At 31.7% G+C, this 141,993-nt stretch overlaps 14 protein-coding genes and 2 long non-coding RNA genes across 34 annotated transcripts in view; 9 read left to right on the forward strand and 7 right to left on the reverse strand.

Moving 5' to 3' along the window:
• Positions 1-1,585: 1,585 nt before the first annotated feature.
• Positions 1,586-5,192, forward strand: LOC100812302 (cold-responsive protein kinase 1). Of its 2 annotated transcripts, XM_014769686.3 has the most exons (8): positions 1,586-1,875; positions 2,368-2,529; positions 2,693-2,752; positions 2,856-2,986; positions 3,414-3,627; positions 3,823-4,054; positions 4,484-4,634; positions 4,716-5,192. In XM_014769686.3, the coding sequence occupies exons 1-8, from the start codon at positions 1,833-1,835 to the stop codon at positions 5,019-5,021; spliced, it is 1,299 nt and encodes a 432-aa protein (XP_014625172.1). In that variant the 5' UTR covers positions 1,586-1,832; the 3' UTR covers positions 5,022-5,192. The 2 variants fall into 2 exon arrangements, with proteins under 2 accessions (XP_014625172.1, XP_040867291.1); XM_041011357.1 differs by lacking the exon at positions 2,693-2,752.
• A 9,592-nt stretch (positions 5,193-14,784) lies between these two features.
• LOC100812845 (protein trichome birefringence-like 5) lies at positions 14,785-19,483 on the forward strand. The gene is made up of 5 exons (XM_003550590.5): positions 14,785-15,374; positions 17,214-17,406; positions 17,770-17,963; positions 18,430-18,588; positions 18,809-19,483. The coding sequence occupies exons 1-5, from the start codon at positions 14,872-14,874 to the stop codon at positions 19,140-19,142; spliced, it is 1,383 nt and encodes a 460-aa protein (XP_003550638.1). The 5' UTR covers positions 14,785-14,871; the 3' UTR covers positions 19,143-19,483.
• A 5,676-nt stretch (positions 19,484-25,159) lies between these two features.
• On the reverse strand, positions 25,160-26,826 carry LOC100813377 (homeobox-leucine zipper protein HAT22). The gene is made up of 3 exons (XM_003550591.5): positions 26,352-26,826; positions 25,927-26,006; positions 25,160-25,666 (listed from the first exon to the last, which is right to left on the reverse strand). The coding sequence occupies exons 1-3, from the start codon at positions 26,700-26,702 to the stop codon at positions 25,468-25,470; spliced, it is 630 nt and encodes a 209-aa protein (XP_003550639.1). The 5' UTR covers positions 26,703-26,826; the 3' UTR covers positions 25,160-25,467.
• A 7,702-nt stretch (positions 26,827-34,528) lies between these two features.
• Positions 34,529-35,188, forward strand: LOC100808348 (uncharacterized). The gene is made up of 2 exons (XR_003265223.2): positions 34,529-34,718; positions 34,888-35,188. It is a non-coding gene; the product is annotated as an uncharacterized lncRNA (long non-coding RNA).
• A 182-nt stretch (positions 35,189-35,370) lies between these two features.
• LOC102661714 (uncharacterized) lies at positions 35,371-40,902 on the reverse strand. The gene is made up of 3 exons (XM_006600399.4): positions 40,387-40,902; positions 39,050-40,291; positions 35,371-36,002 (listed from the first exon to the last, which is right to left on the reverse strand). Exons 1-3 carry the CDS (start codon positions 40,869-40,871, stop codon positions 35,396-35,398), a joined length of 2,334 nt encoding a protein of 777 aa, XP_006600462.1. The 5' UTR covers positions 40,872-40,902; the 3' UTR covers positions 35,371-35,395.
• Positions 40,903-44,852: 3,950 nt separating this feature from the next.
• LOC100814785 (transmembrane protein 230) lies at positions 44,853-46,249 on the reverse strand. Of its 4 annotated transcripts, none has more exons than XM_006600402.3 (3): positions 45,951-46,242; positions 45,734-45,880; positions 44,853-45,435 (listed from the first exon to the last, which is right to left on the reverse strand). In XM_006600402.3, exons 1-2 carry the CDS (start codon positions 46,135-46,137, stop codon positions 45,759-45,761), a joined length of 309 nt encoding a protein of 102 aa, XP_006600465.1. In that variant the 5' UTR covers positions 46,138-46,242; the 3' UTR covers positions 44,853-45,435; positions 45,734-45,758. The 4 variants fall into 4 exon arrangements, with proteins under 4 accessions (XP_006600465.1, XP_006600464.1, XP_014624876.1 ...); XM_006600401.3 differs by having other exon boundaries at positions 44,853-45,438; XM_014769390.3 differs by lacking the exon at positions 45,734-45,880 and having other exon boundaries at positions 44,853-45,438; positions 45,951-46,249.
• Positions 46,250-48,087: 1,838 nt separating this feature from the next.
• LOC100811568 (uncharacterized) lies at positions 48,088-52,090 on the forward strand. Its single transcript, XM_006600403.4, has 8 exons — positions 48,088-48,453; positions 48,675-48,760; positions 48,904-48,971; positions 49,914-49,986; positions 50,647-50,762; positions 50,843-50,947; positions 51,421-51,520; positions 51,768-52,090. Exons 2-8 carry the CDS (start codon positions 48,677-48,679, stop codon positions 51,942-51,944), a joined length of 723 nt encoding a protein of 240 aa, XP_006600466.1. The 5' UTR covers positions 48,088-48,453; positions 48,675-48,676; the 3' UTR covers positions 51,945-52,090.
• A 7,343-nt stretch (positions 52,091-59,433) lies between these two features.
• LOC100816903 (probable serine/threonine-protein kinase PIX13) lies at positions 59,434-63,571 on the forward strand. 2 transcript variants are annotated; one of them, XR_419008.4, is made up of 7 exons: positions 59,461-59,661; positions 60,039-60,484; positions 60,580-60,715; positions 60,805-60,947; positions 61,114-61,237; positions 61,331-61,939; positions 62,800-63,571. XR_419008.4 is itself a non-coding variant. In XM_003549218.5 (6 exons), the coding sequence occupies exons 1-6, from the start codon at positions 59,577-59,579 to the stop codon at positions 61,714-61,716; spliced, it is 1,320 nt and encodes a 439-aa protein (XP_003549266.1). In that variant the 5' UTR covers positions 59,434-59,576; the 3' UTR covers positions 61,717-62,207. The 2 variants fall into 2 exon arrangements, 1 of the variants encoding a protein (XP_003549266.1); XM_003549218.5 differs by lacking the exon at positions 62,800-63,571 and having other exon boundaries at positions 59,434-59,661; positions 61,331-62,207.
• A 15,968-nt stretch (positions 63,572-79,539) lies between these two features.
• WRKY33 (WRKY transcription factor 33) lies at positions 79,540-81,200 on the reverse strand. Its single transcript, NM_001250479.2, has 3 exons — positions 80,469-81,200; positions 80,224-80,349; positions 79,540-80,037 (listed from the first exon to the last, which is right to left on the reverse strand). Exons 1-3 carry the CDS (start codon positions 81,125-81,127, stop codon positions 79,860-79,862), a joined length of 963 nt encoding a protein of 320 aa, NP_001237408.2. The 5' UTR covers positions 81,128-81,200; the 3' UTR covers positions 79,540-79,859.
• Positions 81,201-89,370: 8,170 nt separating this feature from the next.
• PIN2B (auxin efflux carrier component 2b) lies at positions 89,371-94,808 on the forward strand. 2 transcript variants are annotated; one of them, XM_006600053.3, is made up of 6 exons: positions 89,371-91,025; positions 91,299-91,578; positions 91,672-91,757; positions 91,909-92,066; positions 92,159-92,235; positions 92,356-92,650. In XM_006600053.3, the coding sequence occupies exons 1-6, from the start codon at positions 89,780-89,782 to the stop codon at positions 92,420-92,422; spliced, it is 1,914 nt and encodes a 637-aa protein (XP_006600116.1). In that variant the 5' UTR covers positions 89,371-89,779; the 3' UTR covers positions 92,423-92,650. The 2 variants fall into 2 exon arrangements, with proteins under 2 accessions (XP_006600116.1, NP_001238365.1); NM_001251436.1 differs by lacking the exon at positions 92,356-92,650 and adding an exon at positions 94,775-94,808 and having other exon boundaries at positions 89,780-91,025.
• A 4,838-nt stretch (positions 94,809-99,646) lies between these two features.
• Positions 99,647-104,526, reverse strand: LOC100777883 (nucleotide-sugar uncharacterized transporter 1). Of its 2 annotated transcripts, XM_041011358.1 has the most exons (8): positions 104,290-104,470; positions 102,995-103,059; positions 102,619-102,770; positions 102,296-102,501; positions 102,131-102,224; positions 101,274-101,440; positions 101,019-101,189; positions 99,647-100,318 (listed from the first exon to the last, which is right to left on the reverse strand). In XM_041011358.1, exons 3-8 carry the CDS (start codon positions 102,619-102,621, stop codon positions 100,045-100,047), a joined length of 915 nt encoding a protein of 304 aa, XP_040867292.1. In that variant the 5' UTR covers positions 102,622-102,770; positions 102,995-103,059; positions 104,290-104,470; the 3' UTR covers positions 99,647-100,044. The 2 variants fall into 2 exon arrangements, with proteins under 2 accessions (XP_040867292.1, XP_003549270.1); XM_003549222.4 differs by lacking the exon at positions 102,995-103,059 and having other exon boundaries at positions 104,290-104,526.
• A 117-nt stretch (positions 104,527-104,643) lies between these two features.
• LOC100813915 (pentatricopeptide repeat-containing protein At2g37320) lies at positions 104,644-108,756 on the forward strand. 2 transcript variants are annotated; one of them, XM_041011356.1, is made up of 3 exons: positions 104,644-107,180; positions 107,596-107,710; positions 107,776-108,756. In XM_041011356.1, the coding sequence occupies exon 1, from the start codon at positions 104,790-104,792 to the stop codon at positions 106,323-106,325; it is 1,536 nt and encodes a 511-aa protein (XP_040867290.1). In that variant the 5' UTR covers positions 104,644-104,789; the 3' UTR covers positions 106,326-107,180; positions 107,596-107,710; positions 107,776-108,756. The 2 variants fall into 2 exon arrangements, with proteins under 2 accessions (XP_040867290.1, XP_025982238.1); XM_026126453.2 differs by having other exon boundaries at positions 107,596-108,756.
• Positions 107,518-111,748, reverse strand: LOC100783239 (plant intracellular Ras-group-related LRR protein 6). Its single transcript, XM_003549229.5, has 3 exons — positions 111,280-111,748; positions 109,876-110,045; positions 107,518-108,561 (listed from the first exon to the last, which is right to left on the reverse strand). Exons 1-3 carry the CDS (start codon positions 111,490-111,492, stop codon positions 107,862-107,864), a joined length of 1,083 nt encoding a protein of 360 aa, XP_003549277.1. The 5' UTR covers positions 111,493-111,748; the 3' UTR covers positions 107,518-107,861.
• Positions 111,749-117,426: 5,678 nt separating this feature from the next.
• On the forward strand, positions 117,427-122,382 carry LOC100785909 (choline monooxygenase, chloroplastic). Of its 4 annotated transcripts, none has more exons than XM_014769808.3 (10): positions 117,427-117,740; positions 119,386-119,431; positions 119,663-119,798; positions 120,024-120,122; positions 120,212-120,424; positions 120,631-120,726; positions 121,020-121,141; positions 121,286-121,379; positions 121,896-121,946; positions 122,024-122,382. In XM_014769808.3, the coding sequence occupies exons 1-10, from the start codon at positions 117,455-117,457 to the stop codon at positions 122,159-122,161; spliced, it is 1,281 nt and encodes a 426-aa protein (XP_014625294.1). In that variant the 5' UTR covers positions 117,427-117,454; the 3' UTR covers positions 122,162-122,382. The 4 variants fall into 4 exon arrangements, with proteins under 4 accessions (XP_014625294.1, XP_014625295.1, XP_006600473.1 ...); XM_014769809.3 differs by having other exon boundaries at positions 120,024-120,116; XM_006600410.4 differs by having other exon boundaries at positions 117,428-117,740; positions 120,048-120,116.
• The window catches only part of LOC100790157 (calcium-transporting ATPase 8, plasma membrane-type), a 26,320-nt gene continuing 6,270 nt past the window's right edge, over positions 121,944-141,993 (reverse strand). For 2 of the 8 annotated variants that reach the window (XM_006600406.4, XM_006600407.4), the window contains exons 3-36: positions 140,840-140,924; positions 140,270-140,445; positions 137,436-137,552; positions 137,317-137,353; positions 135,888-135,997; positions 135,667-135,798; positions 135,487-135,576; positions 133,917-133,986; positions 133,612-133,682; positions 133,404-133,487; positions 133,249-133,326; positions 133,090-133,161; positions 131,904-131,987; positions 131,742-131,824; positions 131,226-131,334; positions 131,047-131,102; positions 130,627-130,669; positions 130,461-130,544; positions 129,965-130,105; positions 129,793-129,858; positions 129,608-129,706; positions 129,348-129,458; positions 128,940-129,110; positions 128,381-128,440; positions 126,617-126,781; positions 126,426-126,542; positions 125,982-126,080; positions 125,590-125,727; positions 125,396-125,496; positions 124,983-125,028; positions 124,671-124,805; positions 124,100-124,207; positions 123,544-123,635; positions 122,915-123,330 (exon numbers count right to left, since the gene is read on the reverse strand). In XM_006600406.4, the coding sequence (XP_006600469.1) occupies positions 123,240-123,330; positions 123,544-123,635; positions 124,100-124,207; positions 124,671-124,805; positions 124,983-125,028; positions 125,396-125,496; positions 125,590-125,727; positions 125,982-126,080; positions 126,426-126,542; positions 126,617-126,781; positions 128,381-128,440; positions 128,940-129,110; positions 129,348-129,458; positions 129,608-129,706; positions 129,793-129,858; positions 129,965-130,105; positions 130,461-130,544; positions 130,627-130,669; positions 131,047-131,102; positions 131,226-131,334; positions 131,742-131,824; positions 131,904-131,987; positions 133,090-133,161; positions 133,249-133,326; positions 133,404-133,487; positions 133,612-133,682; positions 133,917-133,986; positions 135,487-135,576; positions 135,667-135,798; positions 135,888-135,997; positions 137,317-137,353; positions 137,436-137,552; positions 140,270-140,434 (3,225 nt within the window). In that variant the 5' untranslated portion in view covers positions 140,435-140,445; positions 140,840-140,924 and the 3' untranslated portion in view covers positions 122,915-123,239. Of the gene's footprint in view, positions 122,150-122,511; positions 122,648-122,914; positions 123,331-123,543; positions 123,636-124,099; positions 124,208-124,670; positions 124,806-124,982; positions 125,029-125,395; positions 125,497-125,589; positions 125,728-125,981; positions 126,081-126,425; positions 126,543-126,616; positions 126,782-128,380; positions 128,441-128,939; positions 129,111-129,347; positions 129,459-129,607; positions 129,707-129,792; positions 129,859-129,964; positions 130,106-130,460; positions 130,545-130,626; positions 130,670-131,046; positions 131,103-131,225; positions 131,335-131,741; positions 131,825-131,903; positions 131,988-133,089; positions 133,162-133,248; positions 133,327-133,403; positions 133,488-133,611; positions 133,683-133,916; positions 133,987-135,486; positions 135,577-135,666; positions 135,799-135,887; positions 135,998-137,316; positions 137,354-137,435; positions 137,553-140,269; positions 140,446-140,542; positions 140,752-140,839; positions 140,933-141,558; positions 141,681-141,993 lie in introns of those variants that run through there. The other 6 variants (XM_014769805.3, XM_014769806.3, XR_419009.4 and 3 more) reach the window with 5 other exon arrangements.
• LOC121173859 (uncharacterized) lies at positions 140,829-141,755 on the forward strand. Its single transcript, XR_005889412.1, has 2 exons — positions 140,829-141,154; positions 141,276-141,755. It is a non-coding gene; the product is annotated as an uncharacterized lncRNA (long non-coding RNA).

Here is a 141,993-nt window from a genome sequence, read left to right on the forward strand (position 1 = left end):
GGTTGGTGTTTATTTTAGTGTGTGTCGTCTATGTATATATAATTCACTTAGGCTATACTACGATTTTTTTATATAAAAAAGAGGAATATAAATTTATAATTGTTGAGAGTACGTGGGATTAGTGATTTATCGTGAAACTAATGCTTTTAAAGGAAATGCTCTCTCTTTATAATCTTCTAGGTTTTTTTATCTTCTGAATTATAATAAACTAGATGTTCATAAAATTAAATTGACCCGATAAATTTGATAATTCAAATTCAACTAATAAAATTGATTTAAATTGTTTCAATTAATTATTATTTTTTATTTTAAACTCAAACCGAATTAATTATAGTTAGTTTGGTTCTCAATTGTTTTTCAACTCAAACGAACTTGATGATCCGATAAGCTATTCTTAAACTTTTAAATTAATACATTTTAAACTTAAGAACTTATTTTTTTCCATCTATTTTTTTTCTTTTCATTCTTTTCGCTGCTAAATACTCTTAAACTTTGACAACTTTGAAATTGAGCTTCATGGACTTATAGTTTTCAAATTTGACTTTTTTATTTCTTAAAAATAATTTTTTTAAAGAACAAAACTCTAAATAAATAGAGTGTTTTAAAATTAACTGGAAAAAACTTACTTTTAAAGAGAGGAAAAGAGGGGGAACTAAATCAAACACTACAATTTTCTCTCCCTATTTTAGTCTGCTAGTATAGTTTTTTTTTTTTTTTTTTTATCATTGTGAACTAGGCTAGAAGGGCATTTATTTCCTGCACTTCCACTATTACATCCTGTATTTCCCATTGCATTTCGGAAATCTCATTTTAAAATACAAATTTACATTTTGAAATATAATGTGAGGTGCAAGATGCAAGTGAGATTTTATGATGCAAGTGAGATTGTACGATACAATAGCCGGCTAGAAGACATTGAGCAATGAGCATAACGGGCTTTGGGCCGATGTTTCCTTCACTTCAAATTCATTCGAATAAACAGGGAGTTGTTATTCTCACTTCGTCTTATGATATTCTCAGCACACACGTGGGAGGGTTTTTGCAATTTCCAAAAATATGCTTCCCTCATAAATATGATTCCGTTGATATCAAGTAAAAAATACACGCCAAATTGTGAAGAAAACGTGAGTGAACGCGACAGAGGAAGGGAAAGGGTTGCGAGAGTGAGGAGGGTAGACAGGTTATTTTAGAAATGCTGGAGTAAGAATAGCAATTTTGGAGGTGAGAATAGCAACCCCAATAAAGAAAAGGTGGGGCCAATGGGTCCAGCGGTGGTAACTGGGGAGAAACCAGGGACGCAGAAAGTGACAAGTGGGAAGGCAAGGCGGCATTAGAAGTGAACAAAGAATTGAGTGAAAAAATAATAAAATGAAAAAAGAATTGAGAATGTTTCAAAGTGAACTGAGAAGTGTGTTAAATACTTAAAATGAGCAAGCGCTACTACAACTTGTCATTGTGATGGAGAAAATAAGAGAGCATCTCTCTCATTCTTATTTATTTATTTATAACTTTATAATCACACAATAGACAAGTTTGATATTTGAATTTTTGCATTCGACCGCATCTGTATATGCTCCCCAATTGAAATGTCCGACCATATTACTATTACATTGTTTCCATCAATTCTACGGGACACCTCTAGAATAGAATGTTTCTCCAACTTTCTTTTTTGTTTTCCAACATAAAAATTGGCAACAATAACAACAACCAAGAATTAGTAAATACAAAACCAGATAGAAAAAACCATCGGAGAATGGTTGCTGTTGCCAGTTGTTGAACTTAACCCTTTCATATTTGCCCATGACAATATTGACCAACACCGTTCAACCAGAATGCATGCTTCTGTCCCCAAGATGCCTCGAAGAATACTCCCAGGTCTCATTTCATTTCATTCTCTCGACTTGTAATTGTACTAAGTTGTTAGTTCTCACCTGCCTCGGATAATTAGCTGTTTCATTAACATAAACATTGCAAATTAATGAATTATTTGCATTTTGATTTTTTTTTTATCATTACTCATTATAGCATGCTAACCACTGTCCAATTACAATCCATGTCTCACGAGAAATTATTATACAATCTAGGACCTTGTAGTCTCGACTAATCCCCACACAACATGTAGTCATATTTTTTCAATTTACAAAAGAAAATAAATAATGAAGATTGATCAGGATAACGTGGTTCAGTACGTCTCACAATACATGCTTGAGAAAATGTATTCCAAATAATACATTTGATTATTGTGAAAATCAAGGCATTTGAAATAGGATGTATAAAAGGGTTCTCTGAGTTTTTTCAGATTTTTCATGTTCTCAAGTTAAAAGTTCTAACAAAATATGATGAAGTCTTGTGACCCACTGATTGCAGAGAAACCTCCTATTCCTTCACACCATGACCCTGGAGTGTTTTTCTTCCTTGGAGGGATTGTAGTGCTCGTCATATTGCTGATTCTTGTGTTTATATTTTGGAGGCGTATTAAACGGCCAGCAAAGGTGATGGAGAACACAGTTCTAACAAGTCAGCAGCATGGTAATTTGAGGATAGCATCATAAATAAAACCATAGCATACAAAGCAAAATATTTACTACCTCAATTATCTATAATATGCCTGCAGCACATTTGGTTAATTTTGTTGTTAGTTGTACTTATAATTATCCTACTTCTGTTATTTGTGCTTGGCACTTACCAAAAGGGAAATATATTGAACCGTCAGAGGTGATGAAGATGATAGTACCAAATATAAAACAGCCAGGTAGTTGAAAGAAAGCATAAAAATATTTGACTTGAAATATATTTATGTATACAGTGTACCATTGAAGGCCTTTATATTTATTGAAGTTCCATTATGTGTACAGGACCAATGGAGTTCATTAGTGGGAACCTTCGGACAATTAGCTACTTTGACTTCCGGACATTGAGGAGAGCCACTAAGAATTTCCATCCTCGAAATCTTCTTGGAAGTGGTGGATTTGGGCCTGTCTATCAGGTATAGGTACTAAATCTAATGTCACTTGCTTTAATAGGCAATTTTGTTTGTTGATTTTGAGAACCTGATCTCTTAATCATGGTGCACCTATGTTAGATATGAGTCCTTTTAAAGAATACCCTAAGGGCTTGATTAAGGAATAATAAATAGAAAAAATTTAACAGAAATCAGGTGGACTTGTACTGGAAATCATGGTCGTGTGTGTTAGTAACACTTTTTCCATAAAAGCTTTTCAGTTTTGATTCATTAAGAAGAGCACTAAAAGCACTTGTTAATATTCTCCTAACTATATTAAGAAGGCAGTGGACAATTTGTTGAAATTCACATTAATGGGGTGTTAAAGAACTTATGTTTGGTAGTTGAGCCTGACATAAATGTATGTTCTCCTATTGTGGTTACCGTACTGAAATTCAAATTGTTTTGACAGGGAAAGTTGGCAGATGGAAGGCTTATTGCCGTCAAGACATTGTCTCTTGACAAGTCTCAACAAGGTGAAAAAGAATTTCTGGCAGAAGTGAGAATGATCACAAGCATTCAACACAAAAATCTGGTTCGCCTTATTGGATGTTGCACAGATGGCCCTCAAAGGATACTTGTGTACGAATACATGAAGAACAGAAGTTTAGACCTCATAATATATGGTATCCTGCTTTATTTTATATAAACTGTCACTCTTGTCAGCATGGTGTTTATCATATGTAAAAATAAGTACTTTCCTTGAAGTTGTAGATCTTGTGTATACTGTATACCATGTCCAATGTGTCATGAGTAATTCAAAGAACTGAAAATAGTTTTAAGAAAATAATTCCTAATTTGGATGTTTCTGTGATGATCAGGAAAGAGTGATCAATTTCTGAATTGGAGCACTAGATTCCAAATTATTCTTGGTGTAGCACGGGGATTACAATACCTCCACGAGGATTCACATTTAAGAATTGTTCACCGAGACATCAAAGCAAGCAACATTCTTCTTGATGAGAAGTTTCAGCCTAGGATTGGAGACTTTGGGCTAGCTAGGTTCTTCCCTGAAGACCAAGCTTACCTTAGCACTCAGTTCGCAGGAACATTGTAAGTCCTTAATTTATTCAAATGATGCTCCTCAAAAGCATCGATCCCTGGTTAAATATAAATATCCTCTATAGTTATATATATAGCCAATCATATATGTTCTTCACTCATAAATAGTCAAAATATCTCATTGTACTCATCATGATTAATTTTAGTGCTGCCAACTACCAAGATTTTTAAAACTTTGAATTTTGTTGAGTTTTAATGGTTGGAGACACCTCAATCAATATGATCAACACAATCACCTTTAGCCGCATATTAAAGCTATCATTTTTGAATCTTGACTCTTGTATAAATTAACATCTAGACTCTAAGATTTTTATCATGGACACTTAGCTAATGATTTTATTTGAGATCAATGAATTCAAGATAAATATTATCTTTAGTCAAGATTTTATATTGATGATCTTTCTTGTCTTATTTGGTCAGAGGTTATACAGCTCCTGAGTATGCCATTAGAGGAGAATTGTCTGAAAAGGCAGACATATATAGTTTTGGAGTTCTTGTGCTTGAAATCATCAGTTGTAGGAAAAACACAGATCTTACTTTAGCATCAGAAAAACAGTACCTCCCTGAATATGTAACTTCTCAACTTATTTATTTATAGCATATTTTCCCTCAGATGCTTTAAAATGCTTGTATAAAAGAATCTTGATTGCAGGCATGGAAACTTTATGAGAAGTCAATGTTGATGGAAATTGTAGATCCAAAGCTGCAAGAGCAAGGCATAGAAGAAAAGGATGTCATGCAAGCATTCCACGTGGCCTTGTTATGCCTTCAGCCACACGCGGATTTGAGGCCTGCCATGTCAGAGATCGTAGCAATGTTGACATTCAAAGTTGAAATGGTTACAGCACCAATGAGGCCAATCTTCGTTGATCGAAGGCGCGTAATGGATGATGAACATCACTCATGGGAAACCATATACGAGGCTTTCACCACTGCAGTGGCATCCCGGCCCACGTAAAACACCAATACTCTAGAACGTAACACATGCATGCACCTGGTCCTGTCAAATAAGGAACAATTTCCTTTAAAGAAGGAAAGAGATATAAGGTCAAAGGTTCGGACAAAGTATGGATTTCACTTGGTTTAGGTGTTGTATATATATATATATATATATATATTTGGAAATGAATCATCTCCATCATCTTCATTGCAAATTTTGTACCTATCTCTTCCTCGCATATATTTACTAATAATATATATCGGCAAAAATTCAACACTAGTTGCAAAAGGAATCTACATATCCTGTAGGGACTAGGGAGTTCTGTGAAGTTTTTGCAGTAAGGCTTGGGATAGGTGTTTGCTGCCCAAAATAGCCTCAAGAAATTACATGTGAGCTTGTGTATTCTATACTTTAAAAAATTATGTATATAATTATGATTTTTTTTTCTCCAACAAGTTTTAATAAACTTTTTTTACACCTTAAAAAAAGCTTCTTTTTTTTTGTCTCACAGGGTAAAGAAAAAGTAACAATAACATTGACATTCGCTGAGAGGATGATTAATTAGATATCAGATAAGAAACTTTGGATACCTCTTGATTAAGAAATAATAATAAAAAATATACTATGCATAAAAACGTTTTATCAATTTTTATATTCTTTTTTATTAGCAAAATTAATTTCAGGCTTGCTTTTTTTAAAGCACATCAAAGTGTACATTTTGACTCCCTTATAGTTTTGATTAAAGAATAACATTCAGTTACAAATGTTGATTAAAACGATTTAGATTATGATAATATAACATAATATAACTCCATAAATTTTTTAATCAATGGTTATAATTTCATTATTTACTATTTAAAAGTTAAAATGCACTGACCAGATTAGAGGGGGTAAGAAAATGTCTATAACTAAAATTTCAGAAAAATCATATTTGATATCCAATTAATGGTCATTTTAAATGTCTATAACTAATTCAAGACAAATTTTGTAAAAAAGATTAAAACTTTTACCCTACTCATCAATAAAAAAAATCGTATTTTTAGCTTTTATAACAATTATTGTAAAAACTAATTAAGTTATGATACATAAAAGTTTGTGATTAGGTGAAATTATAAATCCTTTTGCACTATAATAACTAAAAAAAATAGTCATTTTAAATGTATGTTTAATTTTGTATAAACATTAAATTTAAATTTATCATCAAGTACATAAATAAACTGATATGATCGAGATTGTTCTAGTTTAAATAGTAATATCAAATTTAAGCTGAAACATATTTTTGCTTGTCAACTTCATGCTTTGGAAAGTATGAACCCCTGTTTATATTTATGTTCCAAACACATCCTTAGTCATTATTATTTTACAATTAATTTGGGAAAGAAACTACGTGTTTTGTATAAACATAACTTTGGATCCACAAGTTCAATTCGAAGAAAACCCATCTGTTGAGTACTTTGTGAATGGAGCTATACTGTTCAACATTGATGGTAGATCCATTGATACAATTTTTAAAACATATCTCTTTAATTTGCCAGTTTGTAATTCAAAGAGCAATAAATAAGGGCACAACTAGTCGTCTCTACATTCTTTATGTCATGAAAAAAATATAGATAAACTGATATCTTATTATAAATAAGAGCTACAACTAATCACAATAAAGTGTATGATTTTTTCTATATGAAATAAAATTATCTATACCCACAAAAAATCATAAGAATATAACAAAAATTACATCATAAGAAAAATAATAATTACAAATACAATAATTAACATAGTTCGACACTTTTTATCCACGTTCATATAATCATCTCAAAAGTATTTCAAAAATGATAACACTTTCACATAAAAATATTTTTCTCTCAATAAAGTAACTTTGTTTCATAATTTTTTTTCTCACACACTCTCTCTTCGTTAGTGTCTTCTCCACTAATTCTCCTTTCTATTTAAAGTGAAGATTGTCACCAAATATAATAAATAAATTCTGTTGAAAGTTAAAACAAAAATAGCTTCCAATGTATCCATTCAAATAAATTTTATATATAATAAAATAAAATATTTCACTTTATATTTAAACAACCTAAACTTTATTGATTAAAAATCAATTTCCAATATACACATTATTTTTTGACTTGAAACTCTACTATCTCATGGATCAAAATAAAAATTTTCTAATTATATTAAGAAAAAAATGAGTCCCATACCACGCAACACATTTAATTCAAGAGTCTTATTAATAATTAAGTGCCATAAGGACATGGATTAGAAAAAAATTATTAAAATTTTATGAGAATGTATTTAAAAATTATAGGAGAGTGATTATTTTACATTTCAATAATTTTTTTTACCCATTTAGTTTCTTAACTAGAGTATTTGCTCCAGTAAAAAAAACTAGTGCATTTGCCTTGATTTAAAAATCTACACACACACGATATGGTTACCATTACCAGAAAAGACAATGATAACCAAATGATTCTCTCCCTATTCTTCCACATCATACCTTTCTAATCCTAGTCCTATTATCTTCTCCGGTCCCTCTTCTAAAGCTTCCATAAGACAACTATCAAAGCGTGTTCTCCGTGTGCCAAGAAATTCTGAGTTAGAGAGACAAAAAGAAAGGAAAGAAGGCATGCAAAGGCACTTTTTTCCACATCCTCTTTGACTATTCTTTCTCCATACCCATTGTTGCTCTTCTGTTTATAATAGTGTTTTGACTCTTTTAAATTTCCAAAAGGGATGATGAGATGACACGTACAACGATAAAAATCTATGTGCATAGCCTCGAGATATACAACGAGAGAAAGGGACCGTAAACGAGAATGGAAAAGCATCATGGTTTATGTCAAAAAGTAGCTTTTGGTTGGATACAAACAAGGAGACAAAGACAAAAGAAAAACTACTTTTTGTGTGATGTGTGTTAAGTTTGCAATTGCAATTGCCCTTCCCTTCCAATTAATACTGAATGGCAGATAAGATAACCCACATACAGTGTCACAGGCACCAGCACCACATTAATTTCTCCCCCGACACCAATTCAATGTAGGCCTGGCTACACACCCTTCGACATATCGCTATTCAACGGATCCGGTTCCCTGCAAATTAAACGGATCTGTCAAATTACGGATCCTCGTTTATCCATTTTGACTCATTATTACTTAATGCTCTCACCTCTTTAATCTATCAAATATATATTAAACCACTAAATGAAAAAAAAATACAAGAAATAAATGTTAAGAACCAGAACACGCCCTTAGAATTCGAGGCCTAAGGGAAACCTCCAGAAACTAGATTAAGAAGGGAAGTGTTTGATAATTTTCTCGTATCCTTTCATACACAGCAAAGGCTCAATATATATAGCCTGCTTACGGTTACAACCTAGAGACAAAGGGCCAACAAGGGATAACAGAAATGCACAATTCCACTACTCATATAACAGCAGAATTATTCTGACAAGCATATTCTCCTACTAGGTGCTAGCCATTTCTGCCAGCTGTTCCCACTTCTAACAGGTTTGTAGCTCCTTCACACCTGCTTGGGTGGATTAGTCCTCCTTTTGGGTCTTTCATTGTTGTCCCCTGTATCCTTTGGCATAGTCCCTGGCTTATCAAATAACCTTACATGGAAGCAGCTCAATTGATATTTTGAAACTAATCCTTCTATTAAAAATAATTTAAAGGATCCAAAAAAACTTATGATTTTTACAATAAATTTTAATAGGCATATGATAAGTTAATTAATTTGTACATAAGGTTTAATAGGCATGCACTATTAGCATGTTTAATTATTCATTAACCCTCAGACCAACTTATTTATCGATCTTACAGTTTAATGAGATCATGTAAAAAAAAAAATCTGTATTTGGAAGAACCTAAATTTTCTGAAACCTAACCTATATGAACCGCGAGTTATACGAGCTGGTCCGCGGATCGAGTTGAGCTTTTTAATTGAATGCCGTTTATTGATTAGCAAAGCAGGGCATGGGTCATATCCCAATCCCCTTGTTTCTTTTTTTAACTATGAAATCATATCAAGGCCCCACCCAAAACGTACGTACCATCTCCTCTTAGTTCTATTATGTCATTTTCTCATAATTCTGTTTCCTTTCTTCTCACCATTTCATACATTAAAAATAAATAAATAAAAATAATTGTTGCGCTCTCATCGAAGAAAAGAGACAAAAAACACATTTTTGGTCCATACATACTCGGTGGAGCTTAAACACACAGCTAGCACAAACATGAAAATAGTTGCAGCATTAACATGCTGTTTCTATGCCCACATATAAGAATACAATTTAAGGTAGCTATCAGCAATGATAGAGCCATAGAAACCTTTCAATACTAATTCATTTACAAGACAAAATAAAAAGAAGCAAAAAAAAAGGGGGGGGGGGGGGGGGGGGGGGATTCAACTAGGAATTGGGATAGAAAGTAAAATTTGGGAAGAAAATGTGCACATTTCTTCCAAAGATCACATTTGACATATAACAATATCTATGACTTGATGGAAGAGAGAGATGATGATGGTTCATGGTGTGTTGGTAGGCAAAGCCGATGATTCTACTCTTCTATTTCTACCTGTTGTGCAATGGATTTGGACCTGTGGGAACGAGTCTTTTGGCTTCTGATAATGTGTTGTTATCATAGCAAGATAAGTGTCTCTTGCGGTTGCATTTGTGGGCACCACCAGGTAGCACAGTACTCGTCTTCTTCTTTGTTCCATCAAACAAATTGCTTGCAAGGACGGTCTTCCTTGCCACAGTGTTGGACGCAATACAAGCCCACAACAAAAGGCACAACACAAGTATCAGCTCTGCTATTCTCATCTCACCAAACTAATTAAGTTTAATTCAGAATTAGAGGGAGCAAAAAGAGATAAAGAGGCACAAGACAGATTAGAAAAGCGACGAGAAAAGGAGGGAAGGGAAGAGAGGAGTAGGAGGAAGAGCTGGTGCTGATATTATTATTAGTGAATAAGATGGGGAAAGAGGTGGGGTGAGGTGAGTGTAATAAGAGGGGGTTTATGGCTAGGAATGGGACATTAAGTATGGTACCTCGGATATGCAGTAAAAGACTTTGAATTTGATACATCACATCTCTGTGGTCAGAAACTTCACCAAACCTCATTAATTGACTTCAATTCTACTTGACAATATGTAGGTTATTCAAACCAAACGGAATTTGAACATAAATGATCCATGGGTAAAATATGGTGCCAAAAGCACAACATTCTGTTCCTTAGACAGTGGCATGGCAACCTAGCCTAACACACTCACACACACCCCTCTAAAAAACACAACTTGGGATTGGAGAAATTCTCCCTGGGTGGAGCTTCACCACGTGCCGCTTCACTTGAGGGCCATACTTGAAAAGCTGACACTCATTGATAAAAAAAAAGGAGTTGCAGGGAAATTAATAAATGGGTGGTGGGTTTAATTTTGACTGTAGCATACATTGAATTGATCAATGCTCTTGCTTGCTTTTGAAGCACGTCTTCGATCTTTCTCTCTCGAAGGGGTGAGATAGTTTTGATTGAACGATGGAGGTGATATGTTGGGTTGCAAGTTGCAAAAAAAGTTTTGGTTTTTGGTCTGTGTGGTTGTGATACAGTACTTTACATGGATAAATATATTATGAGTAACAGAGACAACCTGGGAATGGGTTAATGACAACGCCGGAGTAATGAAACGACAGTTGGTGCTTCATTAAAGCCGGCCATTTCTGTTAAAACAGCAAGCTTGGTTAGTTAGCTATCTTGTCCAATGCTTATGCTATCTCACACACCCCATCTTCTCAGTTCTCACATTGAAGGGGTACAGAGAAAAAGGAAAAAGGTACAGAGGTCAGCGATAAGCGATGTGACCCGTAATGGGTGAGGCTGATGATATCATGAGATAGTCTCTGTTCCCTCCCTTTCCACCTTTCCGTAGCCAAATCTATACCGAAGATGGACAGAAAGAAGAAGTCCTAATACATGCCATGTCTACGGGTATTTATACTTTGTTTGTTTAGATCACAAATCAAATTAATGAGCGGTGTAAAGAAATAAATAATTAAAAAGATGTATTTTTTTATTTTAAATTACATAAAAAGAGATTTTTTTTCCCACTTATTTAATGTCAATTAGGGGTTGATTTCGGGTTAGTTATTCGCAAGTAACTATTTAAAAAATAAATATAAATTTTCTCATAAAAAATAAATATAATTATTTGTAACACATCGTGGATAAATAAATAAAAATGTTTGATTAAACTTATGTTAAAAAATATCAAACATGATAACCCATCTTTAATATATCACACCACATTATTACATTTGTCAAGTTAACTAATAAATTTATCAAAATAGATTAACACAAATGATTAAAGATTCAATACTAATTTTTATTATGAGTATAAATTTGAATCTCTTTGATGTCATTACTTTTTTTAGTGGACAACCTCATTATGAGTGAATCTTTTTTATGTCATTATTCTTTTTGGTGGATAGTTTTAAGGAGATCTCTTGAGGCTTAACGACTAGTTGGTAGCTATAATTTGTGGTTTGGACTTGCATAACAATTCTCTGAGTGGATGTTTGCTGGTAGCCTCAACATGCAATTAATACCTTCCTCGGTTGTAAAATGAATTAATTCTATTGAAAGTTACTGTATTCGATGATTTATATTTTTTACTAAAAAAATTATTTAATTTTATGTTCATGTTTTTCTTTTATATAAACATAAGGAAATGGTATTTTTTTAACTTTTTCCTCTCTACCAAACAGGCTACAATATTTTTCATCATTTCTCTTTTTTTCCCAAAAATTAAATTATTTCAACTTAATGAAAAATTATGCATTTGAATTCTAGGTATAATGTTAAATATTAGAAGAAATTTTTTATTGCTTATTATAATTTTATATGAGTAAATAGACATTTTGGTCCTTGACTTTTGATCCCTTTTGTAAATTAGTCTCTATCTTTTTGAAATATAAAAAATTGTTTCTATTTTTACATAAGTTTTGGAAAATGGTCTTTGTCGTTAAATTTAAAAATAATACTGTTAGTGAAGTGCATTGTTGGCAATTTTAGTGTCACATAGACTATCCAACGAGACAAATTGTTTCAGATTGTGACACGTAGACTGAACTTTGATGCAAAATTTAAAAAGTTGTCAAATATTTTCTTCTTCACTTGCTTCTTCTTCCTCAAATTAGGATTTCTAAAGCTTATCTCCGTAGTGTAAGAAAGAGAGTTTAAAACCCTTTCGCTGCACCTCATCCAATCCTAAAACCTTATCTCTAAATTCATTCCAATGGATTTTTCTCTTCCCCAAACGTCTGACCACTAGAGTATTAGACAATATATATCCTTTGTGATTATGAACCTTTTTAATAGGGCTGGTGATTTGTCAGCTGATAACGGTTAAATATGAATTATTTTGATGATAAAATTATATTAAAAATATCTTCAAAAATATTTATTTAGTAGTTATCTTTGGCTTAAAATGATAAGAATTGATACTTTTGTTATTTATGGCTTGCAGATATAAAAAGGATGGATTAAAAGAAAAAAAAAATCGAGAAAATATTAAAAATATGGATAAGAAAGATTTTCAACATCAGATCCAAGTCCACTCCAATAACTAGTTAAGCCAAGTCCACTCTAGTAGGGGTTTCATTTACTCTCTTTCTTTCTTTCACTCATCTTGTCCCATCACTTCTTATTCCCCATCCATTATAAAGCCTTCAATGGCCATGAGTGTGGCTAAATCCCTAGTTAGGGCCTAACAGACATAAAAGACAAGCAATGTATGATGTACTCACTATTTATCAATGCAAAGGTGTTTTTTGCTTTTATCTTGCATCATTCATCTTTATATTCTGTTAGGGGTTAGACGCTTGAGGGAGGGTAACTTCTAAATAAGATTTAAAGAAGGTATGCATGCATTGATTTAGGGGTTAGACGCTCGGATTAGATTTACTTATAGTAGAACAAAAAAGAAAGGATTTCATAGGAAAGTCATTGTTAGAAATAAATGATTATTTTATGCTCATACATTTTTTGCAAACATCTAGAATTCATACTTCATACATTTTATTTGTTGAGTCTTTGTAAAGGAATTTGGAAGATAAATAAATAAAATATGCTTGTCATTGTGAGAAATCAGGGGCAAGTAATTGAACAAATGTGTGTAGAATAAGATCACCTAAATAGAAAGAAAAATCATAAACTCATACATCCAGGCAAACAAGGTAGGACAGGTTTCAACATTATTATCTGATTTTATTTCTTTTATCTTCTATTTTTATCTTTTATTTTTCTTATCTTATCTTTTCCTTAATCTTTTATTTTCTCTTATCTTTTACTTTTTTTATCTTCTATTTTTATCTTTAAATCTTTTAATTTAAATCTTTTATTTTTTTTATCTTCTATTTTTATCTTTAAATCTTTATCTTATCTAATATCTTTCTTTAAAATTCTTATCTCTTGCTTGTAAATTGGATTTGCATTAATCTAAGTACAAACAAAATTCATGTGGATTCGACACTCGGGCTTCCGAGTACTTTACTACTTGTGACAAATTTGATACACTTGCCAACGAGTTAACACCAGCCATTGGGTGTCGAACCATGGCTGCCATCACTTAATCTACCTTTTCATTTGACGCATAATTTATATGCTTATTTTAATTTTAAATATATACATATATAGAGATGGAAATATACAAACTTATGTTGTTATGCTTGTGTATCTTAAATTTAAATAAATTGCTGAAGTATTCATTTTTCTCAAGGTGCAGGTTTAACTATTGTCTTTGTACTATGCTTCACATCAAGTTCCTGTGTAGAACTTTTAACCGATATTCCTGTATGTATGAGTTCACTGGGTCCAAGAATTCTACTTTTCTCTTGATAAAAAGGTTTAAGATTTCCTGAACTTTCTTGTGATGTTATTATTTATTATTGTAGATGCAATATAATTGGCATCTGCGACGTCTGAATGATGTTTACTCCTCGCTTTTACTCATTTTGTATTATTTTGTGGGTATTTGCTATTTGGTTACATTTGAGTTCAGTTGCAGAAATCTTCTATCCATTCCATAATAGTATTTGATATTGTTTACACTTAACATACAATTGTTAATTGCTTTCTGAAGTGATTTCATTTCCTTAAAATTTGAATGTGGCACTTCTTCCACAGGTTCACCAATACCTTTAGCATCGGTACTGTGGGTAATGATAGGATTACCACCTGAAGAAGCTGATAGCATATTCGAAGAATCAAGTACAATGGCTTTTGTTGCCGATAGTTCAATTGCAATCCATTACCCTCAACACTGAACTACAACAACCAGCATGCAGAATCAGGTCCCTACAACAACAAGTACGAGAAGAGTGAGGCCAAAAGTTACTATCGCTAAATTTCAATTCAGTCCAAAGACTTGCCATGTGTTTGCTTACATGGACAAAAACTTATCACGTAGACATATGACTAACAGTGAAAATTATATTTTAATGATAGAGACTTATTTGTATAACGGATGTAAAGATATGAACTATTTTTTACATTTCAAAAAAATAGTGACTAATTTACAAAAAAAGTCAAAAGTTAGGGACCAAAATGCCTATTTACTCATTTTATATGATTTAAATATGGTTGCCTAAGAAAAATAGTTTATTTTAGAAAAAAAAGATAAAGTAAAATTATATTAGAAACTGAGGAAACATGGGTTTAGTAGTAAAAGAAAAGAAATCTGTGGTGTTGCTCATTACATTCACATAAACAAATCCTAATTAAAGAATGTTTAGGCATTGGATGATTATTTTGCTTGCTAAGGAAAGGAAAGAGGGAGATACATGGTATTGGGTATGTTTGAGAGTGAAGGAACATGGTTTCTCAGAAGAAGCCTTTCACTGTAGCCACGCTCTTCTTCCTGGCATTGTTCCTTATCTCCATCTTCTTCTTCTTCTTCTTCTCCACCAGAACAACTCTTCACCCCACTCCCTCCATCCACTCAGATCTCTACCTCCTCCTCCAACCTCTTTCTCCGCCTCCGCCCCCACAGCCACAGCAACCAGACTCCTCCTCCTCCTTCACCACCACTGAAACCCAACCTGAGCCTGTCGGTGACATTGACGATGCCACGGACAATGTCACCGATGCCGAATCTGATGCCCAACCGGCAACAGAAAATGCGGCAGAAGATGTAGCGTTGAATTTGAAGGAATGCGATTTGTTCACGGGAACCTGGGTGAAGGATGAAAATTACCCGATTTACCAACCGGGTTCTTGCCCTTATGTGGACGAGGCTTACGATTGCAAAGTTAACGGAAGAACCGACACCCTCTACACCAATTGGCGCTGGAAACCTGATGCCTGTGATCTTCCCAGGTACTCTATCGCATTTCCATTTCCATTTCGAAGGGCTTCAATGTATTCACTCTTATTGCTAAACACGATTCAAGTACTATTTCTGTTTAATTTTTGGGCCACATTGCTAACACTAGCTGCTACTTCTTCATTTCCTTTTCTGTCAATTTCCCCTGCTTTTATATTCGATTACTATTTTCTTCTTTAATGTTCATAGCAACTCATGGGAGAATCATTCCTCTTGCATTAAAGGAATTACTTTCAAATAAAATAACCTTGTTGCTTCCCATAACGTCAAAATTTTGTATCTCTCTCTCTTTTCATACATATTAAATAGGACATTAAAAACTTAGATACAGTTTTATAGGTGTTGTTTGTGTTATTCTTCAGCTAGAATTGAAGTTCACCTCGTTAATCCGCGTAATAAAAGTTTGCATTAAGGATTATATATATTACTGAGGTGAAACCTCATTTCTAATAGGAGAGCAGTACAGATATCACCTAAGGAACTCTATTTACGTTTTGTGCTGTTAAATAAGTGGAGTTTTATAAAAAATTGTGAATATTTATGGAAAGAGATACATACAAAAATTTCTTGTCATGTGAAATCTCAATTTGAGTGGATATATAGCCGCTTCCTCTGATGAGGATGATGGTCGATAGTGGTTAGTTACAGAACGATTGTGTTAATGCATTGAAGTATGTGGACTGCGTATTTTAGAAAAGTGTAGACAAGGTTTGAGTAAATTTGCTTCTCTTCCAATAAACATGATATGGATGTTCCCCATGGGGACCAGCATGAGGTCAACAACTTTTTCATATCAAGACATGTCAATGAGAAAATCATTAGTTAAGCATATAATTTTAATGTATCAGACTAGGCTGCAGATTCCTAGGTGATTGGAGGAAAATGAATTTTCAGCACTGTGATTTTTGTTTTTAAGCTAATTCAGATTGAAGGGCTCTAGAAATGGTACCCATACCTGTAAAATTTGGAAATAATGTTTACCAAATTAGTTTGGTTCCTCTAACAACATGGTTTCTGGTAGCAATATTTCAAGTAATGGGTGGGATCCATTTTTCTTGTGGTAACCTTTCTAAAAAGGCTCAAACATTTTTTCAGTTGGTGACATCTGGAAGCTCGACCTGATATATAAAGAAGCATATCGTATTCTTTTCATAATCTTAGAATGTAAATTAACCATTGCATTATGATTTTTTGACTTGCAATCAATTTTTTTTTTATCCTTTCCCAGTTTATAACTTTTGATCATCTCATTTATATACCATTTCAATATATATCTTGAGCTGTTAATTTATTAGTGGACCTATATATCATAATGCATGCTTATATTATAGCATCTCAAATTCCATTGAAGCATAGCTGAGAGCGGTATGCTCTATTGTTAATTATTTCCACATTTCACTTTAAAAGATATTATCCAATGGTCATTCAAAGAGTTGTGCTTTTTGTTTGGTTGAGAAATGGAAACACTGAATCCTGTTCTGCATGGCATAATGAAGCATGAACTGGTTACTTTTAGCTTCTATACGTATTCTCCTTGTGATTGGGTGGTCCTTCAGACAATGGTTTGATTTGTTTCTCATCATTTGTTGATCTTTTGATTTTTTTGTTGACAGAAAGCTTTATAAATCAAATTTATCTCATCTAATTTCATCTTTTGATTTTCTGTTGACAAAAGGGACCTCCTACACCCTAGCAAGATGTATCAGTTAATTACAAATAGTCACTAAAGTGTTTTTCAAACAGCTATTCTTTGCTTTTCATCTTTTAGTAGTTTACTGAAAAAATAGCTATTCATATATGCTTCATTCATTTCTTTCCAATGTTACGTGAAGGTTTAATGCCACAGACTTCTTGGTGAGACTGAAAGGTAAAAAACTAATGCTGGTTGGAGATTCTATGAACCGGAATCAATTTGAGTCCATTCTGTGCATACTACGTGAAGGCCTGCACAATAAGAGCAGAATGTATGAGGTACACGGACACAAAATAACAAAAGGAAGAGGCTACTTTGTTTTTAAATTTGAGGTAATTTTTTCCTCTTCCCTTGCATGTTTAGTTTCTTCTAGGCATTAATAACATGACCTGTTTTTTATATTATTGTTTTCTCTTGGAATTTTTTTTCCCATGTATTCAATTTCTTGTTAATTTGTCTCTTAAAAGTCTGGTTGACTTGAATCAAAATTGTTGGCAAGTATAAATCCTGCTGATGCTGTAGTTTCTTTTCCTCTCCCAAAAAAATATTTCAACTATATTAGAAGTTAAAACTTCATAACTTCCTTTGAAGTACAAAATGATCAGGCAGCTGGACTGCTATATTTTCCTGCATCAAGAAAATGTGGATGGACAGAATGCAGTTTGTTGTGCTAAGATTTTGGATTACTTTGGCAGGACTATAATTGCTCAGTGCTATTTGTGAGATCTCATTTCCTTGTGAGGGAAGGAGTTCGTCTAAGTGGACAAGGGAGCTCAAATCCTACATTGTCAATAGATCGGATTGACAAGACATCGGGTCGTTGGAAGAAGGCTGACATTCTTGTCTTCAATACTGGACACTGGTGGACTCATGGAAAAACTGCTCGAGGGTTAGGATGCAATTATTTTAATTTTGTATTTTGATTGATTTATGCACTGAAATTGTATACAATCAATTTTGGAAACTGGCTATGTGTGTTTGTTTGCTTCCCCCATGTTTATTGAACTGTAGCTTGGTTAAGTAATTAAAGGATTAAAGGATTCGTGCTAGCATTGCAGCACAAGAATGCTGACCTATTATTTTAAACTTATCCTGGCAACAAGGAATTTGATATATATACTATACTATCAAAAGTTATGAAGAAAGAAAAGTTGTACACTTGTTCTAACATATTTTGTCCCTTTTTGTTTTTCCTTTTTCTTAAATTGGTTTTCATTCACTTCTACGGGTTGGTTTGTCTTTCATTCCTTGAAATTAACAAGTCATCTATCAAAAGAAAGAAAGAAAGAACAATAATCATATTTGTTTTTATAAATAAATCTAGCAGAAAAAGTGATAGAATCTGATTTGTGCAGGATAAACTACTATAAAGAAGGTGATTATCTGTATCCAAAATTTGATGCAGTTGAGGCATACAGAAAGGCTATAAAGACCTGGGGAAAATGGATCGATGATAATATCAATCCACGAAAACAGATTGTTTACTATCGTGGATATTCTAATGCCCATTTCAGGTATTGCTGTTTTTCTTTTCCATATATATTTCCTCTGACATAAAATCACTGTCCCCTTCCCTTTCCAGTTTTTTTGTACTGAGGATCATGTTTGTGTAAAAGAAATCTAGACCTATTGTTTCAATATCATAATGGAGAAAAGAAAAATAGAAGAAATCAATTGTGCACCACCACTAATTGTTCTTTCAACCATATAACATTGCTGATGAATGTTTGACAGAGGTGGGGACTGGGACTCAGGTGGGTCATGCAACGGTGAAACTGAACCAGCTTTTAATGGCTCTATCCTGAATAACTATCCTTTGAAAATGAAGATAGTAGAGGAAGTTATCCGGGGAATGAAGGTTCCCGTAAAGTTATTGAATGTCACAAAGCTGACCAATTTCCGCAAGGATGGGCACCCATCTGTCTTTGGCAAGAATACTATGGGTGGAAAGAAAGTCTCTACAAGGAAGCAGGATTGCAGCCATTGGTGTCTTCCTGGGGTCCCTGATGCATGGAATGAGCTAATTTATGCCACTCTTGTTTATCAACAAACAAATTCAAGGAATTGACTTACACACGTTCCTGCTTTCAAGGAGTTTACTTTTTGTGCGGCAAAGAAGGGGGAAACTAAAGAGAAAACAAAACCTCTAGGGCCACGGCTTACATTAAGGTGACAATGGAAAGTGTTTCTTCTCCGTGGTACCCCTTTATATATTATCGTGAGATTAGTTATTCGGGTAACCCGGAAAAGTGTACTTCATTGCACATAATCAAGTGAAAAGTTAGTATAAATTAGTGATGCCATTTGTTCATTGCTAAAATCTACAGGATATTGATGAGGTTAATCTTTCAGGTATTACTAAAAGATGTACTTTATTCTTTAATTTCTATAGATAAATTATGGTTTTAAAGTAAGGAGTGTGATTCGGATAAGGCATGTTAAAGGCCAGCCTACTAAGCATTGATGATGGTGATTAGGGTTGACAATTAATCGAACTAATTCGATTAATACATATGCAAAAAGAGAAAGTACAAATATAACCACAAGCTGTAAGAGTGTTAGACATTTTCACCGACCATATTCTTTTATTATATTGAGTTATACAAATTTATAGAAATTGAACCATTTTTTTTAAAGGACATACAGTGATTTGGACTTGCGCTGGAGGTTGAACCGATTGGACTATCATTGGGCAATCATTTCGGTCCATGTCATGCAAATAACTATTTATGGGCTCCAAGGTTTAGTCCAATTTGCGAACAAAATAATGTAGATAACAGATAAGTCCCTTCTGGCGGTGTAAAGGGAACAAAGGAGCCAATTTTGGGTGGGCCATGTTCATTGCTCAAATCTCAATTGGGATTCTGAGTGTTTGATTCATTGTTTTCACATAGTTGACCTTTCCCAATGCAGTGGTCACTCTCATCCTGTGTCTGTATTGTGAAATTGGAATGAACACAGAATTTGGGGGTACCTCTCCTCTATATTATACATATAATTTCTGAATTCAATTCAAACGGTTAAGTTAGATAAGCTGAACTATTCAATAAGTACAACCTTCCAGATTATATTGTACGATTATTTATTTTCCATGAAGCAATGACACTTTTCACACCACTGTGTTATGCATGGTATAGCACGGGCAAAATCTTATTGGTTTATAAATTACTATTATTCAATTCAATTGCTATGAAATGGAGTTGGTGGAGGCTGATGAAAGGGATGACCAAATGATTGGTGACCAGGATCATTTGTTTTATGTTTTTTTTTTCCTTCTTTCTCTCTCACGAGACTATTGTCACCCGATCTCTTAATTGGTGTGGGCCTTGCCTCTATCGCGTATAAGAAAAGTTTGTAAAAAAAGTAAAACAAGGGAAAAGTGTACTATCATATATATATATATATATATTTGAATATGAAAACTGTTTAGTCATATAGAATTTTATAAATAAATTGATAAACATGAACAAAAGTCAAATTTCATGTGTAACGAAAAGAAGTGTTAATTAAATAGAGAATTTGCTTAAGTGGCAAGATATATACCAATCTCAAATCTTGCACAAGGGAAATGGGGACCCGCGTAATTATAGTTATGTTGGAATAATCCTTATGATGCAAAGATACGACTATAACCCAAAGAAAATAAAAACAAGATACGCCACGACCCTCCTAATTTGATATATTAGACCGGTATTATCGTATTGTACGGGCGGGTTTGTACAATAATTCTTGGTCAACGTTTTGGTCAAATTATCTTTACCGAAATTGATATACATATTACTCAATTAGAACTTGTTTATAAAGTGAGTACTTTTTTTCTTCTTAAATCATTAAGTGCGTATTATTTTAATTCATTATAATATGAGTTTAATTTTGATCATATATTGTAAATATAAAAAAAATTGCACCATTAAGTAATTAAAAATTATACAAGATATAAAGATGTATTTTTTAATATTTTTCACTTATAAGTTGTAAAAAAATATTTTGCACTTATAATACATTTACTCAATATGTTTTTTTTTTTGCTGAATTACTCAATATGTATATTACACATAATAATATAAAAATTATATAATTACTAATAGACCTATTTAGGGTGGTAGGCCTATTAAGGTCAATAGGCTCATCAATCTTTTATAGGTTTTAACATAAAATAGACTTTATTTTTCTATTATATTTGTAACTATTTATTATAGAGTGAGAAAATAAATAAATAAATAAAATATGAAAAACAAAAACCATATCAAGAAATTACATTATAATTTTTATGAAATTAAAAATATTAATTAGATTTTTTTAATTTGTAAACACCAAACAAAATGAGACGCTAAATAAGAGTATATTTGTAGGAAATTCAATCAGACAAGGAAAATCATGGGAGAGATTTCACAAAAAGCCATTCCTTTCCTTGCTATTAAAATTTAGCAATAGCTTCGATCAGTCACTTGTCACCTTTCAAAGTGGGAGCATTTTACTATTATTTTAGCTAAAAAATATGGTATTTGGCGTGCCCAAAAAGGTAGATAAAGAATGGGAAGGAGATGATTTCTTGATGTCTGCAACGTAGAAACTGCGGGATCCTTATTGCCCTTTTCATTTATACACATCAGACAAAAATAAGCTGATTACAAATAAGCACTGGTCAGGATCTTATCAATCGACAAAGATGTTGACTTGCTGGCTGATAGTCAAATATGTAATAGTTAAATGTTACCTAAGTTTAGATATTGGATTTCTCATTCATGAATCATAACTTATTCATTTTTTTTTTATCAGCACATAACTTATTCAGTTACTTTACAATTTTCACTACTTTACTGAACAAATAAGATTTTTTTTAATATGGATTATGGTCAATATTTTTTATATTAAAAATTACAAAAAAAAAAATGAATAGGTAACATTGAGAAAATTCACTTTTTTCCCATTATATATATGTATAAGGTATTTGTATTTTTGTAAATAATTAATTTTTATGAAAAAATTTGAGGCTACCTTTTAATAAAATATTTTTGATAATTATATTTTTATTTATTTATAAGACTCCAAATTAAATTCGTAACTTAAAGGATTCTAGTCCAATTTTATTTAAACCAGCAATAAATTGGTAAGCAAAATTTACTTTGATTGATCTTCACGTCTTTCCAGTTATTGGTTATATTCCAATAACATTAAATATTATAATGTTTAATAACATTTCCTTAATCATTGCTTAGAATTTTTTTATTTGTATACTCATTTAGTAATATTTATAGACAATATTAATCACTAGCATTTCAATTATGTCTTATTTCTAGCTACCTAATTTTTAAATTCTTTACATTTTTTTTTATCATAAATGAGAAAGAAATAAAAATAGTATGTTTTCTTCTAAAGTGTTCAAATGAAAAGAAGTGGATGCAATGGAAAAATAATTGGATTTAGTTACATTTTTATCTATTTATTATCGTCAAATTTTGATTTTAACGCCTTTTTTTTCATGATTTGGTGACGACAACATGGTTCTGTTAAAATGGTGGTGCAATAAAGTTAGCCTCGTTATTTTTATTAAATATTGAATATCCAGTTAACAAATAAACAAAAAAATGCACAATTAGAATGAAAGAAAATTAAAATTACATGCAAAAAAAAAATAGAAGGAACAAAAATTAAATTTTGACGATATAGTAAAAGACCAAAAGTATAATTATTAGTTCTAGGTAACGAGTGTTTAAGAATACTATTTGAGAACTTAATTAATAAATTTATTAAAAATCAGAAGAAAAATACATTAGAAATCATGGAGAGATCGATGTGTTGGCAAAACCGTTGATTTTTCCTGTTAATTAAAAATAACTAGCAACCTAAAGATATGTATATTTTCAAACTGAATTCGTAATGGTGTCCATTATGATACAAACTAAATAATTGATGGTGGCTTATGACTTTCTTAGGGTCATAGTTGTGACATTATATTTTATGGTTGGCAGTTAGAACTAATTATGCTTTGTCTACTAGGTAATTATGAAACCTTTTCGTATAAAAACATATTCCCAAATCGTTTAAAAAAATATAGTTTTGAAATAAAGCAAATGCAAATCTATATATCGAGTATGGATTAATAAATTAAAAGTAAACAAGTATTAAAAAGTATTATTAATGTACTTACTGTGATTTTTAAAACGTTTCTAACTTGATTTGTTTATTAAAAGTTTTTTTTTATTGATTATTTAATAGGGCAGATAGAATAACCCTTAAAAGAATTCTCATTTTAAAAATAGTAGATTGCTCTTTAAATGAAATTTAAGTTTGTAATATTAATATTAATTGATATTGATGATAGAAAACATTAAAAAGAGCATATATTGATTAAAAGTAAAACATGCATGTAATTTAGATGAAGAAAATATTAAATGATAATTTCAAAGATAATTCAATTCCTAATTATAAATGATTACAAATACTTTTTTAATTTAAATTTAAATTTTATTTCAAATATACTCATCAAATATTAAATGGTATAACTAGATAATTGCTTCCCTCCTCCAATAAATTTGACTTATATATATTGAGTTTAATTTTTCTGCAAAGTTCAATTTCATGCAAACCAATAACATATGTTGGTGTAGTTGATATATATAATTTTTAATATAATTATTATAAAAATCAATAAATTTATTATACTAACAGGTTATGATTTAAATGATAATACTTTTTTATTTATATTGTCAGTACATAAATTATTTTTTTTATATTGATAGTATTTTATTAATGAATTTCATAATAAACTAAGAGGATAAAAGTAAAGTAATAGTTAATATATTTTAAAGTGAACTTATATATTTCCTATAATTAAAATAAAAAATGAACTCATTTGTTTTTTTATGATTTGGAGTATTATCCAAGTATTGATAAGGTGGGGTCATGATCGATACGTATACGGTATACCTATATCTACACATTTTTATGAGAAACTACTTGTTGTACTCAAAGTTACACTTACAAATACCCTACTCATCATTACAATTTACAAATAATTGTTTATGAATATTCATTCAACCTGGATTGGTTGCCAAGCCGAAAATGATGTGTGGGGAGAAGACACATTAATTTCTATATGGTCCAAGTTGGGTAGTAATTCGGTAGCCCCCATAAAACACGCTATAAAGTTTCTCTACAACCAATTTGCATCTTGTATTGTGTATAATGCCATCATAAGGGCACCGCACTCTCTGTTAGTAATGATTTGAAGTATTGGCAGCACTTAGTTGGATAATATCAGGATTATGACTTAGCAAATCCCATGCATTTTCTCTCAATGGGCGGTAGCCATATTGTGACTTCCAACCTACTTGTGGGTTGGTTCAATCACCACCTTCAAGCACAAAAGAGATACACATCAACGCACACACATAGAATTGGTATTGTGGGGGTGCTTATAATTAAATGTGACTTGCATATATATGCCTTCTCAATACACGTGACCACGGACTACACCTTGATATAGTACTACAAAAATATTGACTAATATAATTTGGATCGTTGAGCGATATATATTAGTTAATAATAACGATGATCATTTTCTATTTGAACTAGGTTTCAAAACGTGTAATGATTTTCTCGATTGAAAATAAATTAGTTAACACGTTAGAGACCATGAAGAGAAGTATAGCATAAGTTATCGATATAGAATTCCAAACCTGTCAACAAGAAAATTGTAGTGAAATTTCGGTAGGATTTCCTTAGGACCACCCACCAATAATAAAGAAATATATCAAGACCTTAATTAATTAAATGTTTCTTATAGAACGAAATGAACTTATTCCTCTTAAAATTACGATGAACGTTAAGTTGGCTATATATTGATTTGAAGCATGAAAATACCCATCTCTCATGGATCACAAATATAAAACAAAATTCTATCTTGCTCAGATTCAATGTTCCAACTTTAAACCCATACCTCTAATTATTGGACTGACTCAGGGAATTGTTTTCTCTTTGAGTTTCAGCCATTCAAAAACTTATTCCATATCCGTACTAACACAGAAACACATAAATTAATTTGTAGGGAAAAAGCACAAAACCTATAAAGTATAAACAATATTGGCGAGTTAACTTTGATTAATTAGTATAAATTGAATCAATAAGTGACATCTAATTAATTACTGACTATGTATCTAAGCCGCCCCAGTTTTGTATATGTTTGTGATGTGGGGACCGGAGCAATATAATAATATGTACTGTTTTTCCTTCTAATTATAATTAGAAAGCTTTTGATACGTATGGTAACCGGTGCTTGATATATATATATATATATATATATATATATATATATATATATATATATATATGTTTCATCTAATCATATAGTAGAATCTCTAAAACTATGTTGTTGTTTCCTTCATCGAGCTTTAATTTACTAGTTTCTGGCACAAAGAACACATAGTCAGGGTCGCCGTTTTGGATAGTTGAATGCATGGTGGCGACGGTCCAACCTTAACTGCACGTAGTTCCTGCAATTCCTTCTTCAATCTTTTGTTCTCATCGCTTAGATTTTGACAGTGTTTTTTCAGCAACTCGCGGTTCACTTCTGTCTGCTTCAGTTTGGTCCTGAAAAGTTATTATATTCATTATTAGTATATAATAATTAACCATTACTGAAATTAAATGCATACACCATAGGTCGATATAGTCAACACAATAAATAAATTATTGGATAAACAAATAAAACCGTAGAAAACCCTGCTTCTTTTTTCTTTCTTTTTTTCTCCCCCACCCTCTTCCCAGATAATTAATGCAAAGCAACTTGATGAAGAATAAAGGTAGCAATAAGATCAATGAAACGGAAATTATATGCGATATTAACGTACCTTGCTCTTCTGTTCTGAAACCAAACTTCAACTTGTCTAGTTTTTAAATTCAATTGATCAGCAAGTGCTTGTTTCTGGACCTGCATGTGAAACCAAAACCAACGCATATAAAACTCCTCTTACCTCATGGTACAAAACAAAACGAAAGAACATAACTGATAAATACGTATGATACAAATGATCATATAGACAACAAAATAATTAATATATAGCGTTACATATATATGGCTTTTATTAACGACTTGCAGCGTGCAATTTAAATTAGTTTCCTTATATAAAATCAATTTATCGAAAATAATCCTAGAATTAATATTAACCCTATGAAATATATATCTAGTTATCTACACATACACACATATAAGTTCTTAGAAAACTATACTAATTAAAATGAGAAAAAGGCTTGTTGTATGTATATGAATGAATACCGGATTAAGAGTGCTATGCTGTTTGAAGCTGTTCTCAAGCATGGATGATTGATCCTTGGAAAGCCTCAGTTTCTTTCTGCATCCGTTGTTGTTGCTGTTATCAGAATCAGTGCTCTTTTCATTGGGGTAGTCGTGGATTCTCTCCAAGCTGATTCTCTCTACCTTATCATGATGATGATTCACGTTATTAACGGCTTTTTCTCCTTTTGGACAAAGCTCAAACGCTAGGTCTAGGCACACCACAGCCTTGTTCTCTTTCTGCTTATTCTTCTTTGGAACATGTCCTGATCCCAATCCCAGTCCCAGTCCCAAACATAGCCCCGCGATGCATTCTTCATTATTGTCTTCCATTAGAGAGAGAAAGAAAGAGAGAGAGAAGCGACTGAATTGTTGTATAGTCAAATGGGAAAGTTGGGTTTTATGAAAGAGGTGGATTTAATACAGATTTTATTGTTGGGTTTGGTCTTGGTCATAGAAATTCAATTTCAATCAGTTATTATTGAGCTACTTGCTTTGTGTAGAATAGTTATGGTGCTAATGTAATGACGACTCATATATTAAATGTAATGATAAAAAAAGTAAAAGCATGCGTTAAGATTGTGACCCCTCTTAGGAAACCAAAACTTTTCTTAATAATATTATTTGACAATTTTATTTTATTTATGTAAATTCTAAGACTGTTCGAGTCAGCTGATGGTATATTTCCCTGTACTTCCCTGTGATTTGCGTTGTCTTGACAAGTGGGTTCCAACATTCAAATTCATATCATGCTTTAAAAACTGTTATAATCGGCCAAAAGACCAAACAGGAAACTTAAACCAAAATATATAAACGAACAAAATATATAACTGTTAATCAGCAAAATGACTCACAATTAACATTCCCAGATTAGACCAGGCACACGTTCCATGTGTGATTTATTGGGACTATATATGAGTCTATGAGGGACATTTTAATAAAATGACTGTTATTAATTTGGAGTTAATGGTGTGGCAACTGAAAAGTTGACATAAACTCGAGATAAAGAAATTACTACACGTTTTTTTAAACAAAATTGGTGCATGTTTCAAAAAGATATTTACTGCAGTATTGATCACGATTTTAAGTTTTTGGCCTAAAATCGAATATTTTGTGCGTTTAAAACTAATCCAGTAAATATTCTTTTTTTTTTTTTTTGCCAATATGGATTGACAGAATTTTTTTTATGGAAGACAGCAATGGTTAAAGATAATTATTTAAACTGAATTCATTTAAATCTTAAATTTAACTTTAATCCATTTAATTCATTTATATTCATCATACAGATACTTAAGACAAAAAAAATGATTTTTTTTACCAATATTTATTATAAACATTAGCGCTTAAGGTTGATGTTAAAACAATAAATGTAAATAGTTTTTATCAAAAAATATTTATTACATAAGAAATATTAAAGTTATTTTTTCAATAAAAATCACTTTTCTTTTCCTAAAACGTCAACGGGATGATGCTAATAAAATCAACTTTTTTACAATGGAGGTGATATAGTTTTTCTTAAAGAAGGGTGGGGCCACTTATATAAAATATGATTCTTTATTTGAAAAATAAAAATATGGTTCTTATAAAATAGAGTTTTTTTTTTCTACAATTATAAATAGAGTTATATACGTTATAATATAATTTTTTACCCAAACATTGTATAGAATAATACTATCTTTTATCTTTTCTATAAGAAGTTTTTGTTGAGAAGTTTGTTTTAATTATTTTCACAATACTTCCTCGGAATTGATCGAGTACTTAGTTGTTTTCTCCTTAAAAAAAAATACACTTAAGTAAACGTACATAAATTAATTTGGTAAAAAAAAAATTAAGACAATGGTTTTAATAGTTACACAAATAGTTATAAATTACTATTATTTTAATTTGAGTATTTCACAATATAAATATTTATTATTATAATTAAACTTCATTATAAATATATCTTTTTTAATATCTAAATAATTTTGTAGTTACATTTCATAATAAATAAATAGATTTAAATGTATAAAATAGGTTATAGATTTATAATAAGTAATTTTAAATTATGATATAAGGTTATGTTTAATTATTAACAAACTTTTTTTAAATTATTGAAAGTCAATTTATTGATAAAGAAATAAAACATGACAGGATACAAAAAAAAAGTAATTGTCTTTTACTTTTAAAAAAAAGATTCGTAATTAAAAAGATAAGTATACGAATAAAGATAAAATAGTTTGAAATGGTTGAATGATAATTATTTTGCCAAATTATGACAATAATGTTTGAGATGCATATTCAAATTCACAACATAAAATAGATATTATTAGACGGTACTTGATGTAATGGTTTGGCCAAGAAGTCCACAACTTGTGGCTCTGTTGGTGTCTAATTGTTTTGATAAAATTTATATTTTTGTTGGTTAATATATATATATATTAATAATATCTAACTGAGAAAGTGAAAGGATCTCATTTTCCAATGTAGTTTATACATTTAAATTTATATTATAAGAGTAGATCTAACACTATATTAATTAAAATAACTAAATTTCTTAAATCTTATGAAATAGTTAAGAAAAAGATTTATATGTAAGATCAGAGGTAATAAATAAATGATATATTTATCTAATTAAATGTAATAATAAAATTATAACTCTAAGTGTTATACACATACAAGAAATATTTATCAATTATTAACGCTAAATTTGTAAAACTTGGACGTACGTAACACTTTTTTTAAGACAACAAGTATTCTTTGAGGGAAACAATCTTGTTTGATCAATATGAAAGACAGTTTTTTCTTCTTCTGAATATTAAACGTAATCGCAAAACCAATTTTAAAACTCAAAACTACTAACTAAATTAAAAAAACTACATATTAATTAATCTACAAGCAAGTTCAATGATGTAATTTGTTTATAATTGAGCACAACTTTTATTTTGAATATATTAATGAGTTTGATAAAAAAAATGTAATATATTTACATACTCGAATAATTGACAAATGCTTCAATTAATTTACACCTCCTAAGCATTAATTAGTGTGAATCGTGAGAGCTAATCAACTCTAATTTTGAGTTTATTTTTTCAGTTAAAGAAATAAGTTTTATAAATTAAAAAATTAATAAATTCATTCACTCGAATAGTTGACAAATAATTCAATTAATTTAATTACCTCTCCCAAGCATTAATTAGCGTGAATTGTGAGAGCTAGTTAATTATGCACTGCTAATTTTCTAATTATTAAGGTGTTGGACCAGACTGATCGAAATTTAGCATATATTGTGCACATAGTCAATTGCCGGATATTGAAGACAAATGATGAATATAGCAATAGTAGTGTTACCCAAGGCAAAGGCAAAGTGCTAGCTGCCTTAATCCATATACATGCTGCAACAACATTCATGCACAAAGCATTATAACAACTATTGAAAAAGAAAAACGATTTTCCTATCCATTAGTATCTTATATATATAGTCTAAAAAATCATCAAATAATCTTATAGTCTACATATGCATGCCTGCTGAGAAAGAAAATACTGCACTACAGCATCATCTGCCAAAACATCTCTCTTAGCTTACAGTAAAATATTAAAAATAGAAAGAAAAAAGTGTAACATTTTAATACATTTTTAACATAATTTTCAATGAAAAGTTATATTTATTAATTTCTTAATCATTAATCTAAGAATAATAACTAATAAAATCGAAAGGAGAACGAGGCATGCAGGTAATTCTGATACGCAATCAATGCTATTCTAGTTAATTTTTCAATAATTCCATCCTCACTTCGATCTGATTGTGACAGCTCGCAAAAGAGTTATAATTACTGATCGTGTATCGACAAATTAGACATAGGTTGTCTTTCAATTAAACAAATTTGATCTGCTCTACTCAATTTCTATACTAAAGGGATTGAATTGAGAAACTAAATGAATCTCTGTGACCGTGATACTATATGTTTTCATGAATCGGGTACTCCATGCAAATTGTTCAATTACTTCCTAATTGTACAAACCCAAATTGAAAAAAAATCATAGTGTGTTTTATTTAATATACACGAAGGATATATGGAGCATTTTCTTCTAATCATACACTAGTAATAATGGAGATGTTGGAGCTATTAGAACGTAACGTAGAGTTATATTATATAGCATGCAGCAGCAACTTTTAGCACAACAAATTTCATTGCAGCTGGCGGTACTGCTGCCTAACTGCCTGAGATAAGGTGGTATAGCTAGCCAGCCAAAATATAGTGCCGAGCTAGGAGTGGTACCATTTTTGTTAGGATACTTTCATCAAAACGTCACTAGCTGTTTAAAAAATACATGCCACGTTGCCAATTAAATTTCATCCCAAGCATTTCAAATTTCATAACTTAGAGTTTGATAATTCACTCGATGAACTTATAAGTTCCTTTAACTAACTTATAACTTAATTTGACTAAATAACTTTTGTCGTGAATGAAAAATTATTATGTAATTCAATATTGTTATGATTTTCTTTTATTTCTACTCAGATTTAATCGAGTGTTGTTTTTTTATATAAATTAAAAATATTTAAAAACATACTATTACATAAAGTTTTATTAGAATTATAAATACATGGTGTGATGGTGATCCTAAACTATCTTACAATTTCTTATTGTGGTCATTGTTTCTTATGACTTGTTTTTTTTGGTAAAATCACTATAGCTTATAAATGAAATGAAATTTTCAGAAAAATTAGTAGATTTTATACCTATTACACTATTTTAATTTAAATATTTATTCTTCATTCTATTTTGTTTCACTCAACCAAAATAACCCTTACTTCTATGTCCAATATCACCCAGTAATTTTTCAAGAATAGAACATTACTAAAAAAATTGTCATTTATTAATGGATGAAAGAATATTAAGCATTATAATTGTGAAAAAACAAAATAATCGTTTTGCATCCGAAAAGGTATTGGATTAGTGGAAAAACTAGGGCTGAGGACTAAGATGAGAAGAGTGCATCAACTAGCTTCACATCATCAATTATCCTGAATAAATAAAGAATAAAAAACAACTAATCATAGTAAATTGTACATAACTACTTCATTAGATTATTAATGACATAGTAAGTCATTGGATTATCCTGAATAAATAAAGAATAAAACTTTTTTAGTAAACAAAAAATACTGGGACCAAAAACACTAAAAAAAATGTCTAAGGATAAAAAATAAAAAAACTCAAAAAGTTTACGGAACACAAAAATATTATACCCAAACTTTATTTATTATTAGTAGAATGAGTGATAGAAAAATTCTAAACGAGGATTTAACATTGTTCAAAAAGTAAATATTGAATGACTTTTATAATTTTTTTATAGACTCATGCTAATTAAATGTTTTTAAAATACTATTTTCATTCTTAAATTATGGTTGTTTAAGGTTTTTATACACAAATTAAGAAAAATTTAAACTATATAAATTGAAAAAATATTATCGTTTTCTATTTTACAAATTTCTATATTATTTTCAACTACTCTATTTATAGCTTAGTACTCCAATTTATAATTGTACCTCTAAATTAGACATTGATGGGATAGTGTTCTTTTACAATGCAAATGATACTGAGTAATTTTTTTTTATACAAGTACACTAAGAAGTAGTATTAATACTCCACTTTATATACTATACCTTTTGAAGATCAAAGTTAGTAATTTATCTTTTTAATTATTTATTATATGTAAGGGTATAATTGTAAAAAGTGAACAACATTATGTCTTAATTGAAATTCTAAAGTAATCAAAGTTTTTTTTTCTTAGTTAGATATAACTCCCATGGATAACAAAATTTCTCTAAGTAATAACGCAGTCGTATACTCATGACATGAATTTGAGATTACTATACGTGATTAAGTAATCAAAGTTTTGAAATAATAAAATACTAGGACAACCAAAATTTAAGAATGAAGGAGTGCTAAAGGAGGAGTAATAAATAAAACATTTTCATTGGAATCTCAATAAGTTTATTGGAAATGAGGGAAACTTCTCACTAAATGTTTTGTATATGATCGGTTAGTGTCAAATATAGTGAAAAATTATATTTTTACTGAGTGTCGTTAACTGCTGGATTCAAATGATCGAGGATATGAAATTTGTTCGAAAACGTAATGAGGAATTAGGAAAAAAGTTGCATGTTATTATAATAATAGTAATTAAAATATTAATAAAAAAAATTATTGATAATCACAGTTGATGTTTTACAATTACAGTGGAAATGTGTTAATTATATTTTTTTTTATAAAAACTTTTTACTTTTGGTTTTGGACCAATGCCACGGTCCAGTAAGTCACTAGACTGGGACACAAAGTAATAGCCAGAAATTGTTCGATGTTTGAAGACGGTATAATTGTATTTATAACAACATTTCTGACAAATAATACGATGTTTGAACTATATAAGTTTTTAAGCTTTTTTTATCAAGTATATATGATCAACTGGTGAAGTGTTAATCTTGATACGGTATAGCTAACAGCTAGAGGCGATGAAAAGTTCAATGGCAGTTAGTGTTAGTTTATAATAATACTCAACAATTATTGTTATTGCTATTGATTAACAGCCAAAGCTAATGGATATGCTATCTAAGTATGTGATGTTTTACTAGTTGATGATTAGCACACCACGGGCCATGATGAGGGCTTGTGTTTTGGTCCACGTTAGGTAACCGACTCTTCATTTGGTCCATGTGGTGTAGACCCTAACTGTACAACTCATGTCTCCCTCCATGTTTCAACTTTTCAGTTATAACGTTGGTGCATGTGGAAAGATTTACGTTCCTTAGGTTGTGGGTTGCATCCCTCTGGGAAAATAAAGAGCAAAGGTCATAGAATTTCATAAATTAGTCCATGCACTTGTTCAGCTTTGATTTTCAGACTTCATTTTATACATCAAAATTAGGGGAAGTGTTCCCTTATGTTGTTAACAAACAACAATGGAGTTGTCGCTCTCAACCCCAGTCCCTTTCAGTATTCAAATGAAACCTAGACATAAACACGACTACTCAATCTAGCTACCTCCTCAAATTTGGATACATGACTCAATAAAGGTTAATTATATGAATTATTGAAATTGTTAATGTGTGAACACCTTCTTAAAGACATAGATATTTCAATATTGGCTTGACCTCTTGGGTTAATTTGGTTCTTGACATACATTTCTTTTAATGAAACTAATAGAATTAGTCAGCAAGAGTAGAACGGATATGTTGGTTACCTGAAAATGAAATGAAGTTGATCTAGTTCTGCTATTTAGTACACCAAATCATGGTATGAATTTGCATGAATACACACGTGTATTTATTTTATTGGTTATTTCGTAATTTAAAAAGGACCAAAAAAATAAAGTCAATAATTTGACAGAAATCCGGGGAAAAGTTAGTACATGCTTTTCCTGCAATATTTTTCGTGACACTGATTTCCAATAAAATTTGGGTACTGTTTGAAGAGCATTGATCAATGCATAGAGTAATAAGTAGTGTATGAGAGAGGAGCGTTATATTTCTCCTTAGTTGAGATGGTCCACAGCCCCCAAGCGCCAAATCCAAAAAACAAAGATAGTCATGTGGCAACTAAGATGTAGCTCAACTAGGATGGTCCAAGTACAACAAATAGACGAAAGAATAGGAGATTTAGTGTTTATAGGGTACGCCTTGACTAAATTACAGCAACCAACAAGTGTCTTGAGATGCCTACAAAATCTGCAAGATATTGAGAAAGGGTAAGATATCATAGAAAGATAGCAGCCAAAGGATGACATATCACAACCAGTCTTTATTGTTGAGGACAAAACATGAGTTGATGATGTTGCAGTGTGGTTTCATTTGGCATGAGACATTCACGTGATCTAAACATCTTTTCTTTCTTCACTAAGGAAAAGAATAGGCATTAGTAAAAAAATAAAAAAGGAAGAGAATAAGCCTCTTTCACAATTTTCATATCATGACTCATGAGAGAGGCGTACGAAGAATCAGAGATAGGGAGAGAGAGACTAAGGCTATTCCAACATAAGCACTAGAACCGTGGGCACGTAGGTTTAAACATGTTTCCTCATCTCCTTGATCAATAATTGCATACACTTTCTCTTTCTCTCTCCCCCCATCACTTCCTTCTGACATGCACTTCCATCTCTTCTATATATTGTTTCAAGTAATCAACAACTAGCCCGCAAAACCATATTTTCATTTTTCAGATTGATTACAGGATGAGTTCTTCTATCTTCCTTCTATGTTGCCTTCTCATATTTTCTTTATATTCCCTCTCCCAACACACAGGCTACTCTCTAGATGCTACTCCAACACGGAAGTTGAGCATGCCAGCCCCTGTCCACGACCTCAAAACCCAGGTACGTTAATCCCCCAATTGAATCTAGAGGACAGTAAATAGGATGTCACACACTCCTAGAAGGCACAAACCAAACTTTCATCTACAAGCCTTTTCCCCTCTACTACTACTCATAAATATGCCCATGCAATTGTTTATCATTGTTTCCACTGATTCCTGGCACATGGCAGTATAAAATGCAGGGAGCAGACAAGGCAATGGAAAGTACCCCTGCAAACGAAGATTCCATGACACCAGAGTATAACAGCAACAGTTACAGTCCCCATGATCTTGTCTTTCATATAGATTACCATGGAGTAACAACTCATCCAACTCCTAAACATCCCAAACCATAGGCTGCAACTTTAGTTTTGCAGCGCGAGAGATTTATTCAAATATGTATTCTTGTTTTTATCAATATATAAATATAAATGAAATGCGTTGTGTGGGAGAAAAAAAAGGTTTTGTTTATATAATTGAGCTGATTTCATGATGCACTATCATTGCTTATGTAATTTGCTCAATACATTGCACATACTACTAACTTGTAAGCTATAGCTTACAGAAACATACTAAACCTGATGAGTTAGCTGCTAAGGCCCTATTACATATTGATGTCAATCATTCCGCTAGGTGAAAATGATTTCATATATTCCACGCTAAAGCAATAAAAATTAAAGAAAAATATAAACAGTAGTATTATAATTTATCGTGAAGTGAAACCATTCCATTAATATATTGCCTTCTAGTATTTCTATACTTCTGAAGCAGCATCCTGTGACTAGTTACAACTTCTTCAAATACCACCTCAGTACAAAACCTTGACTTCACATTCAAAAAAGCAGCTTCTAATTTATCCTTGTGTTGGGCACATAAAGAAAGTAGATCTTCAATCATGAAAGATTTATTGGTGTTGCTTTCACTGCTGGTTTCTTTTTCCATACAAAGAACCCAAAGCCATCGGATTTGCTGGAATGGATCTTCATTTTTCTGAATTGCAACCTCTATGCTACTCAGAACTTCCATGAATCTAGATTCAGAACGAATTTTGTCAATTAAGTAGAAAAAAGTGTTTCTCTGTCCCTGAAAAAGAATATTATAAACAACTGGTGGCAAGGAAACTGCAGCAGTCAAGCATGCTTTCCTAAAGCTAGGATCAAAATTGCCAATGATCCCAATGGCAAAATGTAACAGATTCACAGACACAAGATGAAGTTTTTGAGACAAAATATTTGAGCCATCATAACACAGTCTTTTCTGGTTTTCACTCCAGCAGTGAAGTGCAAAATGAGCTACTCCTCCCCACCTGTGTTTAATGACAAACACACATAATGAGCGAAACTCAGATACTTAGACCATCAGAGATAACAAGCTTTTCATTAAGGCTAAAATATTTTGAACTCGTAAGTAAAAAGTACAATCTTGCATTTATAGTAATGCAGTTGCACCATTATTGGAGTGTATGGTGCCATGGACGAAGAACTTCAGCATTTCTAAAATAACTGCATAGTGCTGGTTCAATTCTCATTCAATGCTTCCTATTTATCAAACTGAGTTTCTTATTACTTTTTTTAATCATATAATTGAATGTTATGATAAGGGTTTAGATCACTTTGCAGTTCTGAAAGAACTGCAAAGGATTGGCATCCACAGCGCTATAGTGCTTGTAATCTCTTCAATCACCTCACTCATTTGGAAGTAAGAATATCAATACGGGGCCCAAATATAACTTACAATCTATCAATCACAAACAATCAAAGGAAAAGGAATTTTTAAATAAAAAAAAATCATGAATTAATCGGAGGGCCTAATGAATAAGCAATCTTCCAAAAGAAAAGAAATCCCATTATAACATATCTCTATAGTAAATCCCAGCTTCAATCTCCATGTGGGATTGAGGAAAGACCAACAAGAAGATGAAAGGTTGATAATTTTATACTCATCCTTATCAATAGGGTAATAATTGACATAGGCATCATTATTATTTAAAATACTAGAAAAAATGGTCCATGAACCAGCTTTCCAAAGACATGTGTATAAAAGCCTGCTCCTATGTCCTGCAGACTTGTCTAATTTTAATAATTGATTTTAGTGTGGGTCATTCCACATGCATTGCTTCAGTCTTCTGCTTCAAAAACAAAATCTACTAAATAATTTTTAATCGGTCAATATAGAGCAATATACACATTCAACTTGAAGGAATGAAAATAATTAATATAGAAAATGAAACAAAAAATGTATTCATAATTTTTCTCTGAAACGTTAACATGGACATCAATGAAAAACATGAGAATTAATTGCTATGAAACAAGAGGTGTTAGATGATTTTGCTGCAAGCAATATTTTGTGATGTTAGAACAGACCAAACCCTGCCAGTCGTAGTGGTTCAATCAATATTCAATAGGTTGTCCTGTACTCCCATGGCTATTTGATAACCAGCCAATCAAACTTACAGTCAGGAGCAAAGCAGCTATACTTATTTAGGAATTCAAATAGTATAAATATTTAATATTTATAAACTTTTATTGCCGATTTAATTAAAACTAGAAAAAATAATTCATTTATGATTTATGGGGGAGCAGCTGGCCCCTCCCCATGAATGTAGGCCCATGCTTATCGCCATTGTTCATGGACTGAAGGACCTACTAGTGCCATTTAGTCAAAAGATGGACCAGATTTGACTGGATAGGAATGAGAACATCAAGACGAAACCACTAGCATGACAGTTTATTGATTCAGAATTTTGAAAACAAGCATGTTTTCCAACGATAGTGGACCAGGACTGTTAACTGTGTAGTGTAATGAAGATAATACTTTCCTTTTTCAGAACATAACTTCTAATTTCCCATTGAGAAAGAGAAAAAAGAAATCAACAGTGATATTATCAATTATTTGTGAAATCATTTGTATCATGGAATTAGATCACTCTTAGCATTAAAAATATCAATTAACTGCATTCATATATGCACAGAATAGACACATTCTATTTGACAGTATACAGAGGAGCTTCATCCATGGGCATGGAAGATTGCATGTGAGCCATTTTCTTGCTAGCACCAAAACCTGCTATTCTAAAATGGCAATAAATAGGATTTTGTAACATCATAATACATTGAGCATTTGAGCTAAGCCCAAATGTGGCAACAACTCTCTAATAGTAAAAAAACAAACATTGAAGTGGCCAGAGAAAAAGAGAAAAGACAAAATCACACCATGTAGGGGAAACTCCAAGATATGGCAATAACTTTGGAAGGATTACCTCCATGTTTTCCACATCCTATTTTTGGTGTGATTCTTTTTCATGATTTTCTATTTTTGAGAAGAGATATTTTGAAAACAAGTTCAAGCAATCCATGAGATTCGTAATCCTCAGCAACAGCATCCTTATTTTTACTGTCAGACACTGACCACATGTTTGTTTGCCATTCACAGCCAATGGAAGATACACATTGGTTACAGGCCACTTAGTCCAACCACCAATTCCAGGCATAGGCCTCCTTCCTCTGGTGAATGTACACAAGTGCTTGAATACCTAGATGGAGGTCACCAAATTTATTAACAAAAAGGCCCACTAATCTTCAGCAGCAGATGTTTTTGCTAATTCATTCTCTTGGGTTTTATATATCATTCCTTCTGAAGGAATTCTTAACGTCATGGAAATTTTAGACTCTGCTTAAATTGTTGAGTTATTTTCCTTTTCTTTTAACTTTACACAATCCTTACATTTGAATGACTACTTAGCTATCACACTATAAAATGGAAGGGTGAAGTATACCAAATCAAAGTTCTATACAATCCTGAGAGAGGTTGAGATTCAACCAATACATAAATATAACTGTTTGCGTACCTATAGCTCACTTGTTATTGTAAATATAAAGCTTTAGAGTTATGTTCTACTTATAAATAATGCAAATGGCATCATGCAATTATGGCACAGTCACAGTTGCAGAAAGTCTATGATTGATAAAACATGTAAAATGATGCCTCATATATATATATATATATATGGTAAACTCAATTATGTTTCTTCCTACCATGAATGCATTTCTGTACTAGAATAAGAGAGAAAGGGGCAGGTTCAGATTAAATCTTACTACTTACGTTTGACCATCATCTAGTCAAACGTCGCCAATTTCACAATATGCAGAAAAGAAGAATTAATAGAATGTACCGCCACACTCTTAAATTATAGAACAAAAAACAGAAAAAAAAAAAAGGAGAAAATAAAATTAAATAAAGGGCCGTAATAAAATTAATAAAGTTGTAGCTGTAAAAGAACAAAGGGAACCTTCATAACCAAAGCATATTGTACTTGAACCAATAAAATAATAGTTGAAGTTAACCTTTACTTACTCGAAAGGAGGTTCAACCTCAATACTAAGGGTAAGGTGCAATGAGAACCCAGGAGAATCATCACTAACAGCAGAGCTTGTATAAGCTTCATGAGGAAAACCTCTGGGAATATATAATACATCACCTTCCCTGAGAAAGAACTCTCTTCTACCGGCTTTTGTACAGTCAATATCAGAACCAAGTAAACTATCATATAAGCGAGGTAACAGCTGACTGGGTGGAGAAAATATAGTCCACTGCTTTGAACCGAAAATCTGGCATACAAATACACAGTGATCATCAAAGTGACAGGCCAAGCCCTGGGAATTAGGGGGTGTTAAGTACAAATTGGCACCCACTGAGGGTTGGCCAAACATAAGTGCTAATGTATCTGCAATAGCTGCAATGCTCTGATAGCGAAACTCCAGACCACGCAGGGCAACAGTGTAACCCTCTTTATATGCTTGCCCACATTTTAAGACGTCATCAAAAGTAAAATATAGAGGTTCCTTAATGCAGCCTGAATGAAAGCTCTGAAAGTAATGCATCTCTTTTCTCAATTGGCTCTCTGTTTTTACAACACGTATATCCTGCTGGTAGATTATAGGACAACCCAGTCTATCTTTCACCTCATTCAGAAAATTGAGTATGTTTTGTTCATCTGAAGCAATAGGGAAACAAGCCACTAGACGTTGAAGAATCGAGGAGAGAAGGGAAGGAACGCTCCTATTCCAGTTCAAAGAGTGAACAAATGCACCAAACATATCATGCATATCTGGATCCCTCTTGGTCTTCGATAGCAGAAAAGGAGAAACCTCCCAGTAATTTGATATAAAATCTTCAAAACTAGTATCACTCGCACCAAAAAGACCTCTTTGAACAACTTCAAATGACAAAGAGCCAGTAGGTTGAGAAGCATTAATGGAAAGCCTAAAGACGCATTCTGCAAGATTACTAACAGCAATGTTGCTTTTATAAAGACGCCCTTCCTTGTTACATTTCCTAGCACCTCTGATCACCTCTTGACCACTCACTCTCACCCTAATCTCTTTCAAAATTCTCAGAAATGCTTCAGAAAGACTTTGTGGGATACTCTGTAGCTGCTCAACTTCACAGGCATTGATAAGAACAACAACTGCAGTGAGAAAAGCCAATGACAGTTCATCTTCCTTAATCCCAATCTTAAGAGAGGGAAGACTTTCATCACCCTCAGACCATAAACAGACATATTCTAAACTCTTGAAAATCTGAAGAAACACAAACCTAAGGAATGTCAATCAATTGTTTAGTCATCCATCATGTACTCAATTTAATAAATTTTCAAAACCTAAAGCGACGCAGTGTAAATGGTTACTTACATTAGTTTGTTCAACGCAGAAAACTTGAGCAATTGTCGTTGGGCGAAGGTGGTGGTGGAAAAGTCCAAAACGGCATTGCAGGCAGATAGCAGAACTTTTCTATTGCGACTCTGCAACAGCGAGATTAGTCCCTCGACGGTTTCAGAATCGGAAGCGATCTCCTCGTTGGCGTCGAAGGAAACAAGCGAGGCGGCGCCGATGATGTCTGCGGCGGGGCACGCGATATCGGAGCCCTTGGAGCGGAGTAGGGTTGGGAGCAACGCCAGAATGGGCGTCAGCGAGGTTGGCGAGAGAAGAAGGGAGCGGCGAAGTTTGAATAGGCATTTGTTGATGAAGATAACAGAGTGGGGTGTGTTGGAGAGAGATGCGAGTAACAAAGCGAAGATGGCATTGGCGTCTGAGGAACGGAGACGGTGAAGCTCACGCGCCGAGGGTTTCTGCTTCCTTTTTCTCTTAACTCTGTCTTTCTTCTTCTTCTTCTCCATTCTTCTCGCCCACGTACACAGACGTTCGCTCCTTTTTGGTTTTGACTTCTTCACCATGTTTTTATTTTTTTCAAAAATATTTTCTAGAAATTAAGTTTTGAAATTTTTGGTAATATTATTAAATATTTTAGAAATTGGTTTCCAAAAATATTAAAACTTTCAAAATTTATTTTAATAATAATAGGTAAATGTTGTTGAAGTTAATTTCTAAAATATATTAGTTACATTCTGAAAATTAATTTTCAAAAGTAAAATATTAAAATTTTTAAAACTTCTAAAAGTTAATTCCACACTCATACAACATGAATCCAATAACTGAGTTATATGCCAAAAAACAAACAGATTACACACATTATAGAACATCATTGATTTACTCTTCCATGTGAATGAGACACCTTATGCCCTCCCCTTTCAGCATCTATTCAAATGCCTTGTCAATCTCTGAACAGACTGAATGATAAACTTGTCTAGTTCAAGTTCCTGCATTTTTAACACGTTGTGTAACTTGATGTACTAAAAATGAAGCAAGATATTAGAACTAGTGTGTTTGGTTTAATTAGTGGTAAAAAATTGTGGTAAAATCACCCCAAGATATTTGTTGTTTCAAAAAGTCATGATGACTTGAACTCATCTTATTATCAAACATGCACTACGTATTTAACCAATCTTGCTTTTATATGGCACAATTCCAACGTAATCATAAATTTATAACCAATATGAATATGCTGTTACCGTTGTCGTTCTGGCAGATGCAGTAACCATTGATGTTAGTAGTACAATAATATGATTATGCATAGTTATGAGTAGTGCTCCACCGGTTGCAGCAGAAGTTATACCAATTGATGGTGCATTACTCGTAACTAGGCACAATGATGTTGTAGTCGACATTGTTGCTCCAACTTCAAAATTTTATATATATATATATATATATATATGCATGTGCAGGTCGAATTAGAAGATTCTTGAGTTCTCTTCTGGGGAAAATTGCAGAGTTAAGATCTCCACGGTTGATTTAAATATCTAGTCACAAACTACTTTAACAACGAATAATACTATATAAAACGAAAAGGAATTAACCAAAAATACTAAAAAAAAGTTAAAGATCTCACTTTGCCCCGTGTGCCCGATAAAGCACAATGCGGATCCTACAAGCTTTGTGTTGGATTTGGTGTACTAAGTTAGAGAAGATTGCTAACTACTAAACATGTTCAAACTCAAATTTTCCAAGCTATGGTTTAATCTATCGGGAAAAAAAATTATCTTATACTTAAGTCATGGACTCATGCAGGTACGAAATCTAAAATCATATCAAGACAACTAAATCGTGTTATTTATAAATGAAGCTTCAGATGAGTTATTTTACCTTTATCTCAATCCGTTAATGAATTGATACTTTAAACACGATTGAGACGAAGAGATTTGATAGATATATAACTAAATTTGACATCCCATAGTTATAACTTAAAATTTAAGATTTATACTTATAAATCTTTATTTTATTTATATTATGTAGAATATTTTCATTCTTAGAAAATATAACACTTCATCTCATATTTATACTCCAAATATTCTAACCCTAAAATTAGTGGAAATTCTAATAAAGCACCAATACAATAAGATGGTCATATTTAACCGTAAGAATAATTGTCTTTCTGTACTCATATTCCTTAGTACGTAATGAACTTATTCCTTTCCAGAACCCGAAACTTTGTAGTTGAAAAATAATATACAGAATTCACCGTATAAAATGTTAACTTTATAAAAATATATCGTACTCCATTTAGTTTAGAAATTACAACCATTGATATGGACAGGATAAAAACACATGCTATACTATGATAAAGAATCATTCACCATCTTGTGCAGATGTACTTGTGTTATCTTTAAGTACCGCTGTTCGCAGCGAACATATTCCTTCGTCACTTGGCACTTACTTTCAAGCCATCAGTCTATCATTGCTTCTTTGACCATTCGATCTTGGCACCTTGCGCAGTTTTTTTTTTTACAATAATTAATGAAATTTGAAGCTTCGTAAAAGCAGATAAATCTCAACGTAATAGGAACAGGTATCATACATATTCTATTCTGTTAAAGTATTAATATAGTATCACAGTGGTATTCGCGTCGTCGTCATTAGTCATAACTTTTCAAGCTATCAAAGGCTCTTTGACGTCATTTACCTTTAATTTATCCAAGGTATCAAACTGAACTAAGAGTTTTGGAATCAATGCCATATGCATTAGCTTTTCGCAAACTGCAATTGTAACCGTGTATATACCATGTTTTTCTCATTTGCTTGTGTTAGCACACTACTGCATAGCACAAATATGGAACCGGATGGTCTACAATTTCAAAAGAAAATGCACGATTAAAATTAAAAAAAAAAGATAATTTTATCATATAATAAAGTAAATTGAATGAATGACTGTTCCGCTAAAAACCATAGAGGATCAAAATCCCATATTGTATCGTCCACTAAGCCAACTATCATTTGTGGTTTACTATAAGTGAATTAATGACTGTTTTATTATTATTATAATATATTTTTTAACCATGTTATTAGTAGAAAAATTTAGATTTTATTATTGACTAATCTTTGTTAGAGAACTTGACCATCATGTTTAGTAGAATTCTTCCATTTCAATCAAATTTTTTTATTCCTCAAATATGAAATCTTACTTAAGGAATCGACTCTAATATTATTTATTCTAACGACTTATTGATACTATTTTATATGAAATAAAGCAAGCAATTTATAATAATAAAATGGGTTATAAAAATAATGTATTCACTTTTCTATTACAAATTAGTTGCTTTATGCCATAATATAATAATAATAATAATAATAAAACATATTATCATTAATTCATCTATAGTTAAACCATTAAATTATGAAATAATATTTTTCCCAGTTTAACGGGAATTTTTAAAAACATTGGTTGTATATCCTAGTCCTGATAAACAAACATAGATACATGCGACTTGAGCTAAAATGCAATGACTTAAGTACTTCATCTTCGCTGCTGGCCGTTACTAGCCTTGAATATCAGTTCGATTGGTAGTTATTTTGTTACTTCTTGCACGTTTTTTTGGTACAATACTCTTGCAGTCTTGCACTTATAATTGGTATATAGTGTTTGATATTAAAATTGTTTAAAAAAACCCAGATAAGTGATCAAAACATCCATGGTAACAATGTCATTTCTGCATCATATTTACAAGAAAAATCATATATGGACACCTAAATACTAATTGATGCGGAAAGAAAGGAGGAGAAATGTAAGTATAATAAATTATACGATGTAATAAAGAAATTATGAGTACTAATAAAGTGTTTGATACCCTTACTCTAGTTAAAAAATTTGCAGTTCGGCTACCAATTTATGTAAGTCTGAAATTATGTTTCTTTCTCTTTTTTTATATTAAATGAGAAGTGAAATCTATTAAAATTGTTAATTTTCAATAAATTTTAACTAATTTAAAAGTATTCGAAAAAAATATTAAAGAAAGTGTCGCTAACGTTCTCTTTTTTATATTATTATTATCACAACTTTCTTTAAATTGAATATTTGAATTTGATACAGGATACGTAAGACAAAAAATTAGGAACGCAATGTGCAGGATTGTTTGAGAGAATTTAGTACTTTGTCATGAATCATATTCAAAGGAATAATACAAGATGGAGAAGGCCACTTTCAGTAGGAAAAACTAATTAATGAAAAAAATTATATCCAATTCTCGACATCTGAATGCAAGTAAACAAAAAAAGGATAATAACCTTAAACACGCCTAAAAGAAATCTCTCTAATCAGTCTTCAGAAAGAATCTGAAGAACCCGTACATTGGTTGTTGTATCTGTAGTCAGTAGTCATACGGTTATACATTCCACATAATCAAATCAAATTCTTTCCCAAAAAAGTGGCTGAATGCAAATAGCCTTTGTTAAACTTGGAGCGAAATCGGATATTGCACAAACCAGGTTCGTTAAATGACAACACATAAGTACGCACTAGATTTTAAAAAATGGTGCACAAATGTTGTTTCAGCCGTGACACTTAAGGTTTTTGGAATTACTACCACCGAAATTGTGGCCACATGGCCACATTAGTCTCATTTGTTCAGAATTGCCCGCAACATCAAAGATTGCAACAAAACCACGATAATAATTTAAAACCTTGCATAAGTACATAGACAGGAGGTTTATACATGTCCCAATCATACCCCTTTATCAAAGAGGAAAAGATGCAATTGCCTGCTATAGACCCAATTTCAAACTTCATGCTCCTACAAGTGAGAGAGGTAACTTGAAATAATTTTGATACCTGTTGTCCACAAAATGCACAGACAAGAGGTAATAGAAAAGGAAAGGGAGGAGAGTAGGGGAGGGGAGGGTACTAGTATGCAATCCGCGCAACTTACTTATTGTAGTGTGGTAAGTATAGACTACATAGCAAAGTGAAAAGGCTAAAATTCAAGAACCTGCCTCCAACTATACGAGTCATGTGCACCCCTATGAGCTTTCTTAACTCACCAAAATGTGCATAATTAATCCTCATAAGGGGATCTTCTGCACATTAACAGAGGGACAACATGCATCAGCACGTTTTTGTGAGTTTCAAAGCAAAATATTTTTTTGTACAACAACGTAGGGAGTTTTCTGAATGTTAACAAAGTTAAAACACATCAAATAAGTCAATTGTACTAGGGAGATGATCTTATAAAAGTAAATTTGACTAATGGAATCAGAGGAGGAAGATTGATTCTGTAAAACAAAAACAAAATCTTAGCAAAGTAATACATATACTAGTTTAGAGCAATGCAAGCAATATAAATAAGAAGGTAGAAACAGAGAAGATCTATACATAAAGGTGGTATGTTAGAGCTGAGCTATACGGGAGGTATGTTAGAGAAAGAGAAGTCTTTGTATCCTTTGTAAGCACAATAGGCAAAGCGCGTATAGTAGAAACCCGGAATGAACAAGAGTGTTCCCAGTATCGCAAAGAACAGACCTATACATAATTGAATAATTATTATAAATTGTCACAGTAATTCTAAAATAAAAGGGATCGATGTTGTTACCGTGAGCGGTGTCGCCGCCGACGTGATTATAGGCCATGAGGGAACCGATGATGATGGCTAGGGTTCCGAAGACGAGAAGGGAAACGGCGAGGGAGATCTCCTTGATGGGTGCCTTGTTGCTCACCGTGTACGGTCCATCCATCATTATGTCCTCATCTGAAATCGAAAACGCGTGATCCACGTACATTTTCTCTACCTCTCGATTCAGAAACACCTGCGTCTGTTTATTCAATTCTGTGCACACTTGCCAACATTGTCGTGTGATCAAGGTCTAATATATTTATTAGGGACGATCATATCCTATCATGTTTATGTTTGTATTTACATATACCGATACAGTATTATCTATAATAATTTATTTATAGTTTTTTAGATAAAAAAAAAAAACAAGATTCCACTTTATGATTAAACAAATTCTTCCAATAAAATTAGTAATACTTTAATAATATAGTCAAACAAAATACCACATGCAATAATTTATAGAATATGACATGTAAATGGAACTCAAATGTGGAAATCAAACAAACTAAAAAATGAAGAAAATAAAAAATATTACTTACATATAAATAAATAAGATAATTTTTCCTTATACAAAAAATAATTTTAATAAATATAAAATGTAATTAACTTTAATAATATCACTAACTAATATATAATTAAGTACAATATAATTATTAAATTTGATAAATAAATATGTATTTATTAGAGATGTGACTTTTTATACGAATTTTTTTAAAAAAATTATTATTTATATATATATATATATATATTAAAATATAAACAAAAAAATTATTTTTTTATCATTATGGTTTAGAAGAATTGGTTTATAAAATATATCTTAAAAAAAGGAAATTTTCATATATATATATATATAATGATAAATATTATACTAATTTATCTCTTGATTTTAATATTTATTTTTTATTGTAAATTAATAGTTATAGATTATTCAAAATTCAACTATATATTTCTTAAAAAAATATTCTTGTTCATAAAACATATTTTAAAATACTTTAATTAAAATGCTCATTGATAAATTTTGATGTATGTTAACGATTAATTTAATGTAATTATTTTTTTACAGAATTTAATCAACTTTTACACGTTGAGTTTTTATTTTAGGCATCTAATATGGTAACTTGATTTTTATTTATTATTACACATAATTGAATGAAAAATTAAAACCACTAAATAATTATGCTGAAATAATAAGTAAATATTAACCTATTGAAAACTATCAGACATTACTGCAGATAAATTAACAACTTTGACTCATGATTTTAACAATTACTTTTTTTATAAGTTGGTGATAAATAAAATACTATAGTAAATTACATGATACCCCTTGTGTTTTAATTTAGATTGCACACGTTTTTTTTTTCTATTCTTATATTATTTCTTTTAATTATTTTAAAAACATTACACTAACACTTTTCATCTTTTCATATATTATCATACTTATCTTTTTAATTGTTTAACAAATATTATATGATGTACCTTATAATAGAGTTATTGTAGATGTTAAAAAAATTATGAGCAATATCAAAAAACTTCAATGAGAATTAGTGTAACTGAAATATTTCAATGTAAACAAAAATATCTCACTAATATTTTAACTTAAACTTAATTATAATAATATTTATAATTTTAAAATTCAAATCAATCAAGATGCAATTATTCTTAAAATTGATATTTAGATCGATCACGTAATTTATGTATCGTGTCATTAATTTAATAAGTGATTAATTCCATTCGATTTTATGATTTAACTAGTGAGTCAAGTAATTAATAATCCGATCTTATTCAGTCATTTTTATTTTTTCTTTTGTTTTTAAAATTATTGATAATTAAAAATGTTTAATTATATAATTAATCCCTTAATTATAATTAAAATTTTAATTAAATCCCTTAATTACATAAAAGGTTCAATTGTCTAATTATTTTAAAAAACACTATAATCATTTTTTTTCTCAGCACCGCTAATTTTGATTGACGAAAGTTGGGTAAATAAACCTTTTGCATAAACCATTGTATTAATAACCAATTTAAAATTATTTTTTACGTTGATTGTATTTGAAATTAATATAAAAAATGTTTATTTCTATAAAAAGAAAAAATCTTATTTTTCATTGATTGTATTGAAAACGATGTCAAAATAACATTTCCTGGCAAAAAAATGACACGATTGTAACGTTCTTGCTTAAACAACTAAAAATATACCAAAAAAAAAAATGAAAAGGAATAGAGGCTCAGGCACGAAATCACAAGATCTCAAACCCAAAGTCTGAAATAGAGAAACCAGATTGAGAGTCCCTACTCACTGCCGGCAAACCTCTAACCACCGTCGAAGCTCGGTCGTCCTCCGGCCACCGTCGCACGAAGAATCACCCCCGCCGCTGGTTGTCGCGCTAGCCACCCGGCCGCCGCCGTTCTGGTGGTTATTGGTTCTGGTTCCATCTGTTAGAGCATTACTAATTTTATTGCTTCAGGCACGAATCAGAAGGTACTCATTTCATTATGTTTATCATTGAAACTTGTTTTATTTTTTAGAATTTATAGATGTCAAATTAAACTTGTTGAAATAGTTTCATTGATATTTAGGGTGTTTGATTTTTGTTTATAATTTGGGTAGCTTGACCAGATAAGCTTTACTTAATTACCTCTGTTTCTATGCCTAATGATGTTTGATTTACGGATAATTTGTATAATGACTGAACACTGTAGGTATGGGAATCAGTAAAACAGAAGTAAACTTAAAGAGGTTGCTTGCAGCTGCTCCTCAGCAGCAAAACCAGGCAAAACTTGTGCATGTAAGTCTGAAGATAAGTCTTGACTTTTTATTTTAGAGTTAATAGGGTTATGTCTATAATCTTCTTATTTTAGAGTTAATTTAGTCATTTCTTAACTCTGAAAAACACAAACTTAATCATTTGTTGATTTTGGGATTCTGCAGTATGTTGCTACTTTGCGTGAACAATTGGAACAATTGGCTGAAGAAAGGACACCGGAAGGCTTACCAAGGTGTTGTGTGTCTCTTTATTTACCATCTGATACGCATAGGTGTCATGAAATTATAAGTGAAACTACATATAACTTCAGTGTTTATAAATCACAACACAATCATCAGTTAATTTTAATTCTTGGAAATCTTCCCTTAATTTTACTAATATATACCTTAAGTGGAAGGGGTGGATCATCATAGGTGGCTGCCCCAAAAGTTTAAAAGTTCCATAGATAGAAATGTAAGAGAAAAAATTAGACATGCTTTCCCTAAACATGATCAAAACATCATATGGCCATTCCATTTTTTTTATCAAGACCTGCTACTATTAAGTATTAAGTGGGGTGGGATTTTCTTTCTTAGTGGGGCATTGTTTTGGGTTTGAACAGTTGAATGTTAGAAATTAATACTTAGTACTTACTGAAATTTATGAATCAAATGGAAAGAAAAAAGGGAGAAGAGTGATGTCATAATATAAAATAATAATCTAATACTCTTATTTATGGTAGTATTCTAGGTCAAGAACTAGCATAGACTATAGAGCAATATGTATAATCTCAGGCCAAAATCATACATAACATAATAGGAGTATTACCACCCTAATTATCCTTATATTCAAACAATACAAATAGGTCCAGACTATGGAATATATGAATTGACTTATGCTATTATTCACACTGAGTTCTCTTGAAAATAATAATTACTCACATTGTACATAAGCTTTACTTTCCCGCCTTGTAATTCTTTGATAAAATCTTGGATTTGTAGAAATAATTATTATATATTTCTTTGAAGTAAACTGACATGATTATTTTTTCATCTTCTACCTCCCCTTGTCCATTATCTTCTCGTCTACAACTTATAAATTAACGCTGTTATATTCCCCCTACTTCTTATGTGTTTCTCTACCGAATGTATGTGCATTCATTTGTGTGTATATATGCTCTGTTCTGGTTATGCAGGATTTCAAAGGCTGTGTTGAATGATTATTCAGAGAAGATTGAAGCCATTGCTTCCAAATTGGTTAATCGTGTGGTATGTATTTATGAATTAATATATCCTGGAGAGATGTTTAAGTGTAAAAAAGAACTTTACAGTCTCTGACTAAACATTTAAGGTTTCGTTGTCTAGTCCAATCCTATCTAATCTATACAATTCATGAAATGCAAGTTACACACTTTATAAAAATAAAAAACAATGTACTAAATCTGATTTACAAAGATATGCCAGTCCTATAAACTTAAGGGTATGGGTATGCTTAGTTAAGGTTAAGTAGGTAGATAGTGGTCAGGTGAAAATTATATCATGGATAACACTTTAGTTACACTTTAAGTTTCTTATGCATAGGTATTTTTACTTTATATACGAGGATTCTAAGATAAGAATAATTGAAGAAGTAAGACTTTTGAAATTAAAGAGAAAATTATGAAAAAAAAATTATATGAACAAAACATGTAATTTCTATGTCTATTATTTTCATATGGCATATTAAAATTTAAAATTCAAAATTCAAATTGGGAATGACTAAATTTAAGCAATAGTGTTTGAGAGGAACAGAAATTATGGAAATAAATTATGAAAAACCTGATGCAGGAGAAGCCCCTAGGCTTACTAAGATAAAAAAAAAAAAAAAAAAAGATTCTAAAAGTCCTAGTTTATGAAATATTTTCATTTAACCACAATTTTTTAACCCAGAGTGACCCACCAGTAACCAAGAAGGACTTTGAAAGGAATTCTGTCAAAGAAAACTCTTCTGAAACTGAGGAAACAAAGCAGATACTCCTTTCTTCTGGATTGAGAAGAAGGCCTGTGTAAGCTATAGCTAGCCTTTCTTACTACTATGTGTATTTTGTAGGCTGTTTTACTGTTGTTCATCTGATTCATTGGACAGACCTGCCTCAAGTACGGAAGATAGAGCGCATGAGCCTGCTGAGACTGGCCTCACATCACCTGTTAAACTGGATGCTACAGCACATGCACACATTGAAAAGCATAGGTACGGTTTACTTGAGTTGTTATTTAAAGTTCATGTAATGGTGGGTCAATGGACTAAGTACCGCTTTGGTGAAGAGTCCATGACCTACAGGCTACAAACATGTTCCTATGTCAATTTGTCTAGAACAGCAAAGTGTATTTTTCTTCTGGACAAGCATTGATGAATAAGGTCGATCGTCGATGCATTGTTAAACTTACCGGTTACCATATGTTACTAGCTTAATATGGTGGACTATTAGGATCATATATTTGGGAGTTTATTTGGTCTTCATTGACTAGTTCTCAGGATGTTTCTGAATCACTATCAATATGATACCAATAATTTCTATTAAGCTATGTGTGCAAATGTATTACATCAATAATTTTTATATTCATTTACGTTTATTCTCTTAATACTTTGCATTTCTTGTGTATCACTTGTGTTTTCATTGTTCACTCGGCTGTTTAATTTTGTTCAATTTTTTATTTATTTAGAAAGCTTCAAGATGATTTGACTGATGAGATGGTGGTGTTGGCAAAACAACTGAAAGAGAGTAGTCTCATGATGAGCCAGTCCCTGCAAAATACTGAAAAGGTCTCGAATCTCATATTTTCATTCAATCCTGCTTGTCTAACTGCTAAACGGTTGTATGAGATGATGATGCAAAATGTATCTTATTTTAGCATAGTGAGAGTGAAGGAAGGCGAGTGTTAATACCTTGTGGCAGTGGTCGTTAGATTTATTCTTTGTACAAGTCATAACCTTGTTGGCAATTATCTCACATTTGGGAGTTAGAATGATGAGGTGTTAACCTAATGAATTGATTGTGGGTGGCTTGCAGATACTTGATTCTACCGAGAAGGCTATTGAGCATAGCTTGGCAAGCACCGGTCGTGCCAATGTGCGAGCAACGGCAATCTACTCAGAGAGTTCCAAGACTTCTTGCTTAACATGGCTTGTGATGTTTGTGATGACATGCGTATTTGTCATGGTTATTCTTTTAATCCGTGTCACATAGCGTAGTTCTCGTTTCACTGGGTAAATGAAATAACTTCCGATATAACTTTTCCTATGATGTAAATTTTCCTTCCACTCATAATTAAATTGGAAAATGTTAAAATTAGTTAAAGAAACAAAAACGTTTTTCTGGGGAAGTTTTGTAAATGAGCTTTTACCTGATATAGTTTCTTCACTTTACTTTTTGATAAAAAGAGTAAATTAGATAAATCCCCTTTCGAGTAATTACACTTGATATCCTTTCTTTTCCAACATTACTTTTAGACCCCTGTGCAACACCATTTAGGTTCCGTCAATTTTTAAAAAAAATTAATAACAAAAAAGTATAAACTGTTAGTCCATAGTTGCCCTTTCTCCATTAACCAGTATGGTTAGGGTTTGCTCAGTTTGGAAAGATTGGGTATGAATACGATAGAGAGTGATGGAACGAAGTACTCTGGTTGAACACCACTCCCCCATCCCATGCCTCGGCATCCCCGCTTACGAGTCCACGATGTCAGAAACGTGGTGCGAGGTCTGATAAAAAAAAAAAACCCTGGTAGATCTACACTGTTGGTGCCTTGGTTGGTCGCAAGATTGCACTGGTGGCGGCGACACTGGTGCAACATCGGCGCTGGTGTGACATCCACTTTGGGATTCCGCAGATGGCGAAGACCCCCTCGTCACTTCTCACTATGCGGTTTCCTATTTCAGAGGCCTTCAAGGGGCGTCCTTCATCGGAGGCAAATTGAGACTTCAAGTATCCTCTATAACAGTTTATGAGATTCAAAATTGTTTGTTTGCTTCATTGTGATTTATTTTTTCTTGTGACTTTGATGATGGAAACGGCGTGAGGTTTCAACTCATGGCTGCAGATTTGGATGGTGAATTTTGTGTAAATATTGGTTTTTTTTTTTTTGGATACCCTATTTTCTGATTTAATGTTCTCGAAAAGTTATGTATTTTTTGTTTCTATTTTATTTATTTAGGTCTGGTTTGAGATTTGTATATATTTTATAAAAATAATTCATTAAAATACATGTTCCGCTCACATAATGCTCTAAAATTAACAGTACTAACGTCTTAAACGTACAAGAGGGGCAATTGTAATGTACTGCAAAAGAAAATAAGAAGGATATTAGGTGTAATAAACTTATGGGAATCTCTGTAGTTTAATCTAATAAAAACTTCCTATTTAGTGTCCTTAGAGCACTAAATTATATATATATATATATAAAAGTTAACCAAACTGAACGATGAATCAATTTAAACTGGAGTTTAAAAAATTGGATCATTTTCAGCAGTTTACTTGATAACTGGTCGTATTTTAGTTTTATTTTTACACAATTTGGACCAAATCATTCACAAGTTCAATTAGGAGAACTCCATTTCAAACTTAGCTTCTCTGTCGCTCTTGCTTGACCTTCGGCCTCTCATTAACAGAATCATCTCTTCCCTTCAAGCAATCTTCTTCGTTACGGATCCTAAATCCCAAATCAAAGCTCTTAAAATCCTAGATTTAGCAAAAGTTGCAAAATGCACAGGCCTGAAATTGCGAAATCCATTTTCTCCATTCATAGCTCAGTTTTTCCCATTTGCCCCTTATCACCAGTGCACGGAGTAAAAGGTAACGAGTTTTTCCCACATCGATTCTGCACTTTTTGGTTCAACAGTCCTAAATCGCTTTCTTTCACATTTTTAGAATACAATGCAATGAATTAAAGAAATAGTTTGATTTAGTTTAGACGAACTGTTTTTTAGTTCAATTTGGGGAGAATGGTTCTACAATTCAGTTCGATTTGATTTAGTTTTCTAAGCTGTATCCAACCACGAACAAGCGTAAACAAGACTCATTTATATTTTATTTGTATTGGATAAGTTTGTTTAAATTTATTTATTGAAAAAAATAATTATTTTAATAAATAATTTTTTTATTTTTTAATGTGTTTGTTTAAATTATAAATACCTTTAATATTTTATTTTTAATATATTTGAAATATTTTAATAACCACAATTGATAGCCTTAATACTTTTTTATTATTATAAAATATTAAAAAGATTTTAGCAAAAGAGAATATATAGTTACTCATGATTGATTGCTGATAGCATATGATCACTGGAATTCAGTTTATGTAGAAGAGTGGCTTAATAAAAAGAAAAAGAAAAAGTCCTGATGGCAAATCTTTATGACAAATTGAACCAAGCTTTTGTGATTATTGTTAAATTCAACTATTTAATATTTGCAGCCTTGCTGAGAAAGAATTGTAATCAACAAGCTATGGATGTAATTGGTGGCTAAACACCAGAAAATGAATATTCACAACTCCCTGTCCAACGCCAACTCATGATTAGCAAAAGCGTTGCATTTACTTGTAGTATTCTTGGAAGTTTCCAACACATACAACTATACAAGTACTACTAAGGTATATTCATTATCATCTAGTCCTCTTCAAGAGACACGTGGCATGTAATATTTTCTTAGTCTGCTGTCAGTGTCACTATAAAACCAAGTCGGATACGCTTCTCAGCATTTCTTACTCTGTTTTTCTGCACAAGTTTGCTAGCATATTCTTATACTAGAGTATTTTAAAAACTTAAAACAACAAAATTATTTGGATAAAAACTTAATTACTTCTTTTCTGATAATAAATTTATTTTGGGACAATAGCTAAAATATTCTAACAATATGTTATCAAACCCCATTACCTGCATACGTATCTTTTAGTAAACAATATAAAAAGTAGGTTTTTCTGTTGATATTATAACACTTTATTTTTCGTAAAATAAATTAAAAATATTTTTTTAGTTAAAAATAAATAATTTTATAAAAATTGTGAGATTTTTATAGTTAAATAAATAAAAATAAATAAATTTATTAAAATAATGATTTAAAGAAAAATAAAAAATATTTAATTTATTTCTTTGATAGGAAATAAAATAGTATCTTTTTATAAAATAATAAATAATAAAAAAATAGAATAAATAATAAATTGAGAGTACTCTAACTATAAATAAATATGTTAGATCAGTTTGAGCACCAGGTTTGGAATTCATTTCCGAACATTCTCACCATTGGAAATTGTGAAAAAAATATCGAAGGTGATAAAAATTCCCTTCGCATCGTAACCTTCTCCTTTTTCGTATAAATCCAAAATCCTTTCTAGTAAAACTATAATCATGAACTTGTTAATCGTTGAATCGTTGTGAAATTTGGACTCCAGGTTCGCAATTCATTTACGCACATTTTCACCATTGGGATTTGTAATATAATGTCTAGGGAGGAAGAAATATGCATTGCACGCAGACAGTGGAATGAAGACTTCAATCTCTTCTCCTTCTCTCTAACATTTGGAAACCTTATTAGAGCAACTAGAGAAAAGGCTTGAGGAGTTTTAGGGAACCGCTAGAGATTCGTTATCGCTACTGGAACACACATGAGCCCGCTTAGAGGTAAGAGATGAGTTTATCGCAATTGGGGTTAGAATGAACATGTGTAGAAAGATCAAATTGGGGTTTATTTTGGGATGTTTATTGAATTGAAATTCTTCCTGTATGATTATGTGAAATTGTTTGAGCGGTTTTACTCCATATGGATTGAGAAACATTTTTGTATAATTTGTTTGTGTTTTTGATAGGATTAATGTGATAGATAGTTATACTGGGATCATGAAATTGTGATTGAAATTGTGTATAAGTGATAAATTAAATATGTCATGAATTGTGTGATAGCATGTTGCTTTGGAATTAAAATATTATTATTGAGATTGAGTATAAGTGTAAAGTTGAATATGTGTTAATTTGTGAGATACACATAAACATGTGATGGTGGATTATGACATTATGAGATGTGAAATTGTGAACATGAGATTTAGTTATGAATAAGTGTATAATTAATACTTGATGTGACAATACTTGTATTGTGAGCTGTGAATTATACAATAACTCAACCAGTGTTTACATTGAGAAAAATGTTTATGTGCAGTGTTAAAGGAAAAATGTAAGATTCCTAGTTAAGAACCTAAAGTGTTAAATTGTAGCGCAATGTATTAAACGTGTTTAAAACACGAGTGAGACCATGTGTATTGTATAATTCATGAACAGTGTCTACTTATAATATTGTTGAAATCGAGTATAAGTACAAAGTTGAACATGTGTTAATTTGTGAGATACACGTAAACATGTGATAGTAGATTGTGACATTATGAGATGTTAAATTCTGGACGTGAGATTTAGTTGTGAATAAGTGTGTGTTTAACACTTGATGTGACAATACTTATATTGTGAACTGTGAATTATACAATAACGTAACCGGTGTTTACCTTGAAAAAAGTGTTTATGTGTAGTGTTAAAGGGAAAGTGTATGTTTCTTAGTTAGGAACCAATGTTAAATTGTAACACAATATGTTAAACGTGTTTAAAACACGAGTATGAGGTCATGAGTATTGTATAATTCATGAGGAGTGTCTGTGTGAAAAAAATTGTTTTAGGGGTTAGACCTAAATCAGGAAGGTGAGGCCCTAATGGATTTTTCGAAGTCTAGGCCTTGGGAGTAAAGACACTCGATTTGAGTGCTCTGCCTATGTTGATCTCATATGATTGGAATATTCTCGCAAAACGGAGTGATCCTGACTGGTCACCTTATAATTTTACTCTTAGTGAGAGTAACCTGACATACTCATTGTGTGGTGTGACTTGTTATGTACTCCTAAGCGTCCCAGGATGGTTTTTCACTTATATGATACCACATTACATGTAGGCTTGAGCCTTAGTGTATCTATTGCATAACGCTTGTGTATTTATTGATATTGATTGATTTAGTGATATCATGTTTTGATCTTTGAGTACGTGAATGATGTAAAAATGAATAAGACGTGTGTGTGTTATGATGTGAAGTTGCTGCACATTTTTTATTCCTTTTATTATTAGTACATATATGTATGAGGTAAAGGATGTCACCGATCTTGTTCACGTTGTTGTTATTGTGTCTTCATTCTTTTTTGACAAAAAAAAATTATCTTTATGCGTGTCTGATGGACAGTGATGACTGACAATGACGAGTGACCAACAATGTATTAGGCTCTCTGTTCTTGACTTCCTCTTCCTGTGAGTATTAAGTAGAACTTACACCAAATCTAGAGACCATTTGAAGATGAATGAATGTATTTGAAGGAATTAATATTTTTGAACTTATTAATCTTTCTCTGCATACTATCATGCAGAGAAAGTTAAAGGTAAAAAAAAAAAAAAAAAGGGCAAGCTAGCTTTAAGATTAAAATGTCCGACATTTCAATGAAAGATAATAATACAATTGCATATCATTCACCAGAAAAAGATTTGTGCAATAAACATTGAATCCAAGTTTCATGAACAACAATTTAAGGGTGACAAGTGGCAACCACGGGCCATGGCCCTCCCCTAGTGGTTTTAAATAGAATTTTATAAGATGTACGAGTTTGAAGAGAAAAAAATACGCTGAGAAAAATAAATTAGTAAAAACTTTGAGTTTGAATTTACATGTACAATGAAAATGAATACATAATCATTTCTCATAGGCTCATACTTTATCATAAAAAAAATAGGCACATCATAAAAATAAAAAAACAAATAGGCTCACACTTTCAATCAAGTGTCACATTCTCGTTTATTTAAATATTGCCATTCAAAAAACTGATATAAAATAAATAAATACACTTTACAATTATTTTTAACAATTATCTACCTTACTTATTTTTTTTCAAATTATCTACCTCACTAATTAACTTAAAGAAAGATGTTCTAATTCTTTAAATTTTGTTTTTTTTTTTAAAAAAAAAAACTTTCAAGCTTTATCAGATCTCTTTTAAACTTTAATTAATGTAATACAATTTAAAAACTATTTACGTTTATACATTTTTTTTAAAACATCTAATAAAAATATTGGTGATGTACTTTTGGATCCAAGTGTTTTAATTCAGTTAAATAGATTTAGTTAATTAACGTCTACAGTTTTTTGTTGCTGAGGAAATTAACGTCTACAGTTTGTCGACATGTTTACCCGATTAAGACTTCCTCTTGTCACTGCACATGTTGTTTAGTTGATTGTCTTCTTTCTTTATTTATTTTTGTTGACTTTTGTCGATAGGATTGGTGATCGAATATTTTAATTTTTTCACAATATTCTGCTAATTCTTTCATTTATAGAAAGTATTGGATTTTTTTTTTCATTTTTAAGACACTAAATACATATATACTTTTTTTTACTTAATACCTTTTTTATAAAAGAATAAAAGTTATTTTAAGAAGATTTGTAAGAATATAAAATAAGTACTCGTTATCAAACATACCAAAAAAATTACTCATAAGTCATAATTGATTGCTGATAGCAGATAATTGGAATTCAGTTTATCTAGAAGAGTGATGCCTTAATGGAAAGGAAAAAAAAAATCATCACGGCAAACCTTTTTGACAAATTGAACCAAACAACAATAAGGTTAGGAATGACAATTGATATGATCGGGTATGAATAGAGAGATTAGCTGTTAGAGGAAAGCGGTTATTCGTCTATTATCTAGTGCCTATTTGTTTGAAAAATATTTATGAATTTTTTTAATACTTGTATGTATCCATGGATATTCAAGAATACTTTAATTTAGGTGATATTTTTATTTTGAAGCAAAACTAGTGAATTAAAAATCAAGAGTAAAAAAGAAACATTAATACAATAGAATTAATTATGAAATAAGTATCGCTTAAACATCAATAAACATAAATCTAAAGTATAAATAAAATTATAATATCTCAAAGCATAATTTCAAAAAATAAATTGAAAATACATTTTATATATATATATATATATATATATATATATATATATATAATATTTATATAAGGGTGAACATGATAGTGACACTGAAACAATATTAAAATTAAATTATATATAAGCATATTTTTATAATTTCATGAATAATAGATATCCACATGTAAGATATTATATTATGATATTTATATCTTATTCATTAAACAGTGAATACAAAAATATTCTTATCCTTAGATAATAAATACCCATTTAAAAAATCCATGATGAATTTTATCTATAGACATAGACATCAGTGGTAAGAATTTATTTTTTTCCTCCCTACTTAAGGTATGATGTAATGCAAATCAAGTACCTTTTGTTTGCTAAATATCAATTTCATTCATTTTCTACAAAACAACTCAGTAGTCAACTACATGCCATAACAAGTCTTTTCTACGAACTTTACTTTTTTTGTTCAAATTCTTTAAGTGTTTCTGCATTTTCGTCCTTAGTTTTTTTTTCTATTTAAATTTACTCAACAGTAATTAAATGGTAGAAATGCTGCTATAAAGCTTTTGTGATTGTTGTTATTATTTGCGGCCATGTTGATAATCGTAACCTACAAGCTAGCGATGTGATTGGCCAACACCAGAAAATGAATACTCAGTTCACACCTCCCTGCCCCACATCAACACATAACTATCATTGAATTTTCTTGGAAGTTTCCTTTGTTTCCAACACATACAAGTACAACCATTATCTTGGCAAGTAATATTTTCTTTGTACTCTTTGCACTTCTGTCACTATAAACCAAGTCAGATACGCCTCTCAGCATTTCTTTCCCTGCTTTTCTGCTTAGGTAAATGCAGAAACAATTCAATGGGGAATTGTTGGAGTCTTCAATCAGGTTCTCCAGGCGATCATCCCAACTCCAATACTGCCCCCAACCTCAACAATCAATCAGGTAAACCAACATGTCAACGACACTAGAATTATAGAAACGCTTCATGCTAAAATATTATTATGAGTTATGCATATGAAATCAAATATTTTCAAGTAAGAAGAAAGAACGTGTGTTTGCCCTTTTTATGGTTTCCTCGTTATTGCTTAGGTTGCTAGTACAAGTGCATAATCATTTGATCAATTCTGAAAACAAGTCAACTAGTCAAGCATAGAAGTCAACCTGAATTTGCATCCTTGGTATTAGTATCAGCATTAGCAAGAGTTCATCATGAAAAATGCTTGATCCTGTTCCTGATAATTCAGATTTAAAACTTTAGCATCTTAGCATCATTTGTTACTTTACAAGACAGAGTTTGTTTTCTTGTTACGATGTCTCAGGGAATATTCAATTTTCTGCTGGTCTAAGCAACACAAGATTAACACAGAATGGCAATTCTACTTCTCTTGGGCGTAGCAGCCACTCTGGAGGAATCAGCAGCAGGTTCTTTGGGCCAAGTAGTAGTAATAACTACTCAACTGGAAATAACACTAGCACATCCCTTTGGGGAGGCTCTGAGACTAGCCAAGCCTCTCGAGTTAGAGATGAAGAGGAGTTTCCTCAAGGGCAGATCTTGGATAATGTTGACTTGAGAGCATTTACTTTGGCAGAATTGAAGGCAGCCACCAAAAATTTCAGAGCTGAGACTGTGATAGGAGAGGGGGGGTTTGGTAAAGTATACAAGGGCTTGATTGATGATAGAGCAGCAAAAAAAAGAGGTGAGGGGTTGACTGTTGCCATCAAGAAATTGAATTCTGAAAGCACCCAAGGAATTGAGGAATGGCAGGTATTGGAATAAATAACCCTTCAAAATTAGGATCACACCTTTTATTGGTATGTGGCTTCTATTTAATATTTATATTGATGCTCTTTCTTGTGCAGTCAGAGGTGAATTTCTTAGGGAGGCTTTCTCACCCCAACCTTGTTAAGTTGTTGGGATTTGGGCTAGAGGATACTGAACTGTTCCTGGTGTATGAATTTATGCATCGTGGCAGCTTGGATAACCACCTATATGGAAGTAAGAGCTGATACAGCCAGCGTGTGTACCAATTCGGGAACTTGATTAATCATTTTCACTGATCTATGCACATGATTTTGCTTCTGCAGGAGGTGCAAATGTTCGGTCACTTTCTTGGGATACAAGGCTAAAGACTATGATTGGAACAGCTAGGGGACTGAATTTCCTTCACTCCTTGGAGAAGAAAATTATATATAGAGATGTCAAACCCTCAAATATACTACTTGACAAGGTAAGTTTCATTGTTCAGGCATTGAATATCCCATGATCACATTTTGCAATTGAATATCTTGAAAAGTGAAAGACAAAATTCGCTTATCCAACTTGGAGCATGCATACTATTGAAGAAATCATGGTAATGCAAGAAAAAATCTTTCTAATTTCTGCTTTTATCACAGCATTATACAGTCAAGTTATCAGACTTTGGCTTAGCTAAATCTGTGAATTCGCCTGATCATAGTCACATATCAACACGGGTTGTGGGGACACATGGCTACGCTGCTCCTGAGTACGTTGCAACAGGTATAATATCAACAAATTTACTCTTAATTTCCTTTCATAAGCCTATCATGGAAACGTGACAAGACTCTAAATCGTCTCATGTCGATTGTGTAGGTCGTTTGTACGTGAAAAGTGATGTGTATGGATTTGGAATTGTTTTGGTGGAGGTGCTGACGGGCAAGAGGATAAGGGATATATTGGACCAGTGTCAGAAAATGTCCTTGAGAGATTGGCTCAAAACAAATCTATTAAGTAGAGCAAAAATAAGAAGCACCATGGATGCAAAGTTAGAAGGAAGGTATCCAAACAATTTAGCTTTACAATTAGCTGAACTAGCTCTCAAATGCATCCAAACAGATCCCAAAGTCAGGCCATCAATGAATGAAGTTGTTGAAACATTGGAACAGATTGAAGCAGCCAATGAGAAACCAGCTGATAACAGAAGACGGGTTACTCGTACCCGGGTAGTTCAACAACATGGAGGGCCTGATGGTGGTTAATTGAATTAAACACATCTACACCATATTCTTTGCAGCTGATGGATTGTGGACTTGAAGAGCTTATTGCTCTAGTGGCCTAGGGGGGTTGAGCTTGTATAGTATAACATACACATATATGAAAAGGATCAGGGTTGAGCCTGTGACATTTGGCTTTATGTGCACCCCAAAGCTAGGAGAAAGAGACTTCAAACTAGGTCGTCCCCAGGCATTGATAAGCAAGCAGGTGCTCCTTGTTCATCTCTCCTTTTCCATTAATTCTTCCACTTAACTGATCTCGGAGTTTGTATTGTATCAATCTATGAGTGTTTAATAGTTATTCTTAATGTAATTATTTCAATTTCTTACATGGTTTAGATGTGTAGAATGTTGAATATAGATAAGGTGTTCAATTTATACTCAACTTATTACAATATAAGAACAACAATATTCTTGTTTTGCATGAGGTCAATTACAAGGTCAATTAAATAATGTTGTTGGACTAGGTAAAAAAACAAATTGCCATACATATTATTCACTGTAAAATCTCGTTTAATAATTTCATTGAATTTTCTGCTTGTTCTATCTATATTCCTTTTTACAAGACTAAAAATCATGTGATCTATTTTCTTCACCTGTACCTCCAACATCCTTTGCACCGTCTAATCCATCTTAATTAATTTTTTTTTGTCATCTTCTCAATAGTGTCACAACAATATCCTCTCGTATATAATCATTTTTATCCTGTCTTTTTCGTGTATAATTACACATTTATTTTAACTTTTTCATTTTTAATCCTATTTTTTTTCTCATGTTATTCTTTTAAGGCCCAAAATTCGCTACTATAAATTAACTAGTTGTATTGCTATAAATAAAATTTCTCTTTTGAGCTTGATAGGTACTGTGTATTAAAAAAAAATCTATACCCTTCTCCATTTTAACTACTCAGCTTGTATCCTATGTGCAGTCGTTAAATTAATTTTCTCATTTAGCTTATAATATTGATGCCAAAAATTAAAAGCTTAAAAATATCTCCTATTGTTTTTTTTTTCGCTTGCGTTTTACAGATTTATTGAAAACTAATTTTTAAAATGTATATCATTTCAGAGACTAGTCTTCGGAATGCAGTCAATTGTCTTCCACACATTGTTCCATTCCAGAAACTAGTTTCCAGAATGCACATCTCCAGCAACACACTTAGGTAGTCCAACCCTGCCTATATGTTAAAAGACAGGGTGCACTTCTTCCTCACATTGCAGATTCGCCCCAAACACACGCACACCATAATTTCACATACAATTATCGTAACATATTATTTTCTTGGATCAATTTTTTTATTATGGACAATTCCAACGTATGACCCGTAGCGGAGAGGAGCAAAAATTCAGTAGTTTGACCTCCTATATGCATTCATTCCCCACAGATTTCATGGAGTCTGGCGAAAAATTGCAACACAATATGAATGCCATATATAAGCAATTAATGGAGAAAGAGCAAAGAAGAAATCAATATCACAATGAAAGAGAGAAGAGAGAAAACCAAACAAACAAGGTAATCCGGACAAATTAATCACCAACACAAGCATAATTGAAATTATCAACGAAGCTTAACAACTTCCTCCCCCACCTTAATTGAAATAAGAACTTTTTCCTCCTTCCACTGCACTGCCACAACGTCTACACGGTGTTCCCACACTCACGTCAACAATGTACATGGTGGTGCAAAATGTAGGGAAATGAGAGGGACAGTGATTGAATATGACTTTTAACTGATCAGAAATAAATAATCTATTTTTATAATTATTATAAAAATTAACAAATGTAATATATTTGATAATTTGTGATTGAATGTGAGTGTAAAATTATTTTATTTTATATAATGTTAGTTGGTAGCATTTTTATTCTCATATTATGAAAAATTATAGAATTATAATTTCTCATTTTCTCTCATTATCTTCCATTAATTTGTATGAACACCCTCACATAAATTAAATAAACATATCTTCTGTGCATCTTTTTTTCTCTCTTTAATTTTATGCACTCTTTCTTGATAGTATATCTTTTGATTTTATTATTGGTCTAACTAATTCGTTTTAGTCGATCATTTTTAAATTTGGGCCAACTAACCTAGAAATTGGGTGTTGCTAGGTGCACCCAGCAGTATTGCTGGTGCACCCAGTATTTCCCCTTTTTTTTAATTTTGCCCTTCATGCTTGAAGACTCTTTTGTAAGCGTTTCAGCAGTCTTACGGAAAAGGTTCTTCCGTAAGATAGTGTTTTACGTTTTTTTTTGTTTTTTTTGAAAAATATTTGTTACCAATTAATTTAAAAATAATGGTCCAAGTAAGACTCGAACTTCTGACTTTCAGGTTATTAGCACAACACTCTTAGGGAAGAACCTCTTTCGTAAGATAGTGTCTTACGTTTTTTTTTTAAAAAAATTGAAAATAATTTGTTACCAATTAATTTGTCACAAATTATTAGCACAACGTTCTAACCAACTGAGCTAATGAACCAATTATATTATAAAGTAAATAATGTTGTTATACATAACACTAAAATTTTTAATATATACTTAATGAGCATGTAAATTTAAATAATAAATTTTGTGACAATTAATTTTGATATAAATCATACAAATTATTTAATTTGTATATTTTTTTAAAAATAAAAAATATTTACTATTACAAAATTTAATATATATTAAATTTTGTAATAGTAAAAAAAATTATTGCACAAATGAGTAATTTAACATATTAATAATTAAAAAAATAAAACTTAAAGGAATTAAAAAAAAACCAAAAAACCAATATAAATTAAAAAAAACAAAACACCAATATAAATATATATTGATTTTTTGGTTTTCTTTTTTTAATTCCTTAAAGTTTTATTTTTTTAATTATTAATATGTTAAATTACTCATTTGTGCATTAATTTTTTTTTACTATTATAAAATTTAATATATACTAAATTTTGTAATAGTAAATATTTTTTATTTTTAAAAAAATATACGGATTAAATAATTTGTATGATTTATATTAAAATTAATTGTTACAAAATTTATTATTTAAATTTACATACGCATTAAATATACATTAAAAATTTTAGTGTTATGTATAACAACATTATTTACTTTATAACATAACTGTCTCATTAGCTCAGTTGGTTAGAGCATTATACTAATAACCTGAAAGTCATAAGTTTTGGATTTTAAAAAACGTTTTTTGAAATTATCTTTTCTTAAGCAAAAATACTTTGAGAACAATCATTCTAAAAACTTTTTTTGCTTATGTCATTTTGGAAGAGTTTTTTCTTATGAAATTGTCATTTTGTAAGCTATTTTATAGTTAATTAAATTTTATTTGAGAAGTCACTTACCTTCTCAAGAGGAACGAGAATGAGGGAGGGAGAGGAACATGTCCTTGTGGGGGGTGGCCATCAAGGGATTGAGAGAGATATCGTCGCGGGAGTGGGGTGGGGGTGTTAGAATTGACACAAGGGAGAAGGGAGGTTAAAATTTTATTAAGAATATGATTGTATCTCAATAATGAGAGGTGTAGAATTTCAAGAAGGAAGATGTAGGTTTCAAGTCCCTTAATGGATGTCCAATATAGGTGATAACCCTTTTATTGGAAACTCCCAACGCTTGAGGCCTGGGAAACTGATCGAATGTAAGAGGCTTATGCGAAAGCCAATGTGCAAACCCTCTTCTCCGTTAATGTATTTACATATTATTTTAAAATAGAAGATGAAAATTATGTATCAAACAAAATAAGAAGAATAAATTTATATTTAAGTCTAAATTTTATTTTAAATTTCTCATAGTATCACGATAATTTTTACTAGATTCCCTATTTTCAAAAAAATTATATTTGGTTTTCAAAAGAAAAAAATTGTTCCCTTGTTAATTTGATATATAGATTTCTTGTTTGTTTGGTAAGTGCTTATTTATAAGTAAAAATAAATAAAAATAAATGAGAAATTTTTAATATTTAGAAGGACTAAACAGAAAGAAAATAATAATTTGAGGGGCTCATAAATAAATTAAATAGAACATGACTTGAGCAAATTAAGGAAGATTAATTAATAGAGGAACTAGATGAGAAATGAAGAAATATCTACAAAATTTAGGGTATAACTTTTTTAAAACTATGGATCAAATATATGAAAATTGTGGTATCCGTATCTTTGAGGGATTATAATCGTAGTTTACATAGGCACGCCCTTGACAATGTTGTGTAGACACATTACATTTTCTGGTTTTGTGAACAAGCCAACTAGAACATTAATAACTTCCTTTTATGTCATTGTTTTTTCCCAAAGAACACAAGGCTAAGCTAGATTACAAAACGGCTATTAAGGTGGTAACTGGTAAGCTAGAGGGAGGATAAATAACAAACTTCCAAAGCACGGTCTTTTGGAGTGATTGTTGTATGTCCCGTTGTCTTCGTAGTGGTGGATCAAGTTCTCAAATCCGCTAGTAATGTTCTATCTTACAACAAGTAGAAGAATTTAGCAGGAGGGTATATAGGAAAATTTAGAATTATTTAAACCTTTAACATACTTGCCCATTGTCAAATTTCACAACTAATTAAAGCTTCCTCTATATGCATGATTCTAACTCTTTTAATTAGCTACTTCCAGATCCATCTTACCACACCTCGCTCCTATAGAGAGAGAGAGAGAGAGAAAGAGAAAGAAAGTTAAGTACTTCCCGCTTTATTCAGTTAGATACATGCATTCATATTAAACAAGAGAGTAATGGATCACATCATGCACCATCGATAATGTACAACACTAGTTAAATTAATTCCTACACTTGAAATATTTAAAATAGCAACAAAATTATTAATGATATCTTAAAAACAAGATAAAACAAAACCAACCAGTGGTTGGTTCGAATGCTCAAGCGGCCCCTTAATTAAACATGTAGCTAAAATTCGGAGATTGATAGTACCTATGAATGCTAACATATCTCCAAGAAGAGATTATAATAATAATCATAGTGAATGACCGAAATCATATACGAAAAGAAAAACCTAAATATTGTAGCTAGTGCTTAATTATTTATATATAATATGTAATAATTAATATACCATTGGGTGTGGTGAAGAAGAGAAGTATTTTGTGGCTAGCTAGCAAAGAGCTTCCTCGGAACGGAAGGTTTGGTCCGAAGCAGAAAGACAGAAGCGAGATCATCGTGGGGCACTTGAAAGAAGCCAGCTTGAGAATGAGAATGAGAAGTCCTTCTGGACACTCGTGGTTTCTTCGGAGGTGGTGGACAAACCAACAACGTTTGAGCCACTTTTGATGATGACGTGGGTGTGTGGCACTCTTGCACCAGCATCTCCTCCTTCGCTGATGCCTCTACCAGCTCCGAGCCTTGGCTGAAGGTTCTAACCTTAGGAACAGGAACTGTTCGGATGGGCATAATTGGCCGAAATTCGTCTAGGATTTCGAGACCCATATGTGGAGCTAGCTAGCTATAGCAACAAAATTCAGTGTTATGAATTACTATGATGGTATGGTAGTAGAAAATTAATTTAATGTTTGGTTTGGCATGAAGGCGTGCAGAGAGAAATTGAGAGGGTGATGATGGGATGCGCTTAAAGAGAGACAGATATATGAGAGAGAAGAAAGAAGGTGGAGGGGGGGTGGGGTGACAAACACCAATTATGTCCTGTGTCTACTACCATTATTGTTATTAATGTTTGTGGTCAATAATTTATTTTACCATATAATGAGATGAGATTTTTAAATTTGAGAAAAAAAAATCAATATTTCTATCTTTATTAACAACAAATTAAAAGTGAAACCTGAAAGAGTTCTAAGAAAGGAAAACTGAGAAAGCAAAGTAAAAGAAATAATTTTTATTTATATTAATAAAGTTTAATAATAATTTATACACAGGAAAGAGACAGATGAGAAGAGGGGAAAAAAGGGGTTAATGTGAATATGTGATGGGAATTTAAAAAAAAAGTAGTATTATGAAAATATTGTAATTGTAAGGTTAGTGAAGAAGAGAAAGAGAAAGAAAAAGAAAGAGAGAAAAGTAGTAGAGTGGTAACGCGAAAAGCAAAGCATATTTGTTGTCGCGGTTGTTGTCGTTGTACTGTACGTGTGTGAAAGTGAGTGTTACAAAGTTAAAAGGACACATATGCATGCAGAATGCAGCGGCACCAGCAGCACAGCCTAATTCATCTGACACAAAACAAAAGCAGCTGTTGGATGATACTCATACTTTGATGTGGTCGTCCGGCAACACTCTCTTCTCATGCCAATTGCCATTTGCTTTTGCTTCCTCCCTCAAACTCAATCAATGAATCTACCATTTTTATCTTTCCAAACTCAAATTATTCTGTTGCCTTTCAATCTTCTTGTTTTTCTCTATTTACAAATTTTTATATTCATATATATATATATATATATATATATATATATATATATATTGGTTCCCTAATTAATGATTAGTAAATTTGATATAAAATTGTTGAAAGTAATAGACTGCAGCTTTAATTCATACTCTCATTTTCATATTATTATGTGTCTTTTTCATTTTGTGCACATGTCTTATGAATTTTTATATTAAATCAAATTAATTGTTTTCGTTTCATATTGTACAAGATTTTAGTATTCCCTATTAATTTACTGGAATCACACCCAAAATTGGATTAACTAATCAGGAATATAAACAACAAAGTAGGTCATATATTAACTTCACTTTCCATCAGTAGGTTATAAACAAGCACGATATTAGAGTGAAGGTCGTACATCGATAACAAGGATTAGTCCTAAAGAAACTCAATCAATCATTTTCATCAAATTATAAAAATCTTATATATGCTTGAAGCAATATACAATGAAAAAAAAAATGGATGAAAAACAATTTCATTCAATCTTTTACTGTAGCCAATTAAAGTACACCACTTTCTAATGGTCAATATTAAGTATTTTAAAGTAATATAATTTATGTTTAAATTTTTTATTTTAAAAGTAAAATAATACTAAAATTTAGTATACTTTTTTTATTCAGCACAAAAAAATTATTTTAATTTAAAATTAATTTTAATTCCAAAATATTTTTTTCACGTGAAAATTTATCTAAAGTAACGTTAGTTGATATTTTATCATGATTCTATATAAGTCTATATAAAAAAAGGAGAATCAAATTATAACGGTATAATTTTAATAATTATATTATTATATTATTTTATAATTTTTAATTGAATAATATTTTTTTAAAATTCATAATTGAAAATTCATTTCACATAGATTATATATATATATATATATATATATATATATATATATAAATTTTATATTAATTTAAAATTATTTATTACTTCTTTCATCTAATTAAATTAAAATTAACGTAATATAAATATTTCAATGTATATTAAAGTATAAATCATTTAATTATCTTTTTATTGTTGTTTAATTTTGACCAGTTTTAATACAAATGATTTTGATAATAGTAGATATAGTTTAACAATTGAATCAATAAAAAATCATATTTTATATCAAATTATAAAAATAATGTAATAATTATCAAAATTATACCGATATAATTTGATTTCTAATCTATATATGTATATAATATTTTACTTACCTCATCTTTCATCTTCCTCCTTTTCTCTCCAACATCCATGTCGCAACTAATTGTTTTCAGTGAGGGCAACCTAGGCTGTGGGGAATTAATAGTGGAATTTAACATCTTTATAATAGATTTCATTGAGAGGCACAACACCCAAAAAAATTAAGAGAAAAAAAAAGCATTAGACTAAAACCAAAAAATAGTATAAATATTAATTAATACTCAATTGTACTCAATTAATATTAAAAATAATAAAACTTTATAAATTAGATGAAACAATATTGCTATATTAATTAAGCTAATTTTATTTTTTTAATTAAAAGCTTCAAATTCTTATATCTTATTTATAATTTATATTTTGTATCACCAGCTAAACAATATTTTCTTAAATGTATATTTAAGACATTTTTTGTTACATTTCACACATACACCTTCACACTCTCAAGTTCGAGCACAAAAAGTACACATAGAAGTACCCGTAGTATAATAATGTACGTGGTGCTTAGATTTTTTTTTCATAGTAGTAAATATATTTTCATTAAATATTTTTCTACTTTTATTTTTAAAGACACTAACTAACACTTTCCAATTTAATTGACTCCTACCAAATGAGATTCTAACCTGCTAGAGGCTAGGCACTATCCAAAGATAGCCATATACTTAGTTAAAGCATTTCAATCTTCTACTTTAGGATATTGATTTGTTTTCCCCTCTTTCCAATATTACCATAAATTCATTGCATATTTGCACACTTATACACCTACTTTAGGATACTGGTTTTGTTTTCCCCACTTTCCAAATATGACCATCATGTGATTCATAGTGTATATATCTGGTGACTAGCTAGGTTATCTTCACTGTTTCTAAATATACCTAGCTACTATGGGCTACTCCTCCAAATTAAATTAAACCAAGCTCAATTATAATGTATCATATATAACAACACTGAAAAACAAATTTATTGTACTGTGTCGATCATATGATCCTTGTCCATAGCGCTGCAGACAAAACTTGTAAGATTAATTGACGCCATGTGTATCTCTCAATCTACATTTTCTTAATGGAATGCATAATCTACATTTTACAGCACTAAAGACACCTCTCTGAAATATTAAAGCCTGCTGTGTTACTGAGGACTCGAAGTCTCTTGATTAAAACGTGGAGGCCACCATATATAATAAAATTGAGCTGTAATCTTCAAAGCAACATCCTCTACTCTTCAATTCCTTAGTTGCCATTGAAGACTACTTTGTCCTTTCAAGCATGCATATGCATCATGGTCAAATGAGAGGAAATTAAAGAGAAATCATCATTATCATTATCATCATCATCATCATCATATATATATATATATATATATATATATATCCCATCTTTGTTCACCATAGAGAGTACGTATAGCTAGTGTTACCCATTTGCAATCCAAATGACAAATTAAAAGCTCTGCTTTAGATCGATGTTCAAATCAAATAATCATGTAGACCGTATCAAGAAGCAAAGGCTACCTAATGCACATGATTATTTTGTCTCTTAAGGAACATATAGTTTGTGGGTTGTTAAAATTACCTTAAAACTAGTAAATCAATATTTGTCTTAAAAGCAAGGACAAATATTTGAGTAATAACATTTGGAAGCTATATAGAGCAGATTGTCAACCTTTGGTGAAGGCATAATACGATGTTGCTCGCTTGATTTGGAATAAAACAGAATCAGAAAGTAAATCTAGCCGGTTTGGCTTACACATGTTTAAGGAAAATGTTGTCAAAGGAGAGAGCGTACGTAATAGGGATGATGGCAGAGGCGGTTATTCTCGATAGTAAATTTTGCTCTATTATCAATTAAATTTCAACTTAATCAATCATTCTCTAAAACAATAAACTTAATCATACATAAGCAAAGACTTAATAAATCATCTATCAAATTAATTTATTTTGATCAACATAAAAAAATTAAGATTTATAAATATGCAGTTATCCAAGGTAAAATAAATTTAAATTATACGTAAAAAAAATAATTAAAAATTGTTTAGGTGTATACTATGGTGTTGGCTTTCCGTCACTTCTTTTAACAAAGATCTTCAGTTGAATGATATAAAATAAAGGGGAAAAAATCCTCAAGAGAGAAACTGAATAATATGAAGAAAAAGTCCAAAAGGCGAAGTTTATAATTGATTATTAATTATTCATGGGTAGAAGTAGTCAACATAAGGCATTGGTGCTGCCTTAATTTTTCCTCTGAAATTATAAAAAGCTCCAAAAGAAAGCCTTCTTGTTTTTGACTCGTTTTAAATCCTCTCGTTGACATCCACAACCCCTTTAAAAATCCTTAGGTAGCTATCAGTCACTAGTCACTACCACAGTGCATGCACAAAGTAAATTGCATGTAACTCATTTTGGTAAAACATGTTAATTCCACACATAAGAACGTGTAAATCCTAAAGTGGGATATGTGGCTGGTTTGAAGTCCATCGTCATGGGGTCACGGATAAGCATCCTATGTGCGAAAGAATATATATATATATATATATATATATATATATATATATATATATATATATATATATATATATATATATATATATATATAATATATATATACACACACACATAGGACCTTCTCGTTCACTATGGTGTCTATGGGTAGGCCACACATCGTAGTCTAAATAACTCATTATCAAAGACGTGAGCCTCTAATCAACAAGATATATGAGGAATTGGAGATTTTGAAATTGATCATAAATTCATAATTTTAGAAGGAGGAACAAGTCTAACGAACAAGGTATCCAATGACGTTTGTCATTATGTGCTATTAAAAAAAAAGATGCTTCCATATGTCTACATATTATATTCTTGTGTTTTATTAATTTGTCTTGTCTTTCAAACTCATCACATGCATTCACACTTAGACCTTGCTTTTCTAATTTATTAAATAACATTGATTTTGGTGGGCCATGCATGTGGGCCATCTTCTTCTCAGATTAGGCTCACATGCTTGCACCTTGTTTGTGTACTGACATTTATTTTTCATATTTCAACACGAATCAATATGTTAGTTGTTATTCTAACAACTGTATATTAACCGCTCAAAAAATTGGTTGATATTCTGAACCTAATTACCTAATTATATGTTCAACTTCAATGTATATTATTACGCAAATTAATTTTTATTCAAAGTGCATGTGTGTGTGTATATAACAAAAAAATTATAAATAAAAAAAACAGTAAATTCTATTGAGAATGAAATGCAATGCTAACCTTCAGTTCGGTTCCAATAACATTATTTGCGAAGTACGTGGATTCTCCATTTGGCTACTATGCTATCCATTTGATGAGGCATGGTGATATTTCGTACGTTCTACACATGCACATGCCGAGCTATTGCTGAAAATATCCGAAGATGGTTTCCATGATCATTGATCTTTGTCTCTTAATTAATTCATATACATACATGCTCTTACGCAAGGGTTATGGAGTAATTGTTTAGCCAAATATTCTGCATAACTATCTTTGGCTAAACAAGGAAATGGTATATTCAGATGCTTCATTAACCTTGTTCAAAAACCCGCCATGAATTTAACTGTGTTGAAATCATTTACTACTTGCCGCCTGTACTGGTGTTTATAGTTGCAACCACTTCGGTAGATAAAAGAAAAAAAAAATGCAACTATATATATACTGTCTCTAATATTAGTAAGTTTTAAAGGCTTGAACCGATCGATATATATAATACAAGCTCGTTGACATGGTTGTGCATGTTGTTATTAGTCTTAAATTACCTCTCAGCCTTTTTCACTCTGATATATATACCAGAAAAGAATAAAACATGTAGTGTATATGGCATGTTAATTAATAACTTCGCATTGGTCAGTCCTACTGAGTTCTGAAAATATGTGGTTAGTTGCTTTGTTACAGTACTAAACTACTAATGGTTCTTCATGATCTATCACCTACAAAAGATTACTCATGTTGTAATTAAGTCTGAGAATCTTAACCCTAGGGTTTTTTTATATATATACTTTAGAAAAATAACCAAAGAAGTATTCCTTGCAAAAAAATAATAATTTATAAGCAAAAGTGAACGCCAACAGGAGCTAATAGTATTTTCTCTCAAAATATATTCTGCTAGCTCAAATCTTCCAATTAACTGCAAAGCAAAACACCTTATTAAATATTTATGAAAAATGAATAAAGTAAAACAAGTGCACTTTAAAAATATAGTTATAATTATTCATTAGAAAATTGACAGTACACTTTAAAAAGATAAAGTAGAGTTATATTTATTGATTAATTAGGAAATAGGGATTCTAATAATTGTAATAAAAATGCATGTATATGTCTGTGGAAAAAATTCTTATCATCTACAGTAAAAGTGCCGTGACTACAGAGACAATGGATTCACAGTTCCACAGATTCAAGCTTCAAAAGCCTGTTAGAAGCGATCGAATTCCAAATGATCAATTTTCTCAGGTCTAATACATTGCTCCGAGTGAGCCTTCACCACAGAATTATCCAAACGGTGAATAATGAAAAATTGCGAATGAGGTTCAGGTTCTCAGCAATGGCCCTTGAATTTTCAGAAGAACTTATAGAAAAGAAGGATTTAAATCAACATTGCTCACCCTCACGATTAATTAACTATAAATTATATGCAAAAGAAAACTCCTTAACTAACATATTCAGGGTTTTAAACATGATTTTTTTCTCAATAAAATTGATAGAATGGGAAGGCATACCCAACATTACCTGGACAGAATTTTAATGATACGTTCGGACGGTCAACAAAGACTTACCTAAATAATTATTATATAGATACAATATAATGAAATTTAAATACTTTTGATTCGCTTTAATAAAAAATACTTTTTGAAAGAGAAAAATATATCATTATTGAAATAGTAGAAGATAAATTACAATTAAGATATTGAAAACTTTTAAATCATTTACTTGGAGTACAACAAAGCATTATGAATAAAAGAAAACAAAAAAAAATGAAAAGGGTTAAAGAGTAGTCATTTAGAGGATCACACTTCAACTTTAAATAAATTAATTGTTAGAAAGGACTTTAAGTAACTGCAGTCAGTGATGTTTAATGAGATAATTAATATCATATAATTGTAGAAATATCTTGGTAAAAATAAAAGTAAAAAAATTATGAAATGACGACTTTGATCATGAAAAAAAATGTATTTTTTTAAGAGAAACAGAACAATCACTAATTAAGTGCATATGTTTGGAAATTACTTTTATTCAAAAAAAATTTCTCAATATCTCAAATATTACTCTTTTATTTGATTTTATATTTAATCTTCTTATAACAATCTATCCTTACGAATTTATTTAGCAGAAAAACTCATATTTGATTTTTTATTATTTACAAAATTTTCTTGGATCATTAGCAATTATTTCTGGTAAATATAGAGAATAAAAAGGAAATAAATTTTATAAGGATTAAATCCGAATTTTAATATATTTTAAGACACCAAAAATATATTTTGTAAAGAAAAATCACCCACGAAACAACTGAAAACAAAGTTTTCTAAAATCTACTTCAGATTTAAATATGCTTGTGCGTATTTCACTATTTATCGAGTTTTAATATATGTGACTATCCTCTTTTTTTTAGGGTCAAACATATGTAACTTTGGCGTTGTCCTTTTATATAAATCTGGGCTGGCTGTGCCGTCACTTTAACGGCTTTTGCTTTGGGCACCAGCATAATTGCTGGTACATCCAGCAAAATTTCTAAATCCCAATAATATCTCTCCCTTATAACTACTTGTTCTGTACTTTCCTTATTCTCATGCAACATTTTTTATTTCCTTCACCTTTGTTCTTGTGAGAGATCTTCCATGAGAGTTGGTTGTTTGTTGTTGTGCCTTCTTTGGTGGAGGTGTTTGTTTACGGTGGTTCGTCAGTAAGTGGTGGTTTTGTTGATGGTTGGTTTTGCCATTAATGCCAAAGATAAGTTCTTGATTTGATTTTTTTCGCGTAATACTTATGGATTAATAATTTTTAAGTTTTATATAACTTAGGGATTGACAATCCATAAGCTTCTTATGGATTGATAATCCGTAAGAAACTTACGGATTAACAATCCGTAAGAAGCATACGAATTGTTAATCCGTAAGGTTCTTTTTAAATTTATTTATTATTTTTATAAATTCGTTTTATTGTTTAATTAGATAAAATTAGAATTATTGATTAGAAAACTTTTAAATAGGTATAGTTTGAATATTCGTTCGAAAGTTGTAGTTTGTATAGTTTGAAAGTGATATTAATGTGAAAATAATTTATACATAAATTTGTTTTTTTGTTTTTAATTTAATGTATTATATAAATAAATGTAGTAAAAAAATGTGAAAATTATATGATAGTATAGTTATGGTGTGGTTAGGGGTTTTTTTGTTTATCATTGAAATTTTCCAATGTTTTGTTAAGATGGATGATAATTAGTGAATGTATGACAGTATAATGTCTGAAAAAAGTTGATATGAATAAACAAAATGAAGATGAAGCTGGTGTGAATGAAGAACATGTTGATTGTTCTGATGCGTTTAATACTTCTCAGGTGTTAATATGATTTATTGTTATTAAAGTAATTAAATAAATGTTCCTTGAAGACTAAACTTGTATGGATTGCATTGTAGGTGTTTGCTGCCCGTGATGATGTTTTGTATTAGGCTCAATCTATTTGCTTATGAAATTGATTTTGTGGCGGTGATTATGAGTTCAGACGCACATAATGATATTAGAAGAAGAATCTCATTTGTTTTAATTGGATATGAAAGGAGTGGTCATTATAAGGCCAATAAGAAATATTTGGTAAAAACAGTTACCACGCACTGACAGTAGAAAATGTGAGTATTCATTTAAGCTGTACAACACTAAAATGTTGTACACTTAAATATATTATAAAAATCTTACGACAAATTCTAAAATTTCCAATAAATGAGTATTTTTTTACACTACTCAATACTATTTATATAAAAATTTATTACTTAGTGGCAAAATACTTATATGAGTACATCAATAAAAAAATGTCATTTACATATATACATTTCTTGTTACACTAATTTGTACAATATATACTCATAAACATTTTAAATCAGTCATATTTAAATATTTTACAAATAAATATTTAAAATTTCAAGTATAATTTAATTTATTAAACAAAAAACATACAAACATTATTTATTAAATTAATTCATTATTAAAAACCAACTTACAAAAACAAATATAATAAATTAAATAAATACATATTTAAAATACACAACAGTATATATATCTATTAAATAAATACTATTTAAACTAAATTTTAAATTAATAAGTTATTGTACTGATTGGCTTCGTATGCCTTATACGAATCCCCAATTCTTCCAACCATGCCTGCGCAATAAATCCAACGGAGAGGATAGGCAAAAAAACTTACGGCGATTATGGACAACAGCACGATGACTACGATGGCGGTCACTGGTGGCGCAAACAGTGGCATGAACAACAGCCAGAGGCACAACGAAGAAGATACACAAACAGAGGAAGAAGAAGACGCAAGGAGTATTGTAGCAGGAGAAGAAAACAAAAACACTTTTAAAAATTAAATAAAGAATATTTTTGTCACTTAACATAACTGGTTGAATGTACCAATAATCGTGCTAGTGCCCAAAGCAAAACCCCACTTTAACTTCTCCATCCAAATTCACACGTATAGGCCTATAAGCTGAGGACCAGCGTGAAAAAAAAAACACTATAATCAAATACCCAAAGACAAGAATTGGTGATGGCTTTGCCCGAAAATTGAAAAAGAAAAAAACTACAACCAAAATATAAGGGATAATTTAGAATTGGGTTCAAAGCATGACTAAACTCGATCCAACTCAATTATATTAGGTTGACTTTTAATGTATTTAGACTGAATTTGATCCAATTTAATTAAAATTTAATCATATACGAATTGAATAATAAATTTTATTTTTTTAAACCCAATTCAATCCGATCCAATCCATAATATATAATTAATTTTTTATTATATATAAATGAATTATCAAATATAAAACACATTAATTTTTAACTCACATAGTTTATTAAATTATTAAATTAAATCATCCATGATATTTTTTCTTTTTAAAGTTGTTATTTTTATCTTTATTTTGATTTTGTTTTATGTTTTAGGATGTTAATATAATATTTTATTTCTATATAAAATAAAATATTATATTAACATTAAAATCATTAATTCTTTAGTTAAATATTCACAATTCAGTATTTTTTAACTGTATTTAGTTATTATATACTTAAAAAAAATTTTAAAAAATAAATTATTATTCTAAAAAGTTTAAATTTTACAAAATATTTTTTAAAAATATTAAGACCCGATTATAATCTAATCCGACTCAATCTGTTTATAATCGAATTGGATTGAATCCGGTATATAAAAAAACTCACAAACCCAATCCAATTTTTTTTATCCGATTGGATAACAAGTTTAACCATATCCCTACAAAATATGTTTTTTCTTTTAAAGTACAATAATAATATTCACAGTAACACATGCACAATTTATAAGCGTAGTATTATCTGGTCATAAGGAACATAGTTATCTGCCGTTATATATTCAAGGGGATCAAGCTCTGATCATAAGGAACATAATTATCTACCGTTATGCTACATCATATTGATAAGAAAGCTACGGATTATAACAAAACATAAAACAAATTAATTTTCCTTGTTTGTATCATATGAATTCCTTGTATTATTTATTTCCACGCCAACTACGTTTCAGCAATGTAAGCATCTAACGATGTTATTGAAAATGTCAACTTCTTTTTCAAATAATAAAAAATGGTTTTTTACACTCTAAAAAAACAAATTCTTATTATAATCTTTTCTGCCTAGAATAATTTCCACTTATAAAAATAATTATTATTTGCTAGCAAACGCTGAATATTTAAAATTAATCTTAAATGTTTTTTTTTGTTCTTATAAATAAGATTTTATTTTATTTTATTTCTTTAATTTATTTTAGTCTTGATTTTTTTAGTTTGTTTCTATTTAATAGCGTTGTATCGTGGATCTAATCATATTAAGTTAGCAAATATTTTACAGCACCATATAATTTATTAAGATTAAATGCATATCATCATGTCATTATTAAATAGTACAGCAGAATTAATTATCTTAAAAATTTAAAGAAATAAATGTTTAAAACTAAAATTAAACAGAACAATATTTACGAAAACAAAAAACACGTTTTACTCTTGAAATTATAAGTACATGCATATGATATGATATTATGATATGCATTCCCAAAAGGTAATGTAGATTCGAAGCAAATTGATGTTGAATGTTGATCCCAAATTAAAGTTTCTAGAGTTGTAAGAGGGACCAGAAGACTGGTCATTCGATCCAAATGAGTTTGTGAAAGTGTTGAAGACTTCAAACTTTGAAGTTAATTTGAAGTGTGGCAGCGCCACATGAATAGTGTTGTACGACGTGGGACGATTGTATTTGTGGTCGTAAATCGTAATTCACTCGAATATTTGACTTTTTCTAATCGTATATAAATAGATTTTTTAACCACAAAATGTAATTTCTAATAAATTTTAACTGTACATTCAACAAAATATATTAAAAAGTGTGTTCTTGAAAATTTTAACTAACAAAAAATATACATTCAAAAGAAATGTATAATTAAAAATGTAAAGAGTAGAAGTCTTCTTTTCTTAATTATGTATAATTTAAATTGTATATTTTAATTTTTTATAAAATGTTGTATTTTAATTTTTAGTATATTTTTTTTACTGCTAATTTATAGTATCTAAACGTACAATTTTAATTTTATTTATATGCTTTTATTCGATTGGAGTATTATTTTTAATCCGTAGTGGTGTAACCGATAAAATCACACAATGAAGATTTTCACACAAAATATTTTTGAATCTACGAAACGGAAGGAGGATAAATGTTTTATTTTATTTTCCTAAATTAAAATAAAAATATCTTGAAATGTAGGAAAGCAGAAGACATTGACAATGTGAAGGGGTACCTGTCCCACTCGCACCACACTCCATAGACAAGTTACTCAGATTCTCCATTTTGCACTTCATCTTTCACATTTTCCCTTGTGCCCATGGAATCTTATTCTTTCTTTCAACTTGGATTATATTACATCAGATCTCCCCAATTTTTTAATAGTAATATTTAAATCCAACCAACACAAAAATAAATCCAGTCAGTGTACTGTAAAGGTTTATACTTTCATTCAATATAATTTATTTATCGACTTTTATAAAAATTAAAATAGTTTTTTGTTTGGTCGAGAGTGAATGAATGTCTATTAAATAAGAACAAAAAAACATGTCTAAGTATAGTATTTCATAATTTTTTGTCAAATTTACATAAAAGTCCTTATCCATCCAGTAGACGACTCTTTTGGTCCACAACAAAGCAAAAGTTGACTTGGCTTCTTTTTCTTTTCTTTCCCTCGCTTGCAAGAAGTTCCCTTCTTTTTCTTTCCCCCCGTTAATTGCAAAATCACTCATCTCTGTCGGTGCCATGCTTTGCCGATCTCCTCCCTCGCTTAAACAGGCTGAGAGACAAAATCCGCGGCGGCGCCGGCAGAAGTTTCCGGCAGACGCGGTTGCGGATGACGGTGCTCTCCCTCGTAGGTAACGATGAGCATGTTGGGGTCATCCTGGGCTCGCTCCACGTGCTTCCTCGCCGGACACCCTCTCACGCTACTGCACTTATAATACCCTCTGCAAACAACAAAAAAGATATATTAATTAATTAATTAATTAATTAATCTCTGATGAATGTTAAAATATTAAGATTTGTGGGAAGAAACAAATATCATGCGACGGTTCCAAAGTTGAAAGGCGTCGAGATTAATGTTTGACTTTGACGGATTCAATATGACACAAGGGTAAGAATAAAATACATACCGTGGGTAAGGTGATCCCTTGATTGGTTTTTGACCATACTTTCTCCACGAGTACTCGTCCGCTGGGATATCGGCAATCTTCGAACTTATCGCCGGCACACGTATCATTCGTTTCACACGAGATTTCCTATTTAAAAAAAATCCCGAAAAAATTCATTAATTTTCTTCTTTTTTTAATTTATTTATTGTTGAGAAGTGCTACCTTGTTAAAGAAATGGGTCTAAAAATTTAATTTATAATTTTTACCTTCTCTTGGAGCAATGGCAGTGAGCGGAGGAAGAGGCTTTTCCGGCGGAGAGAGTGGCGTCGTGACACCTTTTCCGGTGGGATGAGGAGAGAGGAGGCTTGCCGGCGGCGAGGATGGCGGGGCCGATCTTGCCGTCAGAGACGCTGCCGTCGGCGGTGATGGATGACAGGAAGGAAGAAGTGGTGGTGGACATGGGAGGGGATATACTAAAGGTGGTTGTGTCCTTGGTCTTAGAATATTGAGAAACCGACAAATCGGTAGAAGAAGGGTTAGGGTTGGGATTTGACTTTACCATAACAGGTTTTGCAAAATCAAGAGTCAGCGTCTGTGGTTGTGGTTGTGGCTGAGGTTGAGGTTGAGAGGGAGAAATTGAAGGAGAAGGATGAGAAGGTGCGCGACGAAAGCGAGCGTGGCCGGTGCGATTCAACAAGTTGATGACTTGTTTGAACTTGGAGACAGTGAAGTCGGTGATTTCCGCGCAGTCAAGGTGGTTGAGATTAAGACGGTGGTGGTGTGCGTTAGAAGAAGAAGACGAAGCAGAAGGGATTTGAGAAGAAAGGACGCGAATCAGATGCTCCATACTCTTCAACCCAGCGGAAGCTGCTTCTTGAATCGCCATATTCTCTTCCATCCTAATATTTGCCAGATCTACTGCCATTCAACAACGTTAGAATAGAGAGAAACTGAAACTTTGGTTGGTGTCTTGTTTTTTTTGTTTTTTTGGTGTGGATGGGAGAAACTAGAGAGGAAGAGGAGGATATAAAAGGGTCAGAAAGTCAACCAAGCTTCGTCAATCCAAGCATAGATATTGGTTGGACTTTACTTCTCTTTTTTTCATGTAATGGCCAGAATAATGTTGTTTACGAAATCACTTTTTTTTAATGCAAAAAAGGCGCACCGCGACATAAACAATGTTTACTTACTGTAAAGGTCCAAAGGAGGAGTTGGTGGTGGGTCCCACCACTTCTTGGTACGAAGCCCCCAAAGAAAGTGCCAAAGCAACTAAAACAAAGTCTTTAGCATGAAAATGAAAAATACATCATGACCGCCATACTCATGGTCTGGTATCTTCTTGTTCATTCGTTCATTAATTAATTTCTCTTCCCTGATGATTTTGTGAACCCTACCGTATTTTATAACGCGTTCACTGTCTTCAAGTATTTCCCCAACCCAAGCAACCAACGTGGTCAACGCAATTGCATTTGCATGTACTGTAATGTACTAACTAGTTTCCCACTTTCCTTACCGATCAAACTATGTTTGCCTTCCTCATCACTTGATTCCCTTTTTCTTCTTTCTTATTTTATTTAATTTAAACTATATGATTCTGTGGACGATCTTTTTAACATTGCAATACATAAATCATACTAGTATTTGTTAACTTTAAACTGTGTTTGAAAGTTGAAACAATGGGAAAGATAACGAGAAAGGAAAAAATGAAATTTAAATTAAAGAAGAAAAAAAAGAAAGTTTTAAGTTTTGGTTTTAAGCAACTTTTTCTTTCTTTTTATTATTTTATTTTTCAATCAAATATGAGAAAATGCATGTTATATATATTTCTTCTTCTTTTTCTCCTCCTTTTCAAATATACCATTAACTTCTGTAAAGGCCAATTTATTTCTATACTTTTATGTAGAATCCTGTCATTTTCAAGCGCACTCATCCATTAACTATACTGTACTGATATTGAAAACAACTTCATTTTTATTAATATGACATTTGTGATGGGTTTTGACTTTGATATCCTGCCTAGCACACAGAAAGGAAATCAATGCAAACTTGTTGGTTATTAGAGCACTTCAATAAATCACTTTGGGTTATATTATTTCCTGAATTTGGCTTTTCATGTTTATGAGAAACAAGATTGTTCCTTCAAAAGTTAAGAGGTTATTTTTTGTTGACTTCCAAGACTTTGCTATTAGCTAACGTATATATACCATCGAGTGCATTCCACTACTAAAATACAGTGCAGTACTATATAAAATTATAGTGATTGCCTCGGAAGTTTCTCCCTTTACCTTTTCCATTTTGTCCTTTTGTTTATGGTTGACCATCTATCTTAGATGGCAACGGGTAAAAAGCAAATTGCAACTAAATGGAACTTTAATTTTGAATTTTAGCGTGGATTCCCAATACGATGAAAAAAGCAATCCATATAGTTTCAATAAAGAAGAAATAAAGTAACAAAGATTACTCAATTTGATTCCTTGTGTTAGGTCAATGCCTAATTTGGTCAGCCTCGACACCGAGGAATAGAAACATTATCATGGTGCTTACCCTAAAAAAATCACGTTCGAATCTCTTTGTCACTCTAATTCAACGCAGATGGGAATAAAATATAAACATTTTTTCTTGCTGAATTTAAAATATGTAAATTAACACCAGGGAAAGTAATACGCATTTGATTTGATTTGATCTGATCTGGAGAGTTGATATTTGTTAGGAATTTATTCTATGATAATATTTCTATACTATGCTAATAATTAATATGCTTTCATGCGCACATGTACATTATTTCCCATTTAACTAAACAGAGCACTAATAAGTACTGCAATAATTGAGACTTAGAGAGAGGGGAAATGGCATCTAACTTTTCTTTTTTGTCAACAAAATGGCATCTAACTAGGTAGAACTCGGCCAGAGTCTGGGCTGCTGGTGAGGGGTGAGGCCCAACTTACAAAACTTCATTAAACATAACAAAAGTTTGGTTGACATTTACGATGATTGTTTTAATGTCAACAACAATAATGTGTTCAACCTTCAACGTTTTCGTGCAAGCATAAACCAATCTGTTGACCGTGAAGAGAGCTAATGTTTTGCTCTTTCCTCAATTCATGGGTTAACATGGACGATCAACCAACGTCCGATGAGTCCCATAATCATTCAATGGTATTGGGATAGGGGTTCACCTACGATACAAGATTTCAAATATAAGTTTTAGAAAAAATATTTAATTAAAAAGTGGAAAAATTAATAAATGTATAAGAATGAAGTGAAGATCCCCTAAAAAAATGAAGTGAATAGGAAATTATAATTGAAAGTGACCCCCTCCTATCAGAAAAAAAAATTTGAAAGTAACCCCCACTCTTTATTCCAATTCTTTCCATTTTCATGTATTGCGAAATGTCAATGATAAACTACATTATTTTTTTAGAAAATTATATTTATTTTAAGATATTTCTTTTGCCCATAAAAAAACTCCCATCTTTATAAGAATGGAATAAATAAAAATATTTTATATTTTAAAAATAAAAATAATTTTAAAACTTATATTAAATATGATATTGTTAAGTTCACTTTCTTAAAAATAATGTTTTTATTCTATGAAAGAAACACAACATTAAAATAAAGGCAGAGTAAGTGATTATAATGCCCAAATGGAATTTATAGTTCAGCTTAAGCACGTGGGAAGAGAATTCAATGCCTCAGGACCCAATTATAAAGAAGGTCTACTTGTACTTAGTTTGCTAGCTCATTTTATAGATTCATATTAAGGCCAGCAACAAAAACATAAAAATAAACTTGGAGGGAAAAAAAAAACAGAAGTGGGAGGTAACAGTGGTCCAGTTCAGCTGCAGCCACGGTTTCTCTCCGCGTTCATTCCATTTTCATGTATTGGAAAAGGTCAATGACAAACTACATTCTTTTTTAGAAATTATATTAATTTGACTAATTCAATCATACACTTTAGATAGATACATCCATACTTAAAATACTAATCTGTGCATTTTTTGTTCGGAGCATTTAGCCCCATCAATACAAAAGTCTGTAGTACTTAACAATGTATGTTCACTTGCCTCACTGGATAATCTCAAACTTTTATTGTGTGGATGCATGGGTTGTCCCGTTTTAATATCAAGAGAAGCTACAATTTAATTATTAATATTTAAAAAAATATTAAATTTTTGTAAATAGACGACTTTCACTTTCTTGAGTTTCTTCCCTTTTTAACTAGTCTTTAAATTCCATCTATATTTTAATAAGTCTTTTTGCTAAATACTATAAAAAAAAGTCTTTTTGCTAAATTGGGAAACCTTTTCAGTTGAATCTTCTTCTAGGCTTCTAGCTGCGGTATTGTAGCTCATTAAGTCATTATAGAGCTTAATTTTTCCTGGGTTTCTTTTATTTTTGTTTCTTTCCGTTAGGTTTATCCACAAAAGGTATGATTGACTTGTCCTATAAACTAGAATATATAATCTTCATTGCAAACGTTTTTAAGAAATATGTTTTAGTGAAAGCGTTTTTATGAATTTTATTTTAACAGTAACGTTTTTAGAAACTTTTCTTCAACGAAAGGATTTTTAAGATTTTTTTTTTCAATTCATCCTTTTTATTTTTATTTCTAAATTAAATTTCGATATATTTCTAAAGTAAATTATTAATAATTAAAAATAACTTTTTATTACAATAAGAATTGTTTATCATAATTGCAAAATATGATTTTACATGTTTAAAAATATTTTTTAAATATGATTTATAACACTACATTGAATCTGTTACTGTTGGTCATCGTAACTTTACATTACATTAATAAAAATAAAAAGTATAAAGATTGAAGTACAAAATTAATAAAATTATTTATAAAAAAAAGTTCAAACATTTTTGCAAAAGACATTAATAAGTTGGTTGGAAGAGTATTGAGAGTGAAACGGGTGTTTTGAAGGAACTGAAATTGGATACGTAAGTTGTACTATTGTTTTCATATGCTTTTTGAGAATAGAAGCGAGGGAGAAAAAAAAGTTGAACAACCAAAGAATTTATTAATAATTAAAGCCATAGTAAATACCACAAGGAATGCCATTAACTATGTTAGCTAGGATAATACAAGGAGACGTATAGCAGAGTAGAAACGAGGGAAGAATGAGAGTGGATAGATAAAGGATAGTCTATTGCTGCATGCATGCATCAAAATTAAGTGGATATCGGGCTCTTTGTTTAATTTTTTTTAATAAATTGATCGGCAGATCTTTATACTTTTATTAAAATTGCAATTAGGTTTCTTAACTTTTTTTTAATTGGGTCCCTAATTTTTTTAATTGGATTCTCCTGTTTGATTGTCTTATTCAATAACTATATATATAACGGTAATTGAATATTGTGGTGTATATATTTTTATCTTCATTTTATTCCAACAGTATAATTACATCCATGATCATTATTTTATCTCTATAAAACTACTACTTTCATAAACCAACCATTAACTTTTATTATCTTTTATGTAAAAAAAACTTCTATTATTTTTTATTTTAAAAAATGAAAAAAAGTTAGGCACATAGGGCTATAGATTAACCGTAAAACTTATTTAGGGTACAGACAACGTGGATTGGTGCTTTAATTTGGGCCTTTTGTAATTTTGAGAGTCTTATTTTCATAATTTTAATCTCTTGTAGAATCAAATAATTGTAAAAGGTTCATGAAACAATAGTTGAATTGAATTAATATGTAGATGTTAAAACTTTACAAAAACATTTCATAAATAATTTAATTGTTCTTACACCACACTCTGGATTCACTAATCTATTATCTACACTTCTAATTAGGTATTTGTAATTTTTTTATGACGATAATTAGATAGGAGAATCCAATTTAAAAAATAGGGACCCAATTAAAAAAAAGTTCATGGGCCTAATTGAAAATTTTGTTAAAAAACATATAGGAAAAAAATATAACATTCACTTTGATCCGATGATTTTTACATCTTGATAATAATGGGAAATATCAATAACATCCAATATAAAAAGGAAAATCAGGTGTATGTAAAAGGTGAAAATATATATTAACTTGAAGTGAGAAAAAGATTGAGGATGATAACATCTTTTTTACCTAAAATTATTGAATTGGAACTATTTAAAAAAAAAACTTTTTAGAGTGTAACTAGTTGAATTATATGATTATTTGACTGTTAAAAGAAATGATGAAAAATTTTGTTTAAAAATAAAAATGAGAAAAAATATTTTAAATAAAACTATCTTTAAATAAAATTTGAAGTTATAAACAGTTTTCTTCTTCTTCTTCTTGGCTTGTATGCTTGAGTGTATTTTGAATTTTTTAGATATGTGAAAAATCAATTCTTTCTTTTCCGCCCCTAGACCAAAATAATATGGGCTTTGCTAGGTGCACCAGACATATTACTTGTGCACCCAACATTAAAACAAAATTCTAAAAATATCCTTAAGTATTTTTTGTTTTTATAGATTATATAATCCGTATAATTTATATGGATTACGTGATTCATAAGTATTTTTTTTAATTTTTTTTCAATCAGCTAATCCATATGTTTTTTTAATTTATTAATAAATTAAATTTTTAATGATAAATATTTTTTTATTTATGAAAAAATATATGAATTAAATAATTCGTATGAGTTATATCCAAATTAATTATCACAAAATTATTATTTAAATTTACATGCGCATTAAATATACATTAGAAATTTTAGTGTTATATATAATAACATTATTTAGTTTATAACATAATTAACCTATTAATTTAGTTGATTAGAGCATCATGTTAATAACTTGAAAGTCATATGTTCGATTTTTACTTGGATCATTAATTGGTAAAACATATTTTTGAAGAAAAAAAACTTAAGGATTGGGTTTATGGATTAGCTGATCCGTATCCAGCCCAAATAATATTGATCGTACACCATGCATGGCATGCCTTTGATTCGTGTCCAGCCCAAGCCCACTACTCACTCACGTTAATATTTTCTCATTTCCAGCCCAAGTCTCGTGATAAGTCTGAACGAATACTTTAGTTTAAAGTTTAAACTTAACTTCTTTCTATTTTTTATTTTTACTGAAAGTTTAAACTTAACTTAACGATTCATTTTTTATTATTATAAACAATTAATATAATCTGTTCGTCTAACCTAAAAGTTTGAATACGAGACTGGTCTATTTTTATAGATTTTATTTGATTTTTTAGTATAAAATACTCATATCAAGTAATCTCACTTATGCTCTTTAAGTTTTTCTTAGACTTTCTTTTTTGCTCATCATACATATTTATTTTTCCTTTTCTTTCATACTTAGCAGCACAACATGAGATCTATTCAAAGTGATACCGAATAACGGTTAAAAAATAATATTTTCTAAAGATGTGTTTGTTATCTATGTTTTCCTATTATTTTGGAAAAAAATATCAAATATATCCCTTTTTTTTTTCAGTTTTTACTACTTTTAGAATTAATGTTTGTGTTGTGTGAAAGTTAAGGAAAAGATTATGTAATTGCTTTGCACAATGAAATATTGACTCGGGAGCTTGTATATGTAGCAATTAGAGAAGGATGACTCAGTGGTGTAAAAAACAAATGTGATGTTCTTGGCCACTGGTAGGTGGTGCGGTTGGCTCTCTTAATGTATTTTTAAAAAAAAATAGTTTAGGTCCCTTTAGTTGTTGTGTCGGTCCCATGGGCGAGCAGTATATCCTGACCATAAACAAAAGCATTGGACCAAGGGGAAAAAAACAGCACAGGGACAAAATGGCAAACTACATCTTAAGCTCAAGACACAATACATGCTTCAGTTTGATTTTTTGAGAAAAAATTCCTTTTAAATAAAATTAAGTAAAATTTTGATTATAAATTATAAATTTTAACGTTCTAAGATTGAGTAAGCGATAAAAATCTAAATTGAAAAGGATCTCTACATTGGAAATGCCCCCAATATATAAGCGAAAAACAATACAACTTCTGTCTTGTGTAGCAAACGTTTCCCGCAGAGAATTAATCATTAGAATTTTGCTCTTGGATAAATTGTTTCATTCGTTAGTAAAATAAAGAAAACTTATGTTGTAAAGTCGATTTCGCATTCACAGGAACATAACCGTGACAAATATGATGTCTGTTTATTTTAAATAACAAAAATTAAGCACACATGTATATTAAAAAAATTATTCTACGGATGATCATCATTTTCAGATAGGTAATACGGGTACAAATACATGTACGGTTTGTGAATTGTACGTGTAGATAAGCAGTTAATCTATATCCCATTTTATATTATTGTTACGAGATTTTCATTAAATAGACATGGGGTACTCCTTTGTGACATTGACATGACAAAAAACTCTGTATCCATGTGTATTTGTTCGACTCTGTTTCGATTTTGACGAATAATACATGAGTTGGTCGGGTATGGATATAGTTTTTTCTGATAACCAAAAATCAGATACGGATATGAGATTACTACATCCTTCCTGACCCCGAACCCGTCCCGCCACTTAATATAAGTAGTTAAAAATAAATGTTTAACAATCAATTCATTTTTTCTAAAATCAAATTTTTAATATTTTTTTTATAAAAAAATATTTTTCTAATTTAAATCAGATATAGAACGGGATTGGAGATATCCAATACCCAACAGGTACAAAGATAAATAAAGATAAATAATAAATTTTAACCTATAAGATACAAGAACATGTTCAAAAATCGTCATTTCCATGTCTCATTCTAACATAGTTATTGATATATGTTGCATAAATAGAAAGCTAGCGTACCAAAACTCTAAAAAAATGTTCTTAATTTCTTACTCAACTGAAAAATTAACAAACCCTAACAATATATTAAAGATGGAATCGTCGATCATAGAAAAACTTTGCTGGGAAAAAAAAACAGACAAGCATCATTATATAGACCATATGCATGCTGTGTACGGAGTATTGTTTTTGCACCACGGGGTGATTGAAATTGAACCGTTAGCGTCATTGTAATATGCAAAACGGAGTCGTCAGCTAGCTCATTTATGTCTGCATCTTCTTCACATCTCACCACCATTAAAAAAATAGTAGTCTCGCAGAAATATCTTTTCTGCGCACCGCAGATCACTGAGTACTGCCTAACTTACATGTGCATGAACGACTACAATGGCGCCGAGTTAGGCTTATAAATCAAATTACACACAGTTCATAGAAAATCCAACCCTATTATTATTCTGTCTACATTTAACCCACTTGAGCTCTTTTTTCTTTTCTTAATCTGCAGGTGAACTCTTTTTCTTTTCTAAGCTATAGAAAGTAGAAACCGCATATAATTAATTAATTATAATTTAGGTGTCACTCTCTTCCTTGTTAAAGAATTAATTAACCTAGCTAGAGACATGTCTATAAGAGAGGACTAACGGTGAAGGTTTAAGCCTCTTTGGCCTATTCTTTATCGTGAGAGTTTTGCCTTTATTTCTCAGCCATGTTTCCTTCTTTTCCAGCTTAAACCGCTACCCTACAAAACCTTTCACAATTCTCTTTCTTCCTAGCTATCTCTTTCTTTCTGTCTACATTGACCTAGCTAGCTACAAACCCTGCATTAACCATGATCACTGGTAAGGATATTTATGATGTTTTCGCGGCTATTGTGCCCCTCTACGTTGCTATGATATTAGCATACGGCTCAGTTCGGTGGTGGAAAATTTTCACACCTGATCAATGTTCTGGCATAAACCGCTTCGTTGCTGTGTTCGCAGTTCCACTTCTTTCTTTCCACTTCATCTCCTCCAATGACCCTTATGCTATGAACTACCACTTCATAGCAGCTGATTGTCTTCAAAAAGTTGTCATTTTGGGTGCTCTCTTTCTATGGAACACCTTCACAAAACATGGTAGCCTAGACTGGACAATCACCCTCTTCTCACTTTCAACCCTTCCAAACACACTTGTCATGGGGATCCCTCTATTGAAGGCCATGTATGGAGACTTCTCAGGGAGCCTCATGGTCCAAATTGTGGTGTTGCAAAGTGTGATATGGTATACCCTCATGCTGTTCATGTTTGAATATAGAGGTGCAAAACTCCTCATCACAGAACAGTTCCCTGAGACTGCAGGCTCCATAACTTCCTTCAGGGTTGACTCAGATGTTGTCTCACTCAATGGTAGAGAGCCACTTCAAACAGATGCTGAGATAGGAGAAGATGGAAAACTTCATGTGGTTGTTAAAAGATCAGCAGCTTCTTCCATGATATCTTCATTCAACAAGTCTCATTTAACTTCCATGACACCAAGAGCATCTAACCTCACTGGGGTTGAGATCTATTCTGTTCAGTCATCAAGAGAACCAACCCCAAGAGGTTCGAGTTTCAACCAAACGGATTTCTATGCCATGTTCGCAAGCAAGGCACCGAGTCCAAAACATGGCTACACAAACAGTTTCCAGAGTAATAATGGTGGTATTGGTGACGTTTACTCGTTGCAGTCTTCAAAAGGGGCAACGCCAAGGACTTCTAATTTTGAAGAGGAGATGTTGAAGATGCACAAGAAGAGAGGAGGGAGGAGCATGAGTGGCGAGTTGTTTAATGGGGGTTTGGTTTCTTCTAATTACCCGCCACCGAATCCAATGTTTTCAGGGTCTACGAGTGCTGCTGGTGGCCCCAAGAAGAAAGATAGCAGTGGTGGCGGTGGTGCTGTAGCACCTAACAAGGAGTTACACATGTTTGTTTGGAGTTCAAGTGCATCACCTGTTTCTGAGGGGAATTTGAGGCATGCAGTTAATAGAGCTGCCTCTACTGACTTTGGAACTGTCGATCCTTCTAAGGCTGTTCCACACGAAACTGTTGCCTCAAAAGGTAATCACATATCAAGCGTATATCATGCACTCAAGAATTCCCTTTTTGCCTTTTGCTCCTCAGTCTTAGATGTATTGATTTTCAGCTGCATAGGAAAATTTTTTACATTAATCTTTATGTGGATATATAATTGAGTCTTACTATTTTTTTCATTAATTAAAAAAATTAATTATGTATCATGTAGAGATTATCAAGATCATGACTATGTGGTGGTCTCATGATTTTTTTTTATAAGCATTGGCATTAACTTTGAATGTGTGATTTTGAATGCAGCTGTTCACGAATTGATTGAGAACATGAGCCCTGGTCGTAGAGGGAGTGGAGAGAGGGAGCCTGAAATGGATGAAGGAGCCAAAATTCCCGCAAGTGGATCTCCATACACTTGCCAGAAGAAGGTGGACATGGAAGATGGCAATGCAAACAAAAACCAACAGATGCCACCTGCAAGTGTCATGACAAGACTTATTCTCATCATGGTTTGGAGGAAACTCATAAGAAATCCTAATACTTACTCCAGTCTTTTGGGACTCACATGGTCTCTCATATCATTTAGGTATATCATCATGAATTTCAAATAAAAGTAAAAGAAAAAAGTTTACTTGTTGCTGTCCCTTAATCAATGGTTTGCTTGTGTGCATGCATGCAGGTGGCACATTGAAATGCCAACTATTGTAAAAGGTTCCATCTCAATACTGTCTGATGCTGGTCTAGGAATGGCCATGTTCAGTCTAGGTACTTGTAATGAGCCCTATATTTTATTTTTATTTTTTGTCTCCTTTATGTGAACTATGTCATGTTAATATGTTATATATCAACAAAATTTTGGGTAATTACTCCTATATGGGAATAATTGTTAATATATAATGTATTTAACTGTAAGCAGGTCTATTCATGGCATTACAACCGAAGATCATTGCCTGTGGAAAATCTGTGGCAGCATTTTCAATGGCTGTTAGGTTCTTGACAGGTCCAGCTGTGATTGCTGCAACCTCAATAGGCATCGGACTCCGTGGAGTTCTTTTGCATGTTGCAATTGTCCAGGTGAAATGAAACTTCCTTTATCTATTAATCAAAGAAAGACTAATTAATAATGTTATTTTTAATTTTTTATGACACGGCGTTTATTAGTGCAGGCTGCTCTTCCCCAAGGTATCGTTCCCTTTGTGTTTGCCAAAGAATACAATCTCCATGCAGATATACTTAGCACTGCGTAAGTTTTTTTTTTTTTTTTTTTCTACACTTATCTATGCTCCTAACCGTATGTATTAGATCATTAAATTTAAGGCACCAAATTAAAGAAATTCTAAAAGAGATTTTGCAAATTGTGCAGGGTTATATTTGGGATGCTAATTGCATTGCCCATAACCATACTCTACTACGTGCTGCTTGGAGTTTAATTTGTCTTGGGAGACAAAAGCAATAGAAAAAGAAGTATATGTTGCTATAACTGTACGTACTATGTAAACCCAATGTCACGCTCAAGCGGGGTGGATGAAGGGAAATGTAGAAGATATTGGATTTTAGATGTTAGAGGGAAAGAGAAATTATATATAGTATACGGTAGAATGCTATATATATTAATTATTTATGATTCATATGAAAATTTTGGTTTGATTCGTTCCAAATTTCCAGCCCACTCTGAAATATTCTCTCTATTTGTTAATGGAACAATCTTTTAGATAATTAGGTAAGAACTTCTATTCTGACATACATATTTATATAATATTATATATGAAAATGTAAAATAAATTAAAGAAATTTTATTCAATAAATATAAAAGAGTTCAAATAGATAAAAGATTCACATATACATTAATCATCAAATTAAAAATTTATCAAATAAGAGTATGAAACATCTTCGGTCCAAAACAAGATCATTAGATTTTATTTTTTTTATAAAAGGAAACAAATTAAGTAGCAGAATAACATAAAGTAACATGTTCAGAATTATATGTAAATAGTATAGAAATCTATGCTCCAATGTCACATCCTATCAGAACGTTGTGTCTTAGCGTTCTTTAGCATGAAATTTTTTAAAGTCATCCACCTAATCATATGTTTTTACGAACACAAGGTTCAAGATCATTACAAGACCCAAACACAAACAACATACAAGGAGTGAGTTATCACATTCCTAAACAGGTAGAGATAAACGAAAATACACACACATATTCAACTTAGCACAATTCACATCATTTTACCACTCATTGCGTAACATCACTTGTCCCAACGAGTTAATCATAAAATTACATTCCACATCTTCACATTAATTACGTGTTTAGAACAACACATCTCAAGTGCAACACAACATCTCACATTCACATAATTCATTATTCACCATCACGTAATAAATCACAATGATCATTATACAAGCGTTATGCAACAGATACACTAAAGTTTAATCTTATATGCAATGTGGTACCATGTCAGTGAAAAACCTCATCAAGTGCTTAGGAGTACATGACAAGACAGACCACATACTAGTTAGTCAGGTCACTCTCATTAGGTAAAATCATAGGAAGATCAGTCAAGGATGTTTTGTAAAAATGCTCCAACCATGTGAAACCGACACAAGCTTAAAGGAACACTCAAATTAGGTATGTTTACCCCCAAGGCTTAGACTCCAAAGAGTCGGTCAAGGTCTCTTCCTCCTGATTCAGGTTCAACTCAGAAAATATTTTAGCACGCAAATTATATCTTTTAAATTATACAAAACACACGACTTCTCAATTGTTCTCAAAATAAAGGATTTCCACAATAGATTCTATCATAATACTCGTCACGCATTAACTCGTCACCCTTAAAGGGTCTTACAGTCGTGTGATTGTATAATTCATAATTCACAACTCAATGCACACATCTTAATACACGTGTGATCTCACAATTTAACACATACTTAATTTATCACTTACACACAGTTCATTGCACTTTCATAATCCTAAAACATCACGTTATCATGCCCCATGCATCATATACATATCACACAGTAATAACATTAATATGTTATATTCATATGACTCATCATCTCATTAAAACAATTCTTTAAAATCATATATGCGCCACTAGAGTTTGAACTATGCAATACACACAACCACTCAATTATTTTTAAAATTATTTTAACTCGTTGCGCCTCAAAGTGATTCAACTCGTCGGATTCCCACAATGAATCACATCACAATACTCGTCACGCAAAAACTCATAGCCTTTAAAGAATCTTACAGTCGTGTGATTGTACAATTCATAGCTCACAACTCAATGTCATCACTTTACACTTCACAATAACATGTATAATCACATTGAGGAATGTATTAATCTCACTCTTGTTCACAACACATGTCTCATCAAGCCTTCTCACTAACACATTATTACTTCTCATACATCATGTGTGTGTATGCGTGTGTGTGTCATACAATAACAATCTTTCAACATTTAAGGCATATAATCATATCAAAATCAAAGGAATCAAAATCATAGGTTCAAAATGCAAAAACATCAAGAACACTCAATTTTATCAACCAATTCGCATTAGGGCACCAATTGACCCATCAAACATAACCATCTCGTAATTATAATCATAAATACATAATTATAATACACTAAACATCCCAAAGTAAATCCCAATTTGATCCTCTATGGATCAAGTTTTTTCTCTAGTTGCTATGTTAGAGTTTCTAAGTATTAGAGAGAAGGAGAAGAGATTAGAGCCTTAATTTCACTGTCTTCGTGTGATGGTCGTTTCTCTCTTTATAGATATTATTTTGCAAATCCTAATGATGAGATGTGAGAAGGTGAGTTTCAAACCTGATGTCCAAATTTCAGGACGATCCGACAGTTAACGAGTTCAGGATCATAGTTTTACTGTGACAGATTTGAGTGTATGCGGGAAAAAGATGAGATTTTGAAAGATGAAGAAGGAAGAACGAATTTGGGAGGAAGAGAGAGCTTACAAACATATCTTAAATGTAAAAACTAATCTAATATGTCTCTATTTATAGCTAAGGTACTGTGAGCTTATTATTTACTCTATTTTTTTATTTTATAAAAATGAACTTTATTTTACTCCCTCTCAAATAAATAAATAAAACATTCTTTTTATTTTCTAAAAACTTATATTTATTTTATTTACCTTAAAACTGTTATTTTAATTAATAAAACTATTTTTTTATTTATTTAATTAAAAAACCTTATTATTTTTCTAAAAATCTTTATTTTTAATTAAAATATTTTTTAATTTATTTTAGGAAAACAAGATGTTACAAAAAAAAACAAGAGATTACAACCTATGAGGCGCCAGAAAGATCAACATTTTGATGCTATTTTTGGTAACACAAATACCAGTGTAGCAAGTTGCTAGTTTTGTTTTTACTCTTAATTTCAATGGCCAGTTGATATGAAATACAGTCTTAAAAATTACACATTCGGCATTTTTAAACTTGCTACATTGAACTTTGGGACTTCCGAATGAGTTAGCATTTATTCTTCCTTTCAACCTCACAGAAAAGAAACAGATTGAATATCTGAAATTTTAATTTTCTACGACCTTGACTTTTCAATTTCCTTCATTGATAAGTAAAATATTGTTATCAAGATAAGGGGCAACGGTAACACGAGCTATTGAAGAAAATGTTCTGACTCAAATTATTAAAAAGCCTAGACTCTTGCACGCAACAAATATATTGATCATAACATATATAATACATCAGGAATGTGTATATTTTTTTTAAATGAAGTTTTATGAGATAAGTATAGTGTTGTATGTATGGAGGATGCCTAAACGTTTGAACATTTTAATCGGAAGGGAACAATACAACAACATTATTTTTTTTTTTGTTCAGCCAAAATAATAACAGCATTACTTACTATCTACGCATTGATCAAGATTAATAAGAGTTGTAAATATGAAAGCCATCTCTAGCATGGTAATGTTGCCCTTTTCAATTACTCCTTTATTTTGTATGTATGAATGCATCTGTATAAACTACTAGTTATATTAGTCAATATTGATAAGTAGATCGAAGATCAAAAGCAGGGTTGCTTCAGTGCATCGTTCCAGTGGTTGCCTTTTTCCAAAAAGTTTTGTTACTGTCCTTGGGATCTTGTTCAAACATAATAAATACTGAAAACTTCAGTCCTTGGCCATGTGACTTACGGGTTATAAACGGCTCTATTTGGATAAAAAAATCTTAATTCATGTTACCCTTCTATTATAGGCGTAGGTGTTTGGGATATTCCAAAAGTTTCATTTATTAAAGTTTCAAGGAATTGTCTTGTTCTTAGCCACCCAATTCATGTCTCAGTCAATTGCATCCAATGAATAATGATATGCCCCGACAACTTTGGTGATTAGAATAATCAACTCAACATGTAAGTATACTGATCGATGACGCTACTATCGGCGTCATGAAAAATTTAATCTATTATTACAAAGAGTTGATGCATAATATCACTGATCAAAGCATCTATCTAATTATTTAAATGAGTTATTTATCATAATTTTAGAAAATTTATAATTTCACATGAATTTAAATATTTTACATAAAATTTATTTTAATATTAAAATGACTAAAATAAATAATTAATTTAATTTTATAAGTCTTATAATATTTAAAAAATATTGTATTTATGATATAAATTTATTAAGTAATAGTTATTTATATAAATAACAGTTCTTATATAAGTAACCTCATATCATTTATTCCAATAAAAAAATTAAATAATATTACTTAAAATTAAACAAATCATATAAGCACTCTCTCATTAAAGATATTCTTAGATAAAACTATAATTATTAATATGTATCTAATATTATTCTTGTCAACTTTTTTTTACATGTATGAGAAAAACGAAGTTAATTTGCCATTAAAGTCGATGTGTATAATAGTACTGTATAAACTAAATCTCAAGGAAGTCAGCATAACGAAAACCCATATATTCATCGATTTATTTAACATTAATTGAAAGAAAGAGCCTTGTTGGCTAAATTTGAGCATTACATACACTGGTTAACCAAAGAAAGTTTCTTGGAAATTACAGACAGCTCTTAAAGCCATGCCATCTGACAATTTGATTAAATCATAATCCCAAGTAGATACTGATGAATTTATGAGAGGGATGAAAAGAATCATTTTGTATTTGAAACATGACAAGAAAAAAATCCATTAATCAAACTAATGAGATTAGATCAGAAACATCACATGTGCTTAGGTTCCTTATAATTTCATCAAATAATCTTGATCCCCTCCCTATTAGGACCACCCTGTACGTGTGCCACGATAGAGTTTAAGAAACATACAAGCACCGTAATGATAGATTAAGAGAAGTATTGGTTTTCCACATTAATTTATTTTAAGATTAACACGTTGTATTGGTCTCTGGTCACGTGGAAGTCCAAAGGGGTGTCTTGTCTCTTATTTATTTCGAATGTGGAAGCTAACAGATTGGAATTGGCAGTATTGCACATGAAGGTTGTCCCAGTTCCTGCTACCTTTCAGACATTTCTTCAATAAAATAATGAGTTGAACAGTTTGTGTAAACAGTAGAGAGAACATAATGCATCCACTGACAGAAGGATCTCTGGCCTAAATAGTGAAAGCCTAATTAATTGGTTTATTTGTTGGTCTGTGGGTGTTTCTGTGTGCTTGTGTCTACTGTCTAGTGTAAATCAATCTTAGGCTAACTTAATTGCATTCTTTGTGCTTGTGTCACCGTATCCAAGATATTATTATTATGGTTAGTCAAGAAATTAATTTTGCAGCTCTCAATTGCACCGACTCTAAGGAAATCCAAATATGAATAAACATATATATTCAAATTTTCCATACAGTTGCCAAGTATTTTTTTGTTAATTTAAATTTCAAAATATTTTTTTCTTATTATAAGTCTAAAATATTTATCAGTTTTTCTGATAACTGATATCCATCAAGAAATGATTGATTATTTACCTAGAAGTATCTCCTCTCCTAATTACAATATTTTCATTTATAAGATTGAAACCCAAAATTTTACTTAAGATCCATATCATACTGTCATTTTAACTAGCCTAGTATTGGTTTCAAAATTATTTAACATATGAAAAGAATAAAGAAATATTTTATAAGTGAAAATACTCATAAACCTACTCTTTTAAGATTTTAAATTGAAAAATGAAAACAAGTTTAGGAATGAGGACGACACAAATAAACATTATAGACAAAAACCTTAATGAAAAAAAAAGTTTAGAAACTAAAATCAATCAAATATTTGTTCAAGGGTTAAAAGTCAAATTTTGAAAAAAATTTAAGAATTAAAAACATAATTAACCCAAAAAAACCATGTAAAAATAACTGTTTTGCCTGTTTATTATATTCCACTTCTACATATGGTTAACGTCACTTAAGCTTTGTTTAGATTGATGAAAAAATATAAAATAAAACGAAATAAATTAAAATGCAATAAAATAAAATGAAACGCAATGATAAAATAAAACTTCCATTTCACTGCTTAGATATGTTGCAATGAAATGGGATAAAATTTATATTCCGTCCCTTCGCGATCAAATTGAGAGGTAAAAAATGAAGATAAACAATAAAATAAAATGAGATTCGTTCCACTAATTTTTATTATAGTCGTCCTCATTTTACCAATTTAAATAATACTAAAACATAATACTAGCATTGTATTCCATTTTTCATTGCATCCTCTTCTACCAATCCTAACATAACCTTAGCTAATCACTTAACAATCACGAAACAATGAAAACTAAATCCAAGGTTCAAGATGTTAGTAGGTTTAGAGAACCCAATGGAATGATCGAAAATGAATTGTTAACAACACTCCTTTTCATTGTAGGATGAATTTAATGTCAAATCTATTAAATTAAAATAATGAAGTTTTAAAAAATGTGCTAAAGAATATATTATAGGTGATAATTTATTTTCTAAAAAATATATTTTTTATTTAATTTTTAAATGTATAAAAATATGATAATTAAATCATGTGTATAACTTAATAACAAATTGACGGTAAAAAAAAATAATTTAATGTCAATTTGACTTTTAAATATTATAATTTAGGGGCAAAACAAGACTAACAACATAAGGTAATTATCGCATTTTTACTTTCAAAGAGTAAATTAAAATTTTGGTTCTTTCAGGAACTAAACTATCATCTGTTTACACTTTTGAAAATCAAAATGATAATTTACCCTGAAATAAATAATGTATATCCTAATAGTGTAAACTATTTTTTTTCTTCCAAATAGTGTAAACTTTTTTTACATTATTATTCAATCATAAACTATCATATCTTATAAATTTGTATATTTTTATAATAAATACCTTATAAATCATATTAATAATTTATGATTGATTGTCAATATAAAATCTTTTGGACTAACCATCTATGTCTATTAAACTTAAAAAAAAGATAAATACTAATTAATGTAATAAGGGTCTAATTAAAGAATAAAAAATGAAATGTTTTTATTAAAAAAATATTATTAATGCATTCCCTCCATAAATTCACATTCCCTACCAACATGATTTACTATAACAACTTTCTATTCTTGATTCCTTAACAAGATTTGTTAGCTAGAGCCAAAAATATATTCTGAAAAGTTGATGATCAGGTGCTACAAATTACAAAGACTGCATAATTCCATTCTTATTACAAATAAAATTGAGAACCCTCTTTCCCCATGATGAGATGTAGCAAATTAAGATGAGTATAATAACCAAAAAAGTAATTCTGTTTTCTGTGAAATTACAAAATGCAACAGTAGCTCCTTTCTATAGGCCGGAAAAAAAATTCGTAACTCCGGATAAGAATCAACCAAATCATTCATTTACAGATAGATGTTCCAACTTGAGCAGCAGTTGCCTATGTGTAATAGAACCATTGTATCCTAGTACGGCTTCAATAGTATAATATATTTGAACATAAACTATCAAAACCCAAAATGGTCAGATTGGAATCTAGAAATCACAGAAGGGAAAAATGCTTGGTTAATTATCATCTCATGTAATGCAGTATTAGGAATTTTGTTAGACATTTTCAGCACTGTAGTGTCCATTTTGGGAAGTTCCATTTTCTTTGCTTAGTTTAGATTTTGGTAAAAGGGTGGCCTGTCGAGGAAATATCTTGTTTGATTGCTGCTTCAGATTAAGGTAAGTGTAAACGGACATACCAGCAATAGCTGTAAATGCCCCACAGATACTGATTATGCCTGGATTGGATCCAAAGAGATAATAGTTTCCCAGGAGGATAATGCATGTCTTAAACTGCCCAAGAACAACATGCGAGACGGCAGATGTAGCACTGTAAATTGCAACCAAAAAATACATGAAGAAACTAACCAGCGACAGTTAAGTATACCACAATGTTCTGAATGTAATACAGAAACATATATACAATTAATAAACTTTAAGAAATGATCGGGGATTCGGGGTATGACACTTTTTAAATGATCTAAACATTCATTGTTACAAGCTTTTCATACTTGTTTACTTGAGCATCTGGCCATAGATCAGAATTAGCACATAACTATCAAAGTTTGCTATGTCTATAAACTTATCTTGAAATTCTTAGTGCATAGAGGATCACTATTTTCGTATATTACAAGAGGATTCGTTAATGGTCTGCCTTACCACTCGAATATACAACTTTATTAGTAACTTAGCTCCTTGGCATTGTTGATATTGCAAAGAATTTATAACAATCTGACTCGAAGAAAATATCTAGCTATATTATAATTATAACATTTTAATATCTAGCATTCTTCTCATCCAAACCAAGAATAAGTAACATCATGAAAGGAAGCTAAGAAAAACCAAGTGACCTCTTTATGTTCGGCACATTGGAGGTCAGGTCATTAGTAAATCATCACTTAATTTGATAAAAACAACCTGGTAAAATATTAAACAAGTGACTCACCTACTATTCTACCAAAAAGTGAAATTGGAATTCTTTTCACAGGCAAAATATTCAACAATTAAAGATAGTAATGCATTTTCCTTACCCTAGTGCTAAAGCACCAGACCACTGAAGCAAAAATCCAAGAATGGCTGATGTGAGTATCACCAATGTGTTAATGAAGTTCCAATCAAAGGAAAGTACACCAGGAGGGTCTAAGCAGGGTAACATAGCAGCCAGAAAAATTAAAGTAATAGGTGTTGTTTTCCACATCAACCTGTTGATCAATCCACAAATAAGGCAAGGAGAAAGGAATATTGGGATGTAAATGGCCAAAAGAATAAACAAACAAATTACTCACGCCAAAGCTGTCCAGTTCTCTTGCTGCTGCAGTCTGGACCAGAGGATTTTGTTTACAGCACTAGGTACAATCCATGCTAATGCTACACAGGCACCAAAGAAATGGAACTGCAAATCCGTCACTGTAGCCACAGCAACACCAATAGATACCACCGTTAATGCTAAAGCCTGAAAAGTTTCAATTCAACTCATAGTAGTAAGCATTTTAATAATAACAACAATAATAAAAACAAGATAGGTATGAAAATTCTGAAATCTTGAGTCAATTATGTAGAAACCATTTTGACATACTACTGATGGTAGTCTCACCATTTACTTCTGAAACATAGAATACACACATCAATGTGGCTAGAGTATATAGGTTAACTAATTTAATCAATGGTTTTCAACTGGCATGATGTTAAAGATCACAAACTCATACAAAATGATAAATCTCAAAAACCAATAGTCCTAGTTACTAGACTTTTTTATCCAACTAAAATTTTGAGCTGCATTCACATGTCCTCAGAAGCACTTATAATGTCATGAGATATCACTTTAAATCTACTGAAGCATTCAGTTATCTTCCACAAACATATAGGAGCAATAGAGGTGTCAGGACACAGGAGGGCATTCAATAGTGAATAGACATGCTTTATAGTTTGGTAAAGCACTTCACTTCATAATGAAAGGATGGGATTAGCTACCTGAATGTTATTCTAGGTTAAAAGTGAAGATGCTTACAAGAGTTCATAGAACAAAAATGTGCACATATTTCAAATCAAATAGTAAAAAAAACTCTTATTTCTACAAGCCCCGGAACACTCTCTTTTTTATCCTCATCAAATGTACATGCCCTGCCAAAGTTAATGCATTTACCTTGGGCCAAGAAACTTTCTTCTTGTACAATACAAATTCTGCCATAACTATTGAAGGTGTTACTGCAATCTTTGCCATCTGATAGAAGCCAATGCTGAAGATATAGAAATTAAGTTCAGAGTACAAAACAAAATACTTCAAATAAAAATATCATAGTTGTGTTACCTATTATACTTCAAGCTGACATTAGCAAGGCCAGTAGATAGAGACATAACAAATCCAAGAGTAAATAAAGCAGATAGCTTAGTTGATTTTGAGGGAGATGCAGGAAGTAAAGAAAATGCATTTAGTACAGCCATTAAGAGCCAGCTCACTATATAGTGAATTAGTGAGAGAAGTATGGGGAATTTGAATTTAACAGTTTGAAGAACCTGAAAGGAAAAATGAAAAACAAAAGGCAAGAAATCAGAATCTAAAAATCATGGTTATTTGAAATTCTGACACAGAACACAGACCAACCAGACAGAGAGGAAAGAGAGTAAACGAACCATTTTGTTTATGAAGATAATACTAATTGCAATAAAAAAATTGAAGGAAAGTGCTGCAGCTGGACCACATGTACGCTGTTGTTGACGTTTTGCACCTTCAGAGGAACGAAATTCATTAAACAGAGAACCTCTCAAGTCTTCCAGTGCTCTTCCTACAATGAGAAGTAAAAGTAATAGAAGATATTAGGGAAGGTTTCTTACAGAGTTATGAACTTGAATAAAGATTGAAATGTTCATAGTAAGCATATAGAATTACAAATGCAACTCCTAGAATTTTAAACGAACCAGCTCTATCCAAAAAATATCATTCTAATATTGGAAATTTTGGTTTAAGAAACAAACTATCCAAAACAGTGAGAATTGAATAAAACCTGACCACATATGATGGAAGTTGAAAAGGCTTGGAAAAGGCTTTGCTGGGATTTCAAGGAGGTTCACAACCTAGATTAAAACATAACAAGAATCATTGTGTTTGGGTGAACATTTTCAAAATTGATTTTAAAGTGAAGTGATTTATGTTTGAATAATTTTATTCTAACGAAGTTAGCAGTAAATCTTAATACAATATTTTTTATTTATTGCAAAAGTTACTTGGTGCATGTTTGGATTTACGTTGAATCATCCAAAGTCATTGAAATAATAGCTAACCTAGTCGTAATTTTAAGTAAATGTTCACATATTTGGTCTCAATTACGGAATTTATTGAATTTTGGGTTCAAAATTGATTTTGAGTTGAATAGCGTGTTTGGATGCCCATTTTTCACCAGCTTACGCGCGTCCATTCTGAAGCATTATAGAGTTGCTTCTGCGTCTTTTAGTAATATGATGTATAAATATGTGAGTTACTAACTTGCATTTAAAATAAAAAATATTCAAACTTAACTTGCTTCACTTCAAATTCTATTCTAACCAAAATCATTTTTGTTTAAAGTCAATATGATAAACGGTCACCCAAACACATACTCAAAAGTTGCTTGAATTCAAAATCATATTTGGACATAAAATCCATTTCTCAAAGTGGGATCAAACATGTGACTGAAATATGTGAGTATTTATTTAAAATCACATTAGCTAATATTTCAACTTGATTTTGGATGATTCAAAGCATATTCAAACATGTACTCAGTTCTAAAACAAAATTGTTCAAGGTACTCTAGCAAAGACGCAAACATATGTCTGATAAGGCACCAAAGGATTAAAAAGAAAAAAATAAAATGAGAAAAATACTAAAAAGTCTTGCTTTCTTCATATAGCGCATAGAAAGAAAATTTGGAAGTCCCAAACCCATTTTTGCACGTCTTCACTCTTCACCAACAAAGAATGAAAGCTGCTGCAAATTGAAAAGAGTAACGATACACAAACACCATTTTATTTAAAACATCTCACCAACAGGTCTCATCTCTTTTTTTATCTTTTTCTTCTCTCTCCCTATGTGTCTTATAGTACAATAGATATTCATCAAACATTTTCCTTATGAAAAACCTCAAATTTGCTGTAACTATAAACAATGTAAAGTTGGCGGGGAATAATCCGATGCTACATTATCTAAGCTTAAACCACACTGATAAACCCCAAACCCAGCTAAACGGAAAAAACTTCAAGCACTGTGGAACTAATATTCTAAAAAAAAAAAAAAGAATGTTAACTTCAGTGAATAGTAATCATTAGTACCTTTTTCTCCAGCATCGCTATCTTTGCGCTTGAGAATCTTTCGAACGTCTTTCCTTAGTAAGAAATTGAACATTTTGAGAAGATGGCACTCAATCGGAGAGAGCAAATGAAGCAACTAACAGCAGTACTGGCACTTGGTTTGGGTGTGAGAGAAGACAATAAATAAAAAGAGACAAAAGTTTAGGAGAAAAAGGAAGATGGACACGTGGATTATGCCGGTGATGGTGGAGAATGGCAGCTGTCGGCGACCCCTTAATACCTTTTCACATGACAAGACATCCAGTTTAACGTTGTCTTGTTGTTTATCCACCAAAAACGGTGTCGTCTCCATATACCCATTCAATGTGACGGCAGAAGAGGCACTTTACTAATTGTAAAAAGCGCTTTTTTGATCAATTTAGGATTTTTTTTTCAGAACTTATTTACCAAAACTATAAAAAAATAAAAATTAATTGATACTGTTTTTATTTTCTGAATTTTAGGTTTGGTCCCATAATATCATGTTCTTCTCGACCAGCAGGAATCAAGCAATGAATGCATTCCTCACTAGAAAGCCAACATTTTGTCTTAAAAATCAAATTTTTAGGCTTTTTTTCTCTTCCCACAGATCGTCAACCACGAGATCAAGCAAAGGCTTAGCTATTGCACAGAGGGTCCTTAACCTTCTATCGTCCCAAAAACGTGGTACTACTGTTGACCGTCGTCAAAGTCATCTTAGGCTTATTGATGACATGTTGGAAAACTATGTAACAATTCCTCTTGGTCACAATTCAGCTACTAATGGGACTACAGCTGAAATAACTATTGAGTCCTCTGTTCTACATATGGAACAAGGGTTCGGAGTTGATGTGTTCTTCTTGTCACAAGCCGTGAGTTCATGTGGTTCCAAGCGTGACCTTTGGGGAGGAATTCAGTATCACTGCCTAGCAATAACAACTGGGTTCGTTGCCAGTGTTTATGTTGGAAGTTCTTTGATAAGTTTGTACAGCAGGTGTGCCTTTTTGGGTGATGCATGCCGTGTGTTTGAAGAAATGCCTGTCAGAAATGTAGTTTCATGGACAGCAATTATTGCTGGGTTTGCACAAGAATGGCATGTTGACATGTGCTTGGAGCTCTTCCAACAAATGAGGGGTTCAGATTTGAGACCAAATTATTTCACGTACACCAGTCTTCTGAGTGCTTGTATGGGCAGTGGAGCACTGGGACATGGGAGATGTGCTCATTGTCAAATAATTCGAATGGGCTTTCATTCTTACCTCCACATCGAGAATGCTCTCATTTCCATGTATTCTAAATGTGGGGCAATTGATGATGCCTTGCACATATTTGAAAATATGGTGAGCAGGGATGTTGTCACGTGGAACACCATGATCAGTGGCTATGCACAGCATGGGCTTGCACAAGAGGCAATTAATCTCTTTGAAGAGATGATAAAGCAAGGTGTTAATCCTGATGCTGTTACTTACCTTGGTGTTTTATCCTCATGTCGGCATGGAGGTCTTGTCAAAGAAGGTCAAGTTTACTTTAATTCCATGGTTGAGCATGGTGTGCAGCCTGGGCTAGATCATTATTCTTGCATTGTAGATCTTCTTGGTCGGGCTGGTTTACTTCTGGAGGCTCGTGATTTCATCCAAAATATGCCTATTTTTCCCAATGCTGTAGTATGGGGTTCACTGCTTTCTTCCTCTAGGCTTCATGGAAGTGTTCCGATTGGCATCGAGGCAGCAGAGAATAGGTTATTGATGGAACCAGGGTGCTCAGCAACACTTCAACAGCTAGCAAATCTCTATGCAAGAGTTGGTTGGTGGAATAAGGTAGCTAGAGTGCGAAAATCAATGAAAGACAAAGGTCTAAAACCAAATCCTGGTTGTAGTTGGGTTGAAGTAAAAAGCAAAGTCCATAGATTTGAAGCACAAGATAAGTCAAACAGCAGAATGGCAGACATGCTTTTGATAATGAATAGTCTGATGGACCACATGAGTAGTTTAAACCTTCAGTCTCAAATGTTTGAGGAGGATAATATTTGGCATTCATAATACTAACTCCGTTGCTGTGGCTTTTTAACATTTCCAGCATTGACTTGCAGATTTGTTCATTTTTTACGTCTGCATAATAATTTTTTATTTGTTCACTGTCCCTCCCTTGTATATTTGTATCTCTGCCATGGAAATATCCACACCTGTTTTTAGGGTCCATGAAAATGCCCACACTCTATGCACAAATCTTTGTCATTTGACAAAAGCTGACTATAAATATTAACCCGGGATTTTCCTCTGGGAGAAAGAACCCTCTTTCATACGACTTATGCCATGGTAAGTCTTGGTATAATCAACAATGTAGGGGCCCATTTTGAAGGGCCATCTCTATTTCCCTGTACAAGAATTAAACATTGTATGCATTTCCCGTCCCTAACAGCTTATTCCCCGTCTATTTCAAAAAGAAAAGAAAAATGTAATGTTGAAAGGAAAATTTTCAGTATCGTGTTAAGAGAGAATTTGATGAACACTTAACATCCATGTTAGTACAGTCACAGGCAAATACTCTTCATTCAAAATTGAGAAGAGAAGAAGACAATCATATCATGAAAGCCAAGGTCACAGAAGTGCTCTCCTGGGGGCTTTAAGTTTACTGGGAGGAAAGACCAACCGATTGGGGAAAAATATTGAGTTGCAATTTGCAAACTCGCTTACGGTCCACCAACAGTTTCTTGATTAGGTTTGGTCAACACAAGTTATCTAGCTGAGACACTGTGAGTCCAAGAGACAAGTTAAATTGTGTTCATTTTAAATCTTAGTCAAGTTGCAAGTCTACTGTTGGTTTCTTAAGGAGAGTTACAGCAGTTCCATACTTTCATTACATTCTTGGTCTCCCAAGCGAGGATATACTTACAAGTTACGTATGTTCATCTTTTTTTTTTTTATGCTTCTTCCTTTGACTTCAATACTAAATTATCGAAATATGTGCAGAGTTACACCCCTCTCACGTTGATTAGTGGGCCTTTATTATTGTTTAATTGGAATCTCTCTTAGAAATGATTCGGCAGTCGTGAAATCAGTCTTTTAAATACATGTGTGAACATTCTCTTCGAGATAAAATAGAATATATTCGTAAAGGAAATTTATCAATGGACATTTAATAGTACCTAGGAAGAGAAGTGTAAGTATAACAGAGGTTAAAATATGATAGAAAGAGAAAAATAAAAAGAAATTATAGATGTAGAGTATATAATACTTAAAAGTGTCCACATATATATATCATCACTCATTAGTAAATATTTTGTTTGCTTTGTTATTGTGAATGCTTCAGGATATCCATTTAGAAAGTGTGCTGCCAATGAACAAAACACACTTAAGACAATCGCCACAACAGCGTGAATGAAGTTTATTAAAATACCACTGATAACAGAGCCAGATTATTATAGGTATCTTTCTTTTCCTTTTTTTTTTTTTGTTGGTACTATCTAATAGACCCTGTTCATCCATGAAGCACAATGGGCTAACAAGGTCTCAGGAACTAGCCGACCATCATTTCCTTGTCCACCCTACATAGTTATAACAAGACGTTGATGAGGGTCAATTGGTGAAGTAAGTACGAGGTGAGAAGAGGCGACGAGGCGAGAACATTCCCATGTAGCGTGGAGAAGCAAGGCCATCGATGGGTCTATAATCAGGCACGATGAAAGCCTCGCGTTCCTCGCGGGCCCCAGCAGCTCTGCTTTGTCCAATTCCATTGAAGGTTCCATACCTGACCAACCTCCCCACCCAAGACTTAGACTTCTTATTATTAGTGGTGGGACTTTGATGTCCGGCGTTCATCTTCTGGCACAGGTACTCCTTCACCGCATGCAACCCCTGCTCCACCAGCTCCGGCGGCGGCGAACTCAGAGGGTTCCCTTCCACGCTAATCTTCTGCAGCTTCTTCAGGCATCCGATGGAGTCCGGCAGGGCCCTGATCTTGTTGTAGCTAACGTCGAGTTCCACGAGGGACAAGAGGAATCCCACCGAGTAGGGGAGGGAGTCCAGGTACTGGAAGTTCTGGCTCACGTTTAGGGTTTCCAGGTTTATCAGATTCTCCAGGTCTTCTGGGAGAGACCTTAGGCAGTTCAAACGCGCGTCCAGAATCCTCAGTGCAGTCAGGTGAGAGGTCGACCGAGGAAGGAACACCAGCTTGTTGGAGTTCACTGATAGCTTCTTCAGGTTTTTCAGCTCGTACCCTATCGTGTCTGGCAGCTGGATCAACTTGTTGAAGTTCGCATTCAACTCTTCTAAGCTTCTGCTCAACTCAATGTTACATTACATGTATTAGTTTAGCCAAAAATATTTACGTACAAAATGTATAATCTAGTCTGATCAACCATGAGTTTTAATTTTTAAGAAAATTACATATTAATGAATTTGTGTGACGATTGAAAACATGTGAATTTTGATAATTATGTTTGGAAAGATATATACCAGAGTTCTATGTGGTTATTGATGGTATTGTTTGTTGCTTTCGTTTAAACGTGGGTGCGCAAATATCTATTGTCGTTGGTGTGATGTCTGGTGATTCTTTCTTAGCTGGGATTAAGATGTTTCAACGAATATTATACCAGAGAAAATTTGTGGGAAGAAGAATAATGGTTTTTCACGGGATAATCAATTATTGATTGACTTTTTCTCCATTTGATTAAAGAATTGTTTTAGCTAGGTGTCCTCCATCTTCTGTTTTTTTATTTAATATAAGGTCAAGTAATTATAATGACACCCAAAGAAAATGGAGGATTTTTATTCTTGCCCGCTATTTGTGACAACGGCCCACAATGAATGAATGCTTAAAAAAATCCTTTTTTTTTTCTTTTCTACGGAGGTTTTTCTTACACATGTCCCATTTTATAGAATATGCATGAGACTCATATATATTGAATAAAATTTTAATATATTTATGATTTTAATTTTTTTATATTTTATTTTTCTTACTTTTGTTTTACTTATTTTTATGTTATTAACTAATTGCAACAAAAAAAAGTAATCTAATGATTTGTGCAAAACAACTTATTTAGAATATTATAGGGTAGATATGTCTTTAAGTTTATTCCCTACCATGAATCAGTACATGTTTAATAATCTATAACTTATAAAGCTTTCGAATCTAATCATGATGTATGATTTGATTATTCTTACGCATATCCTTGATGCCCTGGCATCAAGGGAAGAATAGATAAAAGAAAAAACACACAGACACAAATTAAAGAAGTCCACATATCATAAGGTGGAAATGCAAATTATTCAAGTGCTAAGGACTGTTTCGTGCACTATGTGTTGTTTGACTAACGTAAGCTGCTTTAAAAAAAAGTAGTGAACAATATGAACGTTTTAAAAATCATATATAATATCAATTCCTTGGCTTTTAAAATACGGACTTAATAATTTACATGTTTCTTGTTTTCCTCTCTCGCTCTCGATCTGTAACCGTCTTGGTACGGGGTTATACTATTACTAACCTCATCCTGTTATTAAAAATGGAACTCTATTTCAATTTTGTTAATTACATTGAAAAGTCGTTATTTATTCTATGAAGCAACATGCATGCAATTAATAGAAGGTGAACCTGCAATTTTCAATTGTTTTGGGAAGGTATTCGATGAGGTTGCCAGAGACATTCAAAACCTTGAGCTTATAGAGGCAGCCAATGGAATTTGGGAGGGACCTAAGCTGATTGGAGTGCACGTCCAACACCACCATGTTCAGCAGTCTCGCCGTTAAGGACTCCGGTATATTCTGTCACAATATTAAAAATAAATTACATTCATTTCTTCAAGGCGAACCAAACAACAACTTAAGACAGGTCACTTCGGATTCATTTAAATTAAGTTATGGCTGCTAGCTAATTAATTAACTAAGCTAGTGCATCCATAGACCATAGTGTATACTACTATATTTGAAACCCGTAATTAAATATATCCTACTATTACTTAATACAACTTGTTATCTTTTTGTTTTTATATGACTACATAATCAAATCAGACATCAATTAATTAATATACACTACAACCTGTACGCGTACGTTCAATTAGCAGACGATTGAGCAGCAGAGACATGTACACAAAACACATAGTAATACAGATATATTATTATTTGTATAATATATTTATAATATTGTTTTTTATATTGTCTATCTCCTTTAACGACATCTGTGTTCTTATTTAACATCTCTCTCTTTATTATGTAAATGTTTGTTCAAAGAAATTATAAACAAATACGGGAGGATTATAAAAATAAAAAAGAAGGTGAAAAGAACTGTACATCCAACAAATATAATACATCCCGAAACAAAATATACATAAATATAAACACTGCACTGACCATAAAATATCTGATAAGTAGCTTCCCCTTTAATTATCTGTACGTTTTGAGGAAAAGGAAAAATAAGTGGAAAGGAAAACTGGTTTTTTACCTTCTCTATATTTCTCCGTAGTACTATATATATCTGTAGTTGGAGGAAGATATAACTTGTATCAAAACAACCCTACCCATACAACTTGGCATTTCTTATGCTGAGTTTAACATATTAATTGGCTTACAAATAAAACCATGTATTATGTTCTATATATAAAATATTATTTTAAAACCAATTTGCAGACTCTGAAAATTAACCTTTCACCCAGAACCTGGAAAAATTCAGAAAACGTCCTTTCCAACTCTCCTCATTTTTGTGTATATTATACGGAATATTCATACAATTTAAGGATGATTAATCTTTATAAAAAAGTTTAATCAATCATCCTTAAAAAAAAATTCTCTTCTAATCATGTTTTCATTCAAAACTTAAATTCGAGATATTGCTTAAAAAATTAAGTTTAATATTATTTGAATCAACAATGATTGATTATATATATGACAAACACGTAAATGAGGCATTTTATGGGAAAGGAATTAGAAATGAAGAAAAAGGGATTGATAATGAAATTGTAATTAACGTCTGAAAATAAAAAGATGTTAGCAAGGTACGAACCAGAAGATTGTTATTAGAGAGGTCCAACTTGCAAATGGTGGCTAAATTAAGAGAAGGGTTGGGAAGGGAGTCCAAGGACATGCCACTCAAGTCCACTATTTCAAGCCTCTCATCAGCTTCCTCTATGCCGCCTGATGATCCTTTCTTCTTCCTCCTCGTATCCATTGTCATCGGTTGCTGATGATGAAATCGTTGCTGCTGCTCGTACATCATCTTTCCGAATTTCCTTAATTTTCTTTTTCTTTGATATGTGAAAAGAGAGAGAATGATATGATATGATATGATATGATGCAACTTAAGGAAGAGAGAGTGTGGTTATATGGAGAAAGGACGTACGGATAAGAAGGAAGAGAAGAGCGGAGTGGCCGGGTCAGTGACGTATGATAGAAACAAGTACAACAACCGTATGTTTAGGACTTGCTTGGCCACGTTCCCCACTTTGATCAAGTCAACCCCTCTTTTCTTTTCCTTTTTTTTCTATTCACATACTAGTACATAATTAAGCAAATTCACTTACCTACTACTATTCATCCATGTGATACAACGAAAAATATGATAAATATTGTAATGAGGAAAAAATAGAAAATTGAAAAATAATGATAAATATCTACTGCATTTGAAAGGGATTGAAGTGAAAAGAAGAAATTCAAATAAAAATAAAATGGAAGAAAAAAAATTAGTGTATGCTAATATTTTTCAACAAAGAAAATAAAATGGTAAATGTTTTTTTTACCAAGTTATTAGTTAAAATATTTATAAATTTTATTGATAATGAATATTAATTTGTTATAAAAAAATCATGTTTTTTTTTATCTGTAATGCATAAATATAAAATCTTATTTAAGTAATTTAAACTCAATTTTACTCAAAGTAATGACATATTAATATAAAAACCTATAATTAAAGATGGGTCCTTCTAACTAATACCTTAACTAGCCTAGTACAGAAATGAATAAGTAAAAAATTTAAGTTGAGACATTAAAAATCACAATATAATATATTATTAATTTCAATAAAAGAATTTCACTTTTTATTTTTTAAACCATTTTCTAGCATTTTTCTTAAAAATAAAACTTTGGTATATTTGGCAATCGAATTTGGAGAATTCCAAATTCAATCCAATGCCATAAAAAAAACAATCCAATAAAAATTATTAAATCATGTCTTGAGATAATTTAAAACATTAACATAGCCCGACTTGATTATATTCGGTTTAATTCATAAGGTTTTCATTAAAATAAGTAAAAAAAATATTATATCATCTCATTTTTAATGTTAGAATTGTTCTATAAAAATATTTAGAAATCACATTAAGATTAACCTTTATTTTTCTGAATAATGCGTTGTTTTTATATTTATAATTGAGTTAGCTATGATATTGATAAATATGATACTCAATCCGATTTAATTAGGTTAATATAAATCTAATCAAATCAAAACTTGTGAATTCAATCTAATCTGATTTATTTTTTCTCTAGTCAGGTCGAGTTGATTGGATTAGGTATATCTATGATTGCCCCTATGTAAGTGTTATTTTAACATTATTACCATAGTTATTATTAATTTAAAACATTTATTTCTTATAATTTTTAATTATATGAAAATAAATAGTTAGCCTTACTAGTTCTGTTATTTACTAATTCGGAAAACAAGACGCACAAATTATAATTAGGTTGAATTCAAACACCCTCTTTCATTTTTATTGATGTCTTCCTCCCGGTTAATGCGAATTAAAACATATGTTGTTTATGGATCTAAGTATAACTTAAACTAAAATTAAATTTAATTTTATCTATTTAGAGGAGGGATCAACTTATTCTAATAAAGTTATTCTTTAATTTCATTATTTTTTTTTAAATTTAACGATTGTAATAATTAATTGATCTTAATTAATCATTAGATTTTAAAAAAATAAATAATTATAATAAAAGTAATTATAAAAATAGTTACTTGCAGTAAGTTTATATATATATATATATATATATATATATATATATATATATATATATATATATATATATATATATATATATATATATATATATATATATATATATTCCCTAATATCTAGATACATTAATACCATCACTTGCTAATCTACTCAATTTGAAAAAGACGATTATCAATTTTATTTCGTTGTTGTCCACGGATACATCAACTTGTATATGTTGTATTTTGCTGTTCATTTGGAATTGTTGTGTAAGTTATGAGAGAAAAAAAAAATACATATATAAAATTATATTAAATTAAATGCTCATTAGATTCTCTTTCAACAAAATGCTAAAATGATATTGTTTTAAGTATTAGGCTCGGGATTAATTATATGTGCATGTGAGAGCCGCATATCCAATTAAAATCAGTGATATATATATTAAGACTAAATTACATCTCTAGGATTTACGTAAAGTTGGATTTTGCATGTCGGCCTACTGCCTACCTGATTAATCCATATTGGGGAAACAATTTCGCTCCAAAAACTGATTAATTACTCACTTCACTCACTTTAGCTTATCACCTACGTGTTCACCTTTCTGCTACCAACAAATTCTTACTGCTGGTAGTAGTACACACGAATTATCCTAAAAAAATTAGTACATGCAAATTAAAGTTAAGACTAAATTACAATTTTAATTTTTTTTATAATTTTAAATTTGTACTTTTAATTTTTTTTTATTTTTAAATTAAGATATTTAATCTCTTTATAATTGAACTCATGATCATCTATTTATAGATAAAACAATAAATCATTATCATACTTATTTTATTTAGTTAATTATATTAACATTATTTTTTATGTATCATTAATCAAAAGTTATTAATTTTTTTAAAAAAATTATCAAATTAAAATATATTTAATACAAAATTATTTTTTAAAAATAAAAAGATTAAATGTATTGATTTAAAAATAAAAAAATAAAATTATGAATTTAAAATTATAAAAAACTAAAATTACAATTTAACCTAAAATTAAATAAACATTAACTTACGGTAAGTTGATATCTCACCCTAGCTCCCACCAGGCCATCAAAGGTGGACCCAACAAAGGAAGTTAGAAGCTCAAATATAACTTTGATTGTTTTATAATAAAAAATTTATATTAACTATTTATTTTGTGAAAAAATCCAAAGTTTATAAAAGTAAATTTTGACAAATGTTTGATATAGCTTAATATTTAATTTATTTTTTCAAAGTTCATATAATGATATTTAATTTCATAAATTTAAAACTAAACTCATACCGTCATCATTCTTTCATTATGTGCATATATTTTTTACCATATATTATAAGTGTAAATATAATATTTATTGACTTTGTTAAAGATTAAAATGTATTAAAAAAATTGACATCATTTTTTGTGAGATCTATTTTTCAATAATATTTTTTCATCCACAAAAAACTTAATTTAAGAAGTTTAAACTCAATTTCACTTGAATAATCTTAATCTTGGTTATTATGTGTATATTAGTGTATGTTATAAAAATATTTTGTTAAATAGTATAAAGTATTTTTTAAAATTAAGCATGCATTGAATTATCTTTAAATATTCTCCAATTTAATAATTTTAATAATAATAAAATGATTAATAAACATTAACTTCATATTTTAGCTTATTTATTTTTAAAAACACAAATAAGCCTCTTTATTTAAAAAAAAAATATTTTTTGCTCTCCAAAATCTCACCCTTATCCTAAAGGAGTTATTTTAATAAAATTACGAAAAGACTTACCATTACCAATAACAAGTTGTGGGTGGATTTGAGAATCCTTTGAAAGAAATCGTGACAGACAATTGACTGTACCCTTCACAAAATGTTTATCCACGAAGTCGTCTGATTAATTCAATTTGAAAATTGAAGGCATGATTATGGTAATTTAATACGGATGTACTACACTCACAAGTCACAACTAGATACTTTTAGTTCAAGTTTCAGATCACTAGTTCTAGTTGTCATATTATATCAATTGTATAATCGTGATTGCGACTTCAAGGTACCAATTATTAGTGGGAAGAAAAAGGGAAAACAAAACAAAATACTACAACTATTATTCTTGCTTAAAATTCTCATCATACTTTTTAATTGCATCACTCATTTATCTCGTATTTTTTTCTTTTTTTACTCTAGAAAATGTTGGGAAAATATTAAAAAAAAGTATTATTCAATAAAATTGTAAGTGCCTTACAGTAATTTTAGTATTTATCCCTGACAAGTTGACTTTGTTAATTAATTAGTACAAAAATAGAACAATGACAAAAGCAAAGAATAGCAGCGACGACTTTTATTTTTTTTTTTTATATGGAAAGACCTACCAACAACAAGTAGTGGGGAGATTTGAGCCTTCGAGGATTCTTCCAATGAAACACAATTTATTGTACCCTCAATAAAAATAAAAATAAAAATATTATATTTGATAAAATTAACGGAAAAATAAGTAGAAAATTAAAAATTTAGTTGACAGATAAAAGTTAAAAGTTGAAAGTTCAAAAAGTTTACTGATTAAATTAAAAGTGTTCAATAAAATTAACTATTAAAATAGTTCTAAAGTATAAAATAATATAAATATACATATTTATATTCTATTAAAACAGTCTATTATTTTATAAAATAATATAAAATAGTTCTTTGATAACTTTTAAAAAATATCTTATATAAAAGCATTCCTGTTTTAGTTGTTTTAACTATAACAAAAAACTAAATGGTTAGTATGAATAGAAAAAAGGGGTAAAATGAATAAAAAAAACTAAGTGGTTGGTATTTTTAAAAGAAAGATACTAATAATATTATTAAATCAAATTTAAGTGGTTAAAAGATGATCGCATGCTTGCTTCCACCTTGCTCCACGCCATCACACTTTATCCGTACCCTTGAATCTGTGATTGCCATCTCCACAACGTTAATGAAATTATCCTTTTAGTTTACATGATCTGTGTTTGTGAATCCTATCGACAGATAATTAAGGTCTTACTATGCTTTTGATTCTTTTTCATGATTCGAACTTCAAAGTCTGTTGGTACTTTTGTTTTTGAGTAGTTAATGCTAACTGTTTTCACATACAGATTTACTTTCACATGTAATATGTAAAAAAGGGGCATCTGTTTGTTTTACATAATCTTTTTTTTTTTTTCATTTTTAGGAATACCAAGGTGAGAACATTTATTCTTATTTCTTAGAAGGCTATGATAAGAGTTAATTTCCATAGCGAGAGAGTCTGCAAGTTAATTTTCATGAAGTGAGAATGAAATTTATTGAATGGAAGTCCTAATACTGTTAGCTATTACCCACCTGTTTATTCTTATTATACGGATAGTGGTGTTGATCCTTACTCATACTTCCACAATTTTTTTGAGAAATATTACTTTTACAATACAATCATTTATAGAGAAAGAAATAAAAGATAGAGAAATTTAATATGCAATAAATGATATAATAAGGAAAAATAAACACAAAAACGATGTACAAATTATTGTGAAAATCGTTGTATCACATCTTTAATTTTTAGTTTTTCCTGCCTTATTATTTCATATATACACACGCTGTTTGTCCCATGATCGTATCAGATACATCTTTATACTTGTCGATTGAAGATTGTAGATGACTAAGTGTGTGTTTGTGAAACCGTTTCAAATGATTGACACATGTTTCAATTTTCCGTTACGTGAGAAGCAATAATATACAGTTCCGGTTCAATCTCCTGAAATCTAATCATTGATTAACAAGCTCATCCAAGCATGCCTAGGGAAAGAAATGTTTTTGTTTTCTTTTTTAGAGGGAAATAAATGTTATGTTAGTTAATATCGCCTTTTACAATTATTGTTATTCGTGTATTATATAATAGTAATTTTTTATGGATTAATTAAGTTTTATTTCCTCAATTTTTTTTCTAGATCTTAATATTTAGTCTTCAAATTTTTTTGATAAATTTTAATCTTTCATTAATTTTTCATTATTATTTTTATTTTATTTTTAATTTCTTATTTATTTTATTGTTCAAGATTAATTATTGTTTTGTTTATTTTTTATTTCTCATTTTTATATATTTTGAACAATAAAAATAAATGAAAAATTAAAAATAAACAAAAAAGTTAAGAGACTAAAAATTAAAATACAGTAAAAATTTAATTAAACATTTTTTTTATTAACATAAAAAACGGCAGAAACAAAGTCAAAGGAACACAAATGCAGATGCAAATGGCGATGAACATTCAGCTGACACCTTTTATTTCTAATCCCCGACAAGGACAACTCCTGAACCTTAATTTTCCAAACAAACATTCAACACTCACTTGTTGCGCTATTCGTAATTCAGACCTCAAACTATCTCAGACTCAGAGACTTGTCCATCACTTCAATCCCAAAACTCCCATAGAGGAAGCCGTTACTCCCCCAACATCATGGTACACTCATCCCTCTTTCTTCCACCTTGAGCTCGATCGTGTCTTCTACAGAGGCTGGCAAGTTGTGGGTCAGTTTTTTTCTACCCAAAAATTCAACCTTTTTTCCCTTCTTTTTTTGGGTATTTTTGTTTTGCTTTTTCGACCATGCTAGGAATACAAAGGAAAACAAATTGTGTAGATGTAGAATTTGAAATCCAATAATTAGTTTGAACGGTTGAAAAGAAGAAGAAAAATGGGTTTATTTATTTTTATGGTGTATTGTATGGTGACATACCTTTGCAGGAAAGAAAGATGATTGCTCATGGCATGAATTTGAGTATATTACTTACTTGAGGAATACAAGCAGCAGTCTCTTTAATACTTTCCCTTTCTTTGATTAAAATTTATTAAAAATCATCAATTTGATAGGATTCATTTTTCATTTAATATAAATCAAGAGAGATAATCATTAAATGATAAATAAAACTACCAAAAATGGTGCTTTCCAATAATTTATAAATAATCATAGAGAACATCTTAAAAAGAGATTGTCAGAGAGAATGTTGCTAACATTTTTCTTAATTGCATTGCAGTTGGAGGTCCACTTCATCTACGTTTTTGTGACAATTAGTTTCATTTGTATTCTATAGCTCAAATGGTTTATTTGGTCCTTTATTTTTATTTTTTTCAGTTTAGTCCGTTAGTAATTTTCAAATACCAGCAGCTAATAAATTTCACAACGAAAAAAATAAGAAACAAAACTTTGCTGATTCGACTTCAAGTTAACAAAAACCTTCTCAGCACTATCCATGTCCCCAATTTTTGCATACATATACCAAGCAACCAGTTACATTCTTTTGGTTGATAAAAAAACATCCCTTTCCCCTCTTAGCACAGACACCCAATATGCTGTACAAGGACACAAAATCAACATGAATCCCTTTTCTCAACATGAGTCTAAACAATTCTGCAGCTTCCTTGACTTGATTTGTCTGTGCCAATCCACCCATCATGGTAGTAAAATTAACCTTGACCACACTTAGCATTAAGCTCACACTTAGCATACATGAACAAAAGAGCATTAATGACATATAAATTACTTTCAATAGTCAAGACCAACCTTGACCACAACCCCATGATTTCTCCTGCCACGGCCTGCATCCAACAAAGTAGGTTATGTGAGAGGGTTTAATTCCATCCAGCATCATTGAATAGTAGGTATAATTTTGCTGTGACAAGAAATTAGAGGTTGTGATTTACAATTTGGGAAAACGGGATTAGGTTTCTTGAAGGATGAAACATTGTGTCACGAGCAACATTAATATTGCGCTGCTGTTTTTTTTTCTTTCTATTTTTGGTTTTGTGGCGGCTTTTAACGGCTGCTATTAGAATATTATTAATGGTGTTAACGTAAAACTGACTGAAGAACCATTTTGAATCAATTAAAAAGATAAGATAAAGGACTAAAATGAACTTTTAAAAAGATAAAGAATTAAACTGAAAAAAAAAAAAGACAAATGACCGGTCATTTGGCCTATTTTATATGTAGTGGATGTAAACCATTATCTCTATTTGCACATATGATCCTTCCTGTTTGGAAGTAAAACTAGGGAGTAAAAGATACTAGTTCTAGACATTGCTAAGTGCTAATTGAATTATGTTCTTCTACAATGAATCTTATGGGATTTTTTGCCAGCCAAAAATTCTCAAGTTTCACTCAATTTTTATAACCAGGATCCACAGAGCAGATAAAGGATCCCCGTGACTATTTCACTGGAAGGTTTTCTTTTTAATCCATCTATTTTGTCTCAAACAGAAATGCATAGACTCCAGTTCATATTGTAATTTGTTGTATTTACATATGTTGTTAATGAAGTTGTCTAACTGCAGCTCCATTTGGTTCTTGGAAGGGGAAAAGGATATTTAGGAGAGTGACTTAAAAAGTTGCCCACTCTATTCATGTTCTTTTCTTCCAAGCTTCTGAGAACCAATTGGAGATTAAATGTTGCAGACTAGGAGATGTGGAATATGTGGTCTGTCGAGATGATAGTGGCATTGTCCGTGCCTTTCACAATGTCTGTCGTCATCATGCTTCTCTTCTTGCTTATGGAAGTGGAAAGAAGTCCTGCTTTGTCTGCCCTTATCATGTGAGTTTACCAACAGTACTAAATACTCATATTAGCATTTATTTTTATTCTATGGTCTATAGATCTCCCCTCCTTTTTTATATTTCAATCCTTGTGAGGTTGAAAGCACAATTGTAAAGCTTTCCTTCATGGGTAATGCTTGTTAATTTGTTATCATGATCTGATCCTTTCTCATTATAGGTTTCTATTTTTACTTCCTTTTTTTTCTTTGTTTTGGAAAATTAGATATTAAAAGACAGATTTCTGCAGGGGTGGACATATGGATTCAATGGAGCACTTCTCAAGGCAACTAGAATATCAGGAATGCGAAATTTCAATGTAAATGTATGCAGATATGTTATATGATTAGTTACTTGTAGTATATATTTCGCAGAGGGAAAATGTCGACTGATTTCTGTGACCATGAAGGGTAGGATTTTGGCCTTTTGCCAATGAAAGTAGCTACCTGGGGACCTTTTGTTCTTCTCAATTTGGAAAAAGAGAATCTTTCTAAGAAGGAAGTTGATAGCCATAATGTGTCAAAGGAATGGCTTGGTAGCTCTTCAGAAATACTGAGTACCAATGGAGTTGATTCTTCACTAAGTTATGTTTGTAGACGTGAATACACAATTGAATGCAATTGGAAGGTGAGAATTGACTCTCTGCTTCAATAGATTTTTTTTCCCTGAAAGTTACATTTATTACTTGGGGTACAATTTCATTTTCTTTATGATTATGTGAACGAAAATTTTGCCAGGTTTTTTTTATTATTATTATTATACACAATGTAATTTATTTTTATGTATGATTCAAGGTGCTAAAACTTTGGTAATTTTGGGGTCTCCTTTTGCAGGTATTCTGTGATAACTACTTAGATGGTGGCTATCATGTGCCATATGCACATAAAGGCCTTGCATCTGGTCTTAAGCTGGACTCCTATTCTATCACAGTATGCTTCTGTGCTATCTTTTATAAAATCTCTTTATTTTACATGCTATTGAACTGTAGCATGAAAAATCCAGTCATGTAGATGTTTTTTTAATCCCTTGTTACATGTAACTTTCATCCTTTTATGCTCCAACCAAAATAAATAATTCTCTTTATCTTCCTAGATCAGTATATTATCCAAAATAATTTGCTCCAGTGAGCTAAAATTATATAACACTTTTGGAACTGGATTTTTAGTAGTTCTTTGATACCAGAGATTGCTTATGTACTAAAGGATGGTTATGAGTGAGACAGATGTTTGAAAGGGTTAGCATCCAAAGTTGTGAAGGCAGCTCAGAGAAAAACAAAGGGAATTATGATCGACTTGGAAGAAAAGCTATATATGCTTTTGTTTACCCTAACTTCATGATAAATAGGTGCTTGCTTTGTTGTTTAGGCAATTGGTTGATCAATTTTTTAGTCATTTATTGATTTAAACAAGCTTTTTTGGTATATTCCCTGTATTTATTTTTTGCAAATTAGCATGCTTTCATAACTTGGGGTGTTTGCTGCCTTGATAGGTATGGACCTTGGATGGACACCAATCTTGTGGTTCCACTAGGACCCAACAAATGTCAAGTAATATTTGACTACTATCTTGAACATTCTCTGAAGGTAATTTCTTGTTATTTAAGCATATGCCTGATATTATCTCTAAATTGACTTGGTGTTAACTTACTACACTATCGACCCCATTGTACCCATTGCATATCTGTATATGGGGTTAATTATGAAGAAAAAAGCCACCATTAGGGGCTTCAGCGGGAAAGAGTTGTTGGTTAATGAATAGGGTATGGAATGTTAGGACATGAGAAGTTCAGATCTTTGCTGACATACTTTGAATGACTTAATGGAAATATTAAAACCACACATCATCTTGCTTTGATGGATTCTGTGTATAACATAGTGAAGCCTCGAGACTTTAATTAATATATTGTTTTCAAGAAATTAATTCACGATTTATGCTCATATTGATGGCTCCATTCTCAAAAGGATTGAGCCTTTTAGTTTCTGGGTTTTCACTCCACAAATTACCGAGGTTAGAAAATAAATAAATACTTATAAAAACAATTGCAGTCAATTTAAAACACTAACGCAGTAACGCCTACTGCCTTCTCTTTTACTGAGCAGGATGACAAAGATTTCATAGAAAAAAGTTTACAAGATAGTGAGAAAGTGCAGGTAAAAAGCATTGGCTTTACAGGGTTGATTAAATCTTCAAGTTGCAATATACCCACATTTGGTTGTTGTATGAGCAGATAGAAGATATTGTGTTGTGTGAAGGTGTCCAGAAGGGCCTCCAGTCCCCAGCATATCGTGTGGGCAGATATGCTCCAACGGTTGAGCAGGCCATGCACCATTTTCATTGTCTGCTCTATGAAAACCTTGCAAAATAAATCCCCGTCAGTGACATGTAATTATACCTTTTAAGAGTAAAAAATGTCACGTGAAAATTGGTCAAGACTATATCTAGTCCGAAACCATGTAATAGTTTGTTGTCAATTTAAGATAATAAAATAATAAACTACTGCTGCAATCAATAAGCAGAGACATACTTGCACTGGGTGTTTGGCTGAATATGAAATTGATGGGTGTTGTGTAAATACACCATTTGTGAGTATTCTGTTATTTTAATCAGTCTCTCGAAGTTGACATATCACAGGCTTGTCTGACAGACTTGCAATAGTTGTGGCCTTACAAATCTCTTGCTGAACTTATTAGCTGTTTGGAATTACCGAGGATCATTGTGATTGTTGTGTAATTCAAATTTGCTGGCGTCAATAGGACATGTTTTATTCTTCCAGTTTAAATTATGGCCATGCGGACTGGGGGAACTAATGCTTAAAAATATCAGATCTCCTAAGATTGAAAAATTGGCGTACCTGAGAATTATTGTACAGTAAAAATATCAGATCTTACGTTTTTTCAAATTATATTACTCTTTATTTTTTCTTTGTTCACATTTCAATTGCTTTTCTCAAAATCTAATTACTTCTAAAATCATCTTAATTTTTTCCTTATTTTTTTTAATTAATTATACCCAACATCCTCATAATTGGGTATATCTACTTAAATATTTTTTCTTTGTTTTCCAAATTTTATCTAAATTTAAAAATACACGTAAAAGGCGTAATAAGATAGAAGCTAAATTGAAACAACGAATTGGAAGGAATTATCATACATCTCTGCAACTCGTCAAATATACGAAAATATAAATCAGCGTTTGTCAAACTGAAAATACACTGGTGGTAAAAAAAGACTAGCTGAAATTCCTCGCATATGATAAATCTAACCTTGTTAGGACCTAAGTATAAAGCAAATCCAACTTTTGTATGGATCTGTAGAATCTCTGTACAACTAACTAGTATACTATTTTCCATCACCAAGGATGTAGTTAAACCTGTCAATAAATGAGACGGACGGGAGAGTGAATCAGCAAAGACTCTGCTGAGAAGCCTCAGATTCCATCCTTCTTTAATTTTGTCTACGAAGACATTTTCGGAAAAAGTTACTGAGTTCTGCCTCTGGTACTGGTATCAATTTTCCTACCACAGCAAGAGGCCAGCTGAGGAATGGGGAGCAGGGGAAGAATCAGTTAGCATGCTCGCACAGTTCAAGTACTCTAGTCTATATTAGCATAAATGCATCATTATCCTTCGAGTTATACATATACATACAGTATTAAAAACAATCAAGGCCCTCCCAAACATCCATCAAATGCAATCTCAAACAAAAACTCATCGGAGAAGAAAATAGCATACAAAGATCACCAACTGACCTGATAAATGCTATAATAACTGAAATGAGCCACTGCTTCCAATTAAGCTTGGCTGTTTTAGTGAACTTCCCGAGATATTCAATGATGACAATCTGAAAAAGAGTAACAAAGTTTATGGTAGCCCTACCTATATGTTGTAAGTAAAAGCAAACGACTAGAGAAGACTTCTAACATGACTAACTAGCGTGCTTCAACACTATGGGCCTCCTGTTAAAGTAAACCCCAGAAGGGAGAGGAGGAATAAGGGCAGTTTGGGAAGTGAAGTGGAGAAATATGTTCTGCATGTCTCAAACAGAGGGGATACTAAGCAGCAGGATATTGGAGAGGATGACGCAGCAAGCATGAGTGGGGCGTGAGGGTGAATTTGAAGGGAGGTGCAGGGGGTACCATCATTTGGGGTCACTAATGCCAGGGGGCAGTGAAGGCACTAATTCTCTTGGCAGTTTTTGTTTTACCTTTCTGCATCTAAATTTTCTACTATTTCCATTGTAACCAGAACCTGGTTCTCTGCAATTTTCCTACCGTTTCTATAGTAATATCAGTATCTATTGCTAACCTGAAGCACAACAGTTATTCCTACTATCCCCATGAAGAGGTAGTTTCTTGTGACTCCCTTGAATATGTTGAATTTATCAGGCTTTCGGGCATTAAATTCATTAAAGACCTGCAGTTTTGGAAGAATATTTTCTTTGTCATCATTTAAATGAAAAAAAAAAGAAGTGTAATTACAAGATGGCTACCAATATAACTACAAATACAAGGTGAGGAATGAATTGGAAATGAATCCACAACCTTTTTCTGACATCAAAAAGATTTAGCAGCAACGAAAAACAGAGGAATCCAACATTGATACACGAGTAACCAATATGAAAATGGAAAAGAAAATATGAAAGAAAACGTGGTAGACTTTATTAGGGATTGTAAATTCACCATGAGCTTAATCACAACTACTATAGAAAATAAAGATGATAATTTTCATCTTTAAAAAGACATAGTAACTTCCTTTGTTCTATAATTTGGTTTCCAATTAAGGTATAAATAGAAAAAATTAAATATGAAATGTAGTGGCCTGCCACTGAACTTAGAGCTTTATAATTTCCCATTAATTGGTGACGAGAAGAACTTACTTGACAAAGAACAAATGCATTAAATATCAGAGAGTTCTTCACTTTGATTGCAGGGCGGTTGGGCTCATCCCTCAAAGCCAGTAAGCTCACACCTCGGAAATTAAGTATAAGCAAGACGGACACTTGGTACATAGCCTGAAAGATTCCAGCCATTATTGATGATTTAGAGACAGCAGAAATAATAAGCATAAGCAATGTATTACAGTTTTAACATTCATTTGCTAGTTGTTTGTGACTTGGTCCACATCAAGATAAAATCCCTGTCAGCTCCAATGACCACAGGGGCGCTACTAAATGAGAAACAGAATTCACCTGTATCAGCAGATTCCTCCACATAATATTTGATACAAGAGGTTCTCTGTACAGCAAAAAAGATACAGTCAATTTCATAACACAAAAACCATTAAAAAAAAAGGCACTGCATCTGATGTTCTGGTAATGGAGCTTCAACACTAGGATTGCCCACAAGCACATTATGTAAAATCCATGCAAGCTTAACCAATTCAGTATTCACTGGAATCTTTATATAGCTTTTGGCTGCTGATTATTTTGAGAGTGATTCACAAAACTTTTTACTGCATCAATGTTTTATTACTTGCTCACTTTAATTGTACCCTGCTGTTTCGGTATTTTGTGAAGGATATATATCACTTTGATCTTTTACATTATTCTTCTCTCTTTAATTTTCTTGCTTTCATAAAAAAAATGATGGAAAAAAAATTGACCTTCGACCCTTTGGACTTTGATCCATCAGGGAATCAGTTGGTGGTTCAGTTGCCAAGGCTAATGCTCCAAGAGTATCCATGATAAGATTTACCCAGAGAAGCTGTTGATAAATTAATGAAGGTATAGTTCATAAGGATAGCCTTCTGAATAAATGAGGGAGCACAAACCAGTTAGAGACAAATAGAAAGCAAACCTGTACTGTATTTAGTGGGATGTCACCGGTGGTAAATGCAGCAACAACATTTATAGCAAGTGCTGCTATATTGACTGTAAGCTGAAACTGGATAAATTTCTGAATATTTGCATATACAGACCGCCCCCATTTGACAACCTGAATTGGCGAAAGAAATTGAAAGGCAGTACCACTTATGCTTCAAACATCAATTCATAATCAGCTTACATAAAATAATATCAGGCTATGGGATACACCTTAATTCTATACCTCTCACAAAACAAAAAGTATTAAAAAAATTACAATTCTGCATTTCAAGTAATGCCAGAAATAGTCCTTCAAAAGGTAGATGTTAAACATGCATCATTTATAAGAACAGTTCAAAATCTTCCAAATAAGAAATGAGGACTAACCTTCACAACTGAAGCAAAATTGTCATCCAAAATAATGATATCAGAGCTCTCTTTAGCAACTTCTGTACCTTGGATACCCATTGCAAGACCAATATCGGCCTAAACTCCAAAAATAGAGTCACAAACACAACCATGAAAACAAAAACTAGTTCACATAATTTGAACCAAAAAATGTGTCAGAACAATAGATTCTAATAGAATATAAAATTAACACAGCAATAACAATGTTGACATCGGTCATACTCGCCTATTGTATCATTATAATTACTGTCATCATCTTAACATGTATCTAAGATAAAAATAAAAGCACATGCCTGAAAACATAAGTATTGGAAAAAACCCAAGTCCTATATAAGTGGGGGACAACCCTCATCCTATGAACTAGTTTTTGGGGTTGAGTTAAGTCCAAACCCACATCCTAAGAATAAGAAATGCTTTGCAAACCTCATGTAGTGCGGGAGCATCGTTTGTTCCATCTCCAGTTACAGCCACAACATGCCCCTTCCTCCTCAATGCTTGCACAAGCAAAAGCTTGTCATTAGGAGATGACCGTCCCATAACCTATTACATAGCATAGACACTTAATCTAGTTGTCCAAACAGTTACATCGCTAAGGCTTTATAGTTGGATTATACCAATATCTTTTCAACAATATCTGCTCTCCCTTCATCTGTCAAGGCACGAAATCTTTTTCCTTCAATGATGATTGGTTCTGTAGCATCAGAAATTGAACCAAGTATTCCACATTCCACAGCAATTGCTCTTGCAGTTTTAACGTTGTCACCAGTGACCATTTTTACCTGGGACAGAAATCCAAACCAAGCAAATTAGAACTTTTCATAAGAATAAAACTGCACATGCCTTGCATACTTTCTTAACCTAAACAGTGCTCATTTTGCATGATATTGAACATCAGATGAACCTATAATAGAAAAATTGGCCATTGCATTTTCGTCATATCAAAAGCAATGACAGATTTTTAAATATTAAAAAAATCAATTCACATAAAAGGTACCATAAGGGACTCACTAGTATCATAAATCCATTCTTTTACATCTAATAACTAGTGTGTCTAAAACCCCTGTAGTTCTGAAGGTTTACCCTCTACGAGAAACATAATAACTAAGTCTCAACATTCCACCATTAATAAGAATAGTTACGATAGATGCAAAGATTTAATAAATTGTACTGTAGTTTTTAATTCATGAAATTCATATTAATAAAATTAATTTAGATAGAATATATCAAGAAAAAATTAAGATCATTACATCTTATCTTCACCAGAGATGCTACCAAAATCATATAAAAATCTGATAGATATATAATTGGAATACAGCAAGATAAAACCATTGTTGCAGCTGAAACAGTGTGTCTCCATAAGTGCTGTCAGGGCCCTACTTACCCTGCTGGCAATTTCAGCAGCTTTTTACCAGCAATCAGCTCAGGTCACAGGGAAAGGGGGTGGGGTACTCTGGATTAGGTTGGGCATTGACTATTAGCATATCTGTGGTCTTACAAAATTAAAAACTGGATTGTCGAATTAAAGACATTACTGGATATGTGATTACAATAACCAGTGATTGTCCTGGAGAAGTGAAGTAGTGGACCAATGGGAAAGGAGCAGTAAGAAGGTTAAGTTAACTTCTGGGATGAATAGATTATGCCTAAGTCAGAGCCTGGTATTTCCCTACAGCATGTAGCGCAGGCTAAGGCCCCTCATCTCACCCAAGGTTTCTTCATATAAGGAATGCTAGCAGATTCATTGGCGGTTTCTGAATCTTATATTCTTGATGAGCATGTCAGACAATGAAGACTGTAGAGGATTATAACACATATGATGCTTACTAGCTCTTATTGTGATAAACAAAGAGAACCTTGCCCAATAATAGAAGCCTCAAGAGGAGCATGCAAAACTCTGTAAGCCTTGGTGATGTTACTTGACTATCCTCTAGTGGAACAATTTGGGGTTTCAATTTTCTCAAGACTCATAAGGAACAGCTTAGACAAAAGGAAGAGAGAGTTAATGCCACAGGGCATGTTTGGGTAAATATCTTAAATAAGCACTTATTCAATAAAATTAAATAATAGCTTATTCATCAGCTTGATTGTGAAACTAAAATAAGCTAAAAAGAGCTTATTTTGCAAATAGTATGGTGAGTCCCACCATTTTTAAAAACATTTCCATGCTCTTTTTCTCACACCAAACACCACAAATTAATTTCATCCTCTCCCCCCCTCCTATTTCCCTCTTACCAAACAACGGCTAAAAGTCATCAATGGGTGGAAACATTGGCCGCTTAGCAGTACAAATAGAGTACTATAACATGTATACTCGTCTCAATAACCACTGTCGCTTAATGGAACAAATGACTTTCAACATCAAAAGCATGTATTAATACCTCAACCCCAGCCTTTTGGCAAAGCTGCACTGCATCTTTGACACCAGGTCGACAAGGATCCTGCATTTCAATGTATAATGGGCATAAGACAAATAGTAAGAACATATTGAAATGATAGAAATTAATGTGTGGAAGTCATGCAACAAAATGAGTAAGAGTAGTGCTAGTGAGATTCAACATAAAACTAACAAAAAGGAAAAAAATGTGAGTATATAATATTAGACAAGAACACAATCAGGACGTATTAATACTGGTAACATAACAAAGATGACAATGCATTACGACTAAAGGGTTATAACTTGGAAGAATAGAAGGAGGACAAACAAAATAGCAAGGTTTGACAGTTACAGGCTTACAGCAGTTACTTAAAAGATAGATGGTGGGATGTAAGGCAAGAGGTATAATTCTGAGAAGATAACAATTGTGAACTGAGCATTAGCTCTATTCATAAAGGTTCATATATCAAAAACAGCTCCTTTCCATTCTTTCATTCTATGTGTTAACTCTCATTCATGGGTTCCCAACTCCATGACAATCTAATTTCTAGAGGAAATATTACCTTTAGGCCAATAATAGCCAATAAAACAAGATCATCCTCTGGTAATGACCAGTGAGCAAGTTCTTCCTCACTAGTTGGAACATTCTTCATTTCATATGATCTATAGGCAATCGCAACACAACGTAGACTATCAGCAGCCATATCTTCAATAGCTTTTTTAAAAGTTGACATCTGCGAGCCAGAAAAATTTAATTAAGAGAACATTATCAAAATCAGTCAAAAACAAGAATCAAATTCCATCCAACAGTTCATGTAATACTTGTATTTGCTTTTTATTTCATGAGTGTATGTAATGATAAAAGATACAGAAAAGAGGAGTCATAATAGGAAAACTTAGCAAAAATTCTATTAAGATATACCAATGCCTTTGCTTAACTATTGATCTAAATATTTAACTATTTCCTCAACCTTTGCTTCATCCATCTCCACCAACTGATCATTAGCATCAAAATACCGTGTACAGCAAGCTAGGACTATCTCAGCAGCACCTTTCCAATGTATATGGACTTCAGAGTCAGACTGCGGAAAAGTATAAAATTATTAGCAATAGTGGTCTGGATGACAAACAAAATATAGTACATTATTATATAATATATTAGCTCCCTAATCAGTTTAGAACAGAAGCAAAAAATTTACATATTTGAATTAAAATGGCAACAAGCTATTACCACCCATGTTGCAACTCCTCCTCGCTTTTTGTCTGAATTGAATGGGAATACATGAATAATTGATGACTTTGATCTGGCAGTGTCAAAATTCATCCCAAGCTGAAATTTGATCTAACACTCATAACTAGTTGTAATTGCATAAAACTCCTTAAAATGAAGTTGAAATTTTAAGTTTCAAAAAAGACCTTAACTCCCCACTCTAATATTGCCTTTTCTGTTGGTGATCCAGAAATCTCAACATCATTACCACCCTGTTATGAATAGAATCATTCATAAAGTAGTAATTATTTTTTTTTTTGGGGGGGCGGGGGGGGGGGGGGGGGGGGGACTGAGCAAAGTAACACATTTCTATCATACCTCAGGGATATATACACTTCCATTAGTGTTCTGTGCAACACCTTCAATCAGCAAAGAGCAGAGCATACGAGAGAACTGTGATACATCATGAGGATCAGCAATCTTCTTCCCACCACCAATCCAAGCCTCAACCACAGTCATCTATCTCAGAATTTAGGTGAAATTAAAATTTGCTGGACACATTATTATCTTCATCAACGCCAACAGAAATAAACTACTTCCTAAAACTATTTGCCCAAAATAAATAGTTAATGATCAACCCTCAGACCGTGATCCATTGCCTATTTGTGTTAGTTTGATAAGATATCACATTGACAGGTTAGTTGAAATTCTTAACTCCTAATCTTACAAGTTGATATGTTTCCTACTTGACATAAGTTGGGAAGCACATATGCCACAATAGAATTAAAATATTTGCAACAAGTGCTCTCCAACAAGTATGTGTAGCTTACCATAAATATTATAAATAGGGTTTCAATACTGAATCAGAACTAACCTGATTCATAGTCAATGTTCCAGTCTTATCACTGCAAATGGTTGTGGCTGACCCCATTGTCTCACAGGCAGAAAGCCTCCTCACCTGCAATTCAATGTGTTATATCAAACAGCATTTCTCAAATAGATATGCCAAAATCCTATAGCACAAACAAAAGTTGGCATACCAAAGCTTTATCTGCCATCATTTTTTTCATTGAGTAGGCAAGTCTATAAAATAGTTGATGTGAAACAGTGTTAGTAGAGAGAAATAAGATTTAAAGAGAGAGAGAGAAATATCGTAGATATTAAAGACCATATTGACAATCTAAAATGGATAGAATAGAGATAATGGGTAGCATCATATAATGATAAGAAAATAAAATTGAAATTAAAAAAAAAAGCCATAAGATAGAAAAATGTCAGAAAATCTACATTGGACCAATATTGGGTACACTCATTAAAAGAATTAAGGATCAAATCTATATATCATATTAAAGTACAAGGACAATGATATTGTTATACATAATGTGCAGTAGCAGCAATGTTAATGTTATCACATATCCATCAAGACTAGGTAAAATCTAGATAAAAATTATCAAACTTACGTTAAGGTAACTGCTAAAGGCAGCCCTTCAGGCACTGCAACCACTACAATGGTGACCTGCATATTCAACGGATTACAACCACCTCAGTTATTAATGTTATAGCTTGTCAAAGTTTATGAACATTTATCTGCAAAGGATCATATATGTTCAGGCAGTCTAGTACTTATCAATGCGCATACCGCGATAGTGAATATCTTAATTACTCCATCAATAGCATCACCAACTTTGGTCTTGCCCGCTATAAATTGAACACTTCCATCTGGGTTTCTAGTGTGCCCAGAGAAATATCTGTGCTTATAGGTTGCCATTTCAGAAAAATGTTCAAAAAAAATTAAATTGCAAATTATACACTTCAACTTTGACCATTTGGCAAATAATCCTGTGATTTCCTGGTTGGCAAGTAACATGCTTAAACTTTCAAATTTCAATATATGGCAAATAACCAATATTAATTTTGGCAATTAACTCAACAAATGGAAAATTACCCTTGCTTTCAATTTTGGTAGTTAACCAAATGAGTTAGTAGAGAATAAACCATATGCTTAAATTTAAGCAGGTTTTGACAGAACTGAAATCCCAAGGGATGTTAACTACAAAGAATACACCACAGGGTTCTATTTGATACAGGGTCAGAGTTAAAGATTTGCAATTTAAACTAAAATACAATTAAATCATAGAAAGAAACAGATAGAAACCTGGCCAGTAGCACCATCAGAACAACGACAGCCACAGAGAGTCCAACGATACCAATTAAGGTAGCAAGACCATTTAAGCGTACCTATATTGAGAACTTTATATAGGTTAACATACTATTAGAAGCAGAAAATAAAAAAACAAACTGCATGTAAAAAGGGGACCTGCAAAGGAGTTTCTTCACCATTGTCTTCTGAAATGCTGGCCATTAGAAGCCCCCATTCAGTATTAATACCAACAGCTGTTACCTGAGGAAGGAGAGCAACCAACAAAGAAACATCAGGAAAAAAATCTGTTTAATCAATAAAACAGGTGGACTAAAACTAAAAAAGAATAAATATAATCAATTTAATATATTCAACTATTGAAAGAATTTTTACCAAAAAAAAATATTCAAAGAATTTCAGTACAATTTAATACATATTTCACCCCTCTAATTTCTCTCTGCCTCAGTTGTTTTCAAAAACCAAACAGGGAATTAAATCCCTTACTGAACACAGCATGCACTAGATGAATAATTGACATCATTTCAGAGTGACTTTTCCAGGAAAAAAAAAATTCCTTAGAGATCCAAATAGGAAAAGCTTCCCTGTAAGTGCACAGTTTTAGTAAAAACACCATTTTAGTTTCTGAAAGATTTGAAGTTTGTTACTCTTAGAATGTGGGTTTGGGCCTAACTCAACCCTACAAAACCTTCATAAACAGCATGCACTAGATGAATAATTGACATCATTTCAGAGTGACTTCCAGGAAGAAGAAAAAAACAAGAAATTTCCTTATAGATCCAAATAGGAAAAGCTTCCCTGTTAGTACACAGTTTTAGTAAAACACCATTTTAGTTTCTAAAAGATTTGAAGTTGGTTACTCTTAGAATGAGGTCTTGGGCCTAACTCAACCCTACAAAATCAACTTATAAGGTGAGGATTACCCCCAACTTATATACTTCAATTTGGCCGTATCACTAGCCGATGTGGGACAAAACCACCACCCTCCTAGTTGCACTTCAGGCAACCCCCAAAGAGGACGCAACTAAGGCGGGCTAAGGGGGTCCACAATTAAGGCGGCCTTCCAACAATTACATTAATCCCTAAAAGCTGAAAATGTCAATCAATTTAGTTCATTTTAGAAACTAAAAAGATGTCAAAAAAGGACTAAATCAATCATTTTTTCATCTTTCAAGGACTAGTATGGTCCACCTCAAATCTTTCAAAGACCAAAATGGTGTTCTGAACATATTTGGATCCTTAGAACAATTCCCATCTAAGCTATAAGGGTTAAGGTCCACTTATAGGTACATCAACATCCACTTATAATTACAAATAGAAGGAAAAATGAAAGTCCAAAATTTACCAGCATAGTTCCACTGCCATCTGCAACTTTACATCCAGAAATCAGAAAAGGATCACTAGAATTTTTTTCGACCTGCAAAAAGAAAAATTATTATCTACTTAGGAAAAGAGAGCAGTAATTAACCTTATTATTCTTCACAAGATAGAAATAAACACTTACAATCTTGCTCTCCCCAGTCATACTTGATTCATCAATTGCAAGAGAGTGACCAGTGATCAAAACTCCATCAGCAGGGACCTAGAAAAGATCAGTTAAGAACTAAATAACAAAAAATTCAACCATTAGGCATGATATGCAAAAATGACAAGACATACCTGATTACCAATGTTAAGGGGTATAACATCACCAACAACAACATCATATATGGAGATCTCGACTCTTCTACCATCTCGAATAACCTTCTCAAGCACAAATTGAAATATGAAGTTAATAATAATAATAATAATAACAATAATAATAATAGTAACAACAACAACAATAATAATAATAATAATAAAAGTATTGCTAAGACAAAAAACAAACCTCCAAATGTATGTTTCTTTTGTGCTCATTTAGGTCTTGAAACTGAAGAGACTGCTTATAATCACTTATAGCTACGAAAGAGGAGGACAAACAAAGTAGGGTGTTTTGCCCGTTAAAGGAGAATATTATTAGATGTATAATTATAATTATTATGATAACATCCATAATAAATGACAGTTGATAATGGACTTGTGTCTACACCAAATGCATTTTATATCAAATAGAAAATTCAGAAGCAGAATCTTAAAGCATGTAACTAAATGCTTTAATGCATTATCAACTTTCCAAAGGCACTATATCAATACCTGTAACAAGAATAACAAGAATAACTGCAAAAGCAATGCTTCCCCCGTCATACCATCCTTCCTTAATACCCTGAAACAGAATTAATTCTGAACTTGATAAACCTAATTCCTAGGTTTAACAAAAACATGTTCCTAATCCCAGATTATGAAGGGATGAACTGAGAAATACAAAGGAACACTAAAGGTCAAATGAATTTGTCGATGTTACAAGATAACAGTCAAAAAGCATGCAACTTTTACATAAATCATAAAAATGTGGTGATTAAGTCTTGAAGCTCTACCAATACCTTACAATTCACTTGGAACTTATCAACCAAAATATGCTCAAAAGTCATAAATAACCTCCAAAAGCTCACAAATCCAAAGTTTTCCATTCAGATAGGATAGGACAGATTCAAATAATATGCAAAGGTTGGACTTGGATCAAATTAAACATTCATGAATACACCAAATTCACACCACTGACACCAAGCTCAAAATTCCAGTACTTGCATGAGCTACTAAATTTGTGAATACTTTTTTTATACACCTAACTCCATGTACAAAATTTATTAACTGCCTTTCCTGATAGGCTGATACTGACCAAAAATTAATCCCCCCACCCACCCCAATGAGTAACACTGGATAAAAATTGTCAATAAGGAAGCGTGTACTTAACCATCTAGCTTTCATAACCATCAGCAGATTTTATTATAGAAAATATCAGATAAAATCGAACCTATACAGTCCAATACCATCATTTAAACTCTGCAACATATAAAAGGAGCCTAATAAATGTGTGTTTGGAGTACCTTATTTAGTGTCCAAAACAGCTTGCAATCAATTCTTTATAAGAGAACTTTTGAGAAGAAGAAAAAATCTCAAAAAGCAATCAAAAGTCAAAACCAAACACACTATAAATCACATAACAGCATCCAGGCTGATTTGATTACTTAGTTTGCCAAGTAACAGAATGGATGGTCTCTTTTTTGTTTAAGCAATATTGATTTTTAAATGTAGACTGCAACTCAAGAAAGAATCCTGATCTATTAAATATGAGTACATTTGTTTACAAGCAAATGTTCCCAGTTTCCACTACATTAGCCAAATAAAAAGCACTTGCATATAGTTATGTACTTGTGCTGGTAGCCTGGTATACAGATGATATCACGATACTGGTCGGATAGCTACTAAGCTAACTGAAGGGTTGTACACTCGAGATCTATATAGCATTTTAACAAAAGGAAAGTAAAACTGTCTAGCATGCAACTGGCATTATCCAAGAATAGCAATAAGGAAGAATTACAAGAAAATGGGCAATAAGACAGCACATGGTTGGAGGATGAATTTTTGTATGTGGGCTGAGTTAGTGAGGGGGGGGGGGGGGGGGAGGGGGGGGGAAATACAGTAATTAAAGACAAGTGAAAGTTCAAGACATTAATATTTTTATGCATTTTTTTTTAAAAAGTGTATGTTTGGAATGAGACAAGTCCACTGTCTCCACTAAGTAAAAAACAGACTCCTGACAGGACTTTCTTTTTCACAATATGAGAACAAAGAATTGCATCATAACTTTGTCAGCCAATCTCACCTCAGATTTTATCCCCAGTGCTAATGAAGCCATTGCAGCTACCATTAAAATAATCAAGGTCAGATCCTTGCAAGCATCCCACATAAACATCTAAGGAAGGCAACAAAAACAAAGACATCAGTTCAATAACCCTCCAATAAAAAGAGGATTATCAAATGCTTAATGTGCACCAAAATTTACCAAAAAACTTCTTCCACTCTTTCGTGGGTAGTTGTTGGAGCCGAATGCACTCCTCCGTTTCAGCAAGTCAGCATCATCACTCTGAATCCCCTTCTCTAAATTGGTTTTCAACAAATGTGATAACCCTACAACCTTATAAAGTGATTCAGAAGAATCACGTGAATATTATGACACTAATCAATACAATTCAGATTTAAGAAAAATTTTCTCAGCACAATTACCCCTCCATTTTCCTGTAGAGCAGTAGCATCACGGTCCCTTGAAATTGAAGAAAGTTGTTCTTGTCCAACCGAAAATTCTCCAGTGGAGCTTGAAGGAGATTTTACAATTCCTAATCCCAACAGTTAAATGCACTGAGCATTGATATTGAAAAGAAAAAAAAAATAGTGCCTATGCTTTTAATATACCAGGCGAACTAACTCAAAAATAATTTAATAAAGATCTAGGGAGCACCAAGCATCAGCACACCAAAGCACTTTCAACTTTGTTATTTAAGTTCAGAATAAAATTAATACTACAAACACCTTTTATCACTGTTAAAAAGGATAGCAGTAGAATCCCAAAATGATAATCGTGCCCAAGACTCTAGGCCTCTAGCATTAGAAAGATAATCACAAATGATAATTGGATATATCCAGGTAACACTTTAGACTTAAAGATAATACTACAAACACCTTCTTATCATTGTAAAATAGGATAGCACTAGAATCCCCAGATGATAATTGTGTCCAAGGCTCTAGCACAAAATCAATATCACAAATAATAATTGGATATATCCTGGAAATAGTTTAGAATCAATACAATAAAACAAGCACGGAAACACCTTTGATCATCATAAATTGATGAAAGACAAAAGGGTAATGGAAGACAAAAATGAGAACACTTTTGATGAATAAGACCATTAAAAATCTCTGTAAGAATAATTATTAAACATTATTTATGCTAAAAACTAGCATGTAAATATATAGTAACAAAACTATATAAAAGCGAATGAGCAAGTCATAAAATTACAATTGAAATGTTAAAAGGAAGTTAATTTGCTAAAAAGATAATTAGTTCATATTAAAACAACATGTCAGGCATCAATCTTGGAATAAATATCAATAAAAACCTGCTATGTCAAAACAATTACAACACTTGACTTCTAAGCTACAGGCTTTCCAGACAAATATGCAGCAACTCACATGAATATTAGGTCATTAACATTAACACGGCTTATCAAGGGAGATCAGTGATACCAAGGATATATAATTTCAGACTTTTTCCAGACCATCATGCAGCTAATCAGGTGATGGTATAGCAGTAACTAAAGTGACCTTTCTTTATGAGCAAAAATGGTGCAAAAGTACAATAAACACTAATCGATTATGTTCACCAACTACTAGAACTGACAACCTACATAGCCAAACAGACCAAAGTACTGAACTCATACAGATTAGCAGAATAAAAATCAAAGAAAAAGATATACTGTATAAGATAAGTAAAATAACATTAAGAGAGTAAATTTCATAAATTTTAGAACAATAATAAAAATCTAGTTACTTCTAACAAATTAGGAGACAGGAGTAAGTTCTAAATAGGAAAACTAATGTGAATTACTAGTAAACTACAATTTGGAGACATAATAGTGAGAACAATCTAATGACTCACCATTCATTTGCCCAGCTTCCTTGAATCGATATGCGGCCTAATAGAGTAAATTAATTAATTAGTTCACTTAACACATGCAAAATGAGCAATGATAAAGAAAGTCAACTCAAGAACCGAACTTGAATGGCCCGTGTATGCACTATAACAATTCTTAATACTCGTTTCTTCTCTTCTTCTTTCTTTAAGTCCAAGGTGTAACGAAATCGACGAGAAGCATTGAGCACAAGTGCGGCTTGCTGAAACACAAAAGGAATTATTGGTCTGGTCATTGAACAAAGCATTGTCTACCAAATAAAAAAAATAAATGCACAATGTGTCAAAATAGTCAAATATTCGTAGCAATTGATGTTAACACAATAATTGTAACATGGAACTGATACTGCTGAAATAATATAGAACGATGTCTTCAAGTTCCTGATTCAAGATCAAGAAAATGCTCTGTATCTTGTCTTCAGCCAGTTTTGGAAACAGAGGTTTTCATTTGTTGGAGAATAATTGCAACTTCAGAAGAGCCATCATAAAAATAATGCATCTTTAATCTTCAAACTAGCATGGAAAAGTCAATTATTAAGTGTCTATTAGGACCAACAAACTACCAGAACTGTAGTAGTACTCAGTTTCTTTTTACAAACTTAACTTTTTTCCCATGTGAGAATGTTAAACTTTTCTAGTAATTTAATGAATTCTTTCCTTCCAGTAATATAGGAAAATTTCAAATGTCAGAAGAATTAAGACTTGACTTAAAAGAGTTGATAGTCAAGCTTAGTGCTTTCTTCTTTTTGTCTTCCCTACAAATGCTTATCACTCTAAATTCTAGTCTCCAATTCCATTCTTGCTTTATTTGCAACTGTGAATAGCATCAATCCTCCTAACATTTAAATCATTACCTTTTGTCCCATTAATTAGTGCAGTATCCTTCAATGTCCTTTACAAGAAACATATGGACTTATCTCACTGTAGCTTCCTAATTGATGCACTCTCCTAACTATCTAGTGTCCAGCAAACAAGGGGTCTAATTCGTCTTCAACCACAACTCTGTTAAAATAATTACAGGAATATTTCCTCCCTCTTGGCTTCCGTACACATCAATGGTTGTCAATAAAATTTGAAATGGATGCAACACAATCTTCAATCAAAATATTCTCTGCTACCAAGCATAGCTGGAGTTAGTGTACAAATCAAAGGATCAAAGCTGGCCTTTCTGCCTCTTATGTTCTTTTCCCAAAATTATGAGGCAGGGTTAACCCCTCACTACCAAGATTCTCTAGAAGGATTAAGAACTGAGCTTTTTGATGTTGCTGTCTATAGATAGTAAATATCCTGGACTGCTGTTGGTAGTCCTGGCAGCACGTCAAATATCTTATTTGCAAGTATAGAAAGGTATTCAAAGTAATACTTTCTATGATTGACTGATCCAATCTTGGTAAACAATGGTAGTCAACAAAGTGCCAAGAATCCAATCCTTTGGACTACAGTGTTTCGGAAGAGATTCACAAGATGTTCAAAACAGTACTGAAGATCCCAAAACTGTGCTAATTAGAATTTGTACTGTGTTCTCTTGAATACTCTAATCTACTCCAGATTTGTTGTTAGAAATGTTGAATCTTTGGAAACAAAACTTCATTCCACTCCCTATCTTTCTAGTAGTATTGTATATTTTAATCAGTCCTCTCCTTCATGCTTTGTGGAGAGTGTCCTTGTTCCCGTGTTTCGTTGATATTGAATTAAAAATGCATATATATTAAACAAACATAACAAGAAATAGAACCTTGTCTAGTCTCATACTTTAAAACTATAATTCTGGAGCTCTTAATGGCAAATTCATAAGAAACAGGTTGTATAAACTTGTCCTATAGCCCACAGCAGAAAAGGAACTTAGGTTTGACAACAAATGAGTACTAGTATAAGTTCAAATCATTGCGTCAATAAATATAGATAGCTGCATGAATGCTAAAATCTTGTATTAACAGGGAAGAAATTTCCACTTCTTCCCCATAGACCTTTAAATGAAACAAAACTCAAATTTATATTGCTATTACCAATCAGCCAGTACTTGAACTTTGTATTTTTTGAGCCATTTTGATTATCTACTTATCTTTTCAAACATGTCTCCCTGAAACCATACCGTCTATCCAGTTGAGGCTTCATTTGGGGAATGGATCTTCTCATTTGAGTTCAAGAGACCCTAAACAACACCCCAGTTGAGGCCCTATTTTCTCCTTGTCTATGTCTCTCTTCACAAGACCGTAACACATGAAAAAACTCACTAAGAGGATCCACTCCCCTTCTGCACTGTTAATTTAAATCCTGTAGACCATTAAAATGAAAGGAAGCAGCACTCTCTCTTGCTCTCTCTCTCTCTCTCTCCCTCCCTCCTTCCTTCCCTCTCTCTCTCTGTGTTTGTGTCAGTAGATATAGTAAAGTTTGGCAAAATATATACTGGTTGAACAAGTGGATCCCCCACCTATATATATATATATATATATATATATATATATATATATATGCAGGCACTCACATACAGAAGTGATAGGAAGGGGATGGCACCCAAAATCCTACAAGACAAGGCACCAATAGCCTGCTAGGGAGACCAACAAATGCGCAACCCACAAGATTATTGCACAGGCTAAAACTGCAAACAGTTTTAACTAGCTTCATTGAAATAGTAATCCATGCCCATGAGGGAGATTTAAGATTGACCCAGGAAGGGTGAAGGGAGGAAGGAGAGATCGCGGGTTCAAATCTCAAACTGACATTTCTAACAAAACTAACAAATTAAAATTTGAAGATAAATAAAAATAAAAATAAAAGTAATCCATGCCCATGGGATTTATATATTTATTCAGTAAAAATTCTAAATCAAAGAAACAGTATCAATCATGTTATTATTATTAAAAATGATATGACAATAATAGTAACAGCAAGAAAGTGACTTAGAAGAGTTGACACATACCCTCCAACGCCTGAGGCGTTGAACCGGAGCATTCTTTGTTCTGGTAACGTCAAATGGATCAGCAGAAACGTCTCCATCATCAAAATCAGCAGAGAAGCTAGCAGGAGACCCAGCTTCTAAATCACGCGGCGTCTGGCTGCCAGGAGAACCCTTGGAGAAACTCATACTTCCAAAAACTGTCGCAGGAGAGATGACACCGTCACCACCTAATATGCCTCACGACTACTTCACAGTATATTATAACAACCATTTTTATCATTTAATTTCCACTACCTCTCTCAGAACAAACCTCACCCGATCGCAAAAGAAAACTAAGTTCAGTCTTCCTACTTTGGAATTTCACACTCCAAAACATGTTCGACAAAAAAAAAAAAAAAATCAGTTCAAATTTCCACTGATATTTGTCGTTTCGTTATAATTCAAAGTCGTAGTTTACCAATCACTGGTCTCTAAATTCAAATCAATCATTTTCAATTGCAAAGTAAATTATAAGCTTATATAGTGATTAGTGCCTAATGTACATTATAACTTTCTTATGTAGTAAGTAAGCATAGTGGCGCGTGGACTTACCGGGAAAATAAGAGACTATTTAGTACTCTGATGGTGAATTGGTGATAGTGGTATTCTGGTTTTCGTCTTCCTCTTTCTCTGCAACCTGAAACCCTTCCGAGGAGGAAACGAATATTATTATTATTATTATTATTATTATTATTATACTAATAAATAACGCAAGCGCATCTGAAACAAACAACAATTAAATTTAAATTTCCATTTCCATTCACTAGATTTTCACCTTATGCAACAGAATCCCCAAAAATAGAATATACGTATCGTTTCCACCCTTGGACGAAATTTCGGTTCACGATTTAAGTGCAGTATTATTCAGTTACGCGCCAAATTATATATGCTCTTATACTTTTTGTCATTTATTATAAGATTGTTTTATTAGGTTTTTTCTTCTTTCCAAATTCTAATAGAAGCCTTTTGGTGTTATGAGTTGATGCAGGAAAAGCAAAGGCGACGCTTCCTGTAGTGGAAAGTGTGTTTAATGGCCACAACAGCACGAGAATCAGAACCTTGACTTTAGGAAAATATTGAATATATTGCAAGAGATTATTTATTTAGTGTAGTGTTGAAAGGGACGAATAACTAAGTAGTGGCAAGTGGAGCAGTCACTAATGCTAATGCGTGGGATTGAATGATTCGCATTTCACAGATGACACAACTATGACGCACGGCACCAGAAGAAGAAGAAGAAGAAGAAGAAGAGGTGAAAATTTTACTGTTACCTTTCTTGTTTCTGCTCAGTGAAATCACACAAAGGAACTGAGAAACCTATCAATAATTGCAAAGCTAACCCACCCAGCGCGTATGCTAATTTTTATTCATAGCTTTTGTTCTCACGCTACGCTGATGTATCTATCTCAATTTTTATTTCATTAAATCTCTCTATAAATTACCTAGAGTATACACCTTATTCTCTTAATTATGAATGTTTAATATTCTTTTTTAACTCCTTTTGAGGCCTATTCCACAATTTACACCCTCTTCACTAACTAATAAAAAATTTATTTCTTAAACAATAATTATATAAAGTAAATACTTATCTTATACAGTACATAAACTGAATTATTAGTAAATACTAAAATGGAATTAAGATGATAGTGTAAAAACATACTAATTATTCTTCAATCTTTTAACAAAACTTCAGCAAATAAATTTTA

The sequence above is a fragment of the Glycine max genome, chromosome 17, assembly GCF_000004515.6.
Source record: "Glycine max cultivar Williams 82 chromosome 17, Glycine_max_v4.0, whole genome shotgun sequence".
Taxonomy (NCBI): Eukaryota; Viridiplantae; Streptophyta; class Magnoliopsida; order Fabales; family Fabaceae; genus Glycine; species Glycine max.

Excerpts from the sequence above, each read along its gene's own strand:
- LOC100811568 (XM_006600403.4), top strand. The coding sequence starts at position 48,677 with ATGGGAATCAGTAAAACAGAAGTAAACTTAAAGAGGTTGCTTGCAGCT. Across the intron at positions 48,761-48,903 it reads ACCAGGCAAAACTTGTGCAT|TATGTTGCTACTTTGCGTGA; the intron begins GTAAGTCTGAAG and ends GGGATTCTGCAG. Across the intron at positions 50,763-50,842 it reads GGATTGAGAAGAAGGCCTGT|ACCTGCCTCAAGTACGGAAG; the intron begins GTAAGCTATAGC and ends TTCATTGGACAG.
- LOC100777883 (XM_003549222.4), bottom strand. The coding sequence starts at position 104,362 with ATGTTCAATTTCTTACTAAGGAAAGACGTTCGAAAGATTCTCAAGCGC. Across the intron at positions 102,502-102,618 it reads TTATCTTCATAAACAAAATG|GTTCTTCAAACTGTTAAATT; the intron begins GTTCGTTTACTC and ends TTTTCCTTTCAG. Across the intron at positions 101,441-102,130 it reads AGAAAGTTTCTTGGCCCAAG|GCTTTAGCATTAACGGTGGT; the intron begins GTAAATGCATTA and ends GAAACTTTTCAG.
- LOC100816903 (XM_003549218.5), top strand. The coding sequence starts at position 59,577 with ATGGGGAATTGTTGGAGTCTTCAATCAGGTTCTCCAGGCGATCATCCC. Across the intron at positions 60,485-60,579 it reads AAGGAATTGAGGAATGGCAG|TCAGAGGTGAATTTCTTAGG; the intron begins GTATTGGAATAA and ends TTTCTTGTGCAG. Across the intron at positions 60,716-60,804 it reads GGATAACCACCTATATGGAA|GAGGTGCAAATGTTCGGTCA; the intron begins GTAAGAGCTGAT and ends TTGCTTCTGCAG.
- WRKY33 (NM_001250479.2), bottom strand. The coding sequence starts at position 81,127 with ATGGCAGTAGATCTGGCAAATATTAGGATGGAAGAGAATATGGCGATT. Across the intron at positions 80,350-80,468 it reads TGCCATTGCTCCAAGAGAAG|GAAATCTCGTGTGAAACGAA; the intron begins GTAAAAATTATA and ends TTTTTTAAATAG. Across the intron at positions 80,038-80,223 it reads AAGGGATCACCTTACCCACG|AGGGTATTATAAGTGCAGTA; the intron begins GTATGTATTTTA and ends TGTTGTTTGCAG.
- LOC100814785 (XM_014769390.3), bottom strand. The coding sequence starts at position 46,137 with ATGTACGTGGATCACGCGTTTTCGATTTCAGATGAGGACATAATGATG. Across the intron at positions 45,439-45,950 it reads CGGCGGCGACACCGCTCACG|AAGATCCCCTTATGAGGATT; the intron begins GTAACAACATCG and ends GTTAATGTGCAG.
- LOC100783239 (XM_003549229.5), bottom strand. The coding sequence starts at position 111,492 with ATGATGTACGAGCAGCAGCAACGATTTCATCATCAGCAACCGATGACA. Across the intron at positions 110,046-111,279 it reads TCTCTAATAACAATCTTCTG|AATATACCGGAGTCCTTAAC; the intron begins GTTCGTACCTTG and ends ATATTGTGACAG. Across the intron at positions 108,562-109,875 it reads AAAACAATTGAAAATTGCAG|AAGCTTAGAAGAGTTGAATG; the intron begins GTTCACCTTCTA and ends TGAGTTGAGCAG.
- LOC100813915 (XM_026126453.2), top strand. The coding sequence starts at position 104,790 with ATGTTCTTCTCGACCAGCAGGAATCAAGCAATGAATGCATTCCTCACT.
- LOC102661714 (XM_006600399.4), bottom strand. The coding sequence starts at position 40,871 with ATGGAGAAGAAGAAGAAGAAAGACAGAGTTAAGAGAAAAAGGAAGCAG. Across the intron at positions 40,292-40,386 it reads TCTGCGTTGAACAAACTAAT|GTTTGTGTTTCTTCAGATTT; the intron begins GTAAGTAACCAT and ends GACATTCCTTAG. Across the intron at positions 36,003-39,049 it reads GAGGTTGAACCTCCTTTCGA|GTGGGGAGGAGTAGCTCATT; the intron begins GTAAGTAAAGGT and ends CATTAAACACAG.
- LOC100785909 (XM_014769808.3), top strand. The coding sequence starts at position 117,455 with ATGCAGATGCAAATGGCGATGAACATTCAGCTGACACCTTTTATTTCT. Across the intron at positions 119,432-119,662 it reads CGTGACTATTTCACTGGAAG|ACTAGGAGATGTGGAATATG; the intron begins GTTTTCTTTTTA and ends TAAATGTTGCAG. Across the intron at positions 120,425-120,630 it reads CAATTGAATGCAATTGGAAG|GTATTCTGTGATAACTACTT; the intron begins GTGAGAATTGAC and ends CTCCTTTTGCAG.
- LOC100812845 (XM_003550590.5), top strand. The coding sequence starts at position 14,872 with ATGGTTTCTCAGAAGAAGCCTTTCACTGTAGCCACGCTCTTCTTCCTG. Across the intron at positions 17,964-18,429 it reads CATGGAAAAACTGCTCGAGG|GATAAACTACTATAAAGAAG; the intron begins GTTAGGATGCAA and ends TGATTTGTGCAG. Across the intron at positions 18,589-18,808 it reads TATTCTAATGCCCATTTCAG|AGGTGGGGACTGGGACTCAG; the intron begins GTATTGCTGTTT and ends AATGTTTGACAG.
- LOC100813377 (XM_003550591.5), bottom strand. The coding sequence starts at position 26,702 with ATGGAAGACAATAATGAAGAATGCATCGCGGGGCTATGTTTGGGACTG. Across the intron at positions 26,007-26,351 it reads AGCATAGCACTCTTAATCCG|GTCCAGAAACAAGCACTTGC; the intron begins GTATTCATTCAT and ends TTTCACATGCAG. Across the intron at positions 25,667-25,926 it reads TTTCAGAACAGAAGAGCAAG|GACCAAACTGAAGCAGACAG; the intron begins GTACGTTAATAT and ends ATAACTTTTCAG.
- LOC100812302 (XM_014769686.3), top strand. The coding sequence starts at position 1,833 with ATGCATGCTTCTGTCCCCAAGATGCCTCGAAGAATACTCCCAG. Across the intron at positions 2,987-3,413 it reads GATTTGGGCCTGTCTATCAG|GGAAAGTTGGCAGATGGAAG; the intron begins GTATAGGTACTA and ends TTGTTTTGACAG. Across the intron at positions 3,628-3,822 it reads TTTAGACCTCATAATATATG|GAAAGAGTGATCAATTTCTG; the intron begins GTATCCTGCTTT and ends TGTGATGATCAG.
- PIN2B (XM_006600053.3), top strand. The coding sequence starts at position 89,780 with ATGATCACTGGTAAGGATATTTATGATGTTTTCGCGGCTATTGTGCCC. Across the intron at positions 91,579-91,671 it reads TGGTCTCTCATATCATTTAG|GTGGCACATTGAAATGCCAA; the intron begins GTATATCATCAT and ends GCATGCATGCAG. Across the intron at positions 91,758-91,908 it reads AATGGCCATGTTCAGTCTAG|GTCTATTCATGGCATTACAA; the intron begins GTACTTGTAATG and ends AACTGTAAGCAG.